This window comes from Canis lupus, chromosome 1 (assembly GCF_003254725.2).
Source record: "Canis lupus dingo isolate Sandy chromosome 1, ASM325472v2, whole genome shotgun sequence".
Classification (NCBI taxonomy): Eukaryota; Metazoa; Chordata; class Mammalia; order Carnivora; family Canidae; genus Canis; species Canis lupus.
Window position 1 is genome coordinate 4841867 of NC_064243.1, and position 144179 is coordinate 4986045.

General features: G+C 41.5%; 2 protein-coding genes, 2 long non-coding RNA genes and 1 pseudogene across 18 annotated transcripts; 3 read left to right on the forward strand and 2 right to left on the reverse strand.

Moving 5' to 3' along the window:
- Nucleotides 1-12336: 12336 nt before the first annotated feature.
- Nucleotides 12337-46685, reverse strand: C1H18orf63 (chromosome 1 C18orf63 homolog). 12 transcript variants are annotated; one of them, XM_035712325.2, is made up of 15 exons: nucleotides 46557-46685; nucleotides 43839-44007; nucleotides 42011-42089; nucleotides 39540-39596; nucleotides 37047-37090; nucleotides 36411-36452; nucleotides 34847-34923; nucleotides 33042-33137; nucleotides 28228-28337; nucleotides 27299-27395; nucleotides 27101-27186; nucleotides 25517-25700; nucleotides 16381-17397; nucleotides 16112-16201; nucleotides 12337-15041 (listed from the first exon to the last, which is right to left on the reverse strand). In XM_035712325.2, exons 4-14 carry the CDS (start codon nucleotides 39566-39568, stop codon nucleotides 16145-16147), a joined length of 1839 nt encoding a protein of 612 aa, XP_035568218.2. In that variant the 5' UTR covers nucleotides 39569-39596; nucleotides 42011-42089; nucleotides 43839-44007; nucleotides 46557-46685; the 3' UTR covers nucleotides 12337-15041; nucleotides 16112-16144. The 12 variants fall into 12 exon arrangements, with proteins under 12 accessions (XP_035568218.2, XP_035568208.2, XP_035568206.2 ...); XM_035712315.2 differs by having other exon boundaries at nucleotides 37047-37158; XM_035712313.2 differs by lacking the exon at nucleotides 46557-46685 and adding an exon at nucleotides 45850-46096 and having other exon boundaries at nucleotides 16381-17334; nucleotides 37047-37158.
- Nucleotides 46686-47028: 343 nt separating this feature from the next.
- On the forward strand, nucleotides 47029-54180 carry LOC125755336 (uncharacterized). Its single transcript, XR_007411623.1, has 3 exons — nucleotides 47029-47267; nucleotides 49970-50044; nucleotides 50688-54180. It is a non-coding gene; the product is annotated as an uncharacterized LOC125755336 (long non-coding RNA).
- On the reverse strand, nucleotides 50401-54698 carry LOC118353795 (uncharacterized). The gene is made up of 2 exons (XR_004813189.2): nucleotides 54155-54698; nucleotides 50401-50908 (listed from the first exon to the last, which is right to left on the reverse strand). It is a non-coding gene; the product is annotated as an uncharacterized LOC118353795 (long non-coding RNA).
- A 217-nt stretch (nucleotides 54699-54915) lies between these two features.
- On the forward strand, nucleotides 54916-92209 carry LOC112643967 (cytochrome b5). 4 transcript variants are annotated; one of them, XM_025422007.3, is made up of 6 exons: nucleotides 54921-55196; nucleotides 82882-83010; nucleotides 84863-84892; nucleotides 87843-87865; nucleotides 88917-88951; nucleotides 90657-92209. In XM_025422007.3, the coding sequence occupies exons 1-4, from the start codon at nucleotides 55068-55070 to the stop codon at nucleotides 87849-87851; spliced, it is 297 nt and encodes a 98-aa protein (XP_025277792.1). In that variant the 5' UTR covers nucleotides 54921-55067; the 3' UTR covers nucleotides 87852-87865; nucleotides 88917-88951; nucleotides 90657-92209. The 4 variants fall into 4 exon arrangements, 3 of the variants coding, with proteins under 3 accessions (XP_025277791.1, XP_048967762.1, XP_025277792.1); XM_025422006.3 differs by lacking the exon at nucleotides 87843-87865 and having other exon boundaries at nucleotides 54916-55196; XR_007411611.1 differs by lacking the exon at nucleotides 87843-87865 and having other exon boundaries at nucleotides 54918-55196; nucleotides 84863-85009.
- Nucleotides 92210-139594: 47385 nt separating this feature from the next.
- Nucleotides 139595-140043, forward strand: LOC112643705 (60S ribosomal protein L34-like; annotated as a pseudogene).
- Nucleotides 140044-144179: the final 4136 nt, after the last annotated feature.

The window sequence follows — 144179 nt, forward strand, 5'->3', positions numbered from 1 at the left end:
TCAGGGGTTGAGGGAACAGCCTCCATGGCCTCGCTGGCTGCCGATCCCTCTCTAGTAATTTCCACCACTACTTTCTTAAAAACACATTCTTCTCTGGATTCTTCAACATGATCTCAGAGTAAGCCCTGTGGAATCCCTCGTCTTACCTTGTGCCAATGCAAACTACTGGATCCACCTGGGGAACAGGTGAGGGCTGCTCCGCTGAAAACCACCAGCAGCCTTTGAGGTAACATGCAGACTACAGTGAAGATCTCTGCACTGTGATGTGATGGACAGTGGCATCCAGAGCCCGGCCTCCCTGCAGGAGTCCCCACTGACGACTGCTGGCCACTGCCACCTGCTGGGTCCAGATGTGACAGGAGCAGGGCCAGTGGCCTAAGGGCAGGGACACGGTCACTCGCAGGGATGCTGAGCTGTGGCCCTGGCTTGGCAGCCCCATGGGACATGGAGGTTCCCAATGGTCCTTAGGGACATCCAAGAACGCAGGACATCTTCTTTCATCAGGGCTGACGCTGAGTCAGGACTCGTGGAATTCAAAACCGGAACCTGATGGAAAAATAGAATAAAATGTGAGGGTTCAAACAGAACTTCTCAAGATATCCACAGAAGCACATGCGATCTTCTCAGATGTGCGACAGATGTGGCTAGAAATTTCCAGTTAAAGAGTGTGGGTAGACACCAAGGTTTTAAGTCCCCCAAGAAGAAATAACCTTCAACAGAGAATAAAAAGTGCCCTCAGGCTCGTCTCGATTAAAGTTGCTGCAGGCTACCTCATGACTTCTTAACTGCTTTATAGCCCCTGTCCTATCCCACATCCTCTTTCCAAGGACAATGTTCTGGATGACAGGGAAAAAAACAACAAAACAACTCCTTGTTTTCTTCTGTTTAAATACTACTAAATTCCCTAGAATTTGTGACTTTAAGGACTTAGAGGAATTTAAACTACAGACTCCAGAATTTCCTCAGTTTTACCAGTTGTTCCTTTGATGGTTAGCTCATGAGGCAGGGACCTGTACACTGTTCCCTGAGGAGAACTTTGATGTAATGAAAGAGGATCTCATCTTTACAATGAGTTCTCTACAGAGACCAGTGTCCCAAAACTTAGGATTACAGTGTTGTGAGAACACTTTCCAGGCACCATTATGGTTTAAAGAGCAGAAGGGAGGGGGGTTAGGAGCTGGCGTTAGACATCAATAGGCACCCATGCAAATTCAGGGTCTGCATTTATGTCCTAGCTACTCACGGCAGGTAAAGCAGAATCCATAATTCCCTGCTCATGTTCCCTGCCTGACACATGATTCTCTTCCCCATTGAAAACAGTAACAAAAAAAAAAAAAAAAAAAAGAAAAAAAAAAAGAAAACAGTAACAAAAGGCAATGCCCCTGGGGGAGACCAGACACCAAGTTATTTGTATATATATATATGTATATATACAACTTATTTGTATATATCCTTATTGAAGACAGAATGGTAATTATGATTCTAATTATAATGGTAATTATAATTATAAAGTTCCTGCAATATCTTAAGAGGTAAGAGGTTGAATCAGTCTTTGAAGCTGAATGTCTTTTTCTTCTGGGAAGCCACCCCAATGGGGAGAGACCCTCTTCTGGGAAGGAGATGTTTGAAACCATGTGGCTCTGGCTCCAGGGAGGCTAAACTCCTCTGCATAATACTGTAAAGGTTGTAATTATTGTGGTCAGCATCTCTTTTCTACAGACTGTGATTCTTAAGAGTGATTTTCTTTCCCAAATATGGATTTGGACTACAATGTGCCAATATTTTATTGCTTATTTTTGTGGAGTTGGTGCATAGTTCTTCACAAGCAGTGTCGAGAAAAAAATCTGCAGACTGCAGGAAATGCATGCAGGCCTGACCTCTTCACTCCTATGTACTGGAGAGAGATCACTGAAAAAGAAAGAAAGAAAAAAAAAAAAAAAACAAAGAAGTCAGATAAGGCAAGGTAAGGTCAGATAAAAAAGGGAAGGGAACCAACTGGGCTTGGGGTGGCCTCATGCACAGACCATATCCTGGGCTACAAAACAGGTCTTAATAAATTTAAAATGAATGACCACAATAGCATTAGAAAACAATGACAGAGATCTGCAAAAGCCACAAATATTTGGAAATTAGAAGCTTGTTTAGTAGCACGTGTATAGCACTGAACGCTTACATCAGAAAAGAGAAAGATCCAATACCTGTGATCTAAGCTTCCATTTTATCAGTTAACCACTAAGTCTTGGCACCTGGCAACTCTACTTTCTGGATGTTTCTTAACCAGTTTATTTCTCCATTTCATGCACTGCAGTCCCCTAAGCAATCCCCCGTCTCCAGTCTTGCCTTCCTCCAACCTAAATTTCCAGTCCCTCCTGGCCACCTGTTCTCCCTACTTTCTGCCTTGCATTCCATCCCTGCTGATCTTCTCTGGCTTCTTGGAGTTCTCATGCCTTCCTCTGGGTCTTTTCTCACACTCGTTCCTCTGCCTACACCACCCTTACCTCCAGTTTACACCACTAAGTCCCCATCCATAGAAATATCCTAGCTTAAACTTCCCTTGCTTCTGGGAGCCATGCTCCTGCTATTGCTTCCATGATAGATCCCTGTGCTTCCTATGTGATAGCATTAAACAATCCTCAAAACATCTTGCTTTGTGTCTCTTCCCCACTGGATGAGTGAACAGCAACCAGGCCCTTTATATTTGATATTGCAATATCTGGCTTCTAGCATAACTTCTGTGCATAGTACATGCTAAGTAAATAGGACCAATAAAGTTTGTGCTTACAGGTTGATGAGGTCAGGATTTTTGGATTACAGCTTGTGGTCAACATCACCTTCCTGGCATCCACTTGCTCTTCCAGCTTGACAACAGTCCTATTTGGGAATCTGCATGGTTCCGGGAAGCATATAGTTACCCTGACTCCAGCAGTTACTTAAATATTCACCATTGAGAAAGTTGATAGGCTTGTGGCTTCAACTGTTTGAAGCTGCAATTTCTCAGTTAAATGAGTTATTGGGATTCCCTAAAAGGCTCCAGGGCCCTCCTGTTTCGTCATCTTCCTATCATGAAGGTGCCGGGTGACTTCTCTGGCAGTATTCCTGTCATGTTTCCTGGCAGGACTATTCAGAAGAATCTGGGCCATTGCCCAGTGCTCTAGAAAGAGCGTAAGCAACAACTTGGCACATGTCAGAGTGAAACATGCTTAACACCCTGAGGAGATGCAACAGATAAGAATAAAAAAGGAAAACCAATGTGGAATTAATCTAAATTTAAACAGTATCACTCCTTCAATATTTTTGCATGTATCCAGCAAAAGGAAATGACTGTCTGGCCAAAAGATAAAATGCTATGTCTTGCTCCATCTATTTTCCAAAATAACATGAAATGTCTTTTTACTGATAATACAAATAGTTCATGTTTATTATCAACATTTGGGACATTTTAAAAAGGCACAGAAAAGAGAAACATCACCCAAAACAGCATACAAAGTAACTACTGGTAATGTTCTGATACATTTCCTTGCAGAAGTTTTCATACATGTAATGCAGATGTACATTTTCCTTTTTTTTTTTAAAGATTTATTTATTTATTCAGAGAGAGAGGCAGAAACACAGGCAGAGGGAGAAGCAGGCTCCATGAAGGAAGCCTGACGTGGGACTCTATCCCAGGTCTCCAGGATCACACCCCAGGGTGCAGGCAGCACTAAACCGCTGTGCCACCGGGGCTGCCCACATTTTCCTTTTCAAAATTCAAATGCATGTTTTTGTATATCAGTTGTATACTTATAAGTGCTTTTGAATCCATGGTATTATTAATAATAAAAAGTTGCTTTTAAAAAAAAAAAGCAAGATGGGACTGTAAAGTAACAGAATGATTTTTTCCTTAGAATTATAATAATGTGAACTATGCCTACTCTGTGTATCTTGGTTCCCTCGCTGTTGAGTTTAAGGAAGTAGACTTGTCGGCCAAGATCTCTTTCTGTTCTTACACTCTCTCATTCAGCACGGAGCAGGCTGGTTTGGAAAGACCTTGAGAAGACATCTGGTCTATCTCCATACTTTTAGAAGAATTGCCAGTTAATTAAAACCAGCCCAGACAAAAGTGAACCAGTTTGATTTGGAAATCCCACACTCTCTCTCCCCAGGAAGAAATTACACAGCCTTGTAATATGATTAAATGTCCGAAAATTCTTCCCTCTGACTTATAGAGCTGGTTTACACTTTGGTTTCAAACAATGGGACAACACATTCAGAGTTGGGAGGTTTGGGGAGACTAAGCCTAAACGGAGCTGCCTGTTGGAAATGTCATGGCTCCCAGCACCCAGATAGAACACCGTACCTGTTCCTAGAGCACAACAGGGCGGAGGTGCCACAGGTAGCACGTATGTGGAGGTGATTGCTGGGCTACTGTGCTCTTGGACCAAATAAAACGTCTGTCAAGTTAATGGTACAAATACAGCGTTTAGTAATCTCTTAAGGGAGAACCTGCCTGATGCGTGTCAATGTTCCTATACAGCAGGGACACGCAGAACTGTACGTTTCAACAAAACTATTTTCTGATAATGTGGAAGAAGCATTCTTACACAAGATCCCCAAGATCAAACTGCACTTGAAATCAGGTTAACTAGAGCTAAATGTAATCACTGTGCGACCTAACTGGGTGCATGCAACCCGGTGTATTGAATATCCTACTTTGTTATTTTTATTCTCAATTTCATCCAGTTATTTCCTTAGGGACCACAGAGCAATAGTAGGCAGCAAAGTAATGAAATGTGGTTAAAGAGAAGTAGGACTAAAAATACTTTGCTTTGTTTCATCTTAGCAGCCCCATATATAGCGTGGCTTATTTCAGTTTACAAAGTCCCAAAACTAGTTCTTAAGGAGGAAAAAGGCAAGCTGAATTTATTGCTGTGGGAAACACAGAGCTTGCTCAGTTTTATAACATAGAAGTTCTTTGTTTTATAGATATGCCATGAATGTCTGGGTCATAATCATTAACTGCCATTTATAGTGGATGCCAAAGCAAGCCCACTGAAGTTCATGGGGACCTCCTGAGCTGGTACGTGGTGCGGGTGACACTGCACTGATGGCCCGACCAGCCCTCAGCTCGATGGCATCCTCGTCGTCATCTACAAGGCAATTGCATGGCCTGGATGAGATTAGCATGGGAATGTGGTGACACCAGATGCACTCTGGAAGCCTTAACCATGATCTCCAAGGGGACAGGCTGTTCTGATAAGTGAGAGAAACCTACACTGGTTTCTCAAATACAGTCTTGGTGCCATAAGCTGGAAGGAGTTTTGGGTGCTGGCCTAACCCAACTAAGAGTGATTCTCGAGGAAAACACAGGAGAAAGGGCCAGGATTCCCCTCCTGTACTCCTCAGTTCTTGAAAGGCTTTTTCAAATGTCTGAGCTCCATGCATCACTGCCAAACCCTCCCTCCATCTAGAGTCACTGGGGGGGGGGGGGTGAGAAGTGTCTAAAGGAGCAAGTTTAGTGTCTAAAGGGGGCAGTGAGGCAGAGAAAAACCCGAGAACTGCTAATGTGAAGAAAGGCTGAGAAGGGTTGTGTGTGTTCAGAGATCGCTAATACCCATGAAAATGATCACGTGAACGTGTCCTCCAAATCCTTTTATCTCACACAGAAAATCTTGAAAATCGTGGCATCGTGTGCTCTAGCAGAAAGAACACGGCTCTGAGCCAGTTGATCTGGGTCCTCTGCGTCGCAGACAGAGGCAGGGAGTGCCACGGGGGCTGACAGAAGGCCAGGGAGAGGAGGAGAGGAGGAGAGGCCACGAAGACACGAGTCCCTTGGGCTGGAAACGCGGGCTGCCAGGGAGGGCCCCTGCCCTGGTGTTGGGGGGGCGACAGCCCTCCCAGGGGAGCGAGCTTCAGTCTGTGGGAAGCACTGGTGCACCGCCTGGGGACAGATCTGGGGCTCCATCACCTCCCAGCACAGGGAGATCGGTGTTTCCCACCTGGCACCAGACTGAGCATCACAAATGTCCCCAAGCCCTGCGGCATTGGACCCCGGGGGCCAGGCCTCCCCACCCCCCTGCATGCTGAACGGTTCTCCTCTGGCACCACTGGACAGCAGGCCAGGGTGACCGGCAGCGCGGCAGTCCCTGTCCCCTCTTCCGCGGTCCTGTTCTCAGGGGCTGGCCGGGCAGCATGACTTGGGACTCAGTCCTCCAGCATTCCTACACCGCACAGTTGGGTCTGTCGTCGACTGCTGTGTGGCACATTAACCCCGAAACTCAGTGGCTTAAAACCACTGTGAATATTTCTTTGCCATGCTTTGTGTGTCTGGGATTCGAGTGGCGTGGCAGGGGACGTGACCACCGCACCCCAAGTAGCAGAAGGGGAGCATCGCCGGGAGGCGCCTTGCAAGTTCCTAATAATGCTCCTGAGATATTGAATGAAGTCCATTTCCCGTCGACTCTCCTCCTCCAATTTGCAGTGAATTCTGTGCCCCCAAACCCCATTCCCAGTTTAGCTTTTTGGTAACTATGTATTTCCTGTTTCTCTGTTTTTTTTCCCCCCAGCAGGGGTGGGGGCATTTCTCTCCTCTCTTTAAGGTTTACATGATGTGCTAGGACTTGGCTATTTAACACTCCTATTGCACAGTATGGTTACTTATATTGTTTTTCAAGTTAACAAAGGAATGGCTTTCGAATGCACTGCTGATCTTTGTATTGAACCCTGAAGCATATCCATGAAATAATAAAAAACAAAACACCTTAGACTCATATTGCTCACAGGTAGCTGTCACGGAACTGCCCTCCCCGAGTTTTCCTCAGGACAGTCCCTCAGCGTCCTCATTATGTGGATAAGCCTTGAATAAAACTAGGTTGGAAGCAGAGATTATAGTTTTATTTTTTTGGAGCTCGCACGAATTGACCTTAGAACTGAGGTCCACAAGATAAATGATAACTGTAGACCTAAGTTCAATTCACTCTTCTTTTCACACTAACCATTTTTGGCTAAAACTTCTCAAACTGCCAGACCTGATTTAACCACTTCGTTCCACGCTCTAGCGCTGCATTTCTGTTGCCCTCTGCCCTTACCACTTAACCCACACACCTCTGTTGGGATTTTTTTGAGCCTGGTGTCCTCCTCTGCTGCCGTCTTGCAACCGCCCATCCCTGCACCCATGTAGAGCAGCTCATTCTGAGAGTCCTGGGCACCTGCCATACTTCAGAGAACTGTCAGATGCCATCCTCACGAACTACAGCCCCATTTTACTATCTTAGGGTCCCAAAGGAGAGTCCCTTCAGTCTTCTACACTATGTGAAGGCTATCTTTTGCCATTTTATTTTCCTCTTTAAAAAACAATCCTCTGTGTAAATATAACACACACATTGAAAAGCACATAAACATGTAGCTACAGTTCAATGAGCAGTGAAGTTAATGCCTGTATAACTACCAGCCAGGACAAGAAAGAACAGATATCACCAGTATTCTAGAAGGACTGCCCTACCACCTACCTACTCCTACCAGACTCCCACCTCTCCCTCATGACACATCACTGTGCTGAACTTTTAAATGATAATGTCCTTTTACTTATAATTTTTACACTGTTTTTTTGCTTGATCTGGCTTGGGTTCATCTAACAGATGATCGGTTCATTTACTATACATTAAAGTTTGGTAAGAAAACCATTTTTTTTAAAGCTCCAATGAAATTATTGTCAATACATTGCTTTTTTTTTTTTTCCAGAGGCATATGTAGGTTGCAGAAACCTTTATCTTGCTTATGTTATTTTTAAGGATTATTTGGTTGTCTGCAGAGAATTAACAATTATATCATCAAAGACTTCTTTGTCTAATATATTGCAGCCTTTAAACGACATCAAAAGGAAAAATAAAATATTATTGTGGCAAAAAAAGTCCATAAACAATATGGCTAAATTTTCTGTTTTTCAACTTCACATGAATGGAAGCTCATTCACATTTTTTTTTAAAAAAGATTTTACTTATTTATTCATGAGAGACACACACACACAGAGGCAGAGACACAGGCAGAGGGAGAAGCAGGCTCCATGCAGGGAGCCCAGTGCTGAATTCAATCCCGGGCCCCGGGATCAGACCCTGAGCCGAAGGCAGATTCTCAACCACTGAGCCACCCAGGCATCCCTGCAGTTGTGATTTTGAGCCATGCTTCAACATGTTTATTTTTAGAACTTAAGCTTATTCTAAAATTGATATGGGCATGCAGACGTCAGAGATAAAGACTCAACAGAAAAACAAGAAGAGAGACAACTTGCTCTCTGGATAGCAAGATTTCTACAAAGCTATAATAATTAAAACAGTATAGTATTGGTGTCCAGATCACCAAACCACCAAAACGGAGGAGCTCAGAAGTCAGTCATATATAAATAGGATTTCATACTATTACGGTTCTCACAATGTCCCAAAGGCAATCTAAATGGCGATTATGAATCTTACTAACATGGTAAGAAGTGAGATGCGAGGGGATCCCTGGGTGGCTCAGTGGTTTAGCCTTTAAAATCTTAAAAACCACAACTGCATCTTTTCACTATCCAGTTTCCAGTCTATGAACAGGGCACAGGTAGGTCTCCATTTACTTCAATATTCTTTAATACCATTCAAAAACATTTGGTTTTCTCCCTAAAGTTTTTGATGTCTCTGATATCATTTTAAATTAAATTCTTGGTTTACATTTTCTTGGATCACCCTGGTGGATTGGGGCCGAGGTCTGTGGGGCTTACGTTTCCCCCTGCTCTTCTCACTACAGCAGTGCACCTCCCCACCCCGGATCTCCTGGGGTTGGTGGCTGAAGGCTCACTTCCCCTTACGCACAGCCTCCCACAGAGTGAGGTGGGCATGTCCATCGGGCTCCCCGCCTTTGGCAGGGGCTGGGCTGTTTCATTTCTATTCCCCTTGCTCTTCAACATCATCAGAACACAGCTCCATTCCCATTCTGGGCCATCCAATATCTTAAGTGCAAAAGTGATTTTAAATTGTTTATCTTTCTGGTTTTCTCTTAGCATTTACAACTGGTAATTCCTTATGTCATTTTGGTTTTTGAATGTTTCTATGAACTTAAAAAAAAATGTATCCAGCATTACTGGTTGTTTTCTGTGACAGGTTTAGTTTAAATAAACTAAACTAGCCTGCCGTTACCAGAAACAAGAACTCTTTGAGGAAGCTAGTTTTCAAATTCTGACTCAGACCAAAACAAGTTCACCAGGTCCACAGCTGAAGAGAGAAGAGGGTAGGGGAAGCCCTCTGCTTCATACAAGTCCCATATTTATTTATCTCAGTATGGTAACATTGGTATGGAGCAAAACTTGGAATGGATTTGGAAAAAAAAAAACATTTTAAATAAAACTTTTAATGGGTTAAACACTAGGTTTATAAAATTCCATTGTATTATTCATTTCAGCTAAATGATTATGTTGATTATGTTTCCTCTAAGTGCAGACCCAGGATTTTAAGGCAGCCCAACTCATGGTTTTCAGAGATTTAAATATTTTATTCCTAAATTATTTTAGAGGTGAGATAAGTAGATATATAATAAACCACAAAATCAGTTATGTTTTGCCAAGTTTCTCCTTAATTGTAACTGCAGATTTCTACTATTTTTACATAGGAATACAGGCTTTTAACTAGAAATAATTCCCATCGACGCTTTGGAAAAAAGCTAGTGGAACAAAATTTAAAAATATTATGCACATACTATATGTAATTTCTTTCATGGCTAAATGTCAATAGCAAAACATTCTTTGAATATTTAAATTTAGAAATTTAATAATATAATGAATATTATAGCAGTCAGGATGATCTTTGTAGAATAAAATACTGATGTATTTTTTTTGTGGGAACTAGGAAAATTTTTTCTGGGAGAAAAGAAAAGATACATGCAATATTAAAATCAATCATGAACATTCATCTTAAACACAAAGCTAATAAGCTAAGATGATCAACTGTTTTATGAATTTTTCTGTTAACATTTAGTCGCAGTAGTTTCCAGAATTTTAAAGAATCATAGAGGAAAAAGCTTAAGATGGAAAAATTCTATCCATTTGATATATTTTCACCAGGTATTTGCTCCTAGTTGTACTGAAGTGTTTCATTCTTTTGTTTCAGGTCACAAATGTCCCGTTGATCTTGCCATCTCTTCACACCAGCCTTCTTGCAGAGGACCACAGCACTTGCTTCCTGTGCACCTGACCATCTCCCCTTTGAACTGTGGCAGCCACTGGGGACCTCTGGGACCAAAGCCTGCGGTCTCTCAGGTCTCCTCCTGGCCAGTGCACGGATGCTGGCCTTGCCATCTCCACACTCTCCTCTGCTTGGCTCTGGGACACCTCATCTCCTTGCTGATCTGCTCCCTTTCCCCATTCCTTACATGTCAATATTGTGTACTCAAAATTATCACGTTCTTTACTCCTTACACGCACATGCATCTTCAATAGTTTTATGTGGACAATATCCCAAACTCCATTTCCTTGAGCTTTAATACAAGTGTCTATTGTCCATCTTTACCTGGATCTACTAATGCCACTAACTCGGTTCATGTTGGACTGAATCAGCCATCTTCCCATTGTATTTTCCCCGCCATGCCTCCATTTTCTGTATTTTTAAAAGGTGACATTCTTCTTATAGTGGCTCAAGATTGAAAATTCAGCTTCACCTCTGACCCTACCTCACCCAACATGTGCTATCGATAGCCAGCTTCCTTGGTGGCCACTTGTACATCTGTCAGCAATCTTATTTTTTATTCTCTGCTGCCTGGATTAGGATTCTGGAACAGACCCTGGATGGTTTCATTCCCAGGCCTCAAACTCCTTTACCACCGTGACCTGGTTTGCAGTCATTCTGGTCCCCATACAAAGCACATGCTAACCATACCAGTATTCATGGTTTCTAAACATGCATACCTCTTCATGCTTTTTCTCATTTCCTTTTGGAATGCCCTTCCTCATTCCTCTTATGTCCCAAATGTCTGGCGTAACTATTCTTTATCTCTCAAGGTCCCTGGGTACTCAATGCCAATAAGTAAAAGAAACAGAAAATGTGTCCAGAGATACAAGATTATAGAGGCTGTGGGAGAATATAGTCTCAGAAAGGGGATAATCAAAGATAATATTGTTAAGGGTAATTAAAAAGGATTCAGAGAACTCCAGTGATGACACTTCTTGAAAGAGATTTCTACACTCAAGATTTCCAATTCTCCTCTCCCTTCAACCCAGTCAGGTTTTTGCCTACATGGAGTTTTCATCGACGGCCTCCACATTGCGAAATGACAACGGTCCATCCCCAGTCCTCCTCCAAATCTGAAGCCTGCTCCTTTTCATCTCAAGTGAGATGTAATCAAGCCAAACATTATGGAGTCATCCTAAGCACCTCTCTTTCTCTCAATCCCTAGCCCAGCCACTCATCTCCTCTGTAGTTGCAATGGTGGTACATCACTTTCATCTTTGCTGGATGACTGCAACAGCCTCTGGGCTGGTCTCCGTTTCTTCTCTCACACCCTCCTCTAGCCTCAGTCTGCGCTGAACGTAGCAGTCAGAATAAGCCTGTTGAAACCCCAGGTCAGACCATGCCAGTCCTCTGATCCCAAACCCATCTCACTCAGAGTAAATGAGTAACTGTCTTTGCCATGGCTGACAGGCCCAGTATCATTAGTCTTATCTTCTGGACTCCCTTCTCTGGCTCTTTTTACACTAGCCACTCTGGGTTCCCTGATATCTCTTGAACATACATAGCCTGTTCCTTATGCCTAGAGAGCTCATCTCCTTCTGTCTTTGCTCAAGGAAGCCTACTGTAACTGTCTCCCTTACTTTTCTATTTTTTTTATATACTTGTCACTTGCTGATACATTACATATTTGTCATGTTTATTGTCTCTCAGTGTTTGCTGATATATCCCAAGGTCATTGTTCACTGATATATCCCAAGAATCTACAATACTGCTTGCCACAGAGTAGATACTAAATAAATATCTGTTAAATGAAATGATGAAGGAACTTTTGAGAATAGAAGTTCTGTGAAGTGATAATGATCTAACTAGTTTACATGGGTCCAGAAGCAAATGCATGTAAAGAAACAGAACCATAGGGGATCCCTGGGTGGCTCAGCTGTTTAGCGCCTGCCTTTGGCCCAGGGCACGATCCTGGAGTCCCGGGATCGAGTCCCACGTCGGGCTCCCAGCATGAGCCTGTGTCTCTGCCTCTCTCTCTCTCTATGTCTATCATAAATAAATAAATAACTCTTAAAAAAAAAAGAAACAGAACCATAAATGTAAAATAGTTTGGAATTTATCCAAGCCTTTCCATTCCTATATGTAGTCACTCCAAAACATGAAAAATACATCTATCTGAATACTTTTATTTTCTTATTTAAAATAAAATGCTATATAGGATACAACATGGACCTTTTAAGCATCAATAAATAATGGCCCTGACATCTTTAAACAATTATAAATACTGACCATTCTTAAGTTATCAGTGAACACCAATATATTGTTAGTTCCAGCATAACATTAGATGATGTGAAATTTGACAGAGTGCAAAAACTGGTTAGTGAACTGCTTAGTAATTGACAAACCTATATATTTTTTTACCTATTTGCTACGGTAAGCAACAAATACAAAGAAAATAATATAATGTATAATTTTAGTAATATATAAAAAATAAAAGCAGAAAAATTCAAATATAGTAAGCAAAAAAAACACTGAAATTTGAAATATAAATAGTACATGAAAAGCATTTTTACATTTCTATGAAGATGACTCATAGCATTAATTTTGGCATATTGCCATGTCTTTTAAAGTTCTGCATAAAAGCAAACAAAATTATTTATGGTTTAAAACTGTAATGATTCAAAAACTAGCATACAACTGGAATGTGAAGAATGAGTTGAGGGCAGGGTAAGGGTGGTGTCCACAATGCATATAAATCACCAAAAATTTAAACAAGATAGCATAATTTAGTTTTCCCTAATTAGATTTGAAATTATCCTGGCTTTCAAATAATAATCTTTAAAATGAGCCAAAATCTTCATTAATTTCTTCAGTGAGTTTGAGCCCAGCAATTTAGTCTGTAACTTCTCTGAACATGAAATAGTAAATAATCAATTCGCTTGTGTATCTCTATAGTAAATCATATATATATCATACATACATATATATGTACATACATACCATGCATACACATATATCATATATATTTTGGTTTAATTAGAATATTGTAAGATGAAAAACAAACCTACTTTACACCAGAAAATAGACTGATCCTCAATACGCAGGCTTTGCCATGTAGATTAACATTGATCTAAATGAAATACTATCCTAAAAATTAGTTTTAGACACTAATGGAGTGGAGGAGGAGCTAGCAAGATTATTTAAAGAGTTGGAAGATACTACACACTAAGCAGTGGATTTATCTTTTTAATTATTTTGCTTAGTCTTTTAACTAAAGCATGATGACTGGACAGTAGCAGGAAGGTGGCTAGGAATGTATGGAACAAAAGGAAAGACTGGTTTCAAGAAGTACATGCTGTGGACAACTGAGTGACCAAAAATATATCCTTATTCATAGTAATTTCTTTAACAAATATTGTCATCACCACCTCACAAACACAATGACATACCATTTGTTTTTTTACTGCAGTCTACTAGTTATCATAGTAGTTTTAGAATGAGCAAGGCACATTCAAAATGGGCTTTAAACTAGTTGTGTTTGCCTATGAAAATTATAAAATAATATTTTAAAATAGAAATACTCTGGAAAAACAAATGCTTCCAATAAAAGACATACAGGTAAATTGATTAACCACATGCAATTTCAAGAGCAAGAACTATATTTACAGTTTTGAAGCAGAGTTTGTATTCACTTTTGCCTTTAATTGCAATGACTCAGTGAGGTAGCAAAAACAGTTAATCACATTAAAAAATCAAAGTTAAACTTACACTCAGCTCTCTGCTGGGGTTTTAAAAATTTAATGAAGAATTATTTCAGTAGAATATTAATGAGGATTTTTAATCTTTTAAATATCTTACAAGAATTATATCACATTTTGCAAATTAAACATCTAAAATGTTTGAAAGCCAGAATAATACTAATTAGGTGAGAATCTTTGTTTCTTTTTATAAGTTCAGTAATTTATTTGCAATATAGACCAAAACGTCATTGTTAGAATTTGCTTCATTGTACATACACAACCCCTACATCTTTGCCAGGAACCCAGAATAAGCTGGCTAGAGATTAGACTACACAGCCAATGGCAGTTTTGTCATTTCAGTAGCACAGTGCTTGGTCCACTGCCTGGCACAGAGCACATACGTATGGCAGAAGAAATAAATCTTCATGCCAGTATTTTGGTTGTATGATTGAAGGCTTTGGCTGGCTACTTTGTGAAATAGGTTTAATGTTTATCGAGGGATTCCTGTCAGTTTGCATGTTAGACTAAAGTAAAATTTAATGAGTTAGTAAAGATACTGTAGACATGCCAAAAATGGAATGTACAGACATACATTTTTTTTTCTTTAAATTATGTTATCTCTTGCCTGGTAGAGAGCTATACTCAAGTGTTTATAGATGACCAATCTGATACTTAATTTGCTTTAAAATAGTACAGTAAAAAAGTGGATCTGTGAGAAATAGGTGAAATAGAGTGATGAAATATTAGTAATTGTTGAAGTTGAGTATTAGTAATTGAATTGTTGATACTTAGAGGTTCTTTACACTATTATCTGTACTTTGTAAAGCTTGAAATCTTCAATAATAAAAATAAGTTCAAATAAATCTCCATAAAAATAGAGATATTTTTGAAAATAAAGGTATTTTCAACTAACAATACTGTATACAATATTGTCACCACAGCGAAGAGTTGGATCTAAAATGTGAATCGGTAGGGACAGTTAATATAGTAGACCCACCAGCTATGGAATAAATACTATGCACCCATGACAACAACAATTTTCAAGTGTTAAAGGAGGTTCCACAGCAGTGTGTGGGGCCTGATTCCATGTTCACAAGAGCGTGCAAATGTCCATCCATGTTCAGAGTGATTATCTCTGCAAAGAAGAATTACAGGTGTTGTTTTTTTTTCTCTTGAAACTATTTTGTATTACTCAAATTTTTACAGGGGTATTTATTAACTTCATACTTGGCAGAAGTTATTTTCTATAATGATGTCCTGTAATTTTTCTCATTATGTTATTCTTTCTAGGAGTCTTAAATTCAAAGTGGGAAAGTGCTATACTTCTAAAAAATTATGAAATCTGAAATAGATTTTTTAAAATGAAAATGAAAAAAATTAAGGCATTCTAGCACACACATTTTTCCTCAACCACTTACTGAGTGCATTAAAATTAAGATGTCAAAAACTACATGAAACACAATATGATTGAAAAAATAGGAACAGAATTAAGCACCTTTTAGTTAAGTGAAATCAGGCTGAAATTCTACTACAGAAAGAAACAGCATTTATAAGAGAAAAGAAAATATTTTCTAGTTTGTTCACAGGGAATTCAAATTGAAAATATTCCAGTAATTCTAACACAAAAAAAATATTTGTGGATATTTTCGTAATAGGTTTGTTCTTAGAATAAAACAGATGGCAGAATGGAATAAAATGCGATTTCCAGATGCATGGTTTGTAAATTCAATGCCTTGGACTCAGCACTATCAGCTAAATCTCAAGTTTCACTTTTGCCAGACTGCAATAATGTGGAGTAAATTTTAACTTAATGATTAATCTATGAAACATCACTTAAGGTTAATTATCTTGGGTAAAAGTCCCAAAGGTACATGTAGAATCTCACAGTTTTAGATGGTCTGCTACTGCTATGCCGTCTTTTAGTCTGCAAAGACCACAGAGCAGTGTGGGAGACAGCCAGTAGTGGGACTCTCTTCACCTCATCCCTCTGTGGGGGCCTTTACTATATGCAACGGATTCTGTGTACAATCCTTATCCAAGGGCTGCACTATTCCCAGTATTTCCTATTTCCTTGCTGATTATAAGGCTTCAGGGAATTTAAAAGGAGCTATTTCTTACCAAGAGGTTGGGGGATTCCTAAAAATGGCAATTCCAATATGGATGATGTTAACAAAAAAATAAATCAAAATATATCACCTAAGTTACCTGGTGGATATTTCCTTCTTTCATATCCATGTTCTAAGCTTTAGGGATGATGAGAGATTTCTGAGCTTTTGATTTGTCCACATCATGTATCTGTAATCAGATTGAAGAATCACTTTGTTAAAATTAACTGTATATACTTGCAGCTGTGTTATGGTAGTCATTCTGTTTTTGATTATATTTCTAGATGATCTGGGGCAAATCATTTATATCTTTATTTAGGGGCTTTAAAGGCCTACCATATGATAAATACCCCAGATTTTTTTTTTTACCTTGTTCCTAGAAAAACTGGACTGTCCATAATGGATGGTATTGGAATGAGATCTCTTTGAAGTTTTTGAAGATTCCTGACACAATTTTCTTTTAGACCTGTGGGATGTTTTGCTTATTATCAATTTGTGGTCATTTACACCAACTTTTATAGTTTCATTTATTGATTGCCACTGTAGTACTTGGGCATCTTCTGTTTCTGTATCTGATTCAAAAATGTGTGGTTGTTTTATTTTCACTGACTCATGGCCTTTCCCTAAAATTTGTGTTATATGTTTGCTTGTTAAATGTTCTTTTCCATTCACTTGGAAGTCAACAGCACTGTTTATTACGCCTATCCTGTTCTTTGACATCTGAAATAGTAAACTATTAGACAGGTGTTTACTTTCATTTAAACTCATAGTTGATGATTCTCCATTAGAAGGGGGATGTTTTATATTTTCACAGGACCCAGTGTTTTTTTCTTGTAGAAGTCTAGAAATCTTCTGATTTAAATTTCTGGTATTCATCTGAATGTTATGATTAGATCTTTTTTTAATAGCTGGATCTAAATTCAGTTTGTCATTTTGCATCACGCTAGCTTTAAGTGAAAAAAATTTAGATTCTGTAACAAGCTGTTTTCTTTTTAGATTGCCAGGTTCTAAGATATTTTTGTTCATCTGTAATGATTGATTTTTGAAAAATGGTATAAATTTAGGGACAATATTATTCTGGGAGGTGAAATTTGTGCCTTGAACTTGAATCTTTCCTCTGTTGGGCTTTGGTACTTCCATATGTACTTGGGGTGCCTTGTCAGGTAGGGCTTTCTTTCTGTTCTGAACAGCTTCTTGCTGGAGCTGCAGAGTTGAGGGCACCCAAGGCTTCTTCAGATGGCTGCCTGAAAGCTCCACCTTGTGGTCCACAGCTACTGAACACCATCGAAGATGCTCAGCCAGAGCAGGTCTTGTGGAAGGGGCCTGAGTCAGAGAGGAACTGAACATTTGTTTAGTGGTCACATTAAATGCCTTGGTTTTGTTTTCCTGAAAAGATAGAGATTAGAAAATTTTTTAAATGTAAAAAACGTTCTTAACGGAACAGAAATAACATACAAAATTTCAAAGTAAGAACATAAACACTATAATACATAAAACAGGAAAGAAAAACAAAAAACCAATGAGTCTTCTTGAGGAAACATGAATGCTTCTAATGGTTTGCATCCTTTTTAAGATACCAACCTTTCAAGATATTTTAAAATGAAGATATATTCTATATAAATCAACTATTAAAACTACAATTAGCTACCTACTGTCCTCCAAACAGGTCCATGCTGCTCTCGCTCAGAAAAGTCTTTCCCTCTTCTTTACATTCTTTCCCTTTCAACTTCTTAAGGATATGCTATCAGTGTTTGTCTCTTACACACACACAAAAGTAAAGGGTGGCATTCTTATCTTTCAGCATCCATGTTCCATCCCCCTATGTATATACTAGATTCTTTGAAGGTAGGAACCATGATATATTTATTCTTATATACTTCACAATTTTTAAAGATTTTACTTATTTATTTTAGAGAGAGTGTATGAGTGCATAAGCAGAGGAGGGGCAGAGGGGCAGAAGGAGGGAGAGACTCCCAAGTGACTCCTCACTGCCCAAAGTGGGGCACTATGTCATGATCCTGAGATCATGACGTAAGCTGAAACCAAGAGTTGGATGCTCAACTGACTGAGCCACCCAGGTGCCACTATATTTCACATTCTTAAATCATTCACACAGTTACTATGAAATACTTGTTCCAAGAAACTAAATGAATGGAAGAGGTGGTTCCATCTATACCAGGCCTTTAATAAGAATAAGTAGGATATTGACTATAGGGCATTGGCTGGCTGTGTCTCCATCATTTTGTATTCTCACTGCTTAAAAGATTGTGGGTAACTGGTAAGCAATTCAACAAGAATCTGCCAGACTGACTTGTCAGACAGCTCGAAGAGAGCCAAGCATTTACAGTCTTTTTTTTTAATGTGATAATATAGATAAAACATAAAATTACCATTTTAATATTTTTTCAATATACAGTTCAGTGGCATTAAGTACATTCTTCATTGTACTCCTGCTGTATAACCATCACCACTATCATTTCCACAACATTTTCTTCATTTCAAAGATAAACTCTGTAGTTCTCAACAATTCTGGTTTTCTCTATTTCTCTAGAAACTCTATCCTACTCTCTAGGGTCTATGAACTTTCCCCCTCTAGGTATCCTGTGTAAGTGGAAGAATACAATATCTGTCTTTTTGTGTATGGCTTATTTCACTCAGCATGTTTTCAAGGCTCATCCACGTTGTAGTAGGGGTCAGAATTTCCTTTCTTTCTATGACTGAATAATATTTCATTGTATAGAAATCCCACATTTTGTTGATCCATTCACCTGTCAATGGGAAGTGTTTATAGTTTTTAAAAATACATATCTGTCGAGTCCCAGAACCTGGAAAAAAGTGACATGTGACAATAATCTGAAACATGAGATAGGGAGTTCTTTTCTCATCTTCCGGCATCAAACACAGAGTCACAACTTGAAACAAAATTTTAAAAAATGCTAGGAATAATGTGCAAACCAGAACAAATCGTTTTCCTTTCTCTACTGCTGGTGGCCTAGTTGTTGAGTGGAGTTAAGAGAAGAGTAGTAGAGAGTTTTGGGGGATAAGAGTTGTAAATAAGCAAAGAAAAAGTGAGTGATCCAGTTATTAAGCAGAATAACTAAAATTTGGTGGTTCTAAACAATAATTAGGTCTCCTGTCTCATGATTCTGGGAGCTGACTTGGCTTAATTCAGAGTCTCTCAGGGATTTGCAGTGAGAGGGACTCTGGGATGGTTGTCACTTCCTCACTCATATGATGCTAGATGCTAGCTGTAAACTGGACTTCAGGCAACCCCATCATGTGGTCTGGGATCCCAGAGCAAGTGTCCTGAGGGAGACAGCTTCCACTTGACCTAGCCTTGGAAGTCATGCAGCATCACCTCTGTCACAGTCCTGCCCAGACACAGGAGGGAACACAGTCTACCCACCCCCAACCTCGTAATAGCATAAGTGTTGCCACTGATCATAAGGGCATGTGGATAGACAATCTTGTGACCATCTTGAAAAATGGAGTACGCATCAGAAAGCATGCTGTGTCTAGCCAGAACCCATGTCATCTCTTATCACCCTCAAGCCTCCAATGTCACAGTATGGTTGGCCTACTAAAGGGCTGAAGCTACACAAAAACCTGATACAGGCTTTAGGAAGGCTTAAAGAGGACATATGGCAGGAGATGAAGGAACCATGACCTAATGCCTACTCCACACCAACTAAAAAGGTGCCACAGCATATCCCTGTGGGTCTGAGTTATCACACAGGCTTAACACAGACCTTCCAAGTGTAAATAGTCTTGCTTCACTTTTACATTTCCAATCACATGCCACCCTAAGCCAGAACTATGTAGAGAAAGGAATTCAGAAAAATGTACTTCTATCATACTTAAGTTGACATAATTCAAAGTCACCATAGAGAACAATATTCCTTCTCCCACACCGGCTATTCTCTGGGGAAGTGGGAAGACTCCAAGAAAAATCTTGGATGAGGATTGAGTTGATGCTGAAAATAGATGAGCAGGGCTCACCTCTTGTCTGTAGATTTCTTAAGTTGGAGGTTTATTCATGTTAGTCGAGCAAGGAGACACCTTTCTTTACTTCCCCATAATTTTCAGAGGGAGGGCACAGAAGACCCAGCCAGGTTTCATGACCCTGAGTAAAGGGCAGAGAGGCTGACTAATGAGTAACAGCTGGCTTATAACCCCCCAGAGATTTGCTAGCCTGAATGAAAAAAACATGTATCAAAAAGTTTATCTTAGTTTATCTTAGTTTGATAGGGCTACTGTAACAAGCACTGTAACTGAGGGGCTTAAGCAACAGAAATGTATTGCCTCAAAGTTCTGGAGGCTAAAAGTCTGAAATCAAGGTGGTGTTAGGGTTGGGGCCATGAAGAAAGTATCTGTTTCAAGCCTCTCCTCTTGGCTTGTAGTTAGATGGTCATTTTCATATTCACATGATGGTCTCCCTGCACATGTATCTGTCCCCAAATTTCTCCTTTATATAACAATATCAGTCATACTGGATTAGAGGCCCACTCTATTCCAGTATAACCTGATCTTAATTATAAATGCAATGATCCTGTTTCAAACAAAGTCAAATCCTGACATACTGGGAGTGAGGACTTCAATACATGAATATGGGGCAAGGAGGACACAATTCAATCCATAACAGGGCTTGACAGGGCTTGACATGTACTTCTGAAGACAATAAAGAGGTGATGCGGTTGTTCTTCTGAAGACTCTCTGAATAAGGTAGCTAGAAGAAAACCTTATAAATAATCTTCACCAAGATACCACATGAACAGAGACCACCAACATTAGACCAATCCAGGTCAAGAAACAAATGCCTCCCTCTCCCCTGCATTACTCAGCTGTGAATCTCTGATGGATATTGGTGGACTGGAGAGCAACATTCATTCTACCCTCTCTGTCTAGTGTTACTTTCTAAACTGGTGTCTGGAAAATAAAATGGACATTTTCTCCTTTGCAGTTAGGGTTCAGGATGCATTTTAGAATCAAGGAATCAGAAACACTCATTCATTATTTGGAAGGAAGAAGTAAGTGAAAGCTGCACTTCTGCAGTTCCTGCTAAAAAGTTCAATTATGAATGCCTCTGGTTTTTCAGTTGCAGAGTTAGCAGAAGCCAAGTATCAAGCTCACCATCTCTATAGGTGACCAGAAACAGCTTAGGGTACTCATTCTCCTGGACCATATTAGGCAAATACACCAAATGCCCTCACCCTACACTGCCTTTTCCTGTACATATACGCTATCATGGGGAGAACAATTCATTAATTTGAATGAAATTCCACCTCAAAGAGATGTTTTATTAGAAGGGACTAGGTCATCTCAATATATTTAGAGAGATTTTTTTTCCATTTCATGAGAAAAGCATTCAAGAATTAAGCCATTTTTGACCCCTGCATTTTATAAACTGTAGTAACTTTTAAATATACCTACTACTTGAAATTCCAGAAGAAAAACTCATTCTAGGTAGATTCATATGAGAACAGAATTACTTGCATTCTGACATAAAACTTACATAGAATGTGTCTAAATATGTTTATGTTCACACAGTTTCATCACCATCTGTTTCAGAAACATACATTGGATGAAAATAACTTCCAAAAGCCTGTTTTGCCCCCATAGCCTGTTGATGTATTATTTACTCATTCTTTCAATTTCTAAAATATAGTAGATAGCCCAAAGGGTGAAACTTCCAAGTTTATATTCAAAATTTATAAAAAGACTACAGAAAGAACAGCAGGTGAGATCATAAATAATTCATAGAACTTGAAATACTTAAATGGTCAACAAACCAAAGCTTTATGAAGTCATAACTCAACAAATATCTCATATTTTACTACATTATTACCATTATTCTGCCAGGTGTCACTGACAAATGTGGCTAAGTTAACTTTTAATTTCTAGGCCTTCACAAACAACTTACATAACTTGGAGTACATTAACATAAATTGTGGAGGAAAAGCAAGAGCCTTAACTGATACTTAGATATGAATGAATGTCATTTAATGGAGTCCTAGAATTAAGGTAATGATTAAAAGAAACTTGAGGATTGACCAAAATGACTGATCAAATGTGTTTTACCTATTAAAATCTGGTTCTGTGTATTATGGCACCTGAATGTTTCTTGATTAAAGTTGAACCAGAATTCAGTTAAGCTTAGATCTAACCACAGGTTTGTAGGAAATAGAAGGTTTAGAATATGTTAACTTCAAACGACATAAAGCCACAGTCAGATATAGAATATGGGACATTCTCTAGGGCAAATGGTCCAGTTTTTCTAGCAAATAACTAGCATAAATAAAAAGGGAAGGGGGTTTAGACTGTTATAAAAGAGACCTAAGAGGACAATCAAATAAAAATACATGGACTGGGGCAGCCCCGGTGGCGCAGCAGTTTAGCGCTGCCTTTCAGCCCGGGGGGTGTGATCCTGGAGACTTGGGATTGAGTCCCATATTGGGTTCCCTGCATGGAGCCTGCTTTTCCCTCTGCCTGTGTCTCTACCTCTCTCTCTCTCTCTCTCTCTCTCTGTCTCTATAAATAAATAAAATCTTCAAAAAAATTTTTTAAAAAAGATAAAATAATTAAAAAAAAAAGAAAATACATGGACTGTGCTTAGATTACGATTTAAACAAAGTTCCTAAATCTTTAAGATATATAGGGAATTAGAATATGAACTGGTATTAGATATTAAGAATTATTGCAAATAATGTTTTTAAAGGCTCCTGTCAGAGATGCATACTAAAGTCTTTACAGATGAAATAACATCATATCTTGGGTTTCTTTGAAAATACTCCAGTATACTCCTCACCTAAAACTATGTCAAAGAAGCACTAGATGATAGGCATATGAGAGTTTGTTATACTAATTTCTTTTATGTACCTTTGAGGATTTCTATCAATTAAAAAAATAAAAATAGTTTGGTTAAGCATTCCTAATTTTTTTAAAAGTCAGTTGAGTTTTAACAAATAGTCTGATCAATCTATTTTTCACTTTTTAAACTTAAGCTTTTTAGACTGCATGAATCTCATAGTTTACACATGGTATAGCAGTAGTAGGAACTAACATTTACTGAGAGCTCACTAAGTACAAGGGACTGTTATTATCTAATCCTAAAACAAAAAACCAAAACACCCTGTGAAGTACCGTAAAGGAAGTGGTCACATGTTACTCAGATCCCCTTCACAAAAGGGCTATTGCCTCCACCGCTGGGAGTTGGCCCCTGCAAGAACTCCCTAGTTCTAGAAACCTACCTCACCTTAGAACATGCCCGTCCCTGGGTGGCCCAAATCCAATGACAGATGAAGGAATGGGTGTAAAGGCCTGGCTATTTGGACAATGTAAAATCATTATGATGGGCTGTTTTAGCCTTAGAGCTCCTGGAAGATTGGCCAAAGCTACCTGGTACCCACTTTGCTATGGACTTCTTTTACCCCACCTTCTTCTAGCCTCACCTTCCACAGGTGTTCCAAGTTCAGTCCTCATAAACATCACCTGCACTAGACTCCAGAGTCAGCTTCCTAGAGAGCTCAATTTGTGACAAATGTTATTATTACCACTACTACCATGACCTGTTTTACAAGGACACTGAGGCACAAGAAAACCAAATAATTTGCTTAAGATTACACACATAGTAAGCTCTAGAGCTAGAGCTTTTAAACACAGATCTAAACTTTTTCCAATTTTGTGACTGAGAATCTTCCCCTGAGTTTCAGTTCTAATTCTGCAATGTATTTAATTATATGGCTTTGGTTAAATTATTTGGATGCTCTCTGCTTCAGTTTCATTTACAAAAGTGGGAAAACAATTCTTTATTCTTAGAGTCTGTTTTGAGGATTATGATGAAATCATAAAAGAAGCTGGCACACAGAGGTAATAAAACTGAATAGGATAAATTCTTATTGTTAGGAGCAATACAAAACCCAGATTTTCCAGTTAGGTATTATTTTACATTTAAGAAGCAAATTTGCACAAGTATATTGTCCAGATTCACTCTTTATAAAACAGTCATGGACTGGAAAAAATAAATATTCAATAAATATGTCCAATAAAAATGAATTATGTAATGACATATTTTCTTCTAAATTCCTCAGATTTGGACTCGGCCAATAACTACTAAAAATGTTATGTCTGGCCAAAACTTTAAGATTCATTATCATAAAGATGTCGATTGGAATTTGTCCACTCACATTTTTTTCTTTTTATTTAGAGATGTATTTATTCCAGAAAGAGCGAGTGAGTGTGTGCACGCAAGGGGGTGGGGGAGGGGAGCAAAGAGAAAGGGAGAGAGAATCTCCATCACACTCCTTGCTGAGTGCCCAGCCTGATGTGTGGCTCAATCTCACAACTCTGGAATCATGGCCTGAGCCAAAATCAAGAGTCAGATGCTTAACCCAGTGAGCCACCCAGGTGCCCCTCACATTCTTTTAGGAAATGGCCTTGCCTATTGGCTGCCATGTTTTTATACCATTTATACGAAGTGTTCTTGATTCAAGGATACCAAATCCACATGCTGGCTGGTGACAGACAAGGGGGCCTCGCCTGAAAAGATGAATGGGGCCTATCAGATACTGGCCCTGGTGAATTTTATTTGAGGATCATAGAATGACAATTAGCACAGAAGCAGAAGTTGGAAAAACTGCCATGTGCCATAGGAAGGCAATACCATGTGAAACCTGAAATCACTGGAGCAGTGGAAACTATAATAAACAGAGGACACAGTTAAGAAAAAAGATTAAGCAGACACAGAAATATTCATATAATTCACATTACATTTCAAACTGCTCAAATTGTTCAACCTTTTGCTTTTCCCTTGTATGAAAACACACAACTGTCATTTATAAGAAAAAGGCCACTGTTGAAAAATTTAAATTCCTCATATTTCTCAAAAACTTCCCTTTCAATTTTATTGTCTATTGACAAAGAAATCTTATTCTAGTAAGTGTGAATATAGGCCAACATATTTTCTTCATCAGTTTTGCTTAATTGCTGTTACTTCTTTTTTTCATAAGAATTCACTTAGCATATCATCTTACAATAAAAATGTTATTGAATGAATTCAATTTCTGTAAATGGAACTATACAAAGGCTTTTTTTTTATCAAGCACATTCAAATGAAGTTGCAGTTCAAAGTAAACTTGAATTTGTATGAGACAAATGTTTCCAAACTATTCTGTAAGATCATTTATTCATTGAAAAATGCTTTTAATGAACACCTATTTTATACTAGGTACTTGGCATAAGAAAATGAACATGATCTCTGCTCTCCAAGAGCTCATGATAAATTAGATCACTAAACAACTATGACTACAATGCCATGTTAAATACAAAAAAGGTAACAAATAGCAGTGACAAATGGTCAAGTACAATAACAAATAGCATTAGGGAAACACTGAACCGACAGAAAAGAATTCTAGTACAATGGGTTAGATAGCCCCTCACAGAAAGCAAAAGATCCAAGACAGGTGCATACTAGGTCTTAGAATGCTCAGAAGGACATGAAATCTCTTACCTGTACATGAGGTTTCATTAGTTCTTGTGTGTAGTAGCATGCCTTAGTTGTCATCTTTATGGGAAAGCCACATATCTGAGGCAATTTAGATTTTAAGTCTGAAAGGAAACTTTTCAACACACCTTCCAAATCTACTCTTGGAAAGAACTGAATGGGCTGACTTCTGATGCAGCTGAGAGGGTATCTGAACACTGTTAAAGAATAGTAGAACATTTTTTTGTACTAAAGAGATGCAATTTTTAAAAAAGATTTATTTATTTATTTTACAGAAAGAGAGAGAGCACATGAACCAGAGGATCAGAGGGAGGAAGAATCTCAAGCAGACTCTGCTGAGTGCAGAGCCTGACACAGGGCTTGATCTCATGACACAGATCTGAACCGAAACCAGGAGTCGGACACTTAACCGACTACTCTACCCAGGAGCCCCAAGAGATAGCAATGTCTATGGAATTAAAAAAGTATTACAATATTAACTGTTAAAAAGACACACATAACTAAATCCTATTTCATATATTGCTTATTTCATATTTTCCAAAGCTAAAAGTATGTTTTATCACAGGGTCTTAATTCATTCTATTTTAACACTCAGTATCAATACTGCTCATTGTGTTGTTATTACAGATCTTTCTATATAGACTGGCAGACTAAGATATTATGAAAATGATTTATAAGAAAGATACTATGACCTTAAGAGGTTACAAAAATAAGTGTTTATAGAAAACAATAAAGAGGTTGCATCTCCAAAAGCTGTAAAAATTCAGTACAAAGAAACAACACACAGTGTATTCAAGCTCCAAAAGCAATTCTTTGAGAAGAGCAGTTGCTTCTTTCTGATGAAAAATACTCTTGACGACTTGGAATAATAATGTCTTTGCCTCTAACGAAAGGGAGTATTTAATCCCTGTCAACATCAATTTTATATTAAGTTTTGGGTTAGGAAGTGTAAAATGCAGAAAGAGAACATTATGGCTCTTCTTCCAATTTGAAACTCCAGCAGGTCATAATACAGAGACTGGAATGTGAAATAAATACTGATTACAATTGAAGAGTTTCACCTGAATACTTTAAATTATTATTAAATTATTTAAAATAATGTTAAGACAGATATTTTCTTAAAGCATTGGGGAGCATTAAGTGCAAGTCAGATCCTCTAAATTTTGCCTGTAAAATTAAATAATCTTCCAAAGAGAAAAATCTTTGTTAAAGACTAATTCTTTTAATTTTATCCTTTCAATAATATCCAAAATACCACTGGAGGGAGCCCTTGGCTAAGGAGAATCATAGGACTATTTTACTGTCTACTAGAAATCCTGTAAACATTTTTCTATCTAAAGTTCCTTTTGTTACCTAAATTGTTGCAATAGAACTTAAAATAAAAAATATCATCAAGTTCTTTCTCAAATAAAAATAGAAAAATTCTAAGGAAAACAAAAAATATTCAGGCGCGGAGGGGGGGAGTAGAAGGGAACAGTTTCATTCAGACATAGATAAGGTTGAAAATGATGACAACACTAGAGCCAGGAGTAAGGATGGATCATGAAGCTGGCAGGGGGCTTCTGTTATAAGTAGTGTGTAAAAGGATACGTGAAGATTCTTTCTCCTATCATTTTGAAGTAGATGCTGCAGTAAATTTTAGTATTTCCACAATCTTCTGGAAGTTTATAGCCATACTAAAAATTAGGAACAAAGATGAAGTTCTTTTGAGAGAAAGCTAAACTAAGATTAAATTATATGAAGCAAAATTAAATAGTTCCTACCATAATACACATTTCTATTTCTTACCAAGTCATCCCAGTGCATCCGGAAATCTTCATATGAGTGAAAAGGACAGTCAGGGGGTGTGGTGTGAAGAATACTTATTATTTGTCCCCTTTTCATACTAAGAAAAATAGGAGTTGATAAAGTATTATGAGCCAGTGTTTGGATATAATTTAACTATGTAATTTAATTTAAAAAATACTCAAAAAGATTTAGCAGCCTTCTTTACATAATAAACTAATCATTTGCTACTAGTTCCAAGTACACCATTGTATTAAATCAGAACCAGAATTGTTAGAAAAAACTAAATTGAATTAATGTAAACAATGTGCCAGTTATAAACAACAACAACAACAAAAAACGTTTATTAAGTGTTGCCACACAGAAGTATGCCTGGTAACTGTCAGATTTTAGGGAAAAGTCTGTTAAGTATTAAATGAATCAGAGTCAAATCTATGTTCCCTATCTACCTCTTCCCTGCTTTGATGATTAAATTATTATGTATATTCTGTTAGTTAATTAAAGTTCTTTTTCCTAAGCAGGTTAAAATTTCAGCCCAATAGTCCTATTTATATTAATAACAAGCCATTTTCCCCTAAAGACAGTGCAAACTTAAAACAGCTCCTATCAAATGATAAAGAATCATTAATTATATGTAGCGTTTATAAGGTTTTACTGATATTACTATAATAGTTGTAATTTCATAATTAGATATCTGGAAATTTTAGTTTTGTAAAAACTATATTTAATGAAAATATAAGGGTATAATAAAATTGTTTTAGTAATTTAATACAGGAAATTGATGGCTTCTGTATGACCTTTAAGTTACAAATCACGTTCAAAAATTCAGTTTCAAAAATTCCTTTATACTTTTGTACACACTGATGCTGAAGCAAAATGAGAGAACTACTATATCTTGGACCTACCTCAGATGCTACAAACTGAAATCTCACCTTGGCAAAACGTAGCACCAGTTGTTTAAAATTGAATGTCCTTCAATGACAGCATTGTTGTTAGTATCAAAATCCTTTATAATACTCTGGGAAATACCAAATTCTCTTAGCTTTAAATAGAAATAAGATTTAATGCATAACTCCTCAAAAGAATTTGTCAAACAAGAAGAAACACATACACAATTACAGAGTAATTTTAAAGGCTTGGTTTAAGTTGGAGGTGCATAATACTTTACATAATGTATTTGATGTTTCAGCTCTTCCTACTTCTCTCTATACAACATATCAAGTATTTCATGCCTTCTCTCATTTTCCAACCCCAAACCTCTATCTTCTACTTATTTCAACTGGCTTTCAATTTTTTAATTATGTTAATTTATAGGAAGTTGAATTCCTTCTAAAGCAAGGTATTTACATTTTGTAAGAATAGTATCTTAATTTTTTTTTAAAAAACTAGAGAATGAGTTAGGGAGTTGTCCCTCTAGTTTGTCTTCGGGAATGATTGCAGAGAGCTGATACTCTCATGTATCCCTTTTTCTATCTTCTGGAATGCTTTTCCTCTGGTCCTCAGGTGACCTATCCACAGGGTATTTAAGCTGATAGTTTACCAATCCTTTTCTACTTACAGTTTCCTCACTCTGTGGGGCATTTTAATACAGAGTCAAAGATAAGGAGGACAAGTCAAAGATAAGTCCTAAGAGGACACTGTTAGGATGAGAAAGAATGGTTCATAAATCCTCATCCTCCTTTTAACCTATCATCATACAGCTTTTGGAAAATAATATTCTAACTTCATTCTCTACTGCTTTTCAATAAATTCCAGCTAAGCTGGCCAATTTTTCTTTTTACTGCCTAGACAAATCATTAGCATTTTATTTTATTTTTTTAAAGATTTTATTTATTTATTCATGAAAGACGCACAGAGAGAGAGGCAGAGATACAGGCAGAGGGAGAAGCAGGCTCCATGCAGGGATCCTGACGTGGGACTCGATCCAGGGTATCCAGGATCAGGTCCTGGGCTGAAGGTGGTGTTAAACCGCTGAGCCACCCGGGCTGCCCAGCATTTTAATAATATACTTGCCCTTACTCTGATATATCTGAATTCTACCAGTAAGAAAGAGCCTTATAGGCCTAGAGCTAGAACCATCTCCTCTACATTCAGTGACAGATCTTTCTCTGAAATCTTACAGCATTTATTAAGACTAATGGAAATGAGGCAGCACAGCAGAAAAACATAAATGCAAAAATATAAAGATAAGAACTGCTGGTTATGTTGTGAGGTAAGAGAACAAAGACAGTAAGAATGAATAAGGATTCATATTGTCCTGTACACTGGAGGATAAATCTTGCCCTGTGACATACTGTGCTTAAAAGCTAAATGGTCTAATCTGTGACCTAAGAAAAGGATGCTCAGTGCTGGGATGGCTATGAATGTCAGGAAAGACTGACTGCAGGTGAATAAATATATTATTTGAGAGAAAACAACCAAAGATTGAATTCAGAGAGGGTAGGTTTTATGTCCAACTGTTCAAAAGTTTATGAGTTCTCTTATACACCCACTTACATAGCTTTAGTTTATATCCTTCTGGCTATTTTCAACACTATTCAGAGACTAAAGCAAATTGCTGCAGAGATCTCCATGGTACCAGCCCTTAAAGTCTATATCAGCTTTTCTCAACCTGGGTATTTCTGAAGACTGGCTATTCAAGTGTTCACGATACGCCTCCAAGAGACAGTTAACCTCTTACATTTATTTAATAAATACTTAAAATGTGTCCTTTTCTGAATAGACCTGCACTAACAGGGTACTCAGGAAATATCACTTCTTCCTTATAATGCCAAGCTAAAGGAATTTGGATTTTATTTGCTCCAGGCAATGTTGAGATACTAGAGAACAAAAATAAGACAAAACCTAGACTCTCAAAGAGATGACAAAACTTAATAGGAACAGAAACATGTATGAAACTAATTTTTACAAGAGTCAGAACATGAAAATTGCCGAATCAAAAATTTAGGTAAAGTGAGATTTAGAGGAGCTGATATCAATTATAATTTAGGGAATCAACTACAGAACACTCCTGAAAGAAATTGAGGAAGACACAAAGAGATGGAAAAATATTCCATTGGATTGGAAGAATTAATATTGTGAAAATGTCAATGCTACCCAGGGCAATTTACGCATTTAATGCAATTCCTATCAAAATACCAAAATATCAAAATGGACTTTTCTTCAGAGAGTTGGAACAAATTATCTTAAGATTTGTGTGGAATCAGAAAAGACCCCGAATAGCCAGGGGAATATTAAAAAAGAAAACCATAGCTGGGGGCATCACGATGCCAGATTTCGGGTTGTACTACAAAGCTGTGGTCATCAAGACAGTATGGTACTGGCACAAAAATAGATACATAGATCAATGGAACAGAATAGAGAATCCAGAAGTGGACCCTCAACTTTATGGTCAACTAATATTGAACAAAGCAGGAAAGACTATCCACTAGAAAAAAGACAGTCTCTTCAATAAATGGTGCTGGGAAAATTGGTCATCCACATGCAGAAGAATGAAACTAGACCACTCTCTTGCACCATACACAAAGATAAACTCAAAATGGATGAAAGATCTAAATGTGATACAAGATTCCATCAAAATCCTAGAGAAGAACACAGGCAACACCCTTTTTGAACTCGGCCACAGTAACTTCTTGCAAGATACCTCCACGAAGGCAAAAGAAACAAAAGCAAAAATGAACTATTGGGACTTCATCAAGATAAGAAGCTTTTGCACAGCAAAGGATACAGTCAACAAAACTAAAAGACAACCTACAGAATGGGAGAAGATATTTGCAAATGACCTATCAGATAAAGGGCTAGTTTCCAAGATCTATAAAGAACTTATTAAACTCAACACCAAAGAAACAAACAATCCAATCATGAAATGGGCAAAAGACATGAAGAGAAATCTCACAGAGGAAGACATAGACATGGCCAACAAGCACATGAGAAAATGCTCACTTGCCATCAGGGAAATACAAATCAAAACCACAATGAGATACCACCTCACACCAGTGAGAATGGGGAAAATTAACAAGGCAGGAAACCACAAATGTTGGAGAGGATGCGGAGAAAGGGGAACCCTCTTACACTGTTGGTGGGAATGTGAACTGGTGCAGCCACTCTGGAAAACTGTGTGGAGGTTCCTCAAAGAGTTAAAAATAGATCTGCCCTACGACCCAGAAATTGCACTGCTGGGGATTTACCCCAAAGATACAGATGCAGTGAAACGCCGGGACACCTGCACCCCGATGTTTCTAGCAGCAATGTCCACAATAGCCAAACTGTGGAAGGAGCCTTGGTGTCCATCGAAAGATAAATGGATAAAGAAGATGTGGTCTATGTGTACAATGGAATATTACTCAGCCATCAGAAACGACAAATACCCACCATTTGCTTCGACATGGATGGAACTGGAGGGTATTATGCTGAGTGAAATAAGTCAATCGGAGAAGTACAAACATTATACAGTCTCACTCATTTGGGGGAATATAAAAAATACTGAAAGGGAATAAAGGGGAAAGGAGAAAAAATGAGTGGGAAAGATCTGAGAGGGAGACAGAACATGAGAGACTCGGGGATCCCTGGGTGGCGCAGTGGTTTAGCGCCTGCCTTTGGCCCAGGGCGCGATCCTGGAGACCCGGGATCGAATCCCACGTTGGGCTCCCGATGCATGGAGCCTGCTTCTCCCTCTGCCTATGTCTCTGCCTCTCTCTCTCTCTCTGTGTGTGACTATCATAAATAAATAAAATTAAACAAAACAAAACAAAACAAAACATGAGAGACTCCTAACTCTGGGAAACGAACAAGGGGTGGTGGAAAGGGCGTGGGGGGGGGGTGGGGGTGACTGGATGACGGGCACTGAGGGGGGCACTTGATAGGATGAGCACTGGGTGTTATGCTATATGTTGGCAAGTTGAACTCCAATAAAAAATAAATAAAAAAACATAAAATAAATGAACAGAAAAAGTGTGTATTGAGCATATAATGTTGAGCAGAAGAGAGGGGTGCATCTTCCCCATTTCTGATGTTCGCTTCCATGCTGAGAAAGTTCTAATACATATTCCTGATGTCTCTCTGCCCTTCCATTCATTCCTCCCTAGGCAGATCAGGTGACTTATCTGGTTGGTAAAACTGGGACAGTTCCTTTCCCTTCCTCTTGGGAACTGGTCTGTTGGCACGAAGTAGTACACTGAATTGTCATACTGGGAATCGTGCCTGAACTCTTAAGAGAGCCTGGGGGTTTATTACTCCCACAGGTAGGCAGGGAATCTACCTAATTCTAGGGTTCAGATAGGCCACATTCTCTAATAACTTTTTTTCTAACAATGAACAGGATGACCATTTATCTATTAAAATAATAAAATGGGAGACTAAACTTGAACATTCCTTAGGCAGACAAAACCAGCCAAGCCACATAAATAAAACCTAATCTAGCTCATTCTGTAACACAAATGAAATTTAACTTCAATTACTTCTTGTAAATGCGTCTAAAAATCATAAAACTTATATTGTTTTCCAAAATGGAGTAAGATAATCGCTTTTAACTAATCCCCTGTCATTTGGAAAACCCCATTACTATAACCAATCATTATAAAGATAAAATAGCTCCCACGTATTCATTACATAAGCTGTCCTGCAACAACACCCTTCTGAGTTTCATAACACTGTTGGTTTGAAGACTCTTGGTTCACAGACTATTCTTCTATGTACAATAAACTCCAAAAATACAATTTTAATTGATCTGATTTTATTTTTAACATACCCTCCAGTTTATGTATGTTGGGCCAGTATCCCAGTAGGTTAGTTTCCCTTTCATTCTCAGAAGTATCCATTTGGGATCATAAATTATGTTCTCATCCTAGTAATAAAGATGGTATTCTCATCTCTATAGGCCTTATTCTTTGTCAGTCTCTGATTCAAAACTATATACATAAAACACAAGTATCATCTGTAGAAAATTCAAAGGGCAGTAAGACATGATGTTAGTCCTTAAGAAGCTTATTATAAATTTGGCATATAAAAATGAGTATAGGGATCCCTGGGTGGCGCAGCGGTTTAGCGCCTGCCTTTGGCCCAGGGCGCGATCCTGGAGACCCGGGATCGAATCCCACGTTGGGCTCCCGGTGCATGGAGCCTGCTTCTCTCTCTGCCTCTCTCTCTCTCTCTCTCTCTCTCTCTCTGTGACTATCGTAAGTAAATAAAAAAAAATTAAAAATGAGTATAATTCTGTATGTACAAATAAGTGAGCACGATGTAGAACAGAATGAAAGTTTAAAAGAGGCTAGGAGGTCACACTGGCCCCAAGCCTTGCAAAGGTTCCTCATCAGTACAAGACAGTCATGTCATCCTGCCCATTCCATTTACTGTTATGCAGGTCAGTTTCCCTACTGGCTCACACAATTCTTGAGGGCCAGAAAGTAGATCCCATTTATTTTTAACTTGCCTATTGCCTCAACACAGTAGAAATCAAAAAACTAAGGAGAAATCAAAAAGTTAAGGAGAAGTATGAATGGAGTTAGCATTGGATCTGGCCCTTAAAGGATAGGCAGGATGTATAGCTAATGGGAGGATCACTTTAGGCAAAGGAGGAATCATCTGTCTCAACATGGACACTACTGATACTTTGGGCTGGATAATCTTGTGTTGGGGTGGAGGTAGGGTTGCTGTCCCATGCACTGTAGGATTTTTTTAGCAGCATCCCTAGCCTAAAACCACTAAATACCAGTAGCAACACACCCATTCCCCTTTGTCATAACCAAACTTCTCTGTAGACATTACCAAATGGCTCATGTGGAACAAAATAATTCATTTTCTTCTCCACCCTCCTCTACTGAGAACCACTGCCACAGAAGAAGGAAAATAATATTTGAGTTACTATTAATGTATAAGTTTCCATGCTGGATGCTATGAGAATTAGTAAAATAAAAGACCTATTCTACTAAGAAGGGAAAAAGTATTAATGTATATTGTTTTTTACAAATATAAAAAATGCTACCAGAATGCTAATGAAGGGATATTATACGTAGTATGAGCTGAAACAGTCTTTTTAATATTTGGAGGTGAAAGAAGAGGCAGAAGAGGTGAATGCTGAAGCACAGTAGGGTTGTGGAGAGTCTCTACCGTCATCTAAAAAGATTTCTGAGCAAGAGAATACTACGATTAAAGCTGTGTCAGAGGCGCCTGGGTGGCTCAGTCGGATAAGCATCTGCCTTCGGCTCAGGTCATGATCTCAGGGTCCTGGGATTGAGCCCTGCATCAGGCTCCCTGCTCAGTGGGGAGTCTGCTTCTCCCTCTCCCTCTGCCCTTCACCCCTGCTTGTGTTCTCTCTCTCAAATAAATAAAATATTTAAAATAATTTAAAAATCTGTATTAGACTAACGGAATATTTTCTTTGAGTAAACAGATTTAAAACAGTATCAATATGTCAAGCATTTAATAATATGGATTTTGGTAATAAAACCCTTCTTATCACTCTTCTTGTTAAAAATTAAAGCCTACTAGCATGTTGCTAATAAAGCATACAGTAAGTATAATAAAGTTAATTACAGAAATCAAAATATATGGTACCTCAGGTGGTGGCAATCTGATTGTGTAAGCTTCTATACTTAGACAAACTTGAGTTTCAGTTACATTGATGTCTAATACTGAAAATAAAATATTTAACTGTGATTTTCTGGAATTATTATTTTATTTTATTAAAATTTAGTAACAAAAAATAGCTTTAACTTAAATTTATTCACATTAGAAGCTCAATTAAGAATATGTACTCTTTTCCATTCATGGTAAAAATCCAAAAAAAATCACAATATTTGAGAGTCTGCAGATGAGCCAGAGGTTTGGAACAACACAGATATATGGACATGTATGTGTTGGTGGGAGGCATCACAGGGCAAGGCTATAATAAGAATGAGACATCCCACAGTTGAGAGAAAAATTCAACAAGCAACTTTTAGAAGCCTGATTTCTATTACATATGAAAAATGGAGACTGTTTTCTTATATCAGGAGAGGTGCCATGCCAAGCTCCTAACTCCATAGTCTTTTCATGAAGACCCATCAATATACCAGCAGATATAATACGGATCTCATAAAGCCCCAAGGCTTCTACCTTGCATTCACATAATTAGAATCACTTACATAAGTCAGAAAGTGGTTATCTTGGGAAAGGGTAATACTTGGAAGAAAGCATGAGGGGATCCCTGGGGTACTGGTAATGTTCTGTTTCTTGATTTGAGAAATAGTTATGAGAATATGTTTAGTCTGTGAAAATTCAATGAGCTATACATTTATAATTTGCAAGGTCTGCTATAGAATATTACATTTGGTAAAACTAAAAGAAAATTTCTAACACAAGAGTGAGGAATTTTGCTCTTCTAAACCTTATCTTTAACATCTGACAGTATAGTGTCTTGACAGTTCAGGTATGAAACTGAATTTCTGTAATGAAACTATTTGTTCAGACCTAGAGCACAATGACTGCCACTGTCGAACTTAAACATAACATTAGGGCAAAGAGTGCAAACAGGCTTCAGCCTGAAAGTCAACTCAAATCAAATAGTTGTGGAGTAAAGGTGCTAGCTCAGGATTTAAGGCTATGCCCAAATTGCGGTGAAAACTCTACCGTCTGCTATCTGTGGACTACTGTTTATGAACAGGTCTACTTGCAAAAAAGGCCATGCTTATCAATGAAAGAATCAGACCACTCTATAAACTGTGTATTTTAGATCTCTGTCTCTTTAAACAATCTTTTTTTTCTCTCTTTTAAGGAAAAGAGGAATTATGTTCTCATAAGAAATATATCTTTTACTTAGAACAGTACTAAAGAATTTTCAATGCTATGACTCTGTAAAGTATACAGTGCCTGAAAATTTAACTTCAGAGTGGTAATTGTAATTAAGTAGAGAAATTAAAAATATAGATTTTATTCCAATTAAGAAAAGTAAATTTTTTCTCTAATAATTAAGAACATATATTGTGACCCAGAGAGGATGTACTGGGTCAAATTGTGATTATAATAATACCTGATTAAATTCTGATAATCATCAATATTGTAACAACCCAACATTCCATAACATTTTAATGACTATAACCATATTAACGTTTTATCTAATGACATATGCATTTTTACTTACCAACAGCACTTTGCTTTCCCATTTGAGAAAGAAATTCTCTTCCTTAAAAAATTCATAGGGTATGCCATATTATTATAACTTATAAACCATGGTTGATAAATAAAACTTTTTAATGTTTACTTATCAAAGCAAAGGAAAATACTTTAAAATGTAGTTTTACACAAAGGAATATCTAAAGACAATTCAGAAAAAATATATGACCACTCAGAAAGTATCTTTTCAATTAAAAAGACAGAAATACCCAATTCTTCCTTCTAATATTTATTTCCTGGCATAAAAAATACTTATAAAATGGTCAGACCTCAATACAAAATCCAGAATAGCCTTTTGGTTCCAACAATTGTTGGTAATTTGTATTTATTTTATTATAATGCTCCATAGCTTATATTTATTCCTTCTTAAACATCAAGTATTACATAATTTAAAAAAATTCTTTGAAGAAACATCAGGAGGCCTCTGGATATTATCCTAAGTAAAAGATGACATGATGTTACGGACTTGCCTGAGAAGGCTTAATTGGGACTATGCTTTAAAAACTATTCCCTAAAAATAATATATCTTGAAATTTAAAACAGATGCCTAGAATAGAAGTAATCTAGTTTAGAAACCTCCAATGACTGAAAGAGATGAAGTCACCTTGCACCAAGAGATGGCCAGTTTTATTCCAGGCTGGAGCAAGTCTAGACATGAGTGAATATGAAAGGCAATTTTGAAGAATTACAGGAATTACTCTTTGTGGAGCCTCTACCTAAACATATTAAAGAATAAAACATAGGAAAATTTACAGCAATTGGTATATTTCTATAAACTCAAAGAAAATGTGTTTAGATCACCATCCAAAAAACTGGGCTATTTTGGATATGAGTTATAGTCATCACTACAGCTAATCCTATCTGATTCTAAAGTTAAAGAAGCATTCAAATGTATTTGCTCTGAAGCCATGAAGACTATCATGTCGCAATAGCCAAATTCTCCCTCCTTATCCTGGACCAATAAGCCTAAATACTTAGAGCTCCTGTGCCAGGTCCCTACACTATACTTTGAATTCTGCTCTGCACAGAGGAAACCAGCCCAGAGCTGTATTAGAATTTTCATTGTTGTTTACTCTAATTCTACATCAGAAAACAAATACTTTCATGGGCACACATGAGACGAGCAGACTATCTCTACCTGTAGCGAATTTTTAAAAATCAAGACTTTTACTTCTGACTAAGAAGAAGTAATACAATCCAGATTTACCCTCCCACTTGAGGTAACTAAAAAACTGAGCAAGTTACAGGAAACAATGGTTTCCAAGACACTGGACATCCAGCAACAAAGAGGAGCAATCCTTAAGAGGAAATCTACAATTACCTCCAGCATGTTGATTAAAGAGCAGTTTCTAGGCTGTGGTGCAGTGAGGAGGAACCCTGGAAGAGCCAGTGGCTATCTTACATGAGGAGACAGCTGAGAGCTCAGGAGGCCAAGGGAGCTAGTTTTGGGGGCAAAGTATTAGAGGGGACAGAGCTGCACAGAGAGCAAACTCTTATGACCAGCAGAGTCCCGTTTGAGTCATCAGCTGAGCATGGATTAGCACGTGCATGTAAGGAAAATATCCAGGCTAGGGGAAAAAAACCAAGGTTTTCTTCTATACAAACATCCTCACAAATACAGTACAAAAAAGAAAATGCTGCCACTGCCACTCTTAGCCAGACATGTAGGAAAATGAGAGGATCAAGGAGAATTGTTTCCCAATATTATTCACCCCCCATTTTTGTACCATTTTGGTTCCTGGTGAATTTTCCCAGGATACAAGTAACCAAACTGTTGGCAATGAAGACTAAATCCATTCAATTTGTTTTGTAGATATTTTAATTCAGGATATTATCAATAGGACTTCAAGCAGCAGGATGAAGCCAACCTGCGACACTAATCTCAAACATGAACACAGGGTTTCAGGGCTAAACTGCTGAACAAATCCCAATAACTACCAGGATCTTCCTTAGAAAGACAAATGTCATTCTCCTTGATTCTGTATTGACTTTCTTCTTGGACTGAAGCATTAACCCAGATACAGAAGAATGTTATCAGCATATATTTAGTTTTGGCATACAAGGAGAACTGTAGGGCAATTCTGTCATCCATAACCATCCTGACCTGGATGCCATTCAGGCCAAAGATGGTGCCACTGACCACTGCAGCTAAAGTCAGGGCCAAATTTTTATCACGTTTTGATATAACAGGTAGATAGAAAATAAGGATAAAGTAGCTTAACAATACCATCAACCACTGTGACCCAATTAACATTCATAGACTACTTGACACAAAAGTAGAATACACATTGTTTATAAGTAGACCAGGGATATTTAACAAGGAAGACCATAAAACAAATTTCAATAAATTAAAAAAAGGTTCAAGTTATACAAAACATGTTCCCTAGCCACAATTATAATAGAAAACAGTAATAGAAGGATCCCTGGAAAATCTGAATATGTGAAAACTACATAACACACTTATACTAACCCATAGTTCAAAGGGGAATTAGAAAGCATTTTGAGCTGAGGAAAATCAAAACAAAACAAATACTTAGGAGGAAATTAATAGTAATGACCAAAATGAAAAGCAATGAGATACAAAATAATACCTACCAAACCAAAAGCTTATTTTTTGTAATCAATAAACTTGCTAAACCTCTAGCAAGACTGATTAGGGAGAAAAAAACAAAACAGTCACAACATGACGGATATCAGGAATGACAAGTGACATGATTATAAATTCTACAGCAAAGGAAATTAAAAGGAGTATTATAAGTAACTTTATGTCAACCTATTTAACAAGTAGATGAAATGGACACATCCCTTGAAAGAGATAATTTGAATAGTTCTATTATCTATTAAAGACATTGAAATTGTAGTCAAAAACCTTCCCATAAGGAAAATGTCAGGCCCAGATAATTTAATTAGTGAATTTTACCAAGTATTTATGTAAGAAATAAAAATTCTGTACTAACTCCAGAAACTAAAAAGGTGGACTCTTTTACATGCAAAGCATTAACTTATGAGAAAGATATTTTTTGTTTGCTGACAAAAGAAGTTGAATACAAAGTCACTATAAATAGTATTTGGAATTATTATTCTTTTAAAAACTTACTTTAGCTCCACATTTTTCAATATAGGCATTAAGTTTTCCAGCTTTATAAAATGGTATCTGTAACAACAAAACAACAAAAAGCCACAATTATAAAAATTACTTAACACAAATATATTACTAAACAATGCAATACATAAAGAATTTAAACATTATCCAGAAGCAGACTCATTGTCAGGTTGTCATCCTAATGGCTTCTATGCTTTGGAGAAGCAAGTGATAATCATTCTCTCTCTAAAATAGAATCTATGGGTATGTTCTCAAAGTGAGGAAAAGCCTTTCTGAGAGTGACATGAACCTAGAAAAGGAAAAGGCTAATAAATTTCATATGATATCTAACAACTTTCTTAGTAAACAGTACCTTCCTAGGCATAAGAAAAATGGACACAAATCCAGAGAATATTCAAAAGGCCAAGGTGCTACAATTAATCAGTGACAGAAACAGAAATCAGAGATATTTTTAACCCAACAGACTGGCAGATATGTAAAGGGAGCTGGTAACTGGTATTTATGAGGATGTGGAAATACAGATTATCTCAATATGCTATTAAAATGCCATCTAGTATATATAAGCTTTTCAGAGAGTGATTTAGCATTACCTAGATTATAGTTTAAAATGTACTGCAATCTCACTTCTAGGAATTTAACCCATAGAAACTATTAAATAAAAGTGATATAATTGCAATGAAGCTTTCCGAAGCGTTATAGTAGTACAACTAGAAACTCAGATGTGCACTAGAAAATATTAACTAATTATACACCCATACAATGAAATATTTCACAGCCTTAACAATGAATAAGATATATGTATTGGCATAGAACATTCAGGAGAGGCTGTTCAAGGGGAAATTAAAGGCAAGTTTCAAAATAGTATGTAAAAAAATCCCATTTCCTACTTTAAATATTTTCAAAAAAACTTATAGTATGTAATATCTTTGTAAGAAAACAAAACATTTCTAGATGGCTACTTTCCTTTTTTTATTCTTTTTTTTTTAATTCTTGCTAAGATTAGAATGCTTGAATTTATAAGAACTGTGAAACAATGACCACCTTGTTCCAAAAGAGGTAGTGGTGTTTACTTGTCCATCAACAGCTTATCTTATTTATTTATTTTTTAAAGATTTTATTTATTTATTCATGACAGACACAGAGAAAGAGAGAGAGGCAGAGACACAGGCAGACAGAGAAGCAGGCTCCATGCAGGGAGCCTGATGTGGGACTCGATCCCAGGTCTCCAGGATCACACCCCGGGCCAAAGGTGGTGCCAAACCGCTGGGCCATCAGGGCTGCCCAGCTTATTTTATTTAATAGCAGTAATGTCCACAATAGCCAAACTGTGGAAGGAGCCTCGGTGTCCATAGAAAGATGAATGGATAAAGAAGATGTGGTTTATGTATACAATGGAATATTACTCAGCCATTAGAAATGACAAATACCCACCATTTGCTTAAACGTGGATGGAACTGGAGGGTATTATGCTGAGTGAAATGAGTCAATCGGAGAAGGACAAACATTATATGGTCTCATTCATTTGGGGAATATAAATAATAGTGAAAGGGAATAGAAGGGAAGGGAGAAGAAATGGGTAGGAAATATCAGAAAGGGAGACAGAACATAAAGACTCCTAACTCTGGGAAACGAACTAGGGGTGGTGGAAGGGGTGGGGGTGAATGAGTGACGGGCGCTGAGGGTGGCACTTGACGGGATGAGCACTGGGTGTTAATCTTTATGTTGGCAAATTGAACACCAATAAAAAATAAATTTATTATTAAAAAAAAGATAACAAAAATGAGAAAATAAAAGATATATACCCATATAACCTAGAAGAAAAATAAAGGAGCTAAAGATTTTTTGATGGCTTGTTAGTATTAATAAACGTTCATTTCACTAGATTCTGAAGAATTAAAATCTCAGAAAAAAGATTTTCAGAAAGATTTTTGACAAAAATCTCAGGATAATATAATTTTTATAAAATTTTTTGGCATTTCATTATCATTCCCAGTGACATACAGCACTGGGAAATACGTTTCTCATTCTAATTTTATTATTTGTAATTTTTTTAAAGTTCTAAATTAAAAAAAAATTTTGATCTAAGTTCTTTAAAAACAATTGGATAAACGTTGGAATGAGAAACTTCTTCCTTTATATTAAGCGGAATTCTAAAGAATAAAATACAAAAAAATGATTAAGCCCATGCTATCTTAAAAACATGCTGTAATATTTTTTCATGAATAGTCTTATATTAGCATTTGTGACAAAAAACTAAATATTAAATTAAAACCACAAAAAATGAATTTTAAACATCAGGTATATCAAAGTTGAAGTCTATAAATGGTTCAATCAATCTACAACACAGGTAATTTGGCTTCATAAACTACCGTAAATTAAAGCTATAATTAATATCCGAATTATTGCTTATCAATATTGCTCCCAATAATTAGTAATAATACTTCTTAAAATTTTAAAATACTAACCGCCATCACTACCCAAATTTGGCTTAATATTCCAGGCACAGGTGATACAAGAATATCTTGGTGCATATATAGCAATTGCCTGTGGGAAATGAAACATGGAATTTTATTTTATTTTATTTTATTTATTTTTGAAACACAGAATTTTAAAGTGGACTTCCCCTTTGATTTTACTTTATCAGAACATTTTGAAAATTGCTTAGTTCTATCTAAAAGTTTACATTTTTTTCTAGGGAAAGAGTGTGTTATTGACTTCTCTCTCTCTCCCCATGCTTAACTTGGTAACTTGAACATTTAGCCTTTCAGCCAAGATTTAAGAATGTTACAAGGTTTCAGAAATTGATATGAAAACTTGTCCCTGCCTCTGAGTTTCCCAATATCTTTCATCCAGAACTTCTTCAGCTGTAACTCCATTTCTGTCCAAATAGAGATTTGAAGATGTCTAAATATTGTTAAGAATCTAGCTTTTCTAACTTCTATTTCTTCTATTTTCCATTTTTTAAGTAGTGGTCAGGAGGCACTGGAGGCAAGAGTCCAAGGATTCATCTATCAGTGATCAACTACTTCAATGTTAGAACTATTGACTAGATGCTTTTCCTTCAAAAAGGAAATTTTTTCCAAGCCATAATAAAATGGACGGTGATTTTATTTTAGCATTCAACAGCCAAATGAACTCACAATAAAATCACAATTCAAAATATCAATAGGTTTGTTTCAAAGGTCAATGAAAAGGTGGATAAAACACATGAAAAACTTCAAAATCAACCATCAAGAAAACAAACTGCAAAAAATATGAGAGTGTGTGGCAGGGAGAAGTTCCCTTAAAAAGTAAAATGGGCCAGTTTGTTTCTGGTCAGAACCCTGGCACAGAGCTAGGCGCAGTAAGTACTTGGTTTTACAAGGGCTGCCTTTATCTGACACAGCTAAGTCTCTTCTCAACCTGTTCCAGCCTCTTTAGCAGTTACTGGGACAGTGAGTCAAGACACGTCACCCTGCGGGGATGACTACCTTCAATTTGAGGGTAAACAACAGAAAATCTCAGGTTTTCCACCTATTTGTTTCCAAAAGAAGTCAGGTAAATGTTCAATAGGTATCAAACTACACCTTACCACACAGCGTACAGGCTCCTGGATGTACTTGAGTGGGAAAATAAACCAGAAGGAAAGTTTTGTAAGTAAGAGCAAAATGGGAGGACGTTCCAAGAGTGTCTTATTTCTGATTCCTAGCAATCTTACGTTTGTTCCTCTCCAAGAAATTCAGTGACAGATCTAATCTTATCAGGTATTCTAAGAGTCCTTCTTTGAGTGACTCAAACAATTTAAAGGACAAATACATGGTGGGTCTTCAGCAATCATGAAGTTATACTTCAGGCTTCACCCAAGCTGTTTTTCAAAGACTATCCTGGGTCAGACATTTCAAAATAGTTCTTAGAGAAATACTCTTTAGAAATCTTATGTTGACCTGCAAATTAAACTGCATTTTTCTAAAATGTTTATAGTATCTCTTAAAGTGCCCATAAAGAGTTGGTATTCAGTGAATATTCATTAATCTCTACCTCTAAGTTTTTGAGAGCCTGATTTATCAATATCCATAAAAGATTTATATTAAAAAGGGTCACAAACATAAAAACTCGTGATATTCAATCTCAAGTATTTTAAGTCCTCCCCTAAATGTAATCCAACATACCTGGTCAGAACAAAACTGAATTTCTTTATTTAAAATCATATACACAGATTAAATGAAAGACTATTTTGTTTTAAAGGAGATACTTCTAAAACAGCTCTTACAGGTCTCAAAAAATTTAGAAAGCCTTACTTATAAAATGTTTTACCTGCACATCTTCATTTGTGTACTCCTAATTTCAGTATCTGCCACCTGATTACTCAATATTATCTTGACAGCACAGAGTTTGTATAAACCTGGAGGTGTGATGAAGAACAGTGATTGCTGTCTAGGATCATTCATGTTTTCCCGTTGACTGAATGTCTCAGCTCTCAGGCCTTTAAAAATAAGCAGCAATCAAATGGTCATAAACTGTCTTACCTAAAGGGTTTTACTACCAACTCACCACAGAATATTTGATATTGTGTTGGAATAAGATAATAAAAACAAATTAGCAGGCTTTAGCATTTAAATAACACTAACATTTTACCTGTAAGAATTGTTTGGGGGGCTTGGGGGGCTCAGTCGTTGAGCAACTGACTCTTGATTTTGGCTTAGGTCATGATCTCAAAGTTGTGAGGTCAAGCCCAAGGTGGGCTCTGAGCAGTGGGGAGTCTGCTTGAAATGCTCTCTCCTTCTGCCCCCCCAACATACACTTGTGCTCACTTGCTCTCAAAATTTTTATTAAAAAAAAAAACCCAATTGTTTAACCTGTTAAAGCTTCTTGGTACAAATGTTATCAAGATGTAATATAAATAAAGGACGCCTGGGTGGTGGCTCAGTGGTTGAGTGTCTGCCCTCAGTTTAGGGCATGATCCTGGAGTCCTGGGATTAAGTCTTGAATCAGGCTTTCCATGGGAATCCTGCTTCTCCCTCTGCCTATGTCTCTGCCTTTGCATCTCTCATGAGTTAAAAAAAAAAAAAAAAGATGCAATACAAATAACCTCCAATTCACCTTTTTATATTATAATATTCAGTGATTTTTATTATGTTCAGGTATGCAACCATCATAATACATATTAGAAAATTTCCATCGATCTCAAATTAGAAGCCTGAAGTTCTAGAAGTAAAATAATTTGAATACAATAAAATGAAAATAAGCTTATTAAATACCTATTCTAAACTAGATACTAGATATATTTTTATCTTATTATCTTTATTTAATAAACTTCCAAAGTTCTTGGCTATCTTGTTTCATTTGGTTTTCAGAAAAAAAAAAAAAAAGATTTCCTATGATAATTTTTTGAATATCTAAATGTATAGCAAAGTCTATTGTTTCAGGTTAGCTCATAAAACACCTCAAGGTTGAATATATTTTTCATCTTTTTATATGAAAAGTATTTATTAAAGTCTCTAATTTTTGTTATTTTCTTTTTCCAAAATTACTTAGCTTGAAAACTTCTGTTTGGAACATATTTTATACTTGATAGTTCACATAATATCTCTGAAGTCTATCCTATGTATTAGAGAAAACTGGAATGTCAAAGTAGCTGAGTTAATTAAAAAAATAAAATAAAAAATAAAGTAGCTGAGTTAAGCTCAATTTCGGTCCTGCGCACACATAGAGCAGGGGGAAGGTAACAGAGACTCGAGTACTTCAAATTTTTTAAACATCAATATATTTTCTCCCTTTAAGAAGAAAAGTAATCATATATCTGCCCTGGAATCTGAGGTAAGACCAGTCTTACGTGTGATCTCAGAAACCAAGTGTGTTGTGTCATGAGGACCGCAGGCAGTGCCCTTCTGACCGGTCGCACAGCATCCTCACTCGAGAACCAGTGTTTGAGATGTTCATCTCTAGAGGACCGCTCGCTTCTTGTAAAATGGGAAATACTTAGAAATGTTAACACAAATTCCCACCAGGCGTTGATGACCTCGTTAATAGGACTGACACCATCAAGAAAATCTTCCTTCTCCATTTTAACACGTACTGTTCTGAAAAGTTTATCTTTTCATAGAGATTGTATTCATTTAAGAAAGCGCTCCAGGGAGGGGGAGCAGGAGCTCCCCACTGCGCAGGGAGCCCGATGCGGGGCTGGACCCCAGAGCCCTGCGATCATGACCTGGGCCAACGGCAGACGTGTCACCGAGTCACCCAGGCGCCCCTTTAAGTGACAAGTTCCAAAGCAAAGACAACCCACTTCCCGGTTTTGCCTAAGATTCTTTCTCTGAATCGTTACCCTCAACGGCATCAAAAGTGAAGGTGCCCGAACACAAAGAGCCCATCAGGCCCTGGGCCATAATTCGTTAGTGTCACTTCCAACACGTTTCCCGCTAGAACGACTGGTTTTCCCTTGAACGGCTTCCAGCAGCGGCCGGGTCAACGGCTGCGGCCTTCAAAGGCTGCTCAGCGCGCTCAGGGCGGCCGGAGCTCCGTCTGTCCTCGGCCTGCCTCGGGCGCGGTCTGGGTTCAGGCCCCCAGAGGGGCGGCTGGCAGGGCTCGTCCCCATCTCCCGGGGAGCCAGGGCCGCAGCCGGCGCAGCGACCCCTCCCCGTCTGTCCCCTGTCCCCTCTCCCGTCCCCGCGCGCGCGGCCTGCCCTCCCCCGCTCCCCTGGGGCCTCGTGTTCTCCCCTGCGGCGACGGCGACGGCAACGGCGACGGGCCGCGTAGGGAACAGCTCCCGGAGTTTTTTTTCCTCAGCTCCGGCACGCCGCCTCCAGGAGCCAGCGGGACTCACGGCGCCCCGGGGCTGCGTCCCGCCCGGCTCCACCCGCACAACCGGCCCACAGGGACCCGCCGCGCCGGTCGGGACGCCGACACGGGCCCCCACGCGGGCTGCCTCCTGAGGGGGCCGCACACGCCTTCTCCGGGCTGGCCAGGACGGGCTGCGGCGGACGGCAGGGCCTGCCCTCGCCCAGAGGTCTCCCAGCCTGGCCGCTAAGGCACCTTCGCCTTCCGCTACGAGGGCCGCGCTCCTCAGCCGCCCCCTCCGCGCTCCTCAGCCGCTCCTCCGCCTCCTCCGCGCTCTCCTCACAGCCCTCTGGCGGCTGCTCCCAGCATGCCCCGCGTTCCTTCCCAGCATGCCCGGCCTCCTGGCACGACGGCGCTCCTCGCTGTCCTCGAGGCTGCTTCCGCACGCCGCATGAGCCACGCGCTGCCGCCAGCATGCCCCAGGTGCGCCACGCGACCCTCTCCCAGCATGCCTGCCGCCCGGCCGCAGCCGCTGTGCTCTGGGCTCCCGGCGTGCCCTGCGCGCCACCCGCGCTCTCCTGGCCTGCCCACGCTCCTCGGCCGCCGCCTCTGCGCCGTCCTTGCTGCTCTTGGCCCTGCTCCCTGCGTGCGTGCGCCACGTGCGCGCTCCCGCCATGCCCTGCGCGCCCAGCTCTTCCCGCCAACGCCGCTGGCGGGGCACGTGCCGACGGTAGCTGCAGCTCCCTCACAGAGGCGCTGGGCCTGGGGCGCGCCGGGCCGCACGCGACGCCTGGCCGCCTAGAGGGAGCGGACGCGCCGATTTTCCGGGCCCACAGAGACAAGCGCGCCCTTTGCGTCCCTGAAAGGCCCGTGGCAACCGAACCGTCCCGGACTGGAAGGTTCCGCCGTGCTTTGGCACCGCAGCCGGGTGCCAGCGCCCCTGGGCACCTCTCCCTCCTGGGACAGGTATTTAGGAAGCGCCTGCTGTGATCCTGGAGGTTTTCCAGGAGTCGGTGAGGGACCACGAAGCAAACGGTGCTCCCTGTGCTCGCGGACCTTGCATCTTACATGGTGACTGAGGGACAGAAGACGGGATAAATGAGCAGCACCTGAGGGGGGGCTGGCGGTGGGTGCACAGAGAACCATAGAGTGGGGCGGAGAGCCAAGGGGGCTTGGGAGAGGTCAGCAGGCCTCGAGAAGACACGAGGGCGCGGGTGGCTACACCGGGCAGGCGGGGAGGCGTCCAGGGGCCGAGGCAGGACGGTGGCCGGCGGGCTGTCCTGGAGCCCCGAGCGGGGAAGCAGGATGCACAGCGCCAGCCCCACGCCGTGCAGGTGCGGCGGGCGGGGGGGGGGCGGGGCACCTGGGTCGCTGTGCTGAGGATGGACGGATGGGGTGATCAGGGCAGGGCTGCGCGGGGGGGCTTGGGCTGTGACACTTTAAAGTTAAATCTAACACGTTGGGGACACGGATGGACAGGGGGTCTCAGACGAGCAAGTGTAATTCCGAGGTGTTTGCGCTGAGGACTTGGGAGGACAGGGGTTCCAGGAACTGAGAGGGGAGGCCGTGGGAGGGGTACGTTTGGGGACGCAGGTCTGGAGGGGTGCGGTTTCAGACACGTCCATCCTGGACAGTGAAGAGGATCTTGCATGCAATGGACGGTATTTAAAACCGAGCGAGTGAGTGTAGGAAGAAGACTCCAACATAAATTCCTGCAGATAGAAGCAACCTCGTAGTGGAGCGCCAGGATATTTTATTATTTAAATAAAATAATAAATATTTTATTATATTTGTAGTATCTTTATTATTTTTATTATGAAGAGCCATTTTCAACCTCATTTTACCAGGTTCGAAAAGCTATATTGTGAAAGGATGAGATTTTTTATTGTGTTTAACTTAACGTTGGATCCATCAGAGTGATTACTTTGTATTTGCATGATAAACTTTGGTAAAGGGGAGTACTTTCTGGTGTCTTCCTGACTCGGTTGGAAAGTGCTAAATACTTGTTTGGTCACCTGGGAGATTATGGTGAGTGATTAATTATCACAGGATTGATGAGCAAATTGAGCCTCCTGTGACACACTTTGCAATATAAAGTGAACAAAATACAATCTTCTGAAACAAGCATACCAACAAATAAACTTTTTGTCTTATTTCTATAAAGATTTATTTGTGAGAGTGGGCAGGGCTCCCACCAGCCCAAGTCCCAGAAAAGGGGAAGCCAACTTCCCACTGAATGTGGAGCCCAAGGTGGGGACCAAATCAAGACCTGAGCCCAAATCAAGAGTTCCTTCCTAACCGACTGAGCCACCCAGGCGCCCTGTCCTAAACTTTTAGTCTGGTTATATGTCAGCAATCACTGGAATTATGAAAGCAAACCTTTTAAGATTTACAGAAAAGCTCTTTATCTTACCTGGTATATACACACATAGGGAAAAAAATTGCATGAAGACAAGGTCAAAAATGTAGATTCAGTTTGAATCTTATAAATGCATATATTCAATAGCTTATCTATTTAAACACTGGTAGTCTAGCGTTTTGCATTCTGAAAAGCACATCTGTCAGTACTTTGTGTTCTTAATACCTCTGGTATTGAACTTTTGGTTTTTGGCTTCAACAGTTTTAACAAGGCAGAATTAAAGATATTTGAAGTTTTCAATTGTGCTCACATCATCAAATCACCCAAGTACTAAATGTCCAGTTTTATTCCATTAAAGTGAAATGTTGCCTTATGGAACAGCATAGATCTATTAAAATGTGAATGAATTCTATGCAGTTTTGTGGTTTTTTGAAAAGGACCATCCTTGTTTACCCACCAGTCAGATCTAAAAGTAGGAAATTATGGGGATCTCCAACATTTCTCTTCATGCCCTCTCCCAACCACTTACTTCCTCCAATGGTAATCACTGTCTTGGCTGCTAACATGATATTGCTTTTTTGAAAATTTGTATCAATGGAAGCATACAACATGAATTCTTTTGTGTCTAGCTTCTATTGTGTTATGTCCATTAGATCCATATTGTGAGGGTAGTAGTATCTTACTCATTTTCATTACTGGGTAGTGTTCTATTGTGTATATATACTTCACTTTATCTTTTCTGAGGTTAAATGGACAATTAGATTGCTGCCAGTTTGGGATTATTATAAAGAATGCTGCAAAGAACATTCTTGTTCAGAAGAAAGTCCTAGAAAGCTACATACTTGTATAAGTTCTTTTTTATACAGCTCAATAGTTCCCCAAGAAAAGCTGAATGAATTGTTGAGCTGAAACAGATGAATATAAAAATGATATTTTTATATGTGCAGAACGTTTTTTATAAGCAAGGATAAATTTATAAGCACGATTCAGGATAATAACTGATTAATTTTGGTTGGCAGAAGGTTGGGATGTAGGAGGACCCCACACCCTAAGTCGAGTGAAAGGTTTATTGGTGCTCATTTGTTATCATTCTTCTTCAAAACATGTTTGTGCATCCACTCATATGAAGCGTTACATCATTATTTTTAGTTAATAAAAAAAATACAAGATGTTATAGGGCCACTCAAAATTTTTACCCAGGGAAAAACTTTACCAATAGGATACATTTTGATGACAAGTTTGTGAGCAGGCTTATTCAATTTACCAGGTATGAGTTACTTATGTTTGTTTCTCTTTATCTCATTCACAGGCATTCAAGATGGGAAAGAATCCTCTCAAAGATTCCACCCACCGGTTTGACTGTATTTCTTTCATGAAGATTAAGGTTGTTGCATTGTGTTAAATCATGTTTAAACTGTCTGGACACACAAAGATTAGGCCATATTTTGTGGTTAGGAGGTAAAGATTACCTGGGGAAGAGTCAAATCTTTATTAAGGAAGCTAGAACTATGATGATAAGCCCCAGGTGGGGGTTGGGGCTGTGTTCAGCATGCACCTTGACCTGGAATTTGAACAGTTGGATGTTTAAGATTGGATCTGTGGGCAGAGTGTAATCAACTGTTCTCAAACATGCAGAGGAAGCCTGGGACTCAGCATGATGTGTCCCTAAAAAGGGTTCTCACTGGGTTGGTGCCTCACAGTCACTTAAGAAGAATTAAGAAATCTGATGAACTGATTCAGTTGATGTTACTGCTTCATTTATTAAAAATGAATAGAGTCTGTTAGGCTCTAGGATCATTGTATGTGGAGGAAAGTCATTTTTTGCTTCCTTAGCAAAGTTCATTTGAATACTCTGGCCCTGTTGTAAGAAAGCTAAAGAGAACTGTTTCTTCATACTTCGGCCAGAGAGCCAGAGTGCCAAGGAGGAGAATAGGGTGGTGGTATTGTGGTGGCGAGTGATATCAGTAATCAGTAGGAGAATCAGAAAGGAGGATATCAAGAGACTAATAATATTCACTATTTTCCAGCATCAACCTTTGAGGTCCTAAGTGATTATTTTTATTCAGGTAGGTAACTATTCTTGACATGGGGTTTCCAGCTTGCAAGAACTCCAATGCCCTCTTCATCATTCACATGTACACTTACGTGAATGTGTGGAGCATCTGGATTGGTCCTAGGTGTGCACATTGTTCATTTTAAACTATTTTCATGTTGCTGCTGCATTTAGCCTCTCTTTCTGTTTCCTAAGCTGGGAAAGAAAGAAAACATTTTTATCTTTAGAAGATGTCTTGGGAAAAGTTAGAAAACTTGGCTAGTACTCTTACTAGTGACAGATAAATTAATCCACATTTTTTGGTACAGTTATAGGAAAATTATGATACTTCCACGTATTATGCACCATATTCTAGATCATATCTATACCCTTATTTGTTCAAAAACATTTACTGAGCACACACTGAGTGCTAGGCACTGTGCCGAAGACAGCTGTGACCAACTGTCTCTGCCCTTTAGGAGCTCTTGGCCCAGTGAGGGCAGACATATAGACTCATGACTTAGTTGGCTGTGTGATAGAGGTGATCAGAGAGTCAAGGAATACTGAGTGGGCATTTGTGGGAAGGGAAGAATGTGATCAGCACATCCCTCCTCCAGTGTTGTTGAGTCAAAAACAGTCCTGAGTCCTAAATCAAGAAAAATAAAAGGGAGAAAAGAGTGAGGAGAGAACTCTGGCAGAGAAGGGCACTTGAATAGGGCATGGAAGTGAGGAAAGGATGCTGTGCCTCCAGAGATCTAAAAATAGCTCACTGTTGCCAGGCTGCAGGTTTGAGGTGGGAATGACAAGCTGGAGAGCAGCAGATTTTGAATGATCTCAGATGCTCTGTTGAGATTGGAACTGTAGTTATTGGGAGACATTGGGAAGTCTTAGGTTCATTCTTGTATGGAAGAGGGACCCAAGGACTTGAAGACCAGAAGAACCACTTGTTACGGGGGACAAGTAGGGAGGTAATTGTGAAAGCAGATGTAGCAGAACGGTACTAGGGATAAACGAGGACAGTGCTTGTTAGATACTTAAGAGGAAAAATCTCTGGGACTTGGTGATGGAATCAATTTTGAGGATGACTTGGATGATCTCCAAGCTTCTGACTTGGGAAGTACACCAGCAGCTATTTCATAGAACTGTCTGGAATGCCTTACAAAGTTAATTAGGATAGCTAGACTTTTCTTTATATATACTAGTTTGATCTTGTTCTATTGTGCTGGAGACAAAAAGAGTTTTTAAAAAATAAATTAAATATTGCAGCCATGTCCTACTATCAAACATTCTCCTTATTTACCTGTTCCTAAAGATGGACATATAAGGAAAATGTGCATCAGGATATATTTACAAAAAGATATATAATTAATTTGTCATTGTTTGAAGTTAGTGAGGAAAACTGCCCTACCTTAGCAATGAACTTTAAGACTTTGTGTGAGCTTTGTGGTCAGAGTGTACCCATTGTTCTCTACTCATTTCTGCTTCTGCAGTCCATTGACCAGAGATTCTCAACTGACGTTTGGTGTTATACATGGATAAAAATAACCTCAAGCCAAACATGCTTTATTTGAAGATGAATAAATATGTAAAACATTTAGAAAATCTTGGAAATTATTGCTAATAGGAAATTATTGACAGATCAACCAAGTAGGCTATATAGATGATAGATTAAGATTTTTTTGAAGGAAAAAGTTGACCTATGCTAATATAGTATTTAAAAGACCTGGATATAATGCAAATTATCTGTGTAGATATTTGAATTGAGAGTCCCATCTTTGTAGAAGTGCCCATTTGTTTGAGGGAGCCAGTTCTCTGTGGTTATACCCATACTATGGCAAATATAACTATCAATGGGCAGGAAAAGGCTGTCCAAATACATCTTGTGCACGAATGATAGAATTAGAAAATGAATAAAAAATATAATTATGTTTGCTTACTTTTGCCTTATAGTGGAAAAGAAACTGAGCAGTTTTTACAATATATTTTTACCTGACGAATTTTAGGAGTGTAGTTGGGTTTTCTAAATGTTTATAAAAATGTCTTTGTTGGAGGGGAGGTCAGGAGGAGTTTGTAAATATTTGTGTTCTTTAATTTGTAGGTTTGTTTCCAAATTTGCTTAGATTTACCACAGATTGCCTTAGAGCACCTACCAGATAGGATGTTTCCTCATTTCTGTGTTTTAGAACAAGGAGGCCTTGGTGAATAATAATAACTGCACTAACTAAAATCTATTGAATGCTGTCTCTGTTCCACACCTTGTGCTAAGCATTTTATAAGTAGTGGCCTAGAACAGGTAATTGACTAGTTCATAGTTACGCATCTGATAAGTCATTAAACCAGGGGTGAGATTCAGGTCACTAGTGCCAAAGTTTTGTTTTTAACCACATCTGGAGTTGGAACTGGGACTGAAATCTAGAATGGTATTGATGTGGTTATAGATGTACCGTACCCATGACCTCGAGAGACTCATTGCTCAACTGCTAGAAGTCATGAGAAGATTCAGCAGTTGAGAACTGTTTAGGGAAGAAGTATAATCTGGTTTACTATTTTTAAAATGTATGGGGAAATTATAACACTAAACATAAACATTTGAAAAGAGAATCAAATCAGTAATTTAAAGTCCTGCCTAGAGCAACTAGAAAAAAAGAAAAAAATAAATGTAAAGCACACAGAAGGAACTTATACAAAAATTACACAGAAATTAATGAAATTGAAAAAAAAAAAAGAGAAAATCAAAGAGTTGGAAAGTTGGCTTTTTGAAAAGATCAGTAAAACTGAGAAACCTCCAGCAAGGCTGACAACAAAAAAATGAGAGAAGTCACAAATTATTAGTATCAGGAATTAAACTGAGGATATCATTATAAACCCTGCAAACATCAAAAGGATAATAAAGGAGTAATATGAATGACATCACACATAGATTTGACAATTTAGATGAAATGGATAAATTCCTCCAAAAGTATATAGCACCGCGACTCAGCCGATGTGAAACCAGTAATTTGATAGTGTCATGGAAATTAAATTTCACGGTTTAAAACCTGAAAAAGAAATGTGCAAGCCCATATGGTTTCACTGGAGAAGTCTACCAGTTCTACTTCTAGAGAATAAAACCAATTCTATACAATCTCTTCCAGAAAAATAGAAAAAAGGGAATACTTTCCAACTCATTCTATGAAGCCAGCAAATACCATGCATGAAAGAAAACTGCACACAAGTATTCCCCATAAAAGTCTAACAAAATATAATTTAGCAATAAACAGGTGGGCTGTACTTAGAGATGCAAGGCTGTTTCCGTATTTGTTCTTTTGTTTTGTTTTGTTTTTGTTTTTTTTTGTTTGTTTGTTTCGGTATTTGAAAAGCAGTGTATCCAATCATATGTAAGGGCTGTTGGAATGCTTGGGAAAATCTTTCCTCCCCATGGGCATGCATTCCTATGGAGGAGGTCAGGTGGGGGGAACGAACCTTTACGGAGGCTCCTGATGTGGGGGAGCTGTGTGGAGTCTCTAGGATGGCCTTCCCTGTACCCTGTTGTGTAGGTCCTTCTGGCATTCACTACCATTGCTGAAAAGGGCCTTAACAGGTGACTGGATAATGTGCTGGGATTTCCCTCTTTTTTCCTCAAACATTTGCAAGTCTTCCTGAGTGCTCGCTGAGCAGTTGCTGTTCGGAGCCCAAGTGCTGTTGGTCTTTAGGATTTATGTCAACATCACACTGCGGAGACGAGACAGTATTCGCCGGGCAGTGTCCGCAGAGCGTTAGGAGTCCTTAGGCTTCTGCTTTGTACAGAACCAGTACCTTCCCTGGGCCTTTTCCCTGAAGGCACACTGTTTCTCTGAAGCAGGGCTGTCCCGTCACGTTAACAGTTTGATATTAACAGACTCGTGGCACAGTAACTTACGCAGTGACATTCCGGGCTGGCGAGTCTGACCTGACTGCCAAATCACCGCGAAGGAGCCTCCTCGGCCGGCCACTCCGCCGCCCCAGCCTTCTGCGCAGACGCGGGGGAAGCCCCGCCCCCGCCCCGCCCCGCCCCTCCCCCGCCCCGCCCCCGCCCCCTCCCCCGGCTCGCCTCGCCCTCCGCGCTCCCGCCCCGCCCCTGAAGGGCACTTCTTGCAGCCAGTCGGCACCCGCGCGCCGGGCGGGGGCGCGCCGAGATTGGCGGAGGCTGTCGGCCGAGGGCGGGCCCCCTGACTGACACGGGTTCTGTCCAGTCACCGGGGGCCGTGAGCCACCGCCCCCTCCGTGGCGCGGGCCGCCCTGCTGTCCGCTCGGGGCTGGGGCGCGGGGAATGTCCCGGGTCGAGCTCGCTGAGACGCGCTCAGCTCCGCCCGGCTCGGCTGCTGTCTGCACGGCCTGAGGCCCGCCGCTTTCCGAAATGGCCGAGCAGTCGGACCAGACCGTCAAGTACTACACCCTGGAAGAGATCCAGAAGCACAACCACAGCAAGAGCACCTGGTTGATCCTGCACCACAAGGTGTACGATTTGACCAAGTTTTTGGAGGAGGTGAGTTGGAGAAACGTGAGCTGTCTGTCGTTCACAGCGCGGTGGGGCTGACGTGCGCGCAGGGTGGGATGTGCTTCCCGGTGCGTGCGCCCCCGGCTCTGCCCCCGAGAGCCTTCCTGGTGTGTGCGTAGGTGCGCCTCCAGTCCTAGGAGCGCCCCTGCACCCAGCTCTGTGCCCGAGAGCGTTCCTGGGCGTGTGTGTACGTGCGCCTCCGGCCCCGGGGCGCCCCTGCACGCACACCGTCCGGTGCACGCACCCAGCTTTGCGCGCTGTGCTGCACGCTCGGGAGCGGGGGCGACTGGGCGAGCCTGGTAGCCGCCCGCGACGGGCCCGCACCTCCGGGCGTGCAGGACGGCGGCACCGGGGGTTGGTGGGAAGCACAGCCGCGTCCCGAGCTGCGGAAGGATTTTGAAAGATCCCTTTCGGAATTTGCATAAGGGGGCTCCCTGGAAGCCGGGGATAGGCCCACTTCCGTTACTGCGGGGGAGACCACCCTCTGAATGGGGGGGATCCTACCTGAGAAAACCCTGAATTCAGAGGTCGGGGTGTGGTCCACAGGCCCACCCCAACTTCGACGCGCGCCCTGTCTGGAAGCAGCGCCGTGATTGTTAACAGCATCCAGTGAGGACTTTACAGCGCGGACTCAGGAGGCCGGGAAATCAGCGCCGCCGCGGGTGTGAAGCTCCGAGGAAGGCGGAATATAGGTCCTGAGGCTGCCGGGCGGCGCTGGACCCTACCTTTGGGAGTTGTAAAACCACTTTGCTTCACTTAAAGGAACACATTCCTTGATAAGATTCTTTGCATTAGGATATAATTTTTGCAGCACATCCTAAGGGGCTTTTCTTCGCTACCTCTGGATTTGTTTTATCACTGAGTGTGAATGAGAAATCTGAATGTAGCACTTACCCACCTCCCAGACAAATAAGAATGTTTAGTGATGGGAATTTTTTTTACATAGTTGAAGGAGAAATGAAAATAGAGGCCTGTCTTAGCTGAATAAAAATGTACATCAAGGACTTTTGTAGAGAATTTATTGATTGATTTTTTTAACTCTTTTTTTAAAAGTTGAAGCTGATGTTAAATGAGATATTTTACTCCTAAGTTGTCATTTGGTGGTGTGCCAGAAGATAAAATAGTGTTCTGATTTAGGAATGGTTTATAGTAAGGAGGCACACCTGATCTGTCCCTTCTGAGCCACCGGCATTAGAGAGGGTGGAGTTAGCAACCCTGCCTGGTAATATCAGGGCTAGTTGATGCCAAAGGTCTACGTTCAACCAGTTCCTTCTCCCTCTCTCTCCGTATGTGTAATTCTAGAACTTTAAGACTCAGCGTGTGCTTTCTTTGTTTCTATCTGTAAAAAAGAACAGCATTTATGAAAAAAATAAAAGGATATTTTTGTGAACTATTTTTTCTTTTTCCTTTCTTTGTGGGTTTTGTTTTGTACATTGTGTTGTACAGGCAGCTTGCCTGGCCTTTTCCCCACCAGATGTCACCACTCACTTCCCAATTGTGACAGCCAGAATGTCTCCAGATATTGCCAAGTGGCCAAAAATCACTCCTAGTAGAGAATCACTGTCCTAAAAATGTATTTTGCATAACTTTTAAGGGCAAATTTCTCAGAAGGAGATAATAAAGAGAAAATTGCTAAATTTTAAACCACTTTTCATTCTTATGAGGCAGGAAAGAGGGAATTGCACAGAATTTTTGTGAGTAAAATTGTAAGAAATGTGAACAAGCTGTTGGATAAATTAGCTGACAACCAATTCCTTTATTGTATTGTTTTCAGTATTCTGTATGAAAGTAGCTTCAGGAGAATCTGTTAGATAATAGGTGAAATGAGTTTGTCACTAATGTTTGATAACGTAGTGAGATAACTAAAACTATAGTGAAATAAGTAAAAAGTTTATAGTAGTTCTGTTTCCTTTTCTAATTGGTACTTGGTGAGATGCTCCCTGTGGTAGCCTCCTGTGATTTGAGTTTGGGGCACAGAAGGCTGTGTATTCAGCCTTCTAGGAGTCATGCCCTTTCTTTTGATCAGTAAGTTCCGTATCTTATGTACTCCATTGGGTATGTCTCCCTCAGTAGACTACAACCCAAGAGGAAGACACATGATTTCTGTTCCCAAAACCTTCCATTGGAAGAAGCAGGTATAGGACAGGAGAGAGTGCGGTGCTTGGGTCTGCTGCATCTAACTCAGTTGGGATCAGACTCTGGAGGGCAGTGTGAGGCCTCAGGCCTCAGCTCTGTAAAGAGCACCTGAAGTCCCCAGTGGCGGGATGGAAAGGACAACCCAGGTGCACAGAGTGGGATCTTGATTAAGGTAGAAGAGCAAGGTGACTGACATTTTGAAGTTTTTGGACCCACTGGCAGGATGCTGGGCATTTCCAGGGTGATACCCCCTCCTAGGATCCCTGCCTATGGCTTCCTGCATCTTAAACACACATCCCATCAGCTTCTGTAGGACACTCTGCCAGGTGTCATTCTTCTGGATCCCTCTTATTTGCATTACTTTGTTTGGCCAATGCTGTTTATCTCATACCTTCTTTAGAGACAGAGAACGGAGTCCAAGAGATCTGTATCTTCCTTCCTGCCTTGCCCCTTTCTTCCATCATTTTAAAAACTGCAGGATTTCATGAAGCCTTTGTATGTTAACTAAAGAATGTTCTGCTTTCCCTAATTTACCTAAGTTTGAAAGATTTGTCTTTTTTCTTTTGGAATGGAGGGCTTCCCTCTTCTAAAGTGAACTTGGAATCATTATGGGCTCTTCTACTACATTATGGGTTTCTTTCTACTATGAATTTACCCATTCGTATGGACAACAAGACTGTTCATGGCTGAGTATTTTCTCCTATAAGAATATCATACATTTATATGCATGTTCGTATTGATGTTGAGAAAATATACTGTGATGGAAGAGGGTATTTGTGTACTACCTACACTCTATGCCTCAGATACCTTGTTTGAAGATAAAATGAGAGGATGTTAATAGTGTTTACTTGACAGGATTGTTATAAAAATTAAAATTTTTATACCACATAACACACTACCAGACATATGGACTATGCATGGGTAAATATAAACTTCTGTTTTCTAATTTGGGGCAGGGTAGGCTGGTGGCTTGTTTTCTGTAGTATTCTATGTAGCTGAGTGTTAATAGGAGATTTTAGGTAAAGGTGTAAATCAGGCAAGTGATGTTGAAATGAGAAAGGATTATAAAAATTATATCCTTCTAGTTAAGAGACAGGTGAAGTTTCTAAGTTGTGCAACAAGCTCTAGCTCTTGAAATAATGGCCTTAGAAAACTGGTTTGTTGTTCAAGTGGAAGGTAGACACCTGAGAGGGCAGGCTGGCTCATTATTAATGGCGAGCTAAGTACTGCAGGTGTTTAGTTACTATCTAATGTTGACATGCAGCATTATGAGCTTTGTTGCCTGTAAATTTTGGATGAGGTTTTTGTTTTTCAGTCCTGAGTTCTAGTTTTTTAATTTATATTTGTGAAGTTGGGTTTTGTCTTAGGTGATTATTAGCAGGGCTAATGATTATAGAACTTTGAAGAACAGTTATTTGAAAGGAAAATGTAGGCATTTGGGCCTGGGAGAAAAAATACGGTTTTCTTTTCTCTCTCTGTGATTTGGGCAGAAGTGTGCATTCAGTTTTTAAGAGCTGTGGGAGGTGAGAAGAACACATCTTAGATTGATGAAGTTATATTAACTTGCTTTCAATTCTTGTCAATAGATGTTTAATTTATGAAATTGGTATCTTCCTTAAAAAATGTGGTAGAAGAGAATGCTTTTGTGTCAGGTTGCTCCCTCCTTTGCAGGAAGAAAATGAGAACTTGTTTTTTGTAGAACATTTTATGGTCATCCTGGGATTCTGATGCTGTGTATCTGTATTGTGGATATTCTTTAATAGCGTTCTACTTTACAAACGCTAGTAAACACTACTTTACAAACGCTAGTAGTTTTGATAGAGGGACTTACTTTTTCTTATTTTCCTTGAACATGGCTGCCTGCTTTGCAGAAAACAGTGGTTCCAATTCTGGGAGACTCAGTTCCCCTGGACTCAGGAAGAGTGTGTGGGTGCTTGAAACTCATGCTCTTAATTCTGAAAGAGGACAGTATATCTTTACCCTGATATAGGGTGACATATTTAGGGTTAAAATCCTAAATGCCTTTGAGTTTTTTCAAGGAAGTTTGATAATATTCTGAATCTGATACTCCTAAAGAGATGTGGTTGCAAATACGTCTTTGATTAATATAAAATGGGAATGTTACTATTTCACTTATATAGTTTGGTGAATAAAACTTAGAAAATATGAAATCCATATGAGGAAAATGTAAAGGGGTCCTTGGCAACAAGTGGCAGAGCCACAAGGCTACTTGGGGAATGTGAGCCCGTGGGCAAGGCCTCTTTTATATTCCTGCAATTTTTTTCCCTTGGTAACTTCTTGCTACTTTTGAGAAGAGGTTTCAGGAGTGCTTGTGAGCTACTTTGTTTTGAACAGTAAAAACTTAACAAAAAACAACACTTGAGGTAAACTTTTGCTTTTTGTTTAAGATGGATGGAAATTCCAAAGAAAGCGAGAATAGATTATACAGGGCAGCATGGCTAAATTGAGGAGTAAATAATGCTCGTTTCTACTGAATGCAGCTGTCTGTCATTCCAAAACCCCTCCAGATCCATAGAACACAAGTAATGGCTTCCTATTATTTTTTAAGATTTTATTTATTTATTTGAGAGAGAGCACGCACATGCACATGTGTGCACAAGCTGTGAGAGAAACAGAGGGAGAGGGATAAGCAGATTCTGCTGAGCACAGAGCCCAGTGAGGGGTGGTGGTGGTGGTTCCCATCCCATGACCCTGAGATCCTGACCTGAGTGGAAATCAAAAGTTGAATGCTTTACAGAATGAGCCACCCAGGTGCCCTGCAATGGGTACCTTTTAATATAACGGAGTTTAAGCAACCCAGGTCCCCCACGAGACGTTTGAGGAGAAGTGTTGGAGGGGAGTTAAGAAAACTAGGTCTCATCTTAGACCTATTTTGAGATGACTCAGGGAAATTTTCTAAATCTTTTTCTTCATTCTTAAGTGGGGAATATTCTGTCTCCTGTATCAAGTTTGTGAACATTAGAATATTGTGAAAACACTTGGAAAAGTGTATACAAATTTTGATTAAGATGAAGCTTTCTTATATATTAAAATATTGTGTGGAAGGTTTCATATTTATTTAGTAGGAACACATACCAATTACAATGTTAAAAGCAAAAAAGTTTCAAAATGCAAATATTCCCTTGAAATACAATTTTTGAGGAATATGTGCTGTGCATGATGAGTATCATCTTTTTCTGACACTTTTAATAATATAAATTTATAGTTTTGGGGGACAAGAATACATGAGAAAAAAGGGAAAAATCAAAACTGACCAGAGTTCCACTGCCTGAAGTGACCACCGTGAATGTCTTGATGCACATTATCCCCTGATAGCTTTATGCACATGGATTTGTTTTACATAAATGAGAAAATACTCTGCATGCTGTTTTATAATCTGTCCTTATTACCCTATATGTGGAGGGCACCAGTCTGTTTCCGGTAAATCATGGTTATTGAGGCTTAACATCTTTCTTGTTATGTAGATGTGTCATCATAAATGTAACCAAATCCTCTCTCATTGTTCAGTTTGCCACCTGTGATTGTCTCCTTAGGTAAATCTTTGTAAGTGTGACTGCTAGGTGAAAAGTTACATGCCTTTCACTTCCAAAGTGTCCAAGGTAATTATACTACTGGTGGCCACAACCAGGGCTTACACGGAGGTGGACTTGACTTTCCCCAGGGTTTTGTTTTAATAACTGAGAAACTTAGGTGATTTCTCTTTTCCTGAATTATTTGGGTGTGTATTTTTCTCAGGGGCAATGTACGGAAACTTTTTTTTTCTCCTGTAGCATATACATTTTCTTAAAAATGCACCTGTACCAAGTAACACCTTGTTTATTGTAAAATTACCAGCGCTAGCCAGTTTGGAGCACTCAGGAAAGTGGCCTGAGATAGCAGAATAATAAGGATGTAAATCTCAGTGGCTCACTACCCTTCTGTGCTGCTTTTCCTTGTTACCCTTCAACTTGGTTTTCTTGGGAACACCTGTTGCATGTGCATATTTACTAACTGACTGCTGGTGTCTTAGACTAAGTCCTATGTGGGGACCAGGAAACTGAATTGAAGATGTGGAACTCAGTTCACTCTGGGTGAGTAGAATTTGGTCTGAGCAGCCTGTTGGTAAGTGATCTGTGGTTAGTGGGAGCTGACATCTCGTGGATGACAGTGTAAGTCATGTTCTTGCATGCACAGACTTGTTTCTCTACTCAGATTCCTGAGGTCCCCATGTCCAGAAGGATTGCAGTGACCCAGCATTGCTGCTGGGAAGGAGCAGGATGCTGAGTGGATGTGAGAGAAGGAGGTGGCATGAACGGCCCAGGCTCAGTCAAGGGTCTTTTGTACTGGCTTTCTAGGGGTGGCAGGCTGTTGCTCTTTGGCAGTGAAAACTAGAGTGTATTATTTTCCACCTGTTTCTTGTAGTGCGTGCTCTTGCTTATCATGGGCAGGATGTTCCCTGAGTTTTGCACAGCTGTGTTAAAAATTAGCCAGGACCCAAAATATACCCAGCTTGCTTTCTCCTCTTTCCATCTTCAGAAAGTGTTAACTAAATGTCACGTTCACTTCCTCCCTCAGGAGAGATCCCCAGTAGGCTAATGGTAAAAGTAATAGCAGGGGACTCTCCTTGTACGTTGATTGGCATGGAGTATGTGCTAGATAGTATGCTGAATGCTTTTTGTGCACAAAGTCCTCCTTCACATTTGTACTTTTAATCTTCAGAATGATCCTCCCAGGTTGGTGGTGGTATTCTTCTTCTTAAAGGTAAGAGAAATGTGGCTGGGGAAGTCAGTGACTTGTTCCAGTCCACGGCCATTAAGGACAAAACCAGGATTTAAGTCTAGGTTGCAGGACTCTGCAGCCCATCTTATTCAGCTAACTCCATAACGAGGGCAAGAGACCTGAGATAACTAGGAGAGCTTTAGAAGACAGGAGCCATCCATTTAGTACCTAGTTACTATTACTTACTTTGGGATTTCCACCCCATGTCTGGAGATCATTGCAGGAACCAGAGAGAAAGCAAAGGGAAGTTGGGAATGGTAATATTTGAACAATAAGATAACTCTTGGGAGGTCAAGGGGCAAAAATGTGCCCCTCCCCCATCTATTGTCATTTTACTATGTTGCCTTTTAGAAGGTGAAGGTACTAGCTGGTTAGTTTCTCACAGGAGGTTTCTATAAGTAGAAGGTCTTGGTGAAGGCTTCAAGGACTCTTTTTCTAACACTAGTAGCACCTGGATGGTCTTAAGAATCAGTGTCTTTTTGTTTAAGGAAGAGGTTGTTTACATATATGTTAGGCATGCCTGAAGAGTTCAATGTTGTTTTGGAAAGGCTTCTTAAGTGTCCTGGGAGGACTTGTTCTGAATGGAAATCTGATGAGGTTACTGCTCTGATAAAATCCCTGCATGGGTTCAGCTAATCCCTGCCTGCCCCTTTGCGGGTCCTTATCCTGGGGACTGTAGGTAATCCCCTGCCCTACCTTGTCTACCCGTGTCACCATTCCACTTAATGTTGCGGGCTCGGGATTCTTGGTGTTGGCCTCCCCCTCCCCCCCAATAAGGTCTCTCCCTTCTTGATCCTTCCCTTCTGTTGTTGTACAATCGTTGCTTACAGTATCTGCCAGACTCTTCCTTGTCCTGTGTTCCTCAGAGCACATCCTCACCCAGTCTCCAGGATTTCACTGGTTCCACCAAATTGGTGGTTGCTTTGGGTTTTCAGTTTGGGGAGTGTATGTTATTGTATTAGAGAATGTAACTTCTAGAAGAAAACCAAAACTGAAAAACTTTGTCTTGTGGAAACAGATTGCCATTTCTCTGCTTAATTCTTTTCAATGGCTTTCTGTTGCATTGATAATAAAAATCCCATCTCTGTGTCCTGGTTTAATAAGATCTGCCTGATCTGGCCCCTACCTCAGCTAGTAATACTATATCCCCCTGCCCTCCACCCCTCGCTCAGGCCCTCTCTGTTTCTCAGACAAGTCAGGCTAGTTTCTGCCATAAACCTTTGTACTTGTTCCCCCTCTGTGTGATGTATATTCCCTTGATCACTGCACTCGTGAGGTCACATGTCAGTATGTTTTCCCGGGACTGGGAATCTTCAGTCCCATCATACTGATTTGCTTCTCTGTTAATACTTCACTCTGTTCCTTGTTTGCTGGCTTGCAGCCGTCCCCACCAGAAAGCCGGGCCCCTGTCCGTCTTACTCACTGCTCCATATCCTGGCATATAGTGCTCGTGGGTGGAGGAGGAGAGCTTCTGATGGAGGGACACAGACACATCCTCTGTACTCTCTCTCTCTCTTTTTTTTTCTCTTTCCACACCAGTGATACCTACTGGTTTTGTCATGACATGATCCTTTCTTGGTTCATAGCTGTTTGCTTGGATTCTGTCCCAGAGATTTAACAACGTAGAAACTGGTGAGATATTACTGGGACAGCTCAGATGATGGCATAGCCCCAGAGTGTGGAATGCGTAAGAGTGATACCAACAGGGCTCCTGGGAAGTAAGGAGAAGGACGTGGAGAGTCAGAGGCTGGGGTTTCCTGTATAATCTGCCAACAGCCAGTGACCCTGCCTGCCCACAGCCCCTTCTGCTGCAGGGAGCAGCCCCTTCCCTGCTGCTCTTCTGTATAAACAAGCTCCTCCTCCCCTCACCCCACTGGGTGGTTCTCCTGGTGTTCAAGCATGTTCTATTGCTGCTGTCCTAAAACACACTCACACACAGCCTCTCTTTACTTCCCCTTCCTGGGGCTCCTTGCTTTCTGCTCCCTGGACAGTAAAATCCTCTGAGAAGGTTTTTGAGCCTGTTGTCTTCAATTTGTCTTCACTGTTCTCTTAAAACAATTTACCAACATTGTTCCTGCTGAGGTCTCCAGTGATGCTGCTGGTCTGTTCACAGCTCTCCTCTGCTTGACTTACCTGTACTTCGTGACCAGACGTTCCCCTCTCAGAGATGCTGTTTGCATGTCGCTACCAGTGCTCTTCTCTCCTGGTTTTCCTCTTGCCTCCGTGGTCTGCTCTCTGTCTCCCTTCTGTCCTCAGGGTGGGAGTGCCCTCCAGCCCAGCATTTTGCCCTTTCCATTGGCCATCTCATTTAGTGTCATGACTTTAAATGTGCTGGCAGCTTCTGAAGTTTTATCTCCAGGGCAAAAAGACTTTTTCCCTAGCCTTGGGCTTATTGTGTGCACAGTCTGCTTCATGTCTCTGCTCCAATGTCTGCTAGGCCCCTTACACCTAACATATTAAAAAATGAACTGACCTTCCCTTGTAAAACTGGCCCCATTGTGATACTTCAGTTGATGATAGTTCTGTCCATTGGCTCAGGTCAAGAACCTTGAGGTCCTATCTGACCCTTCTCTTACCTCACACCACACATGAATCCAGTAAGACATTTTGTGTTCTCTATTTTTATAATATAGTCAGATTCTGACTAATTTTTCCGACTTCTCCCTGCTGTCTCTCTAGTCTGAGCACCATTGGTCCATGCTTAGTGTCCCTTGCCTGGGACAGCATACTCTCACTATCATAGCGTGACCTTTTAAAGTGTAAGTCAGAAAATAAATAAACAAATAAAGTAAAATGTAAGTCAGCGGTGCCTGGGTGTCTCAGATGATTGAGTATCTGCCTTTGGCTCAGGTCATGATTCTGGGGTCCTGGGATCAAGTCCTACATCAGGCTCCCCGCTCAGCAGGGAAGCCTGCTTTTCTGTCTCTCCCTGCCTCTCCTTCAGCTCATGCACTCTCTCTCAAATAAATAAAAATCTTTAAAATAAAAGTCAGAACACGTCACTTTCATGTACAAATCTTTTCATGACTAATTACAACACCTGATTTAAGACTTAGGCTATAGCTATAACAATCAAGAAAAGTTGGTCCTGGTAGAGAGACATATGCATAGATTGCTGGAACAGAGCAGAAAACTAAGAGATAGACCCTTGCAAATACTTCTGACTGGTTTTAGACACAAGCAATTTGATGGAGGAAGGACAGACTTTTCAACAAATGGATCAGGATCAATTGAACATCAGTAGTCGAAAAATCCTGACCTAAACTTCACACTTGATGAAAAAAACCTAAATATAGATCATAGATGTAAATATAAAATGTAAAGGATTTTAAAGAGACTTGGGCAGAGTTCTTAGGCATGGTAGTGCAAATGTGGTCTCCCTGAGAAGAAATGGATAAATTGGGCTTCATAAAAACGAAAAATATTTGTTCTTTAAAAGAAGGAAATGACAAGCCACTGACTGGCAGATAATTTTTTCTAATCTCATATCTAATCAAAGACTTCTATCTAGAATATATAAAGAATTGTCTGAATTCAATAATAAGAAAACAACCCAAATAGAAAATAGGCAAAAGACTTGAATAGGCATTTCTTCCAGAAAGATATGTGGATAGCAAATAAACATGGAAAGATGCCTGGCGTCACCACTACAAACCTCCTAGAAGAGCTGTGATGGGGTGCCTGGGTGGGTCAGTCGGTTAAGCATCTAGCTCTTGATTTAGGCTCAGGTCATGATCACAGGGTCTTGGGATCAGCCATGTTGGCCCAAGTGGGGCTCTGTGTTGAACAAGGAGCAGAGATTCTTTCCTTCTCCCTCTGCCACTCCTGCTTGTGTATGGGTGTGCTCTCGTGCACTTCTGCACACTCTCTCTCTGAATTAAATCTTAAAAAAAAAAAAAAAAAAAAAAGACTGTGATAAAAAAAAATACTGGTAACCCAAACGTTGATGAGGATGTGGAAATACTGACTCCAGCATGCACTGCTGGTGAGAATGCAGAATGGTACAGACACTCTGGAAATCATCCTGCTTTTAAAAAGTTACACATGCACATAACATAGGCGCCAGAAATCATACTCATAGCCATTTATCCTAGAGAAATGAAAACTGTGTCCATGTGAAAGCCTATACACAAGTCCCAGCAATTGGAACAATGATGGTGCAATGATGGTGCATAGAACAACTCGGTTTTTGTTGACTGAATAAGAGTTTATAATTGTGAACTATTAGAAAATTGATAGCTGTTGGTTAGTAGCTTTATGTGTAATATCCCCAAAACTGGAAATAACTCAGATGTTCATCAGTGGTTAGGCTGGTACGTGCATAGAGTAGAATATGACTCCTCACTACAAAGGGAACAAAGCAACCCGAATGGATCTCAAGGGCATTACGCTAAGTGAAAAAAGAATCTCAAAAGATTGCATAGAGTGTGATTCCATTTATGGGACATTCTCAAAATGGCGAGATTACAGAGTGAGCACCAGATAAGAGGTCATGAGGGTGACTAAATGGGCAGTGGGAGAGCCCTTTGTGATGATAGAACCATTCTGCATTATGTGAAATACATGTGGGAGAGTGCTACAGGCCAGAACACACCAGCACACCAGACAGACACGTGAGTGCCCACAGCAGCTCCCTGAGAAAGTCTGGTGAACTGTGTTATGCCAAGATAGCCATGGTTTTGATAATGCTCTGTGCTTCTGTAAAATGTCATCCATTGAGGTAGTCTGGGTGATAGGTTCATAGAACCTCTCTGTACTATTTTTACAACTTCTTGTGACTTTTTTCAAGATAGTTAAAACAAAATGCCTTCAGCAGCTCTCTCTCTTTCATGGTTAAAGCCAGTGTTTGATGGCTATAAGGTTGCATGTCGCTCGGAGCCAGATTCCATCTCTGATAGTTCACTCTGCTGCCGCCTTTCTGTCATGTCTCGCTTCAGGCATACTCATGCTCTGTTCTTCTGTGAACATGCCAGGACCTCCCCCACCTTAAGTAATTTGCAATGGAATATTCCCCCAAATACCTGCAGTGCTCACCTGTTTACCTTCTCAGTAAAGCTTGTCCTGACCCCTGCTCCCCATTTAAAAGTGGAAGTTCCCCCAACGCCAGGCACCCCAACAGCATTGCCCTACCCAGTTATACATATTGCTTGCCCGTCTCCCTCCATGGATGCACGAGCATATGTTTTTCCAGCACATGCAGGTGTATATACTTCCTGTTTTATTCCCTGGTATTTCCTAGCAACCAGAACAATGCTGGTACATAGAAAGGACTCAACAAGTATTTATTGGATGAATGATTAAAAGTTTTTAAGTGTAGAATACTAGAAAATTGATGCAGGATGTCAATTGGACTAAAGTGAATGATTTCCTGGTAGCTTATTTTATTTGCCTTGCCCCCAGATACAGGTTTGAGCCAAATTTATTGTTCTTAACAGTAGATATAAAAGGAAAAATAGGCCTAAGATTTGAGGAAGAAAGTGAGAAAAGACAGATTGGTGCAGTATCAGCCCTCCTTTCCTTATCCTTTTGTTAAGTTAGCGTAGACTGTCCTATCATCTCGTCATTTGGCTATTCTAACCTATGGTGGATCGCAGACTGTAGATGGAGTAACAGTGCCTCATAGATCACAGCCTGCCCGCCACTGACTGGGCCCTCGAGTTTGGTGGCTTTGCTCAACGTTGGATTGAGATGAGTCATGAGGCAAATGGTATGCTCTTCCAACTCCTCTCCTGGCCTCAGCGTCCCCTGCTCTTTTCCCCTAGAAGCAGGCATGTCTCTGTCCCTTTCCTCTACCCAGGGTCCTTTCTGCAGAATCAGAGACTTATGTTTCTTTTGGAGTTAGAGGAATAGTTCTGTCAGTAGATAACACACTTGCTTTATTGTACCTACTGAGAGAAGTTTAGAAATGGTGGAATTAAAAGTAAACTGACTACATCAAAACTATCTTTGATATATGGCACATTTTCAGCCAAACATTTACTATCTCAACTCTAAAAATAACCAAGAAGAATTTTGCTTCTCTCTTTTCAAGGAAAGACAATCTTAACAGCATTCTGTGGAATAATCTCCAGTTCACAGCTGCATCACTTATCTGTTCTCATCCCCGTGACCCTTAGGAATACTCCCTTACAAGGGAGTACAGGCAACGTTTGTTGTCCTGGCAATCGTAGTTTCTGTTAACTCTCGTCATTTGTTTCTGTAGCTTAGTACAATCAAGCCGAGTAAATCTGAGATTTAATCCACAGAAATCTCTTGAAGATGAAGGGCAGGATAGAAAGAAGTGGGAGATCTTTTGCATTTGGTGCTGGACTTGGCCTTCAGCAGTTCATGGGCACGGGGTAATGTTCAGGTTCTGGACAAAGTTCTCTGTGGAAACATCAAATGGGGGTGTTGGAGAAAGAGAGTTAGATCGACATTACTAGAATACCTGTTACATGCCAGGTGTTCTGCTCTTTGTACTGTTTGCTCGCCTGAGGAGAAATTTGTGATGTGGAAATGGAAGCTTAGAAACATCTAGTACCTTTCTGGGTCACTTCGCTAAGATTGGAAGAGCTTGTTCAGCTTACACAGTATTGCCTGAACACAGATGGTGTGACAGCTAGGGTACAAATTACAACTTCTAGAATACTAACCATGACACAGGGATTGAGGAGTGTAAGTAGGTAGATGGTAGAGCTCACTGAGGTGGTCAGGGCGGTATCATGAAGGTTTAGAGGCTTGTGACTGATGAGGGGTCTAATTTCACATTTTGGTAAGTGATATGGGGAAGGGTTAATTATAAAGCCAGTGGGAGGTGACATGTCCTTAATTCTCCTTTCTAATTGCCTCCCCTAATCCAATAATGAAAACAAGTGAAAGAATGTTCCAGCAATTCATCTTTATACATGAGAAATCAGGTGTTTTATACTACCTGTGCAGTTTGTCCAGGATACCCTTGTGTTTCTGCCTCTCGTATTTCCTTTGCATAGAACCTCACTCCCTTGTTAACCCTGGGGAGCAGCTGTTGAACCTTACACACTGTCGTTCAAGCATCTCTCCTGAGTACCATTCCCTGGCCCCTCCCTCGTTGGCCTCCAGCACCTGGGAGGTTATCCTGTCACCTTCTGTGCCATAGCTCCTATACCTGGCGCTTACAGTGCTTAGCTATTATATGTCTACCGGCCTGTTTGCTCACTAGCCTAGTTCCCTGAGGATGGGGGCTGATAATTACCCATCTTGGAAACAATAGAGCTTGGCATGTCACTTAGCAGATGTGTGGTGGATGGGTCTTAAGCTAGCGGGGAAAATGCTACATAGGCTTATAGATAAGCCTTACCTCTCCTCCCATGATCTTCAAGGGAAACAAGGAGAAGTAATTCAGATGATGCTGGTGAGCTCTGGCCCCAGAGCTTTGATGATTCAGTGAGAGGGTGCACGTAAAGCCCTAGGCAGTGCAGAAAAAGTGTCTAGAATTATGGAAAACATGTGGTTGAGCTATCTTATTTTTTCTAAATCTTGTATAAATTGTTTATGGTCCAAATGCCTTTGAATTGTTTTCATTTTTGGCTTATCTATTGCAGATAATCTCTTTAAATAAATTTTTTTGCTTAGTCATTGTTTATGGACAGTATGTTTATTTGATCTTTTTTTGGGCAGTGTTAAGTATTGGGATTGAAAAATCCTATTTAAAACTTTAGAACTGGTAGACTTTGGGTCCACATAACATTAAAATGGACTTTAATTTTGGGATTTTTTTTGTTGTTATATTTTGTTTTGCTTGTTTAACCAAACCCTTGAACGGAATGACTTTGACCTGACATGTTGCGATTCTGTAGTATAATTCTTCATACCCTTCTGAGGTTTTCATAGAGATTAACCTCACAGAATTGTGAGGTGTGTGTGTGTGCGTGTGTGTCTGTTTCCTTAGAATCTTGCTTAGTTGATAAGACCCAAGAAGTCAGAGCAAATGACAAAAGCTCTTGGGACCTAGAAAAAGTGAGAGAGATTTCCCCCTAAATCCTCAAATATATGGAGAAAATTTATTTTTAGGGCATTTTATCTAAAGTCACTTTGATCAGAGACAAAAACATGGTCAGTTAATTTGCATATTCAGAAAAGGGAGGCTAAACTATGAGTTGGACACCAGGCTTCTGGTCTTGCCTCCTCCATGGACTGTCAGTGTGATGTTGGGCTTAATTTCTCTGGGTTCCAGTTTCTCCATCTGTGAACTTGAGGATGTTGAGTCTCTGAAGGTTCTTTCAGACCCTCACATCCTGGGATTTTTAACCTTCAGCCTACTTTTTTGAGTCAAAATCTTTAGCTCAGTTTTATGCTTTTGATGCCAAGCTCACAAATGAGGTGGAGGACGGCAGGACATTCAGGAAGCTGAGAGTGGTTTATTAAGGCTGGAGCCTGTGATGGATTGAGGGAAAGTAGAAGGCTGGAAAGGCTCAAGTCTGAGGGCGCAAGGTAAGATGACATGCCCCAGCCCAATCAGTGAGGCAGGAGCTGGGGGCACATTCCTTTTTCTAAATTTACATTAGGGAAGGCAACTTGCTCCACTGAATCCACTGATATGAATGCTCATCTCATCTAGAAACACCCTCTCAGACCCCAGAAATACTGTTCCCTCTGGGCATCCCTGGACCCAGTCGGGCTGGGACATAAATTGAGCCATCAGACAGCTTTATGTATTTTGCTTTATTCAAACTTTTCTCTTTACTAACCCTAAACATTCATGTACATTTCAGCCAGTAAGCCTTCCTTGGTACTCATACTCTTCTTGAGCCTCTTTATCTGCTATTTATCCAGATTCTTTTTTTTTTTTTTTTAAGATTTTATTCATGAGAGAGAGAGAGAGAGAGAGAGGCAGAGACACAGGCAGAGGGAGAAGCAGGCTCCATGCAGGGAGCCCGACGTGGGACTCAATCCCAGGTCTCCAGGATCACGCCCTGGGCTGAAGGCGGCGCTAAACCGCTGAGCCACCCGGGCTGCCCTGTTTATCCAAATTCTAACTCTCCTGAAGGGGCTAGATTATCTTTTAATATAGTCTGTACCTTTCTAGACTCCTCAGTTCAGTCAACAGTATTTTTAATCTTTTAATATTGTTCTAGTTCTTTTTATGTATGTGAAGACCATTGTCCTAATATGGTTTTAAGTTTCTTGACACTGGGGGAATAATGTTTATTCACATCTTTTAAATGCTTTAGGACTTTAGTGCCTGATGCATGGTATTGACAAAATGATGGATGCAATGATTAGAATTAACCTCAGAACTCCAAATAACTGTGCTTAAATAAGAAGTTTTTTTGTTATAAAGAAACACGCTTTGTAGTCTAGGCCTAGTGTGCTGGCTGTGTTCCATCAAGCCCTCAGGGCACTATACTTCTAGTTTACTTCTGGGCCATCCCTAGGGTCTGGTCCTCATCTTCCTGTTCAAAGGCAGCATCTCTATTCCAGAAAGCAGGATGAAGAGAAAGGGCAAAGAGGCACACTATTCTAAAGAGAAGACTTCTAGAAGGTTCTTCAGACACTTCCACTTCTATTCCATTAGCCAGAATTTAATCACATGGCATACCCAGCTGAAGGAGAAGCTGGAAAAATCTCTGTTCTAGGTAGCCATTTGTAGCTAAAAGTTTAAGTGTTGTGGAAGGAGCAAAGAGAGTATGATGAGCCATGAGCAGCCTTTGCTGCCACTGACCTGCTTGTGCAGCTGAAGGCACCCCCTGTGCTGTGTAGATATTGAGGCTTTCTTTGTTGAAATATTCAGGAGGCTTTTGATTTGCGTGCAGAAATTCACCACTATAGATATTTGAGTGGGATACATGAAACAGTCAATATTTGAGGATGAACATCGTAGCAGCAATATAGAAGATGAGTAAGACTAGGAGAGGAGTTAGGGAGAAGAGGACTAGTTTGGTGGCTAGAGCCATGAACTCCCATGAGCCCTCTTTGGTTTTACTTTCAAGAATGCAAGGCTTTCCTGTCATGTTGAACAACACCTAACATTTGACTTTGAAATTTTACAATTTGTTTTTTCAGAGTCACTAAAATGTAGGAATTCTAGGAGTTAAGGTCAAAGACTAAGCAAAAATGTTATTTTCTATCAAGCCAAAGACAGTCTCCTATATGAAATTACTTCCTTTAAAGGGGAATATAACTAGCACAAATTATTCTAAAAGTGTAATTTGTACCCATCTATATTTTCTGAGTGGAGGAGCCAAGGAACTGTAAAAACAATCGCAGATACAAAGTGTAGGGATGCAGAGTGGATCTGAACTCCACTAATTTCACAAATGCGAGGAATACAATACCTTTTTAAAAAGTCTCTCTGGCTACAACTTTCGGTAGATGGTCCTCTACCTGGTGAAGATGAGTTCAAATGCGAACAAACGTTCTGATGAACTTCCCAAGACTAGTGGAGAAGTATTTTCACTCAGTAATTAGTTTTGGAATTAATAGTATTTACAGGCTGCATATTTGAATTGATTTTACATTTTCTTTCTCATTAAGATTATTGCCTTCCTGGGGAGGTGGGTGGGAGCATGGGTTAAATAAGTGATTGAGACTAAGGAGGGCAGTTGTGATGAGCCCTGGTACTGTGCTGGAGTGTTGAATCACTGTATTGTATTCTTGAAACTAATATTACACTGTATACTAACTAATTAGAATTTAAGTAAAAACAAAAAATTTCACAAATCACGTTATGGCAGAGTAAGGCTATAACGGATCTCTAGCTTAATGTTGTAACAAAAGGATGACTAATAATTAGTCATTTGAAAATATTAAGCTATTTCTAAAAATGTTTCTATTGCATGTGATAAAAGTAGAAATTCAAATTTTAAAAAAGTACTCTTAAGGAAAAAAAAATTCCTCTAAAAATAAAAAAAGATTATTACCTTCCTAATAAGAATTTATTACTTATTGAAAACATCTGTATCAGGAGAGGCATCTAAGTTTATCTTTTTTATTTTGCCAGTTTTCGTAGATGCTTTTTTTTCTATATTATTGCCATTATTTATTATATGGTGTACTGCAAAATATTAAATAGAATTGTATTACAGTTTAAAAAGTCCCCTAATTTTGCATTTATTCCTTTACTTAGCATTTCTCTTTGGCCTCATTCTAAAAAAGGATTTGTAGCTTCACTTTCATTATGTTGATGTTATAATTCTTGGCCTCCTTAACACACAAAAATAATCTAAGACTTTGCCTTCACCGACTGTACCTGGCCCCCTGATATGTTTGTACTCTTGGGCTCTGGTAAAGCACCTTATAGATTACTCTGATACTCATTTTTTTTTTTTCCTGTGTATGGGAAATTGGACTTATTTTCATTTGAAAAAAGTTACATGTTTATGTGGCGTTGCATGTTGTATGTTGTATCTCTTGCTACTAGTTATTACTGAAGCAGAGAATATCCAGGGGTAAGGGGATGAGGTGTAAGAAGCAGCTCTCTAGGACTGACTTTCACTACTTGGATTGATGGTGCTGCTGTGACATCAGTAGACTATAGGAGTCTTGCCATTAGGTTTGGGTCACATCCCCCCCCTTTTTTTTTTTATTGACCTGGGGTATAAACCATTGAGCTACTTAGTGTTAAACAGACCACATGTTCTCTCAGTCAGATTATTTAGACTTTGGTTATGATTAGAGCTTATCATATGGTTTCTGAGTGGAGGCTGTTGAGTGTGGGGTTAACCCTGATAACATGGGTACCCTTCCTGAACAAAGCAATCCCAGGAGTACTTGAGCCCCAGTTCCACTGAATGTTTTTCAGACAAATTCTTACAGTAGGATATATTTGGAAAGAGAGGTGGGTGGGGTCATGACTAGGCTGGCTCTGTAGGTGAAGAGTGACAAATCAGTCATTGCTTTAAGTGTATGAGATTTTTCTTTCTTTTCTTTTCTTTTTTTTTTAAAGTAAACTATACCCACCCACATGGGGCTCAAACTCACGACCCCAAGATCAAGAGTTGTATGCTCTACAAACTGAGCCAGCCAGGCGCCCCGAAGTGTATGGATTTTTCACAGCATATAACTCTTCAATATTTACCTGCTAATACTAGCGTGGCACTACTAATTTAAGATGAAATGAAAATCTGAGCTTGTTTCTTTTTGTTAGTATTGTGCAAAGAATTGTAAATACCGATTAATTTGTTATGGATATTTGGTGCTCAGGGAAGAAATACTGATCGAGTTTATAATATTTTCTTCTTTTTGAGCTCTTACATTTTTTATTTTTTTATTTTTTTATTTTTTAAAGGGATTTTTTTTAAATTTTTATTTATTTATGATAGTCACAGAGAGAGAGAGAGGCAGAGACATAGGCAGAGGGAGAAGCAGGCTCCATGCACCATGAGCCCGATGTGGGATTCGATCCCGGGTCTCCAGGATCGCGCCCTGGGCCAAAGGCAGGCGCCAAACCGCTGCGCCACCCAGGGATTCCCAACATTTTTTAGAAATCAGGTAATAGACCTATTAGATCGAGTGCCATTAATGAGGTATGGGTGACCTCATCCCCATCATTCATTTGGCATGTGGAGGGTTCCATTGTTGCCTGTCCTCTATTTGGGATGACCTATTCTTTCCTTGGATTTTGATACTCATTTAACACTTCTTATTTTCTGCCTTATTGGTATTCCTCTCATTTTTGTGTGTATTTGTGAGTTCCTTGACTTCGATAAATCCTTAAATTCACAAGTTCGTTAAATTCACAAGTAACATATTTCTCATGTTAAGTGTAACTGAAAAGCTTAAAAGACCACTTTAGACCTCTAGTGATTGTAAAAGGACAACAGCCATAAGCTAATTATTTGTTAAATTAATATGAATAAATTGCTTTGTGTCATACTAGTCTTTATTGCATTGTCATTATACAGACAAGGAACTTCAACATCCTTATCCTGTAATACCCTAGGGTTGGTAAAACAAGTCAGGCTTGATCCTACATCCTGCCACAACCACAGAGAAGAGTCATTTGGTCCTTGGCCATCATATCTTTTATCTTGGCCTCTCCTTGAATGAGTCAGTCGACAAAAGTTTTTTCTTCCAAGGCAGTTTGGTTTATGCTTAGCCCTTATTCTAGCCAGTGGCCCTTACCCATGAGCCTCCTCACTCTGAGAGGCAGTCCACTACCAAAGCTGTGGGGTTGCCTCTGTTGCTTGGTTTCACATATACCTACCTGTCTAATAAATATATGAATCTTTCATTGCAAATGAAATGCTTTTTCAGTTTTTACATAGGTTGTCTGTATGTCTTAAAAAAGATTTGTGCTATCTATGGCTAGAGGATCCAGTGTGGTAGCTAATGGGTGTACATGGCTTATTTACATTTAAATGTAAATTTAAATTTCTAACCCCCATTTCAAGTGTTCAGTAGCTGTGACTAGCAGCTACTATCTTGGGACACTTTACATATAGAATATGTTCATCATTGCAAAAAATTCTATTGGGCAGTACTGGTCTGGAACAGTCACTAAAGCAGCTTTGTGAAAGCCACTTGGTTTTTGTGTGGATGGTATATTTAGTGGAACCATTTGTATTACGATTCAAAGCCATTTCTGAATTCACATCTTACTCCAAACCAAATTTCTGATGTCTGTCAACACAACCATTGTTTTATTATACTTCTTGATTTTTCTCATTTCTATTACCATTATTAACAGGTGACTTTTTTTCCAGAGTGATTTGTCACAAAGAAAGCTTTTATCACATCCCACAAGTTATAGTATTGAAATTAAGTTGAGAATTACATTTGCACTGTGCTGTGGATGCTGGGCAGTAGCTAAGTGCCTCATTTGCTCCTGACTCTTAGGGAGAGTGATTCAAATCCATGTTCAGCAGTGCTGCATATTGCTACATGTTTAGGGCCTGTTGGGTCATTATTCATGATTAGTCAGAAATGTGAGGCTGTGTCAGTGGAGGCCAAGGGATTTTTCTCTGTTGTTTCTTTAAACCTCAACTGAACTGCGTGATTCTTCAGGATTGAGCCATGTTGATTTTTCATGAACTTTTGTGTGTCCCGCACAAGGTCTTGCTCGCAGTAGATGATAAATATTTTGATTAAATAACTTAGCAGTTAACCATAAAATTATATGGTTTCTGAATGGTAAGAACTATTATCAGTTCAGGAAAAGAAGAGTGGTATGAACTAGAATAGTTGAAATGAGAATGTCATCAGCCACATAACTCTTTATATGTAATGATTCCAAAGCCAGTGTGTAACAACCTGTGCTTATCTCTGTTAATTATCCAACAATTACTTAAAATATTTCTTTGTATCTGCCATGTGCCAGGCATTGAACCTAGGTATTGAGGCAGTAGTGAGACAAAAGTCTCTGTCCTCATGAATCTTACAAATGGATATAAATATAGATTGTAATAAGTGCTGTGAAGGCGAACAAATAGGAAGTTGGCAGAGAACGTGATGTGGGGTGGGCCCTTTAGATGGGAGAATCCTTGAAGGAGTCTAAGAGGCCAACTCGAGTATGAATGAAGGATAGATGAAATCAGGTAAACATTGGGAGAGGAGCATTCTAAGCAGAGGCAGATGGGAAGGATCTGATGTGGAGAACAAGTCTAGCAAGACAGAGGGCCTGCCCCAAGACTGGCAAGAACTGAGCGAGGGAAGACTCGCTTTGCCGTCATATGAAGCTGGAAAGACTTTGGATGTTAGCAAGTTGGCCATCCTCAGTCTGTGATGCCATCCTCAGTCTGTGATGCTGTCTCTTTTCCTTTTCTATTTCCCTTTTACCTCTCCTCATCTCCACTGTCACCAGCCACCCTGGACTAGGTTAACATTAGCCCTTCCCTAGATTATCTTAATCACCTTTAAAAGTCCTCATAGTGTGACAGTGTAAGGGAGCTAATTGTAGGAGGGGCAGGAGACCAGTTAGGAGACCATTGTGGTAGTCCATGCTTTATGTTGATGGCTTGGTCTAGGGTGGCAGTGTTGGAAATGGGAAGAGGTGGTTGGATGCTGAGTATATTTTGAAGGTAGCCACCTGGGTTTGCTGGTGGGTTGGGATGGGAAAGAAAGTGGAAGAACATTTGACTTCTAGTTTTGAACCATAGCAACTGGATATGTGGTGGCACTGTTTCCTGAGAATGGAAATTCTGGAAAGCAGTGCATTTTTTTTAATCCATCTATTTATTTTAGAGAGAGAGAAAGAATGAGCAGAAAGGGCAGACGGAGAAGGAGAGAGAATCTCAAGTAAACTCCGTGTCGAGTACAGAGCCCAACACAGGGCTGGATCTCACAACCCTGAGATCATGACCTGAGCTGGAACCAAGGGTCAGACACTCAACCGGCTGTACCACCCAGCTGCCTCTGGAAAGCAGTGGATTTTGAGGGAAAGTAAAACATTTGTTTTTGTTAGGTTGTGTTTGGGATATGCATCAGATGCTGATTGAACATGTGAGGTAGCCTACTGTAGGTGGGAGGACTCACGCTCAAAGGAAGTTGGTATTTCTCAACTGCACTCACTAGGGAACAGTGATTTTCTGGATGAGAGACCAGGTGAAATCACTGAGAGAGCTAGTACAGGTAGATAATGGGAGAGTGCCAGGACTGGGCCTAGGGTGCTCCTATGTTGAGATTGGAGATGAACAGATTAGAAAGTAGTGGCCAGTCAGGTGAAAGGGAAACCAGAAGGGCCTGCTGTCTCAGCAGCCATGAAGAGCCAGCATTTCAAGAAGAAATCATTTCACTGTGCCAAGGTTGCTGAGGACTTTTATGCCATGAAAAGTAGAAAGTCAGATATAATTTCACGCCCTGGTTGCCAGCATTACTGTCCATACCACAGAAATTTACTGTGTCTTCTGAAAGTGTCCTAAGGAGTGGGACGGGACTGTAGCAATTTATGTCTTCTGGATTATGGACTCTGCCAATCTTTTATCTTTTCAAATATATTTTCCCGTACAAGACCCTTTAAGGACGTCCAGAGTGAAAGCTGTTTCCAGTTATTTCATTGGTATTCCTTGGTTTCTACCTGGGGGTTTCATATGGTGTCAGAGCAAGTATGTTTGGATAACTTGTGGAATAGAGATATTGCAGAGGTAGACAGAGGGAATTATTGGATTACCAGGTATGTGGATATAGTGAGTATGTAGAGGCACTGCTGGAACCAGTCTACAGCCAAACCTGGTCTGCTGCCAGGATTCCCATTTCCAGCAGTTGGCACCATCATCCATTTGATAGTACAATCCCCAAACCTGCATCCTCATGTTGCATCTTCTCTCTCATCCACCATCTTCATCCCACCAAGAAGTCCTTCCTCTCTTTCCTTCTGGGTCTTCCCTCATGCCATTTCATCTCCATGGCTGCTACAAGCCTGCCTTAGGCTGTCTTTGCCTAGATTATTGTAATGGCTTCACTGAGTTGTCTTCCTGAATCCTCTCCTGACCTTATATCTGTTGTTCACTCTGAAGACCAGGTTATATTTTTAATACTAAATCTACTTTTGTCACCTTCTCTTCCTAGATCTTCTCAATGGCTTCTCATTGCTTGCAGAAGAATGATCAACATCACTGAAGAGGCCTGGAGCCCTGTGTGGCTTGCCCTGCCTCTGCTGCTTCCCCTTTCTCCCTCCTCGGCCCCGTCATGGGACATTCATCCCCTGTCTCTGCCCCTCCTTGACCTTGACTCCTGCTTTGTATCTCAGCTCAGTGAAGCCACACCTGAGTTCTTTGTGTTGTAGCCTTCATGGCTCTGTGCTTTTTTGTTGCAGAACACTGGTTTTCACTTGCAGTTAGTTGTACAGTTAAATATTATTCCTGTGGGATCCCTATTAGTTTGTAAATCCCCCAGGGCATGATCTGGGGCCTTCTCTGTTCCCTGTGTCTGGCACACCTTGGTGTCTGGCACATGGAGACGCTTGGTGTGTGTATATTGAGTGGATTGACTTGAGCACATAATAATGCAAATGGAAAATGAAATCATCCTCTGGAAAAATGGGAGATTTTATGTTAGAAGTACAGCTCTCATGGAAATAGCTAGTTTTCATAGCTGCGCCCAGTTCTGTTCATCATGGGTCCTTCTTACCATCAAACCTGATGTTCCCTCTCGTGTCTCTCTTTGGGCCCTACAGCTGCTGACTGCCACCACATAGTGGGATGAATGGGGCCCTAGTGAGGTCTGCTTTATGAGGGCAGAATTCTATTACAACTTCACCAGGGTTTGTTCAGACTCTTGAGGAGAGTCTCACATCTTTTGTTACCTCTGATCTTGCCTGTGTGTGACTAGGCACTTGTTCTTTTCCGTATATCTTTCAGAAAATCACCAGATAATTTTTATCACCTAGTAGCAGTTTGTCTATTGCTTTCCTCTTCGAAGCTTTACCTTTTCTTTGAGTTTCTCTCAAATTCTAGAAACTGCCCAACAGATAGCAGTTAAGTTTTCTCAGAGCTTCTGGGTACAAAGTGTAGACATATGTCATCCCTGGGAGTAACCAAGATGGTACCAACACCAGTGTCCCCAGGTCTGACTCAAGAGTGCTGACAGGTAAGGAAATGAGTTTCCTTAAGGCTTAAAATGAGATGTGTGCATATTAATGCAGCAGCATGCATCTACTCCCAAGAGTGAAGAAAATCACCAGGTTTCAAACCATCATGATTAGACTTGATATTTTTCACAAAGTGTGTATCTCTCTCTCCACACATCATAAATATATTTCAAGGAAAATACTTAGTATTACAATAAGCAAGTCCTGTATCTTTTGCTGTCTTATAAGACAAGTTATTTTGTTCCAGGGAAAACAAAACAAAATAAAACAAAATATAACAAAACAAAACACAAAACCACCATTTAGTTAGTTTGTGTTTTTTACTATTTAAAAAAGTAGGGCAGGGCAGCCCAGGTGGCTCAGCAGTTTAGCACCGCCTTTGGCCCAGGGTGTGATCCTGGAGACCCGGGATCGAGTCCCACGTTGGGCTCCCTGCATGGAGCCTGCTTCTCCCTCTGCCTGTGTCTCTGCCTCTCTCTCTCCTTCTCTGTGTCTCTCATAAATAAATAAATAAAATCTTAAAAAAAAAAAAAAGTAGGGCAAAGGTATTTTAGTGTCAATTCGTTCATTCTGTAATTCTTCTTAAATAGTGATCAGTGGAACCAGTGGAACCCAAGATACCTTTCTTGTTTTTCCCTGAAATAACTACGTCACAGAGATGGTTTAGGTAAAGTCTAAAGCATAGCTAGATGCACACATACGTACATGCAGAGACATACTCTTCTGTTGTCCTTGCTTGGTCAGAAATTAAGTTGAGAAGTTGCCCTTTTGTTTCAGGTTAAGATTGTCATGTTATTCTCTGTGAAATAGAATGTTTACTTTGTACATTTTAGCATTTTAAAAATCAAAATTCTCTATTTTAAAAACTTGTCTTGTTTTATGATACTTATCAAAGGCCCAAACTTGTGTTTTTTAACCTCATTTGAAAATTTTCTTTGAAGATAGGCTGTAACTGAAACTAATGATTCACTCTGGGAGATTTGTCTATGTTCACATATCCTTAATAAGAACCAAAAGTTAAGGAACTCATGAGTTCAGCCACCCACTTTGAAGGAAAACAGTCTGTGAACTTACATAATTTGTGGGTGCTGAGTAAGTTGTCATTTTATATCTCTTGTGTTTTGCTTCTGTACTCCTCAGTCCATGTCCAACAGTAAGTAGACTGTTCCAGAATCAACAAGTCATGGTTTCCATTGCCACAGTCTTTTTTTTTTTTTTTAAGATTTATTTATTTATTTATGATAGACACAGAGAGAGAGAGAGAGAGAGAGAGAGAGAGAGAGGCAGAGACACAGGCAGAGGGAGAAGCAGGCTCCATGCCGGGAGCCCGATGCGGGACTCGATCCCGGGACTCCAGGATCGCACCCTGGGCCAAAGGCAGGTGCCAAACCGCTGAGCCACCCAGGGATCCCCATCCATTGCCACAGTCTTGAAGGTGCATCAGAAAACTTCAGATTGCCTTTCAGAGTAGGCAGTCAACTGCCTTTACCCTTGGTGTGACCTCTTGTGTTTGTTTAAAGTGGACTTCTGACATTCTGCGCCTCCAGTAGAAGACGTTTAAATAAATCTGGAAATTCCTGCAGAATAAAGCATTACATAGCTATTTAAAAAGTCATTTTGAGGGACGCCTGAGTGGCTCAGTGGTTAAAGCATCTGCCTTTGGCTCAGGGCCTGATCCCAGGGTCCTGGGATCAAGTCCCACATCTGGCTCCCTACATGGAGCCTGCTTCTGCCTCTGCCTCTCTATCTCTCTGTGTCACTCCTAATAAATAAATAAAAATCTTTAAGAAAAAAAAAAGTCATTTTTGAGGAAAGATGCCTGATGACGTTGAAAAATATTTTTTTTGACGTTGAAAAATATTTAATGAAAATGCTAAACAGTGTTTATTCGTTAATCTGTGTCAGACACCTATATTAAAGCATTTACTCTTTAAAAATTTTATGGGATAAAAACCATTATTTTCCTAAGTTCACATAGTAGAAGTAAGTAACCACTAGCGTTACTGTCTCTGTCATGTATTATAATCTGTTTTTAATCTAACAAAACCATATGTCTAAGGTAATGATCTCAGTTTTCCTTTAAAAATTGTTCACATATGTACGTGTGTGTATCCAGCCCTATTGAGAAGCAGGGCCATAGGTGATTTCTGCGATGTTTATTCTTTCCTGGTATTTTGCAGTTTTACTATAATATAATGGATAACTTTTATAATAGAGGGGGAAAATAACAAGTAGATTTCTATAGCAGTAGATATATTTAAACAAAGTAGGAGGGGAAACGGATTTCAAAACAGAATAATTGTCCACCTTTCTCTGGAATTGTTCTGTTTAGTTATTGGACATGTACTTTTAAAGGTGATTTGCTTAAGGGCAGGGTAAATTTGATCTAAGGAAATAGTGAGGCTCAATTAAGGTTTTTCTCCCCCATACATATATTTAAGGTGATATAACCAACCACTTAACTTTCTTTTCACTTGCTTGAGGGCTCCGTTCCTTGCCTGAGGATCTCTGGACTTCATCTGTGTCTGTGCCTGGGCCCCTCTTGTCAGTCCTCCTCCCTGCATTGTGACCATCTGTTTTTTTTTTTTCCTGATTAAAGTAGCTAAGAGCACTAAAATATTTCCTTTCCACAAGGGCTTTCCCCCCAAGCCCCAGTGGAGTGTGCTGCTCTTTCTCCCTCGCCTCCCTTGTCCACATCAATAATTTGTCCCTATAGCAAGCAGCTTGAGCAAGTCACTGCTGCACCTGCTTGCTTTCCTTTTTCTTCCTTCTGGAAAGTGAGTTCTTTTGGAGGCAGGGGATGCTCTTGCCTGTCCAACAGGCTATATACGCTGCCTGTACTTGGCTGGCAGACAGGGTGCTTTTCAGAGGTGAGTTATCACACAGTTTCCACCGAAGGCATAGTTGTGTAAGTCCACACTTAGACCAAAGAAGTCAAAGATCAGGGTAAAGGTCAAGAAAAACAATGCTGAGTTTATGGAAAAGCGAAGAAGACATTCCCCAAAGATTAAGAATCTGTTATCTAATGCTTTACTACCATAAGAGTAGTCTAGGGAGATGAACGTCTTGATTATTGGAGAAAGAGTCTAATGAACTTTCAAGAAGGAAATTGAATACAAAAGAGTATACTGTTTTCATCTGTATTATGGAGGAGTTGTACTCACACATTGTCATCTGCCACTTCTAGAGTAGCAATTTGGTTAAAGAAACTGGTCACTTCCTTTTAGATCATTTGCCTGGAAAAGTATTTATTTTTTGTATCTGTCCTTCAAACAGCATCCTGGTGGGGAAGAAGTATTAAGGGAACAAGCTGGAGGGGATGCTACTGAAAATTTCGAGGACGTGGGGCACTCTACAGATGCCAGAGAATTGTCCAAAACATTCATTATTGGGGAACTTCATCCGGTGAGTATCTCATTGGGGGCCTTCTCTTTAAGGCTGTGGGTTGACCTTGCTCAAAACTGTAGACTTGCATATCACATAGTTGAAGCAGAAGTAAAGCAAAAACAATTCCTCCTGATTTTATAGCACCATTCTTGTAATAAAAAAAATCAACCAGAAATTTCTTTGTATTTCCCTGGTTGCAGTTTTCACTGGCACTCAGAGTAAGGACTCTGTAACCCAAGGCCGTGGTAGGGGGACAGAGCCTCTCAGACTGTGAAGTGTCACCAAGCAACAGATTTTAGAAGAGGGGGTTCTTTAACCCAGGATAGGTTTTTTTTTTTTATTTTTTTTTTAATTTTTTGACTAAAATATTTTACTTAAGAAAATCCCTTCTACTGTCATTAGTTTGAGGATATTTTAATTTAAAAAAAAACTGATTTAAAAAAAATTTTAAACCACTTCTGTTAAATGAACAGATAAATAAACTCTGCCTTTTGTAAAACCTACACATTCTCCTCACTCTTCTCATTCTACCCCAGATCGTTGAGAACATCACCTTTCGTGCCAGTCTCTAGACTAACTTTGGGAAAATGCTGGCCTAATTTAGCTTTTATATAAACCTGGGGCTGTAATGTGAATTTAGGCCCTTCTGTGGCAATTCTGACTGACCATATAAAACTTTGCTAATCTGTCAATGGGAAGTTATCAGGAATGTAGCTGAACACTTGGGAAGAGGTAGTGGAGTGCTCCACACAGTGAATCCTATGCTATGCATTCAGCTTTTCTCACCTCTAGAGAGCACCTGGGCCTCTCAGCAGGGTTGCACCATCTCAGTCTTCTGTCTGCCTCACAGCTCCTGTTGCTTCACTGGGAGCAAGCCAGAGTGGGTAGCGATCCTGTTAGAAGCGGCCTAACAAGAATTAGCATAGGCATGTGGCCTCAGCTCAAGTAGGCACTCTGAGAAACCACTGAAAAACAAAAACCTGTATGAAAAGTTTTGTTGGTTAATGGTTTTTACAATGACCATGAATGAAGGAAAGCTTAAAGTACACTTTTTATTGAAGGCCTGAAAATAGGAAACCTGTTTCAGAGCAATTTCCATTGAATGGTGGTGGGGTAGGTTGTTTGGTGGTAGGGAGGTGATACTCTGAAAGAATAAGCTTCACTTACCTGGAGAGTTTATTCACCCACCTATTTTCATCTTCCTCTTCATACTTAACTGAAGTGAAGTAGTTTTATGGTAACCAGGGAGGCCTTCCCTTAAAATGTTTGATTGTATCCTTATTCTTTCCTTTCCAAACCTGTGGGTGTAGAACATGTGGGTTTTCAGGCTGTGACTACAGCATTCTGCATCATCTCCCTACTGGGATCCCCTGTGGTCACCTTCAGGTGACCCTTAATTTGGACTACTTCAACCAGAGGTTTTAAGAAAATTACAACCCTGCAGTTGGGAGATTGCAGGAATTCACTCAGGATATCACACCCAAGTACACACATACAGCTATACACCTATACATACACTCATTTTAGAGGATAGGAGGGAAGAATCTCAGCTGATCCCTGAATTAAAGTTCAAAATCCAAGTCTAATAAATGTATATGCACATCAACATATACATATGATTATCATGGATGATATTCTAAACTTTGGGACTCTAGATTGAAAATTAATCACTTAATCAGCTATTAATTTTTACAGTCAAGTCAGATGGATCAAACTTTTTGATTAACAACCTAGATAGATGAACCCAAAATATTAATTACTGAATATAATTAAAAAAAAAACTCAATGAAAACAAGTGCTTTGGACATTGTACTTTTGGAAATGTTCTTTCATTCTGTAATGTGCCTTTTTTTTTTTTTTTTAATTGCAGGATGACAGAGCAAAGATAAACAAGCCTTCGGTAAGTGTGTCATCTCAAGTGTCTCAGTGGCTGTGTCTGTCTTCACTGTATTTCATACCTGTCAAACTGGAGGACAGAAATCTTTTACCTATTTGAGGCCAGCATAGGTCCCTCTAGGTAAGATGAATATGTAACCTGTTGGCTCAGCAAAATACTTTGTAGATAGACCACCCATTGTGTTTCATTCAGACAGCTTGTGTGTTCTCTTTGTAAGACTCTCAATACATAATTTTTTTCATCATAATTATTAGTAGATACCTTATGAAGAGCTACTTGTATAAGTAGTACTGTGCTGCTAATCTCAAAGATTTGACACAGGCCTTATTTTCAGAGAACTTAAAATCTGATTGAGCAGGGGTCTGAATACTTGAACCTTAGAGGACACTACCCATGTCGTCTTCATCCACTTGGGACATAATAGGTATTAAATAAGTATTTGTTGGGTGAATGTAATGTTAATCAAACTAAATGATAATTTTTTGATGCATTTTTCATTAGGAAAGGAAAATATATTCTACTAATACTTATTTTATGCCCTGGCTCACTAGCCCTTCCCTCTGAGTTGGTCATCACTTATGTTTGAAGATAAATCCCTAGTAAGAATTGATGACAACCAGAGCCCCTGAAAGTACAAGCAGACAGAATAGTTACTGGCCTATAATTAAAGGAGGAAAGTTTTGCTTAAACCACAGAAAGGAAGGATAATTTTTCCATTTTGGTTTCTGCTCTTTTATTAGAGCCCAAAAGTGAGACTACATAAGGCTTGTAGGAAGAACTGGTGAACTCATTTACTAGCTGCTGTTGACAAGACATTGTCTTTAATCCACAGCAAAATCAAAGCAGTAAATCCAATAGTGCATAAAGGCCGTGCTTACCTTCATACCTCAGACAGTGCAATAAGTCTTGCGTAATACTATTTCCTACAAAGCAATTTCATTTCTATCTTCTCTTCTCCCTATTCAGAAAGTTCAGTGTTGGTGATTGGAGTACTTTGGGAAGATAAAAAATGGACTTCCAGAATTTGAATTGCCTCTGTAATAGTTGCTCAGTCTTTGCTGTTGGTTCATAAGACATTAGCACCTTTTTTGAGGGTACTTTTGGGATAACTGAAATCCTGTGATGCATATAGTTTTTGCTTTTTCTCCACAGTCAGGGAAAAAGTATATATTTTTTCCTATTAGGTGTTTAGAATGTTAATAATTTTGGTGCAAATCATTTAGTTATAAAATAAAGATTTTGTTAGGTTCATTACATTAACTTAGATTTAATAATGTAGGTCCAACCATATCTCGAATTTTGATATCTACAAACAGAAATTAGGGCTGAGATGGTAAGCAGGTCTCCTACCATACTGTTACATTTCTGAAAGACAGACCCTTTCCTCTTTTAGAACATATATGACTTTGCTTATGTGAGCAGAAGTGGAGAAAGGCAGGACAAGAACTCAAACTTTCTTTCTTAGAGGCCGTAAGCAAATACAGTGAAAGAAAATACATGACCACTTTTTTGAATTTATCTTTCTTATGCTTCTACTTTGCCAGAAGATAGTGTCCTTAGATAATTTATTTTGTTGTGTCTCTGTATAACCATCTGTCTATCTCCAGGCTGGTAAGTGTACGCTGTGGTCTGAATTTTTTAAATATTGCCACATAAAATATCTAGTTGAATTGTGAAATATGAAGCAACAAAGATTATTATGCCCAAAGGAAAACATGGTGTTTAGTTGCCAAAAAGTAAGGTATTTGTAGACCAAGAAATGATGCATTTTTAAATAAATTTGTATCTATCAGATTTGCTTACATGGAGGGTATCAGTATTATCAGTACTTTTTCTTGGTTGTGGTTTTCAAATCATTGCTGTTTAAGTGACTTTATTTGGTTCTTATGAAAACCCTGTGGGATCCATAGACCTTCCAGGGAAGGTGTAAAAACAGTGAAGTTCAGACCTTGTTACAGGTCACACTGCAGAGCCATGGCAAGGACCCGTCTCATGTTTGGCAGATGTAGTCTCTTAAGCTTCTCCTGAAGGCTCTATACCCCAAAGGCATCAGTGTCCCTAGTATTTTTAGGAAAGCCTTCTAATTAGGGAATATGCTAAAGTAGATGAATGTATAAATGAGATTATTTTGATTTGCAGAAACTTGATGTACTTTGCATGATTTTATGTACAGCTTCTCATGTCCTGATGGAATTAGTAATCATTCCTCTGTGAAATTGAACCCTTCAGGGTCATGAAGTGAACAGGTAGCAGAGCCTGTAATAAAAACCATAGTCTTTTCTCTGCCAGTTGGTTTTTGACATATTTGTTAGTTAAACACAGAAACCCAATTTAGGCCCCTTAGACCACTGGACAGGCGAGACCGTTTCATTTTCCTTTTTCATCAGTGTGGTAAGTGGTTATTTAAACTTGCTTAACTCTCAGGCACTTTTAGGTTAAGAGCCTAACATAATAAACACTCAGAAATGTATATAATTTTTTAAAGTGCAACTCTTTAGAAGATCATGATTGCTGGTGGCAATGGTGCCCTAAGAGTTGTAGCATTAACACACAGGACAGTGATGGAGGAGGAGGGACAGGCCAGCCTAGTTTCCCTAGAGTTGTCAGTATGTTTGTAAAATGCACGTGCTTGGTATAACAAAATAACAGATACGTGTTTGTGTTGTTTACTATTCTGGGCTTAACTTTCTACTGTAACAGTAATATTTTACCTTCAATGAACTGTTGTGCTCCAGTTGCTGAACTTATGTCTTCTAATAGCTGAATAATCATTTTGCATAGTCCAGTGACTTCTGGTAATCTTTGTTAATTTTATTCATATATACAAAATTAGAAAAATAATCTTGCAGTAGTTATGAATACTTTTTGTAGTCGCTAAGATTTAACATTGCTTGAAAAGATAATAAATGTGTGTTTTCTTTTTAAATGATTTATTTCCCCCCCACTGTGTCAGGAATCTTAAAGGCCATTTTCCAGGTTTGTGGGTCTCCTAACTGATTTGCTTGCTCTTCCCTAACAGTTTTCTGCTTTTTCATGGGGTTTCTCTAATGTGCTGCCTCACTGTGTGTGTAGCTTTGCCTCATCGCAGAGTGTGGATTGTTTTGCTAACGGCTTATCATGTGCTTTGGGAAACTGCAGAGATGAGCTCTCTGATGGAGCTACCTTACTTACTGCTATCTCTGAGGCACTAATACTTTCGCGGGTGTGAAATTTCAAAGAATGCTTAAGTTTTCAATCCCAGAAAAGTTTATTTTTCCTTAGGCCTTCATCATTCAGCTGTTTGGGGAACTATGTATTTTTCTAGAGCCAAAATTAGTTCATTTTCATGGTACTGACAGAACTTCTCTCAAAGTTCTGGAAGGCATAATAGGCCAACTGTGAAAGACCCCAGCACATGCACAGGGCATCTTTATTTGGAGGTTTCTTGGCTGGTGACTGTGTGAGGTCAGTCCCTGAAGCCTCCACGTTTTTGAACTTCTTGTCAGAGTTAGAAAAGGCCAGGAAAGGTGTTGAACCAGAGTGTGATAATTTTCATGACAGTTCTTATTTTTCTTTTTTTGATTGTCATGTCTTTTTAACACAATTTGGATACACTTTTACTTCATATAAAATTTAAACGAAATAACTGATTTTATTGAATGTTTCATTCATCCTTTTAGAGAATCAAACTTTTCTTCCTAAAGGTAGTGTTGGGGTTGAGTCTATGTACATGATCTTTGTCTTCAGTTTCTACATTATTCAGATGTGTACTGTGTTGAGGATATTTTATGTAGCCTATTTTTAACTTTTTTCAAATTATCTAGGTTATGTTTGTAAGCGATTTAAATACAGAATTCTTAAAAAACATTTTTCTGAAAAAATGGTGAAATTAGACATTTTAGTGAAAAGTTTATGATGTAATTTTCCCTTTCAATGTGTTTTGGAGAATAGTGAAAAAAATATTGTGGTCTTATTTTAAAATGTTCTTAGTCAATTGAATAAATGTTTAGATGTTCCCTTTAAATTTACTTTTTCTCTTGTATTTCAGGAAACTCTCATTACTACTGTTGATTCTAATTCCAGGTATGTGGTAGTTTTCACTTAAAGTAACTATGATCAGAAAGCCTGCTGAATCAGGGAGGGATTAGGGCCCCTCCCCCATCTGACCCATCTGAGGCTCAGGCTTTCACTGCCCCCCTCAGTGGACATCCCAGGGACATCTCCACTTGGTGCCCAGGTGACTCAGGACGCCCCCTCCTCAACTGTCAGCTCAGACTCTGGACACTCTTCAGAACAACCCCAAATCTCGCCCTCCAGCTGCATCCACCCTATAGAATACACAGAATAAGTTGGGTCTCCCTTTCTCCAGGGTAGTCCTGTGGCCTGCACAATCTTTGATTGTCTAGGCAAACATCCTTTCTATTCAGTATATGATCCATTTCTTATATTGTAGTGATCGTCTCTTCCTAAGCATGGCTCAGTGTTCCTCTAGGTGTAACAATAATCTCTCATTCTGGGACTGGATTTCTGTGTTACAGTCCAAGATCTATTACATTTGTGTCAGCTCTACCATATTGACCTGTATAATTGGCATTTATCTGTCTAGTAGATAAAGATACTTGGCTCCAAGCTCAAAACCACATGTTTATGCCTATTTTATTTTACCCTGTCAAATATAACTGCCCAGTCTCTTGGTGTTCTGGTACATTCCCTGCCTTCAGGCAGTAGTACTTTGCCGTATGTTTCATTGACAGGTCAGTTTTCTGACCTGTCAGAACCTCACCAAGATGAAAGTTACATTTGCAGTTTAAATCTTTTTATTGAACTTAATTTTTGTATGAGTTGATATGTGAAGAGTATTAAAAGATAGAAAGTTTATGACAGAACATAATTGTCTTTATAGGTATTACCTGGTCTAATTCATATTTTACAACCTACAAATTTTGTTTTCTAAGAAATTATAGATTCATAGTTAAATTGAAGATATTCTAGCTTTGTCCCTGGTTTGATCTGCGATCTGTCATTTATAGTGAATTAAAAAACTATGCACTATTCATTTATAGTGAATTAAAAAACAGGCCTGAAACAGTGTGCAAATTAGGCATTTTTCTGAGTTTATACCTTTGAGCCTCAGATTAAGTAGTTTGGGCATGCTCTTGATTTGTTAAATCTGCTGTGCATGTGTAACTATTAGATTTTCAAAACAGAATCATGGAACATAGAGCTGTGGTGCTCATAGCAACCTTAATAATCCTGTGGCTCAAATTCCTTAACTTCATAGTCTCTGAGATGTGCTTTTCTCTTGGTTATAGAGCCTGCTGATGGCTGTCCCAAAATAAGAACCTTGATTTCCTTGTTCTCAGTTCAGTGCTATTTTAAATTCTTAATGTCTGTAAATAGAATAGAAACTGTAAGGAATATTTGCTTTTGTGAACTAATGATACCTTGTAACCCAGAGTTTATGTCCTTAGATAAGTCACTATTCATAGGTAGCATCTGTTGGGGGAGTGATTCATAGCTCTTTGTATAAGTCTATTTATAGAAATAGATTTACGTGGATTGAGGTTGGGGGTCATTAATTTTCTTATAAAGCTAGAACAGTTGCTGGTATAGTAAAGCATGTGTTGCACTCACGTCGCTTTTAACAACTCAGAGTTGACTTTTCATCTAGGTAGATTACAAAGATAATAAAAACCTGCCATGTTGATTTTTGGTAATTAGAAGTAGCCGAGGTTTTGAGTCCTGTGTGTCAAACAGCTGTACAAACATCATTGCTGTTTCTTTCCAGCTGGTGGACCAACTGGGTGATCCCAGCCATCTCAGCACTGGTGGTAGCCCTGATGTATCACTTCTACACAGCGGAAGATTAAACACATTCTCAGAAGCCAGTGAAAGAAAAGACTGCTTTGCACCGGGGAGAAAGAAGCCAATGTTAACTGCTTCAACTGACAGAAACTTTCACCCAAAAAATAATTTTAATACACCAGTTTCCCTTTCTCCTACTTTGAATCAAACCAAAAGAGAACTCTTCTGTTCTTTCTACTCCTGAACTCTTAGAATGTGCCTTTTGTTCATCAACTTTTTTTGATGTTCCATCACTACGTAATTTACTTATTATAGGCGTGATATTTTAAAAATATATCTGGCTTTTAAAATATACCACCCTGTTTGCCCGTCTATATATAATTGTCCTAAACATTTAGAATCTGATTATTTAGCAGAGTCATTCAGTTTGCTAATCATTCAGACCCAAGTAGTCTATATGACGTGAGGAGGGGAATGTCCTTAGATCTCTCCTTCACATCTCCCTGAGCAATTCAGTACCTGCCTGCCCCAGCATAGTTTCCTTTCCCAGGGAATTAAGAAAAGCTCAGAAATGAAAGATTTCTAATTGTTCTACGTGAAATAGATGACAAAAAGAGAAGGTGGCCTGTAGGACCTATGAAAAAGATCTCATCTCTTTTTTGATTAAAAAATACAGTCAAAAGAAAACCTCACAACTGTGAGAGGACATTTTAGCTGTCCCTTCTCACAGACTAAAGATTTACTGAAGAGATACTTAAAGTCTAAAAAAAATTCCTCATTCAGAGGCAAAAACTGTTTATATACTCATTAAGGAAATGTTGATTTCCTATTTTGCAAAAACAAAATTTGAGAGAGATAACGGGACATTTGGAATCTGATTTTTGAAGAAATTTAGCTGGTAATGAACCATGAGGAATTCTAGTATGACTCTGCTCATTTTTTCTTTGGAGTTCCAGTAGGTTAATTCTGTCATTTTTGTTTGTTATTCTCTGCCCCATGCTTTTTTTTCTTCTAAATGTGGAAACTTAAAGGATGAATTAGATTCTAAGTACTTTGCAGTTAATGTATGACTATGCAAGTTTCCATTGGCCTTCTAACCACCTGATAAGCAATAGAGTTCTTCAGAAATAACAAACACATTGGAAAGGAATTTTTAAATTACAGAGTATTGTTTAAAAAGAGGCAACAAACTCAAAATTGAGTCACTTGTGCTAAGCCCATGTCACCAAACCAAGACTGATTGCAGTTTCAGTCTCTCCCAAGAGTGGAATCTTAAGCCAGTCAGTCTCGAATGATCTGGTCAGCACTAGTGGAATAATCCCCAGGAGACACCCTCCCAAACCCATGACCCCTCAAAGGAAGGTGATTTTGCCTGTAACAATCAGCTCTGCTAAAATAATTTCCTTGTCCCACCTCTTTCTGCCCATAGAAGTTTTCCATTTTGTACAGCTCTTTGGAACTTCTTTCTCTTTGCCAGATAGGATATTGCCCGATCTATGAATTGTTGAATAAAACTGATAAGATCTTTAAATTTTATTCAGATGAATTTTGGACTTTAACAGATTGGGTGGCAGTGATGAGATCTGAAGGAAGCTTCTGACAGCCTTGGGGGGTAACGAGAAACACAGGCATGGTACCCCACGAACTGCATTCTCTGTGTTTCTCATCGTTTCCAAGGGCCATGGGCAAGTTCCTCTCAGCTCTGAGCTCTGCCTTCTTTGTGTCAAGCTCCTGACCTAATTGGCTTTACAAGGGTTCATTTGATTTCAGTCCCTGATTTCATGTTGAGAACTGCTGGCAGTCCAGTCTGCAGTTTTCCATCTGATCGGAATCCTTAGCTGTTGGTTAAGTCTCCAATTCCATGTTGCCCCTGGTTTAGTCCACAGTTCTCCATTTGTTTGGTTTAGTCCTGTCCCCAGTCCCATGCTGGGAATTGCTGGTGGTTGCCAACTGGGGTCAAACTGAGTGTGACTTAAGCTGGCCTGGATCCAGCGTGTTTTGTGTAGTTAAAGGCTATTGCTACTGGGGTCTTGGAAGCCAAAAGCTGCTTGATTGTTGAGTATAGGTTGAACATTTAAAAGCTGTTAGAATGCTTGCCACCCAACTTTATCCATAAGTTGGTCACACAACAGGTCAGATTGACATTAGGTCACCCGCCAACCACAAGAAAGTCTCCATGCAGTAAGGTACACTGTAAAACCCACACAATCTGCAATCCACGGACACATCCCCTTAGGTATTGGTTTGGCTCCAAAAGACACAAAGCCTTAGCTCAGAGTTGAGCACGCCACCTTTTGATACAACTGCTTATTTGATGTCTAAGAACTGCGGTCCCGGAAGCTGTAGATATTTACAACAAAGTTTTACTAAATAGGATCTGGAATTATAATGGCCATTATGAAGAACATTCCCAGTAGACAAGATTCTGAAAACAAGGGCTCACAAACCAAACAGAATGGGTTACTTCAGGTTATGGGATATCCTCCTCAGATGTCTTAAACTCCTTGGTCAAAGGGTGAACTAAGAGGCCATAGTCGAAGAACTTCCTATACCCAGGGAGGATCCCCAAAAGTTTCCTGAAGAATTTAGAGTCATTACCAGGGCCAGTGAGCCCAGGCTTCCAGATCTCTGTGAGCTTAGGCACATTGCTGGTCAGCGCTGAGGAAGCCCAAAAATGGATGCAGGAAGCAGATTGGCATAAACCCGAAGATATTTAGGAAGCAGATTGGTGTAAACCTGAAGATATTAAGGATCCTTGTTCTTAAACACACTTACCTCATGGACCAGAAAAAGTTTATAAAATGGTGGTTGACCTTTTAAAAGCCATTCTCAGAAGGAATTTTCCCTGCCTGCCTTGTTTGGTTTATTATTCAAAGAAAAAAGATGAATCTGTGGCAGACTTTAAAGCCTGTCTGGAAGCACTCTTCCTATGGCATTCCCATTACATACTATAAACAAGGTCACCCAACATGCTCTGCTGCCCTATTTGTAAATGGATCTGTTCTTGAGACTAGGAGACTGATTAAAAATAATAATAACCAGGGTGGAACTGAGCTCCCATCAGTCTGACAGAACTTATGACTGCAGCTGAGTATTTTGAATGGGACTTGGAAACAAGACCGTAAACAAAGTTGGTCAAGTTAGTGGCCTTATGGATCCCTCATCTACTCTCAAAAGAGAGTTCCCAGAGTTGACAGGACTCTGGGAGATTTTTTTGGTAAATGGCTGTTATTCCCTTAAACAGCCAAGGAAAACTGAAAATGAACGGAAAACCTTGCCAGATTCTGGTGGATAACTGAAGCTACACTCTAAGACCACTTGGATCCTGTGGATGAGGTCTTGGGAAAACTGGCAGAGGCTGGCTAAGGGTGAGGGTCCTTACCAGAGTCAGCTCTCCTGGATCTCTGTCTGCAGTACCTAGTTGAGAGGGGAAAATAAAGTCCTTGAGTTGTCTTTCCAAGTCCAACCCACTGGTTATTGACTCCTTCTCCTTCTCCCTCTCTCCCCCAGTGATAGGTCTTCCCTTCTCCCTTGCCTCATTTTGCGTCCCAAGAACCTACCTGGCTTTGGTTTCAACCTGCCTTGTACACAACAGTTGTCATTTCTTCCTTTGGACCGTCTTTGGGAGTGACTCTCTGGATCTAGGGAAGATAGTCATCTTTTCATGCTTTTGAGGGGGAGCCCTCTTACATCTGAGAGGGGATGTTCAATACTGCCAAAAATACTTATTGTTTGTCCTAGCTGAAAACTAATAAAATATTTAAAGGATTTTTGTAAAGTACCTCTGTGGTCAAAAGATGGCCAAACTGGAAGCTGATATTCATTTTCTGATAGAATTTTATTTTAGGCCTTCTCCCCTAAGCTAAAATAAAACTATGCATCCAGAAGGAAAGAAGAACCTTCTGAAGGCTTTGTAAAAGATTTACTAAAACATCCCAAAGACAAACAGGTCTAAATACAGAACATAAACATCTTTAATTTTCATCTTAGTTGGAAATCCTCTTCCTGATATGAAACAAATTGAAGATAGTGTGGTTAGATGGACACATCAACCCTTCGGTAGAATTAGGCAGTAATCCAATTCTTAGAGGAATTAAAAACAACTGTCCTTATCTTACAAATCTTAGTAAAACTAGAAATGCAGCTCTGGGAACAATTCAAAGTTCATCTATTGTTACCAGTCCTGAAACTGCTTTGATTGCTCTCAAAAGGCTTGTAAGTATTGTAAAAAATTCTGACCTTAAGAAACAAAGTTTCTTCTGGGAGGAACCTGCTTTTTTTTTTTCCCTGTGCCTTTGGGATGTAAATGTTCTAACGGGTCTTCTCCTGGCAATCCTAATTAGGCCATGTCTTTGAAATACAAACTTCAGGGAGGTAATTCTTACCAGAAGAAAAGCAAAAGGGCGGGAGGGAAGGTGATTGTAAACGTAGGCAAATGAATAAGTGTCTTCTCTATAAAGAGCTTTAGTCTCCTGAACACATAACCTTTACTTTTTCATCTTCCAGACACGCGATTTGGATCCATCTAGTGAGTTCTGCATTATCCTACCTATCTCATGGCTAAAGTCTTAAAACAAAAGCTATTAGGTCTCTGTTTTCTTTTGTCTATATGTATACATATGTTTATATATACACGTATTGTACATGTGTGGTATTTTCCACCTCCAGATGATATTGCCAAAATTAATTTATAAAAGAGCTCTATTCAATTGACATAAAGAAAATTAGATGGTTATATGAATAAAGTATTCATGAAATTCTCAAAAATATAGAGACCTAAATGCTTTTTGAGATCATGTGATCTAGGAAAACACTCAGTATTAAAGCTGATTAAAATTAATTAGTTTAATTGAAATAGACATGTCTGTAGAATTATCAACGTTAAAATAACACACACATTTTTTCTTCTATCTGGATTTATTAAGTAAGTTCATGTTATCTCAGTTTATAAAATCTGTCATCAGGAAAAATGACTGGGTATGATATTTAAATTTTCATAAGTAAACATAATTGTTGAGAGAACAAGTGAACCAAATAGAACTAAATAGAGTAAGTGTTAAGTGGGTCAGAAGTTTTTAGTTGAACTTTTTAAATAAATCTTTTTGGTAACCTGAAACCTTGAAGTTTTGTTAAGTTAAATTAGTCATTGAATGCCTAGATCATTACTTAAATAAAATATTGAAATTAATTTACTGAATATGGATACCCTTTTCTACTTTTTGGCTTCTAAAGACAACTAAAGCTATTTGAATCTATGAGTAAATATGTTTTGTGCCACAGTGAGAAAGCGTGTGTTTCTAGAAAATATAAAATGTATTTATGAATTTGCCAAGCCAGAGCAGGCTAAAGTAAAAGCTCACAATTGTTAACTTCCTGGTTTTCATCAGAAATTAAGGTTTTTTTAAGCATTAAAAATTGTAACGTATGTAAGGTACTAGAAATAATAAGGCACGACGTATTTCTGTATGCAAGGAAAGGAAGATGTGTGCTTTTGGTAAGAGATGATGTGAGGAGTGAAGATCCACTTTTGTTGAGGGAAAAGAGTGATTTTGCACTTAAGTGAATGATTATTTCAGAATGGGAAACAGGAAAAATAAGACAAAATTTGAGGGGATATTTAAAAAGTCGAAATTTGTGGAAAAGAAACCTTTACAAAAGGATTTTATACGTGGTCAAGCTGGCTAAGATTGGAACAAAGTTAAGATTTTTTTTTTAAGTGAATGAATTTAATGTCAAAAGTAATCTGCTAGGGCACCTGGGTGATTCAGTCAGTTGAGCATCCAATTGCTCAGGTTATGGTCTCAGGGTTGTGAAATCCAGCCCTGCATTGGGATCCATGCTTAGCATGGAGTCTATTTGAGATTCTCCCTCCATCTCTCAAAATAAATAGATAAATCTTTTAAAAAAAGATTCTCTTCCTCTGCCTCCTCCTGCCATGCATGCATGATCTCTGAAAACAAAATATAAAAAAACATAATCTGCAAAATTGGAATTGGGTGTTCTGTTAAAAGGGCAAAGTGTTCTTGAACTTTTGGTCTGCTTTTGATAGGTTGTAAAAGGATTTTACTTTTTAAGTAATCTAGAAAACAAAGATTATATGGTTTATCAAAATAATTTACTGTGTTCCATGATAGGTTTATCAGGTTTTTGATTACTAAAGAAAACGGAGTCTTCTCTGTTGAAAAAGCTAAGGTTTTTTACATAACTATTTAACTTTTTGTATTTGCCTGAAGTCTTTGTCATTATGATTGAATGGATAACAAAGTATTGTTTCACAGTGGCTCATAATCCTATTTGACCAAGTGTTTTATTTATTTATTTTAAAATATTTTATTTATTTATGAGAGATAAAGAGAGGCAGAGACATAGGCAGAGGGAGAAGCAGACTCCCCACAGGACTCAATACCAGGACTCTGGGATCATGCCCTGAGCTGAAGGCAGATCTCCACTGCTGAGCCACCCAGGTGTCCCTTGACCAAGTGTTTTAAAACCTTTTGATATTTTTTATAAACTTTCCCCAAACCAGATCCTAATTGATGTCTTTCTGAGCTGGAGATAACTTTGGGATTTTCCAAAAGGTCCTTGTCGCATCCCAGAAGATTTATCATCTCTCCTTATCTTTTTAGAAAGATGTTAAAGTATTTAGTCTTATCAATAGATTACATGAGAAGTATTGTCAAATAAGTCATACCAAGCCTTTTTTGTGTTGTATAGGTATAATAAGTATTCCAGAAATTGTATAAAATCCTAGAAATTTGATATGTCCTGCTATAATGTTATTAGTCATAATTTCAGTTATCTTAAAATGTGTATCACAGAAATAACTATATTTTCTTTTTAAATGAACTCTCACCAGATTTAACGCTGGACATTGTACAATCTTTTGTCATTTACAGTTACTGTTTTACACTGATGCTTTTACAAAAGTGAGACTGATGGAAAGGACCCTAAGAACTCTTGATCACTGACACTGCTGCCAAATTACAGAGTGTCAATACGTGGTTGCATATGTCACAACTGAAGAAAGCCCCACCAGACATCTATCTGGTCCTGTGCAAACTCCAGAGACCTCAAAATCAAATTGACAAAAGAAATAGTCAACATCAAAGTAGACTGCTTCCACACAAGATGCCAGATCAAGACTTCATACTTTACCTAAACGAAACCCTCTCCTCTCTCTTCCCCTCACTCTAGCATTGGCCTGGAAAGATGACACCACTGTGTATCTCTCAGGCCATTGCTAAGACAGAGTGCAGGAGACTCTGGATTTGTCATCAAAAACTCTGATCTCTCCATGATCCTGGAGCCCCCTGGTCTTCCCTGGATCAATTTCTATTCCCAATGTCACCATAAACTACAGTTGATTCCCTGCCCCCCGCCCCCCGCTCCTTAGAAGCCACAGACTCTGACTTTTATGGCCAGAACATCCAGTGCTTTGTTTTTGCCTTTGGATTGCTTTAGAGAAAATACTGCTTTAAGATAGAATAAGGTATTTGGTATGTGAAATTTGAGCAAAACAAATTATTTACAGTGAACAGCGACATCAGGTCCATGTACAGAATCTGTGAGGCTGGACTGACCCAGTGTAAACTCTTTCTGCTCCTCTCTGACTGTATTTGTGTTCACCTCATCTGGAGGTACATTTTGGTTTGGCCCCAGGGTGGGGAACACTCATAATCAGAATAGTACAGAGGCCCCCTTGAGAGATCAGGGTCCACTCCTGTGCCATGAGCATTTGCAACATGGGCTTGCATATGAGGTGAAGGGGAATGAGATGGTCCATGCTCTCTGGGCAAACGGGGAGGGGCAACAACAGGTGAGGATGTTCCCTGCAGGAAACCTGGATGTCCATCTCAGAAACAATAGGAAAGGATAGAAGGTGTACGGTGTTTCCATCATGATGGATGAGGAGGGGGATGGTTCTGTCAGGAGGCATATTCTGCAATACACACATGTTTGAGAATTTGAGAGTGGTGAAATCATTACATAAAATCTGAAACCTAAGTCATTATCACTTGTTTTTTGATTGTCATGTGAACATTTCCATCAAGATCGAAAACAAATCCCAAGTTGTAGGTGGTGGGAACAATGCATCTGTCAGGGAAAGTCCTAAAAATGAGGAAATGAACAGTGTTTGTTTTCCTGCTTCTCTCTACTCTTGCCTCAGCCTGGTCACAACCCTTTTCCTACTGAGGCTAGTTAGTAACTGCAAAGAATCCAGTGAGTCATGAAATTCACTATGAACCAAAGCCTACACTGTGAAAGTAGAATTTCTGACATATCAAGGGGAGTTGCTTTAAGGAGGGTAAGTGGGCAGCAGGTCTTCTCAATCCCACACGTGGTCTCTGCATCTGATGATATTTGGAGTCTCTCTAGGGCCAGGCTGAGTTTACTAGAAGCACCCGTAGCTCCTGGCATGAGGCCGTTGTGTACTCCATCATCATATTGCCTTTAAAGAAGAAAGAAGCAAGTGAAACAAATTTTCTTGTGTCGACAGCTTAGGTCCCTCAGGAAAAAAAAAATGCAGAATATGCAATTTCAAACATTTCATATCTAGTCCATGTAATGTAAGGAATCATTGAAATGGTATGTTGTCACTTTAGATGAGAAATTTGATTTAATATTCTTGGAGCCATGGGGAATTCTGGAAATAACTGAACAATTAGAAGTTCTAGTAGAAAGAATTTGAAATTCCCATAATTTTAAGTGATGTGTATCCTGTGGTGAACACTCAATAATTTTGAAAACTCTTGTTTTATTATCCTAATATTTTTCTGAACTGAATTTCCACTTCATGATTATACTTGTCATGTCAATAGCTCTTTAGGAAGGAATCAGTTGAGAATGGTCATGGAGAAAATTAATATTGTTACAAAGAGGAGTGGCATTACCTTCACATTTCTTAGTTTACCAGTTCAAGAACACGGTAAAAGATTATAATTATCTTGGAAGAAAACAGGTCTAAATCTTTATGATTTGGATTTAAGCAATGGTTTCTTGATAATACCAGAAGCCCAAGCTACAAAAGACTAAATAAATTGAACTTCACCAAAATTAACAACTTTTGTACTTCAAAAGATACCAGCAGGGGCGCCTACTTGGTGGCTCAGCTTGGCACCTGCCTTCGGCCCTGGGCGTTATCCTGGAGACCTAGGATCAAGTCCCGCATCAGGACCCCTGCATGGAGCCTGCTTCTCCCTCTGCCTATGTCTCTGCCTCTCTCTGTGTCTCTCATGAATAAGTAAATAAACTCTTAAAAAAAAACACACACACACCAGCAAGTAAGTGCAAAGACAACACACAGAATGGGAGAAAACATTTGCAAATCTGGTATTTTTTTTTAATTTTTATTTATTTTATGATAGTCATCACAGAGAGAGAGAGAGAGGCAGAGACACAGGCAGAGGGAGAAGCAGGCTCCATGCCCCGGGAGTCCGACGTGGGATTCGATCCCGGGTCTCCAGGATCGCGCCCTGGGCTGAAGGCAGGCGCTAAGCCGCTGCGCCACCCAGGGATCCCACAAATCTGGCATTTAATAAGGGACCTGTAAAGAACTCTTATGACTCAATCTAACATAACTCAATTAAAAAATGGGCAAAATATCTGATTATACACTTCTACAAAGAAGATATACAAATGGCCAATGAGCAGGTGAATTGAAGTTTACTATCATTAGGGAAATGCAAGTTAAAATCACAAGATACCACTTCATACCCACTTGGAAGGCTGTAATCAAAAATTCAGATGATAAGTGTTGACAAAGAGGTGGAGAAATTGGAACTCCTATGTACTCTTGGTGGGAAAGTAAAATGGTGTAGCCACCATTTTACAGAAAACAGTATCACAGGTCCGTCAAAAGTTAAACTTAGAAATACATGTGACCCAACAATTCCACTGACAGATATATGCTTAAGAAAATTGAAAACAGATGTTCAAAAACGTGTGCTTGGATGTTCATGGCATTATAATTGCCAAAAAGTAGAAACAACCCAAACATCCATCAACAAATGAATGGATTAACAAGAAGTATTGATTAATTGATTGATTTTTGTAGTGGAATACTATTTAACAGCAAAAATTACTATATGATAGGGTTACAGCATGGCTGAACCCTGAAAATGGGATGGTAAGTGAGAGAAACGAGCCACGAAAGGCCAGATATTGTTATGATTCCATTTATATGAAGTATTCAGAATAGAAATCTATAGAGACAGGAAGTGGTTGGTTAGGTCTGGGGAAATGGAGAGTGGTGGCTAATGTGTGCTGGGTTTCTTTGCGGAGTGATGAAACTGTCCTAAAGTTGGCTTGTGGTGATGGTTGCATGTATCTGTGAATGTACTAAAAAGCCATGGTATTGTACAGTTTAAGTGGGTGAGCTGTATAGAGTGGGGCTTACGTTTCAGTACAGCTGTTAAGAAATTCAACATGATCCAAGTAAACTCATCCTCTAAGAAATTGTTCTCCTCTGGTTGCCTATCTCAGAAACATCTACCCAGGTCATGCCAGGAATGGGGGGTGACGTCCTGCCGCCCCTCAGCATCGCCTCCTAAAATCAGCCATCTGCTAAATGTGGTGTCCCGTAAGGTGTGGGATGCAAAACTAGAGGAGGGGCTCTTTATTTTTTGCCCTGTTATATAGTTTGAATGAAAATGTTTGACTTCTGCAATTGATAGTAAGAAATAGCTGGAATGATTGATGACTCTAATACCCATTTTCTTTCTGCACCTCCCATGCCACCGCTGAGTTTACACCTTCAGGTCTTCTCTCCTGAATTGTTGCTGCAAGTGCTCCCTGGCTCCTCCCACCTGGATCTGGTCATGCTATTATTTTGTTTCATGCTGTGTCCTCAGAGTCTTTTCCAATTCCTGGAACAGAGATATTTGTTGACTGAAGAACTAAACTAAGAGGTGAAGTCCCTTAGCTGCTCCCCCACTCACCATCTCTACTTCTAACCTCCAATCCCCATCACCATCAGATGATTCGTCCAAAGATACCACTTTGATGTCACCCTTGCCCAAAAGCCTTGGCAATGTCACCAAGTCTGGTAGTGCTGAAGGCACTTGACAAACTCCTCCTCGCCTTTAAAGATCGTGATTTTCAAGAACTGCGGCCAGAAGGCTGAGTGTTGTAGGTTGGAGCACAGGCACATTTAGACTCCGGCACTCCTTCAGCATAGCATGAGGTGGAGAAAGATGTTAGTTGACAGAGCTCTGATGTTCTTAACTTGCTGGATCCTGTTGGCTGATGAAACCCTAGGAAAGGCCACGTTAGTGCCTCGATCTTGGAGCCTGTCCAAAAGATGAAGGATGAGGGAGGGTAGAAGGTTATCAGTAGCAAACACGAGGGAGGGCCAGGCTGGCTGCGTATCCGAGGGTCAGGGAAGTTCTGTGCTCTTGATTAGCTTATGCTAAAGTCCCCTTTATCTCTGCCAAGCTGCAGTATCTCATGACTTCAGCAAAACCTGCCCCCAACCTGAGTCTGCAGACTAACAGGCTAGTAAAGTTTACTTGACAGTAAGCCCAGGACCCAAAAGCCTTCCTTTTAACTAAAACCTACTGGTTTGGGGGGCCCCAAGTGACGATCTCCTCAGAAAACTGATTATTTCAACATTCAAGACCTACTACTGAGGCTTAGCGTAACTAGAGAAAACATTTTTTCTCTTTCCTCTTGGTGTGATCTTGGTCACTGATTTGCCCCCAGACACTGAATACGACTTAAAGCAACTCTGTGTTTTTGGTTGAAGTTTTCATATATTAGAGAAAATCCTTTCAGGGAAATCATGGAGTAGGTCTTTGCTCTAGTCTCCAGAACTCTTGACTGTTGATTATCTTTCAGGATCATCTGTGCTGAGCATTATGCCTATTCTTGGCTGGTTCCCTGTGTTTTTCAGATCCAAACCGGATTCCATAGCCCTTTCAATTCTCTTCTCACCAATTCTCTTTTTAAGGCTCTTCTCACCACAACAAATGCTTCTTAGCTTGTGGCTGTCTTCTGTGCCCTCTGCAGTGCCCGGCTTACTCTCCTCAAGGATTCCAGGTCAGCTTGATTAAGGCCGGGAGAAGAACAACTGTTCTAGTGCATTCCGTCTGTGTAGAAATTGATTCCATAATGCTTACAGGATTGGTTTAGATTTCAGGTTGGCTGCCTCCTTATCTTCAGATTGTGGTTGAAGCCCCTTTAACTATGTGTGGACGGTTGATTCCTCAAAGTGAGGTAAACTGGGGAAATCATTTTAACTTATTTTAAGTTTACTCAAGTGTTCATTTATTTTGTTCAGAGCTTTTAAATGTGGGTCCACAGATTGCATCAGTAACGCATCATTTAGATCTCCCTTGCTCTTATGGCCACAGTATTTCTGGAGTTTTAGAATTTCCTACCTGGTCTTTACAGCATCTTGTCTGCTTCTAACCAGCCTTTTGAAAACAACCCCTTGACCAAAGCTTTCAAGCGCATTCAACTTAGTCTCTGCAGTCTTTATAGGAACCTCTCTTCTTTTGCACCATGTTTTTTTCCAGATTACTTCATATTCACTTAAACAGTGTAATTGCACCTACAGATACAGCTAATATAAATAAGCCGAGTAGGAACAGATAGAGCTGATAAACACCCCACTAGATAGAGTGGGGTGTGTAGGCACTCAGGAGGGCAGGCTCTTAACGGAGTGTATCAGTGTGTTGCGGGCATTGGGTGTCACGTATTTCAGAGGCCCTGGAGAGAGACAGCTAATCCTGTGATGAGATTAAATAGAGATGGACGATTGAGCTCCTACTGTAATTTAATTTATACTGCTGACTTATTTGTTCTCACCCATCTCAAGCTCATGTTGTAAATGGAAACTTATGCTTTGTATTAATGTTCGTGCGTTCTCTCAAAAACAACTGCCTCTCTGACAGCAGTGCTTACCTCTCAGAGAAACCCGGAGGAAAGATCTTTCTAGTAACTTCTGGTGCAGCTGAATAACAAATTAGGCTTAAAAGAGTGGCATCTATAGTTAGGGAGGCAGATTTAAGCTTCATGAAGCAGCCCCAGATGGTCATTAGAGCCCCACAAAATATATGAAACATTTTGTTCGTATGCATGGTTTTCCGAGACAGGTATTAGTAACTTTCCTTAAATTCTTAGGGGGCCTGTTATTCCCCAAAGATCAAGAACCACTAGTTGTTAAGTGTAAAAATGAAGGAAAATCATCTCTCTTCAGTCATAACTGTCCCTAAAATTTACCCCTCAACTATGCGTGGAGTCTGGAACCATCTTGGCCTGAGACACAGGTCTGAACAGGATATCATAGTCCCTACCCCCAGGATCCTGCATCCACGGGACCTGCAACCCATGGGAAAATAAAAGATACATGCATGGAACACTAGTGAACAGTGTTATGAAGTGGGGGAGGCAGCAGAAAGGGAATGGGGTGTGATTCTAGGGGAATTAGGAAATCTGAATTGAGGACCTCAGAGTGCAGGTCAGCATGAGGTTGGGGAATGAGTCATGCAGGTGTGTTGGAAAGCATTCCCTGAGTGGGTACAGCAAGTGCAAAGGACCTGTGGCAGTGGTGTACCTGCATATTTGAAGAGGAACAAGGAGGTCAGTCTGCCTTCAACAGCCATCATCCAATTTTCATTTTGAGGGGGCCACCTGCAGATTATAGACTATGGATGGCCAAGAGCAAGTACCCAAACCTAGGAATAAATATATGTATTTGTAAATATGTTTTTCTGTATTTAGATTTTTCAAAGTGGGAATTTTTAAATTACTGTTATTACTTTTGTACAGATTTATAGAAAGAAAACCAAGGGATGTAAATCATAAATACATGAAAATAAAATTTAAATTGGTGGCCACATAAAAATAACTTACAATTAGCATTTATATATATACACACATAAATAAATATATATATATATATATATATATATTCTTCCAGAATTACTTCCCGTATTCCTTTAGAAAAGTGTAATCATGTTGGCAAGATTGTTTTTCACTCTACAATAAATAGAAATCTGTCCAGATTGAAAAGCAAAAGGCTGTGTCATGGCTGAATGTAGTCCATTATGCACTGTTACTGTTTTCATCGTAGTAAAATAGTCATGCCATCGCTTTTAAAGGAAATTAGCAAGGCTTCCACCCTGGCTCCTCCACGAACATTCTGCACACCAGCTGCCTCAGTGAGCTCGTTCAGTGAAGCATCTGGGGCCCCACCAGAAAGGTGGAGAAGCAGTGAGCTCAGCGGTGTTAATCAGGAGGCCTTTGGAGGAACAGCCCTCTAGCCCGGAATGGGTTGTTACCTAGGGCTGCCCTCTATCATACCACCTGCACGAAGGACCTCAGGTGTGACCCTGTGACTCCCTACTCTCCTTCCGAATCCCCCAATCGGACACCTTCCAGCCACCATTCAACGCAGGGAGAAGTTTTCATACGTCTGTGTTTACAGAAAGCCCTTGACCTACAGTCAGGAAGCTAAGGAAGTTGGAGAAGGTTTTGGGGGGCCGGCGTGGGTATCTGGGAGTTGGCGTGCCCTTTAGTCCAGGTTGGAGACCAGGCTCAGGGGCGTGAGCTCTAGATCGAGGGGCCTGGGTGGCCTGGGAGGAGGCTGAGCACCGAGGCAGGGGGAGGCCAGGGGTGTGCAGGCTCAGAGCCAGAGGGAGAAGACACTGTCCCAGAGGTGTCCCTGCGGCGGGTCACAGCAGGCTCGCCCCGGCAGCCTCCTGGAAGGGTGGCCCGGCCGCCTCCTCCCCCCACACGCTGGCGGGAAGCTGCTCTAATCACGGTGTGGAGGGGGAGGCAGCGGAGGCACAGAGGGGCACAGACAACTCACCCGAGGTCACCCACGAGTGTCAGCCGGGCCCCAGCTCCTGCAGGGCTGGCTCGGCACCCCTGTGCTAGCCTCGAGCCTGAAAACTTGCTCTGGGCTGGCGGCAGAGCAGTCCTGGTGGCCTTCCTAGGGGAGGCTGCCTCATCAGAACACCAGCTGGCATGGGGGCAGCGGGTGGGGTGGCCGCCAGGGGCTGTGGGACAAGGGGGCTGCCTGCGGGCTGCAGGGCCCTGGGCTGGAAGGGCCAAAGAGGCCAGAATGTTCCAGAGGAATTGGAGAGAAGAGGTGAAAGGGGAACGAATCCATGCCTCTCGTCAGCCACGAGGGGAGGTGGTGGAGAGAATGTGGCATGTGTGGAGAAAGGAAGGGGAGGTGTCCGGCACCCCAGGGATGCCAGCTGGGTTTGGTGTTCCCAGCGAGGCACATAGGCCACTTCCAGGTCCTCTCAAAGACCCTGGAGGCCTCACATAGCCCCACATGGCCTCCTCCCCTCAGGTGGCTGTGAACGCTCAGGGCGCTTACTGAGAGCACAGGCTTGTTCTGGTCACGAGCACTGAAGTGCCAGCCCCGTCCCACTCCCCGCCCACAAGTGTCCATTCCATCTGGTTGCAGTACCCAGATTTGACTGCAGGAGCCCAGCCTTCCTTACTCAGCTATGTGATGGGTGGGATTGACCCGAATCCTGACTCTAGCACGAGCCCTTATTAGCTTGAGCTAAAAAAAAAAAAAAATGCCACCTTGCCACCTCCTGACCACAGCGAGAAAATATTTCTCTCAGTCAGAACCGAGGAGGCCGAGCCAGTGTTTGTGGGGAGGTGGAGCTCCTTCCCTCTGTGCCTCTGAAGAGACTGATTCTCCTTTCCTGGAGGATAGGGCGTACAGATGTATGTTTTGGTGTGTTGCAGCCATGTTGACATCATGAGATACCTTGGGATGAGGACTCATGTCTGAGATGAGCCTGTCCCCATGGAAGGCAGACTGGGAAGATGGGGAAATCTGAGTCCTTGGAGACACTTGCTAAGTTGCTGGATCACGCCTCTCCTGAAGCTAGCTTGATCTATCATGGGGCTTTTTATAAAGTTGGAAGCATAGACCACTGCTGACAATTTGCTGACCTACAAGAATGGCAGTTTCTTTCAGTTCCACCTGAGAGCTGAAATTCATAAGTCCCCTTGATTATCTGAGTTTTAGGTGAGTTTTCTATCACTTGCTACTCAAAAGACACGCTCCTGTGGCCAGTCCACAGGAGACAGGTATGGGCACCCCTGGCTTCACTGACCACTGTGTCCATCAGCCCCAGCCTGAAAGACTTAGGACTCAGAGCAAATTCCAACTCAGGTAAGCAAAAGGAAGCAGGTTAGTGTTTGGGAGCCCCCCTCAGGTGGGAACCATCAGCAGTCAAGGGGGTACCCACCATCTCTGTCATGCATATTCCTGCAAACATTAGCATGGGCCCAAACAGGAGCCTTCTCCTAAATCCTGAGAATGCACCCAGGATCCCTCATGGTGCACACAAATGTTTGAGGGTTTTTTTTTTTTTTAAACTTTGAGTGAATATTTGGGACTAACAGAGGGATTTAAGTGTGGTGGGGTACATCAGCCCCCCACCGGTTTGCAGGCTATGGGAGGTTTTCTAGCTTAGGACATGTACTCTGTGGACCACTGAGCCCTCCTGCGAATGCTAACATTGCTCTAACGAACTGCAGGCTAAAGCAGGAGCCATGAGTCATTAGTCCTGAGTCATCATGTTTCATCAAGTGATAGACATTTGCTCATGTGGGAGAAGAGAAATCTTAAGTTGGGTTGCATGTGTGCTCACCCTCTAGAAAATGTGTGTGTTTGCTCATGTATCACATTCAGCCTCCTCTGAGCCACAGGAGCTGCTGGGCAGGTGGGGGCTGTGCTTGGGGTGGGGTCATGTGCCCCCCAGCCCCTTGGCCGGCCCCTGCTGGGGTAAGAGCTAGTCCCCGGGGCGGGGGACAACACCTGCTTCATCCACCAAAGAAGGCCAGGCTGATGCAACACAACCTGCCTGGGTCAGTTTCAAACCCTGTCCCCAGAGAGAAGGGGACGTATGTGCCCCTTCCTGAGCCTCAGTGTGTGCAGGGTGGCCCAACTGATCCAGCCAGCAAGGTCATCACGTCCACAGCCAGGGCTTTTAAAATCCCTACACCTTCTTTCTAAGGGGCATAAAATGAGGGCCAGATTCCAAACATCGCTTGGCATTTGCCTTTATGATGTGGGGATTTGACTTCATAACGGTGCAGGGCTTGCTATTTGGGTGAGGAAGGTATATTCTCATTGTAACTGCTTCTTCAACCACCTTGAACTCTTGTGTGGGCAGGAGAAAAAGAATAAGGTAAATTTAATACCTCTGCCTGCCTTTGAGTATCGGTCTTAAGTTCAGCCAAACAATGAAATGACAAGATTTATATTCTAATTTTGCATGTAATACCATCGAATTATTATTATAATTTCACGTGACTTAAACCTCTCAGCTTTTACTTTCAGGAAATAACTGAGCTCTCTTCTGAGGAAGCCTGCCAAGGAGCCCTTCCACAAACCCTTTCTGAGATCACGCAGGCTAGAATAGCCAACTGGAAACTAATTTCCTAAACACCACAAGTCACTAATATAATAAAACATACAGTAATAAAACAACTAATAGATAACAAAACTATTTTAGATAATAGTTCAGAGGTAGGTTATTTGGGGGCAGATTCGAGGTCAACTCACCTTACAGTCAACTTTCCTGGAAAGTCCAGGAACAGAGGATAAGTAGGAGGGAAGCATCTCACATTGTACTAATTGATTTGGATGCAACTGGGTAGTTGGCAATTATTCGGTTGCATTGGTTCCCTGGGTCATACCTGAAGGTGGATATTTCTTATAATACAACTTTTTTAAAGGATTCATTTATTTATTTGAGAGAGACAGTGGGAGGACGGGCAGAGAGAGAGAGAGAGAGAGTGAGAGAGAGAATCCTCAAGCAGACTCTGTGCTGAGCTCAAAGCCCGACACCGGGGCTCCATCTCACGACCCTAAGATCATGCCCTGAGCCAAAGGCAGATGCTCAACCACTGAGCCACTCAGGTATCCCTTGATAAACTTTTATTTTATTTTTAATTTTTTAAAAAGATTTTATTTATTCATCATAGACACACACAGGGAGAGAGAGGCAGAGATACAGGCAGAGGGAGAAGCAGGCTCCATGCAGGGATCCTGACGTGGGACTCGATCCCGGGGCTCCAGGATTGCGCCCTGGGCTGAAGGAGGTGCTAAACCACTGAGCCACCCAGGGATCCTCCCTTGATAAACTTTTAAAGGAGTGCATGAGTGGCTCAGTCAAGTGAGCATCTGACTCTTGATTTCTGTTCAGGTCATGATCCCAGGGTCATGAGATCAAGCCTTGTGTTGGTCTCCGGGCTCAGCAGGGAGTCTGCTTGAGATCCTCTCCCTCGGTCGCTCCCCACCCCCCACTCGCATTTTCTCTCTGTCTCTCAAATAAATAAATAAAATAAATCTTTAAGTTGAGAGGACGTTGATCGTCTGTACTTTATTTGGAGCTACATATGTATGGCTCAGTTATACGGAGCTTGTATAGGGAAGAGAAATGTCAAGGGTTGAAGTACATCTCCCTCAAAAGATACGTAGAAGTCCAAATCCCTGGTTCCTGAGGATGTGATTGTTCAGAAATAGGGTTGTTGCTGATGTAATTAATTATCATGAGGTCAAGGGGTGTGGGGCGGATTCCTGATTCAATACGTCCTCATGAGAAGATGGTTGTGTGAAGACAGGGACACCCATGGAGAACGCTGTGTGCTGACAAAGGGCAAGATATGAGGGATCCAGCTGGAAGCCAAAGAAGGGCAAGGACTGGCCACAGCCACCAGAAGCTGGAAGAGGCAGGAAGGCACCCCTGCAGGTGTCAGAGGGAGCACAGCCCTGTCCACACCTTGATTTTGGATATCTGGCCTCCAGAACTATGAGAGAATACATTTCTGTTGTCTGAAGCCACCAGGTGTGTGGTCTCTAGTTACTAATCCAGGAAGAAGCAGGGTTGTGTCCCATTCGAGACAGTGGGTCAGGGAGCATCTGAGCGGCCAGCACTTTTCTCTGTCCCCTGGGATCTTGACCTCCTAACATACCCAGATATTTAAACAAACAAGAAGGTTAAGGTAAAGATGTCAATTAAGTAAAAAGAAACATAAAAAGGCAAGCGATTTTGAGGAAGTATTTTGTCTGGAAAGCTGTGAGAACTGAGATGTGTTTTTGATTTTCCTTAAGAACGATGCTAACAGGATGCTTCCTGGTGATACGACCGCTGCAGAGAGAGCAGTTCACCAGAAATGAATGCTGACAGCAGAAGTCTTGGATACATTTGGCGACTTCCTTCCACAACTGAAAAAGAGTTTGCTCTGCCTACGATCACCACGCACAGCTTGTTGGTGCTGGAGCACCAGCCACCTGCGAGCGCCAGCTTCTCTGGGCTGCCCTGTGTCAGTGATTCCTGGAGAGGTTCCCTGCCTTGTTTCTTTGTGTCTCTTTTTGTCACCCACAGACACCCAGGCATGTGCTCTTTGTCTCTTCTTATCAACACACCATCCACTGGGTCTGCCTCTCCCTGGGTCCCTGGATAATTTCTCTTCATATACTAAAGGGCGGACTTGACAATCAGCCACATCCAGGTCATGGAAAATTCTCTCAGAACTCAATGTCTTCAACAACTAGGTGGCATGAAGATGATACTGGATAATCAGGTTCTTGCTTTATGTTTTGCTGGAGATGATAATGGTATCATTCTGGACTGTGAGAGATGTGTACTGAAGTGTGTTTACAACGTGTTTTAGTATTTTCTTGCCGAAAAGTATGGGGGAGCACGGAGTAGGGGGGTGAAATAAGAATCATGAGCCCCAGGCAGTGCAGTGTGGGTGGGGCTGTGCTCACCGTGTCTGCTGCCTGTGTTTCTAGGAGCCGCCCCTCAGGAACTAGGCCCCCCCTGCCCTGTACAGGTCTGTCCATGATGCTCAGTTGCTCTTGACCTCACCTCCTGTCTCTCTTCTTTCTCACCCAGGCACAGGCCAGGCCTTCTTCTAGGATTTCTTGAAGTGCCCGAGGGTGCAAACTGCTCGTTCTTACTTTGTAGGTGGGCTGACAATTGGTGATATAAAAGATATTTTTGACATTATTTTTTTAGCAAGTGGTTAATGAATAGCTTCCTTTTTTTTTTCTTTCTTTTTTTTTTTTTTTTTTTCCATTTAAGAGTGAGCTGCTTCTTATGTGGAGAGAGGAACCTCTTACACTGTTGGTGGGAATGCAAGCTGGTGCAGTCACTCTGGAAAAGTGTGGAGGTTCTTCAAAAAGTTTAAAATAGAAGCTACCCTACGACCCAGAAATTGCACTACTAGGTATTTACCCAAAGGATACAAACATAGGGATTCGAAGGGGCACCCGCACCCCAATGTTTATAGCCCCCCTGCGGCTGGGTGATGATATTTACCTGTCAGAAGCCTTGACAGGTACCTAAGTCTGTGTAGACGGGCCCGGGGTTCCTAACCTTACTCTGGCAGAGTAGGCATTGTCAGGGCCCCATGCGTGTCCTTCCAACCTGCCCAGGAAGTCATTCTGGGGCAGTTCCCATCAGAGCCATTGGCTTCTTGTGTCTCTGTGTGAGGCATTCTCTGGCTTGGCCTGGGCCCATGACTGACCTGCTAGTGGGTGACTCAATCAATGGGGACAGGAGTGAGTGGGTAAATACTTGGTTTCCTCTCCTCACTGGGGGTAATGCTGAGACGGACTCTTTGCCCTCTCTGGAGTCACCTGCTAGGACCAAGCCCCAGTTATCTGTGACTATATCCCTGCCTCATTATCACCACCTTCATGGTGTCTCTTCCCTTCCCTGTCTCACTTCTCCACTCTGGGGTCACCTGTCACATAAACTATTTGTACTTGTAGCCTCGTCCGAGGGTCGACTTTCAGGGAACACCTGTCTGGGACCTACAGACTTCTCATCTTTATAGCTGTAAGAATTGTCTATTTCCAGACAGTATAATGATTGATCATTGCCTTTTACTCATCTGTGCACTCATTTATTGAGCAAGTATTTATTGAATGCGGCTGTGTGCTAGAACCATGACTTAGAGATACAGAGCTGCAAGGACCTAGTGGGTGGTCAGCAATTGCTTGGAGGAAGCGATGGAGTGGGAAGGGTGGGGGACACCTCTGTCACAGCACATTCAGGGAGCCCAGAATGACAGGCAGACAAAATATAAAGTAAATGTACTTGGAAGGTAGTATTAAAAATAGAATGAGGTTTCTTTCCAAATAAGCACTGGAGTTGTACAAAGTCTGGCTTTCCCTCAAACAAAATTTTCACTTGCAGTACAATCTGTTGCAATTATAATTGATATTTTGAGCCATGTCGCAACACAGGTTGGATTGGTACAATCATGGCAGGACTGATTGACCTCAGCAGGCATTTAGAAGGCAGCACACTATTGCCCCATCTCAATTCCCTGCACCACAAATGTGAGTACACCCTTTGTTCTTGGTGGCCGCCGCCAGTTGATTCAGAAGGAGCACTGAGTTTGGAGTTGGAAATGGGCCTTAAGTTTGTGAGTGGCCTTTAACTGACCGTGACCTTGGGCAGTAAGTCCTGCAACTTTTCTCAGTCCAGATTTCTTGTAAATTATAAATTATAAAACCGTAAGATAATGGGCCAGGGATGAGCAGCACTGTGCTGCACAGAAGCCAATTTGAGATGAACGTGGTTTCACCTTCAAGAGCAAAGTGGTAACTTGTAAAATCAGGAGTTGCAACCCTGTGTCTGCAGTATTTGTGATTTCTTTCTTCTGAAATCAGATAGTGTGTTGGGTGCGGTGGCCTCGAAGACCTCTTGCAGCTTTAGAGGCTTGGCTATCATTATTCTAGCCTCAGATAATAACTAGAGTTTAATTTGACATCTTTTGAGATACTTGATATGTCTTGAAAATGATATATACAGGGTTACAAAAGAGATGTTTGTTTTTTTTTTAAAGATTTTTTTTTCTATTTGAGAGCTAGGGAGTGAGTGGACAAGAAAGAGCAAGCATGAGTCAGGGTGAGGGGCAGAGAGGGAGAAGCAGACTTCCCACTGAGCTGGGAGCCCGACACAGGGCTCAATCCCAGGACCCTCGGATCATGACCTGAGCTGGAGGCAGACACTTAACTGGATGAGCCACCTGGGTGCCCCAAAAGTGATGTTTTTAATCTGTGACCTATATGTACCTTCAAATAGTTCTGAATATATCTGTGAACTTGGAGATGTCTCAGGTGGGTGCCAGGGCAAGTGAGCGATTCTTCTAGACACCGTCCCAGCTACACAGAGCAAGGGGTGCTCGTCTCTGTATGTATCACAGAGATCCGCTGTGCCCACAACATCACATTGGGAGTGATGAACTCCTTATCAGGCAGAAATATTTGCTTGTTTGATTTTTCCTACATCATACTTTCTTTCCTCTGGTTGTTGATTCACACTCAGTCCTATTTATAAGTCACGAGAGTTCATTCAAATGCATCACCTCAAGTCCCAAGGACCCATGCACACCAGAGCTCACTTTTTTTTTTTTTAAGATTTATTTACTTATTTTAAGAGAGACAGACACAACAAGCAGGAGGGGCAGAGAGAGGGGAAGAGAATCTCAAGTAGACTCCCCACTGAGCACAGAGCCCACCTCGGGGCTTGATCTCACCACCCTGAGATCAAGACCTGAGCCAAAACCAAGAGTCAGGGATTTAGCCAACTATGCTACCCACACGCCCCCAGAGCTCACTGTTTTTGAACACCACCTGCTTTAGGAATGTGTATTCTAGTCATTCCAAGTCAGCCACGCAGGGTGCATGAACTCAGCAGTTTTACATTCAAATCTATTCCTCACGTGTCCCCTGCCCTCCCTGTGCCCTGTTGCACAAGAGCACCCATACTGCGTGTGCTTCCCTAACTCCTGAGGCACCGGCCCTGGCCGAGTTCTGTGAGCAGGGGCACCAGGCAGGAGAGCAGGGGAGGAGCAGGTGGCTTTGCAGTGGCCTGAGCTCTGCTGGTGAAGCCCACGATGATCCCAGTTAGGCCTGTAGCTTCCCCACCCTTCCATGCATCCATCTGTTCCTCCCTCTGTCGGCTTGCATGCCCTGTCTGGCCTCCTTGACCCCTGCTCTGCTTCTCAGTCCTTTGATCAACAGCTTAGCAAATCCACCAGCACTGATTTGATCTCAGATACTTTGCATGGTTTCTGTTCTTCTAATTGGACCCTGACTGATGTGGGGGTGGGGGTGGTGGGGTGAATTAAGGCTTCATTCTGCACTTGAAGAAACAAAGGCAGAGATCACATATTTAAGGTGCAAGAAAGGTCAGACCTAGGGCTTCTGACCCCAATGCCAGAGATATCCTGCAGCCCAGACCAGCTCAAGTCCAGTTGGACTGAAAGTTGGACAGGAACCACGCAATGTCACATGTCCTGTAATATTAGAATTCCAATGTATTGGTTTAGACACTTAGAATGATCTTTTTAAAAGTCAAAGTGAGAGAAATGTAGAAAATACCTTGCTTTAGTTACGTATTTGATACATATCCCTCATTATCAGCAAAAGTGGGCTTTGAAATCATATTTTTGAAAAGGTCATGGGACGATGAAATTCATATAGGCTGTGAGATATAATCACTTACTGAAGTAGCTTTTGAGCATTTCATCTCATGCCATCCTCCATTCTGGGAACAAGGCCGTGGTCACCACCCCCACCCCCTACCCTGGCAGCGTCCTGTCCAGGGCTGGGTTGTCCCACATCTGGTGGCCCAGTGTTCTTAAAAATGATCATTTCCTCACTAACTAGGACTTTCAGCAATACCACCATGATGCAAGAACCATGATGCTCCTTTTACCTTTTTTTTTTTTTTTTTTTAATTCTTTTTGCTCACTGTTTGGTTAAGATACTGGAGACCAGGGCAGCTGGCTGTTTTAGGTGGAGAGGCATGCAACTCCTGATCTTGGGGTCGTAAGTTTGAGTCCCATGTGGGGCACAGAAATTACTTAAATAGAGAACTTAAAAAAAGAAATAGAAAAGGAAAAGATACTAGAAATAATTTAATGCCCCAAAAGTATTTGTAAGTTAAGTATTAATAATTTTCTGTCCCTCTCTATACAAAAAAAAAAAAAAAAGAGCAAGAGATCAAGACAAGATCCAGAAGAAAAGAGAGGGTTTCCTTCTGGCACGTGTGTGTGTGTGTGTGTCTACATGTGTGTGCATGTATGTGTGTATTTTAAATGCAGTCTGTAAAGGTAGCAAAAAGACCTGTGTCTTATTAAATTCTGCTGATAAGGAAGTTGATTTTTGCTCTGTCTTTGTAATATTTGCAGGCTTGTGAATTGGCAATGAAATAGTTTCTGTGTGGATGGATAAGATTACAGAGGCATTCAACGTGTCCCAAAATTCAAGTCTTAGAAATTCATTCCATTGTTGTCTTAGAAACCTTTTATTTTATAAGACAGTATTTCAAATTTTCGTTTTTGGCAACCAAGAAGGTTTGAAGCTGGGGTAATGCTACATTTTGATCACTTAGGGGGAAAGATTGAAATTAGGTAAACTATTAATAAATCTTAGCATGAAAAGATTTGAGATTTTATTTATCCATGGGAGACACACACACAGAGGCAGAGACACAGGCAGAGGGAAAAGCAGGCTCCCTGGTGGGGAGCCTGATGTAGGGCTCACTCCTGACTGGATCCTGGGGACCTGAGCCAAAGGCAGATACTCTACCACTGAGCCACCTACATGTCCCACATGAAATGATTTGAATGTAAAAGAGAAAACAGTAGTTCAGTGCAGCAGCAGGACGTTTAGGGCAGAAAGGGGGAAGAAGGTGGGGTCTTAAAAATTGATTTGTGTTGTTTTACATTATGATTTTGAAAGAGGCTCAGGACTAGTTAAGGATTTCTCTACTGGCTAAACTGGGGCCCAGCCCATAACCTCTCTAGAAAAAGTTTTCACCCAACCCAGAGACACACAGCAGGACCATGTGAATACTCAAGTCTTTAGGGAGGAGTGTCAACAGAGAAGAATACATAGAGTAACATCTTGAATCACTCTCTGGGGTCCAGGAAAGGAAGGGAGCAGGCTCTGCTTCCACCCTCCGGGCCCCGAGAGAGTGTTTGGAGGGGACAGGAGGACAGCTGGAGGCCCTCTCATTCAGGCAGCCTGTGGTAGGGCCACTGTAGCACCCGCCGTCAGGCAGTCCTGCCTTGCTCCGTGTGGCCTCCAGAGTCCTTGGTCTGAATTCACCTCTTCAGGGGGATCTGACTCACATCAACCCCGGAAGAAGGAAGTCGATGGAGTTCCCAGGGCTGTCTGATGTTAGTGAAGGCAGTGCTGGGATGTGTCCTAGTGGTCCTGTGGGACAACCCCAGTATTTTACAGCTGCTTTGTTCCAGGGCCTCTTATTCTAACTTCTGGTTCAGTGTCCTTCCATGGCATTTTTATGGTGGTATAGGGATGTGGCCAGAGGTCCACTGAGGGGCATCTGCATGGGCTCTGATTGGGTGATGGAGCAAGCTTAGGCATTGGCATCTGGTTCTGTGCTAACCTGGACTCTGGACTGGCACCAGATGTCTGCTCTTGGAGCCATACTGCCAGAGTGGGGACGCTGGCTGTGTCCCTCACTCACCCTGGGTGAACTTAGGCAATTTGTACAAACTCTTCATGTCTTAGTTTCCTCTTTCATGTAATAAAATAATGGCACCTACATTTTAAGGTAATTGTGAAAAATCAGTGAGTTTATGAAAAGGGTTTGGAGTATTTCATGGTATTTAGTAAGCGTTCAACGAATGCTAGCTAGTCTCAGAGATTTGATAGTAAGGTAATGTTTGTCTAGGCACATGTTCTGTGCTAGAATTTTGATGTATTTATGCTGGTAAAGCCTAAATAATGAGGCACGGTATCTGGAATACTCCCTGAAGCTATCCATGCTGTATCCGCAATTGTACATGCCTTATGTTGTTGTTGAACAGCTTCATTGAGATACAGTTCACATACCAATACATGCTCTATTCTGAGAGTGGAAAATATTCTAAATCTGGAATTCTGGCCAAGACTGAAATAATATGACTATTATTGGACATGCAAATCTAAAAATAAGATTTCTTTTATATATTATTTCCCACAGTTAGAACCATGTCTGGTTACCTTGATACAGAATTGTATACTCAAAAAGGAATATGAATTATGAAGCAGGCATTAGCTCGAATTAAACATTTTTTAAAATTTTTATTTATTCATTCATGAGAGACACAGAGAGAGAGAGAGGGAGAGAGGCAGAGACACAGGCAGAGGGAGAAGCAGGCTCCATGCAGGGAGCCCGACGTGGGACTCGATCCCAGGTCTCCAGGATCAAGCCCTGGGCTGAAGGCATCGCTAAACCGCTGAGCCACCCGGGCTGCCCCACAAATTAAACATTTTGTAATAATTCTGTTACTGTGACTTAAGTCTCTCTGCGGATCTTGAATTCTGAGTATATGCAGCATACGGCAATTACATCACCTTACTGATGAATGTTTACAAGGAACTAAATAAAATTATTGGGAAGCACCCAGCATTGTTTTTATCGAATGCTTATTCTCGTAAGCTGCTTTGGGGTCTAGCACTGACTTGAGCAGGTGTGAGCAGGAGCAAATCTAGTATCCCTGTTGACCAAATGGAACAGGCGGGCCTCGTCTTTCCCAGGCTTTTTCACTTCTACTGTTGGAATGACATGGTATTCTCTTTTGGTTATGTGTCATGGACTCAGAAATAATATTTCCATATCACACAAATCATGGGGATTTTCTGGTAGAATGCCATTTCTCATTCTTCCATACTGGTTTGTTTTTGGTTGACAACACTCAAGATCTTCAAACATTTGCTCTTTGGAAAAGAAAAACTAAATGTCTCACCACTGGACATCTGCTGGTATCGCCCTGGTGTAAATGTCTGCACGAAACACGGCTGTCCACTGCATTCTACTCCCACCACCCCCATCATTGCTGCCATATATGCAGTAGAATTTTCCAGAAGAGATTCCTGAGTGCTCACAGTCAATGAAAGACACAATTCCTACTAATTTCATGTCTGAGAGAAAGTGAGTTAGTCACTCCCAGGTCATGTAAGTATGTCAGCTTTTCATCTCTGAGAAGTTAAAAAATGCTCCTAAAATCTGACAGCCATGACCACGTTCTTCTTATTAAGTTTTGACTAAAAAATTAACATATTTCAGTAAGGCCAAAGTCTACCTCATTGTACCTCATATGGAGTTTCTTATACAAACTTGACAATATTTAAAACCTTACTTAAAACTGTCATTTATTTAACTTCATTTCCAAAAGGCTTAATTTTTCTTGTCCTGCTATTTTCACAGGAACTCTCTAATTATGTAAAATAACTGAGGCATCGTATTTTTGATTAACTATTAGCTGATTTAATTAGAACTGAGACTGTCCCAAACTGTCAAACACATTTCAAACGTTGTTTGAATTTATAGCAACTCATTATTATAAACTTAATGTTGTGGAAAACGGACAGTAAACAATATTTCCCACAATTGGATTTCTGAAATGCAAATAAATCAGAGCAATGCATGTTTAACATCAGAAAGTGAATAGAACATAATGAATCTTGGACGTTCTAGAGAGTGCTGGGTGCTATCCCATATGTTTCTCTTATTACCGTGGGGATGGTAGGTACTAATTATCTCCATTATTCTGATGATAAGACTGAGCTTCTAGGGGGCTCAGTAATTCACTGGGTGACAGTTGAAGAAGGCTCCCTAGGAAGGAACAAGTCTTTCTGATCCCTGGGTCCTCAGCACTTGTCACAACACCTGAAGCCACGCTGTCAGAAGCTGTTGAGGGAAAGGTGTTTCTGCTGGTCTCAAGGGGCAGTATTCTCGATTAAATTGCAAGGAAGACTGAGTTATGTATGTTCTGACCCCAGGGTGTTGTCTTTAAAAAGAAAAAACAGAACAAAAGCCCAAAAACAAACCTCTCAAATCAGCTTATCTGTCATTTGGATACTAAATAAACACCGAGTTTCTCATATTGTTGGTACTGAAGTGAAATTGGGAGAACATGACCCTATTTTGGTTATAATGTGATAGGCAAGACTCAAAGCCAGAGTTTGGTGTTGGCAGAGTTGGTGTTAAATTCCTTGACAGTCGTATCCTTATCCAGGGTCTAAAGTCTTAGTACTTGAGGCCTGTGGCTTCACTAACTGCCTTCAGGGAGCTGGTTGCGCCTTGGGGAAGTGACTCCTGATACCTACCGTGGGTGTGATGGAGGTCTGTGTGCTCCGTGAGAACCGCCCCCCTCCTCCTTGCCCCCCACTCGCTAACTTGCCCCTTATCTAGCAGATGACTCCCCTTCCCCCTGTCAATCCCGACTCCATCTTCATGGCCCTGGTGAATCAATGGATTCCTGAGACCGTGGTGAGTGGTCTGGGGGTGGTTATCTCCAAGGACTTTGCATAGCAGAGCTGAGGAGGAGCCCTCCCCTGAGCTCCAAGGCCGTGTGGGCTGAGGGGCCAGAGTGTTGCAGCTGTTCTTGAGAAAGGAAGGGAGCCAGCTGCATTGAGAGAGAACAGAGCCAACTCACAGATAGAAGATTCCTGGAAGTGTCAAGGCCTGTCTCCACATCTCCTTGAGGCCCACCTCCATCTATGGCCTTCCTAACATTTGGATTCCAGGGGCCATTATTATTTTCTTTAATGTCTAAACTTGCTTGCACTGATTTCTGATGCTGGATGCTCAATAAAAGACCTGACCCACACAAGATGAATTTCTCAGTCACAATGTCAGCTTATTCCTAGATAGCATCCAGATACCCGAGAAACTGAATTAGCAACTAGAAGGTGAGTGGGTGCCGGTGAGAAGGGATCTGGGTGCTGGGGAGGAGGGGGGCGAGTCCCCTGGTAACTATGGTTCTCATGCCTGCGAGACATAGATGACAGAGCCTCACCTTCCAGTCCCCCTTCCTCCCTCCGTGTGCCTCATCACCACCCCTGCCCTGACACATTTCTTAGTGTAGCAACATCCTTCTTTGTGTAGACATCTTTTGAAAATAAATTTTTTAAATTTCAGCTTTATTGATGTAAAATCGACATATAAAATTGTAAGCTATTTGAAGTGTCCGTCGAGGTGATTTGACATACACACACATTGTGAAAAGGGGTCCCCCTCGAACTAGCCAACAACTCCCATGTTTCTCTTTAGTATTTTTGTGTCTTTTTTTTTCTCTTTAGTATTTTGGGAGAGAACATTTAAGTTCTACTCTTTTAACAAATTTCATCATACAATACAGCGTCACCAACCATGTTTTACATTAGATCCTCAGGCCTTCTTCATCTTATAGTGGAAAGTTATGTCTCCTCATTTCTCCTAGCCACCACTTTCCTGCTCTCTGTTCCCTTAAGTCTAACTCTTTTGTAGAGTCCACAGGTAAGTGACACCATGCAGTATTTGTCTTTCTCCATCTGACTTATCCCACTCAGCATAATACTCTCAATGTCCATCGATGTTATTGCCAACACAATATGTGAAAGATGCTCCACATCACTCCTCATCAGGAAAATGCAAATCAAAACCATGATGAGATAGTACCTCACACCTGTCAGAATGGCTAAAATCCAAAACACAAGAAATAACAAATGTTGGCAAGGATATGGAGAAAAGAGAAGCCTTGTGCACCATTGTGGGAATGGAAATTGGTGTAGCCACTGTGGGAAACAGTAGGGAATTTACTCAAAAAATTAAAAATAGAAATATGATATGATCCAGCAACCAACTTCTGGTGTATACCCAAAGGAAGTGAAATCAGGATATGGAAGGATCATCTGCACTCCCATGTTCACTGCAGCATTATCCACAATAACCAAGACATGGAAACAGCTTAATGTCCGTCAACAGACGAGTAGATGAGGAAAATGTGATATATATACTGGAATATTATTTAGCCATGAGAAAGAAGGAAATCCTGCCATTGGCAAAAACACTTATTTTTATACTCATCAACTGTTCAATTACATTTTAAGATGCACTGTTTTCTGAAGATCCATACGAAGTTTAAACTTCTCTTTCTCAAATAGTTGACTTTTTTTTTCCTTTGGCCAAACAAAATTTTTATTAATAGTACTACACAAGGAATATGTAAACTCTTCTGGGAAAAATTAAAACTTTGCATTTGAGTCAAGTTCCATTTTTCTATACTCTAGCCCATCTTCTTTTCCCTTTTGAGAATTAATCAAATAGTTCACTTCCAGAAATATTCTCAGAATGTACTTGATCTTTTTTCCTGGTATTTAGATTCATGCTAACATTCTTATCAGACTGCTATTTGATTAAACCATTTCAAAGCTTAGAGGGATCTGGGGCATGTGGCTGGCTCAGTTGGAAGAGCATGCAACTCTTGATCTCAGGGCTGTGAGTTCACGTCCCATGATCCGTATAGAGCCTATACATACATATATATATATATATATATATATATATATATATATATATATATATATGTATATATTTCTCAAAGCTTTGAGGGACATAAACTCCAACTTATTTGGGTATATTCTTTATTTTTTAATGAAAACTCAATATAAGAACTCTTTCCCCTCAGCAATGCATGGAATCCATAAAGCGAAGGCGCCCTTTTTGGGAACATGTCTGTTGCCAGAATTTCATTGACTGAATGGTGCATTAACTCTCGTGACTCTTGTTCATGAGAGAAACTCTTTTTGGGAGCCTTTCCCCATTATAAATGCTTTAATGGTTCGATTATAACAAACTACAATTATTTCTTGGTACATTAACTTGCTTTCACTAGTACCTTCTATATCTGGGTATGTTTGCATTTTTAAATAAGTTGGATACTTTTCTCTCAGAACTTAAGGGTCACTGCAGATGGCTCTTGAGCATCCTATGAGCGAATGACTGAAGTGCATGCAATAATATTGATTTCAAGTAGAAGCTACACTTGAGTTCTTGAAGCAAAGCTTTCAATGGGGAACTCTCCCTGTTTTGCAGGTGCGGTGCCCCCCACATTTGCTCAGCCATGCCAGCTGTGGTGGTCAGCTCTTCTCTGGGCTCTGCCTCTTGTATCCTGGAGCTCTCTGCTGTCTTGGCTTTCCCCAGTGTTGACCGATTGTATTAGGTGCTTAGGCACAACATACTTGCAGCAACCCTGTTTGAGAGTGATGGTGGAAATGCACAGTAGTCACCTGGTTTTGCTTTCTCGGCCTTGATTTTCCCAAGGATTCCCTCCATGGCTGCTAAAGCCCCCAACCTTGGCTTTGCTACTAGGACCACAATGGTGTGGCTCTTGCTGGAACTTGCCAGAGAAGTCAAAGCCTCCTCCAGACCCACGGCTATGGGGCGCCGACCCCCAAGCTCCGCACTCTCACATCTCCCGGGCCCAGCCTGACCTTATCTCCTGCTTTTACACCATCATGATTGGAATGATGCTGCATCGGCTCCCTGGGGCTGCTGGGACACAGAATCTCAGCCTGGGCGGCTCAAACTACAGGAATCTCCTCTCCCAGGAGGCTAGAAATTTGAGAGAAAGGTGTCAGCAGGCCTGGTTCCTTCAAGGGCTAGGAGGGAGAATCTGTGCCAGGGCTCTCTCAGCCTCTGGGCTTTGCTGACAGTTTCTGCGGTTCCCTGGTCTCAGCATCAATCTCATTTCTGCCCTCACGATAACCTGGTGTTCTCCCTGAGTGTGTGTTTGTGTCCCAATGTCTCCTCTGTAAGGACAGTCGTGTTGAATTACGAGCCCACCCCACTCCAGGATGACCTAGTCTTAGTTCATTAAGTCTGTAACAACCTTATAAATATAGTCACATTCTGCATCCCCCCAGATGAATTTGGGGGACATACAATTCAAAACTGAACAGGTTTCCTAGTTCTGGGACTCCACCTGAGGTCAGAGGCTTCTCTCCACGGTGACCTGTCAACTTTGAACTGATTTCACTGGCCCTAATCTTCCCTCTCTGAGGATGGACTTCTGTGTTCGGGAGGCTTCTCCTTTTCCCTACGGCAGGTCCACATCAGAGTCCAGGGCTGGGCTCCAGCTGGGCTATCAGCTGGAGTGACAGGGACAGGTCACTGCCGCTCATCTTGCAGGGTCCACAGGAAGGGAGGTGGAGGCTCCGTAAGGGCCTTCTCCCTCAGTCTGTTCAAACCTTGACTTCATTTCTGGTGGACTGGAGCTTCAGTGGATCTTTGACAAATAGAGTAAATAATTTTCAGCAGATGAGGAGCTCTCCAGGTACAGGGGGTTTAGTAGAATTGGGTGGCAAATATAAACACGGCTTTGAGATGTTCTCGTGGGAACAGCACCACCTTTAATGTGGCACCACCTTGGGGTTGGTCTTCAGGTGTTCCTGGATCCCACGTCATGGAATTTAGGATGCTAGAGCTCAGGGGGGTCTTGGGGATTGTCTGGCCCATGAGAGTCACCAGAGGGCTGGGAGGAGGCTGGTGGCACATCCCTCTGCCATCTCTGATCAGGATGCTTGGTGGGCCATTCATTGCCTTCTGCTCATCACCAGACTTCAGGGCCAAATTGGACGGGATGGGCCAGCGGAGGTATCCAGTCCCCAGTTCAGACCTAGACGTAGAGGAGAAGTGGACTGCAGCCTGTGGAATTGGGCTGTGCTTCTAAAATCAGATTGGTCAACACCCAGCAGCGCTCACCTTTGGGTTTCAGGTGACAGCGTGGCTATCAAACCCTTTCCTGAACTCACTTATGTTCCCACTCCCTGGGGGCAGAGGAAGGATGATATCTAACACTTAATAAGCATTTACTTATATAATCTCATTTAATCCCCACAGCCAGCTCATGAACCAGAATTTATTACTGCCTGAGTTTCTCAGGGCTGCCCTTACAAAATGTCCCAGATGGTTGTTGAAAACAGCAGAGACTCATCCTCTCACCATTCCGGAAGACACAATTCCCAAATCGAGGTGTTAGCAGGGCCTGGCTCCTCCCAAGGCATGGGGGGAGGATCCTTCCTTGTTTCTTGGAGCTCATGGTATTGCTGGAGTCCCTGTGAGTTTCTTGGCTCCCTCCAACCCCTGCCTTTTCTTCTCTATGCGTTATCTCCTCACAGGGAGGCGAGTCCTACCTAATCCAGCGTGCCTACCTTAATTTACTTTTTTTTTTTTTAATTTTTTTAAATTTATTTTTGATAGTCACAGAGAGAGAGAGAGAGAGAGGCAGAGACACAGGCAGAGGGAGAAGCAGGCTCCATGCACCGGGAGCCCGACGTGGGATTCGATCCCGGGTCTCCAGGATCGCGCCCTGGGCCAAAGGCAGGCGCCAAACCGCTGCGCCTCCCAGGGATCCCCTTAATTTACTTATTAATTACATCTGTAAAGACTCTAAGTCCAAATAAGACCACACTCACATATCTTTGAGTGGGGACAGAACTAACCCCCAGCAATGATCATCATTTTACAAATATACAAATAAGCTCAAGTTTGGAGCAGTGAGGTCGGTTTTCAGCTTTTAGTTTGCAAGACGGCAGAACCAGGACCCAAAGCCCACTCCGTCCTGGTTAGAGCCGCCCACCTGCACCACCGTGGTCTGCCTCTGTTCATGCAGCACACACCTATGCGTTCCTCCACGGCCAGCTCAGGACAGCATCCACCGTGGTCTGTTGCAAGGGGAGGTGCCAACACACCCTCCGTGGGAAGGCCAAGCCCAGGGGGCATCTTGTGAATACAGGATGGTGAGGGCAGCTTGCCCTGTGGTGCCCAGCCCAAGATGGGCAAAGCCCGTTCACAGAGGGGCGACGGAGCCTCAGGACCGGGCACACTCATAGAGCAGAGAGTAAACAGGGCCCAGGGCCTGGGCATCTATCGCTCACCTGGGCTTGCCACTTAACACTCAGGCTGATTTTAAATTCTTGGAACGGAAAGAGAAATTCTGCTTTGTGTGTGAGGGATAGAAGAACAAAAGGAGACTCACATCCAAGAGCCTTTTACTTTGTGTGTGTGCTGTTCAGCAAAGCAGGGGAAGAACATGAAGACATGCAATGGATTAGACTCATTTAGCAAATGTCTCAGCAAATGCCTGAGCAGCTGTTCTGACCTGTGTGGCACCTGTGGCCTCCAGAATAGATTCCATCCTAAGGTGACAGGAAGTGGAAATGTTCTGATGAGCTTCCCATTCCCCTTCTCTGTTTCTTGCATCAGACATTTGGGTAATGCACACACCCCAAATTTCAATTGTTGTTTTCCCACAGATTTTTTTTTAAATAATATTTTTTATTTCTTCCCCGTGGATGTTGGCTAAATTGAGCACTCTGTAACACCAGGCACTTAAGGAGAAAATAAGGAGATCTGTGCATTTGAATTCTATGGACAAAGATAGAAGTGGCACTTTCTGCCCCTGCCCTACCACCCCACACCCCAGGGAAGACCACGCAAGCATCATGCTTCCCTTGGGGAGAATGTGGCTGGTGGCCCACGCATGGCAAGCCTGGCCACTGGACCAAGCGTGGAAGGTGACAGCGGGCAGGGCTCCACCCCACCAGCTGAGTGTCCACTGCGTCTATAGAGTCCCCTCCTTGCTCCTGTCCTACAGACCTGCTTCTCTCGTATCTTCTCACAACATCAGGGGCTTGTGCCCTTAGCCCAAGTACCAATGGCACAAAACGTGATGGTGGTGAAATAAGATTATTATACCGAAACATGTTTTTCTTACCTGGCTATGCTGACTGTTGCAAAGTCATTTATTAATTGCATGTTTGATTTGACTTCTCTTCCCAGGGTGCAGATAAAAATCACAGTGGTAAACATTTGTTGAGCCTTCCCCATGGGCCAGGCACTGGCCGAGTGCTGTAGGTCTTGCTACCTCATCTTTATCCTTCCCATAAGATCTTGAGGAAGGGACTGTAAATATCCCTGTTTATAGACAGGCACCAGGGCTAGCCAGAGATTAAGGAACGTCTTCCAAGTGTCACAGTTAAGGACTCTGGGCTTCGTGCTTTCAGATGCCACGAGGTTGCTTATACAGAGAGCTTTTTAGAGTACAAGGCGGCATCTCTTTCCTTCTCGTCATCCAAGCTAACATAATCACAATTGAATCTTTGGAAAGTTTCTATGGCTCTCTGCATTGACTGTTGGCCTCCAGACTAGTGTGTCAGTCTGGCCGGTCACCCTCAGCCTTCCTCCTCTTATTGTGTCTCCGGATCTCCTTTCCAGACAATAAGGACCTGCAGTCACAGACTCTGGAAGGGATGATCCGCCCTCCTCCCTTGTCCCTTATGGTAGAGAGGCCCATCGTCAACGGGTCATTCGCTCTGACATTGGTGGCCTGTGTAACTGTGTCTGGTGCGGGGAGTGTGCAGAACAGACATGTAGAAGGTGGGAGCTCAGGGCCCTTTTGCCACTTCTGGACACTCTTTGCCTCATGACAGACCGAAAATCTCCACACTTGACCCTGTAAGGCTGCTCCAACTGTACTCTGTGCTTTCTAATATTTGAAATATTTGGGGGATGTAAGCCTCTTCTTGGGACTTGACTACACCAAAATATATGAAATTCAAAATCAGAGAGGAAAAGTACCTCAGGAACAAGGATCCCATCTTCACAGAAGAATAAGGAAGTTGTCTCTAACCATGCGGTGCAAGCTCCAACCATCTCCGTCTTTGCCTCCAGGGCGGTGCACTAACTTTTCTTCTCTGGCAGCCCTTTGCATCTCCTTTATTATGATGCCCGTTGGATATTAGCAAAGTCTCAGCCTTCGTGAACTTGTTCAGACTGGGCAAGCTACACTGAGCTTTCTGCAGCCAAATTTCCCTGTGTTGACAGAACGGGGTAGAGGTGTCAACACAATTTCAAAGATGTTTCTAAACACGGAGGTGACACTGTTTCCAGGGCCCGAAGAATGATTCTTAGCTGGTGTGCGGCTCACTGGTCATGCTTGCGTGCTCATCAGCTCCAGCCCCGCTCTCCTGGGCTGCAGGGCCTAATCGCAGTCACACTGGGCCGGTGGTAGTCACATGCCATGTGTGCTGGACATGCATTATCTTCAGGCCTTTTACTGGGTCATATCGGCTTCCACCTTAACCCTCCTGGTCCTCTGAAGACACAGCCTATTGATTTTACTCCCCAGATGCATCTTCTCTTGATGGCAGTTCCCCAGCCCGTGGCCCCCACTCAGCCCAGCTGCCTCAGCAAGCAGCCTGCCCCGGACCCCCCGAAGAACAGCATCCCCTTCCCCTTGGCGCCAGGCGCTGGGCTGACCATGGAGGGTCAGAGGGACACTCTGTGAACACGAGGGGCCTGCCTTTAAGGGACTTACAGGGTCAGCTTATCCTTTCCACTGTGGCCACAGAACTCTCCCTATGACACGGCAACTGGGCCTTGCTGGCCCCCTTCCTGTCCCCTGCCCCCCATCAGTCTGGGGGCTCCAGCTGCCCATCTGCTGGTCCCCTGCAGTGGCGGGCAGGGTCTCAGAGGCAGTCTGGGGTATCACGTGGGAGCCCTTCCTTGCCAGCGGCCTCCCCTCCTGACGGGCTCTGTGGGCAGCAAGCCACCTACCTCTCCAGCACCTGCTCAGGTGCCACCGTCTGCCAGGCCGTGTGACCCCACTGTGGCCGGGACAGCTCTCTCCGCTGCACCCCCAGGGCTGCAGCCTGTCCTCTGAGGCCCTGGGCCACGCAGCTGGGCTGGGTTCCGAGGGGCTGGGAAGCCACTGTGTCTGTGTCACTGCCATCATCTGAGCAACCATGCCACCCCAGGCTCGGCTCCCAGAGACCCTGGGTTTTGGGCTTCACAAGTGGGTCTGGAGGGGGCTCACCCAACAGGTGTGCCCTTCAGGTCCGCCTTCTCTCTGGGGGCCTTCATCCTGTCTCATCCTCATTATCCTCTTCTGCTTACACTTCCACAGGTACCTCTTACACTGACCATGGGCCCTTCCGGCCTAAGTGCCGAGCCCTGTGCTCCCCGAGGAGCGTCTGCTTGGTCCCTCACTCTCATGGGTGATAGTGACCATCAGTTGGTGTCAGACATTTGTTTTCAGGTGGATGCCTACATCCAGTTGACTTGTGCCACTGGTTTACAATCCTGGGAGCTCCTGGGGACGGAAGGGCTAGCCCAAGGCCTTGGGGCTCAGATGTCCCGGGCCAGGCCGCTTGCTCTCTGATCTGAGCTGGCCCAAGGCCCAGGGCCTAGGTAAATGGATAAAAGGGAGTGTTCTGACCTTTGGATTGTCAGGAACTTTCCAGGCAGGCTCTGGTCTTGTTTGGTAACTCTTTCAGCTCTCTGTTGTGCAAAATAGAAGACTTACCCTGTGGCACTAAGTAGGAAGAGCCCCACTGGCCACCCAGGCTTGCAGGGGCTCCTCAAAGGCAAGGAGTGTTCCCAGACCCAGATACACAGCGGGGCTTTTGGGGAAGATAGATTTTTCTTTTGCCCTTTCTAAAATAAAAAAATATCTTTTAAAGGGGCGTCTGGGTGGCTCAGTTGGTTAAGCATCTGCCTTGGCTCAGGTCATGGGCCCGGGGTCCTGGTGATATAGTTTTGGAGTGTAGGTGGGATTCGGTGGGGTGATGACCAAAAAAGAATTCTTGAGACATCTCTGGTGCAAAAGGGTGGTTTTATGAAAACCCTCGGACAGGACCTGTGAGCTTGTGAGGGGAGGCTGATTCTACACTGGGGAGCTGGGGGAGGCAAGGAAGAGGGAGGTCTCCAAAGGATTTTCATATCTAAAGAAGACGCCCAGGATACCTGAGGCCTCGCCATTATCAAGTTAAGGTTGTTTTTCCCTCTAGCCAGGCATTCACCCACCAAAGACAGTTGGGAGCTTCCTGAGGAACAGGACACCCTGCCCACTTCAAGTCTCTGTCAGTGGGCTGCAGGTTATGAGGACATTTCATTGTATCTACATTTCCTTCCGGAAGCTAGGTTATTGATAAAAATGCTTTGTTCTCAGAAACTCCTAAGACATTTGTAAACTGAGGGAGACTCGTGTCTTGCAGGATTGTGATCTCCTAGTTAAGTATTTGTTTTTCCTTTCCTTAGCTTTGGGTGCAGGGGGTTACCTGGGGAATGTCCCACACGTCCCCCTGGGAGTGGGGGGCTGGGGGGCTGCGGGGTGTTAGCTTCTGCTTTGTCCTCAGCTAGCCTGCTCCCTCATCGCTTGGATGGAGCCTCCCCCCATGCCCTGCTCAGCGGGGAGCCTGCTGCTCCCTCTTCCCTCTGCCCCTCCCCCAGCTCATGCTCTCTCTCTTTCTCTTTCTCAAATAAATAAAATCTTTAAAAAAATCTTTTAAAGGGTTTTTAAAAGTTAAGGTACTTCTAGGGGAAAAACATCACAGTGGCATTTGGTAGGAAACTTTAGGTATCTTGGGTAGTCAGGTTTGGGGCATTTGCCCTGTGTTTTTGTTTTTTCGATGAATCCAATGGTGAACAAAAATCTTCTCTTTAGGAGAGGATGGAAGCAACTTGGGACTTCCTAAAGCTCAAGCAATCCATGCTTGAAGGGTAGACACTTTCCTACACACCCCACTTGCTCTTTCTTACACACTCACTTTCCTACACACCCCGCGTGCTCCGTGGCTTCAGCTGACCCCTCAGCCCGAAATGCCAGCGCCTGTCCACACGCCTGTTCCCTGTTCCCACGCTTACCACCCTGTTCGCCACGAACTATTCATGCTTCTAATTTGTCCATTCTTAAAGACAAGGATTGAGTCTTTCTCGATGTGGTGGCCTCACCATCTGGCACAGACTCTTCTGGAGCAGAATGCTCCAGTTAGAAGCAGTTAGTTATTGTTCCATTCATGTAAATAGCTTTTTACTTTAAATTTCACTGGAGTTACTAGGTGATCTTAAAATTTAAAGAAACCCTATACAAATGAATGCTAAAGAAATGAATAGCCTAGGAGGCCTGGGTGGCCTAGTGGTTGAACATCTGCCTTCGGCTCAGGGCGTGATCCCAGGGTCCGGGGATGGAGTCCCACTTCTGGCTCCCTGCAGGGAGCCTGCTTCTCCCTCTGCCTGTGTCTCTGACGAATAAATAAATAATTTTAAAAAATGAGTATCTTTAAAAGCCTATCCTAAAGAAACTGTCTTAAAAGTGCAAACTGGTAAATAATTACCAACTTATCCAACTTCTGGAGTCTGAAATTTGTTAGAGTGGATGTCCATGGCCCCCTAGTGGCCCCAAAGAGTTAAAGCATTAATTTTAAAGCTCCGGAAACACTGAACTTTTCCGGAGATGACCACCCACCCGCTCAGCAGAGGGTTAGAAACCTGCTCTGTGGGGCCGAGAGAAACCACTTGGGGACCCGGACAGAACAAAGGCAGAAGACAAGGGCTTCGCGCAGCAGTGGTGCAAGCAACTCAGTCACTTGGCCTGTTGTACAGTATCCTTAATACTATTCCTCTGTTTACAAAACAAAGAAAGGAAGCCCCCGAAGCCTGAGTGCTGGGGAGACAAAACTAAAACCAAGAGCTCCCCCTTCTGACCCAATGAGGTTCTGAACACGTTTGGTGACAGTTCCCGAAAAGTCAGACACTTAGGAACAGAGTGAGTCCTGTCTTCATCTTCATTGCTCCTCTCTCCTTGGGATCAATGGAAAAGACAAGGATAAGTCATTGCCCTGCATGTTTCAGAATATTATGAGCTGTTTTGGTTCCCTTTCCTCACCTTCTTTCAGATGGAATCGTTTTATTATTTTAGGCAGCTTATTCATCTGGATCTGGGAAAGGTGTTTGTATATGTAGGTTCCCATAAATGGCAACTAGCACTGTGCTCTTTTCTCTATGGGCCCTGGGGGGAGAGTGATACTATTTCCCTGAAACAGTTTTAGAAATCAAAATTAATTGAAAATACCCATAATAATCAAAATATCACCATTTTCAGGGAAGGCAATGTCAGAAGACTGATTTTTCTTTTTGCTCTGCTTTCCTTTTTTTTTTTTTTAAATTTTTATTTATTTATGATAGTCACACACAGAGAGAGCGAGAGAGGCAGAAGCAGAGGGAGAAGCAGGCTCCATGCACCGGGAGCCTGACGTGGGATTCGATCCCGGGTCTCCAGGATCGCGCCCTGAGCCAAAGGCAGGCGCTAAACCGCTGCGCCACCCAGGGATCCCTTGCTCTGCTTTCCAATTGGCTCAACGTGACATCTGTTTTCTCTTTACCCCAACTGATTTTTTTTGGGGAAGCATTATCTTGGAGCAGCTAAGGGCCCAGCCGAGGTAGCTGAAACACCTGAGTTTCAAAACAGTTGCTCCTACTTACTAGCCACCTGACACTGGGCACAGCTCATCACGTGAGTCCTTAAAAATAGACTCCTTACCCGCTGGGTCAGACGGAGCATTTGGAAGGAGTCGAGATTCAAAGGGGGAAAGGGTTCTGACCCATCCCCTCTTGCTGGCTTTGAGGATGGAGGCTGGGATCCAAGGAATGGGAGGGACTCCAGGAAGCTGGGAGTGGTCCCCAAGTGATAACGAGCAAGGGAACAGTGACCTTGGTCCTGTAACCTCAAGGAACTGAATTTGCCCATATTCCAAATGAGCAGGGCCTCAGCAATCAGACAACAACAACAACAAAAAATGAAAGGCATCCAAATCGGCAAGGGAGAAGTCAAATTTTCAGTATTCACAGAAGAAATGATACTCTGTAGAAAAGCCAAAAGACTCCCCCTCCAGAAAAACGGCTACAGCTGATGCATGGACACAGTAAAGCCACTGGATACAAAATCAATGTATAGAAATCTGTTGCATTTCTATACACCAAAAATGAAGCAGCAGGAAGAGAAATCAAGGAATCCATCCCATTTACAATGGCATTGAAAACCGTAAGATTCCTTGGAATAGACCTCACCAAAGAGGTAAAAAGATCTATACTCTGAAAACTGTGGAACACTGATGAAAGAAATTACAGATGACACAAGGAAATGGAAAAACATTCCATGCTCATGGTGGGGAGAACAAATATTGTCAAAATGTCTAGCATTGCTGACACCTTGATTTTAACCAGATGAGACTCATGTTGGGCTAATGATGAATACAGAACCATAAGATAAAAGATTTGGGTTCTTTTAAACCATTATGCTTGTGGTAATTTGTTAGAATTACCAGGTGTAGAATTACCAGGTGTAGAATTACCAGGTGTAGAGAACACAGTTTCCTAATGCTGGAAGCAAGGGTGCTGCTCAGAAACCATCGCCCATGGCTTGCCAACACCCACGGGTGCTGGCAGGTAATAATGGGAAGTGGCACTAAGTGGGAGTGAGGGGATATGGGTGGGCACCAATATTGTTTGCCAGTGTTCTTGTGAAAATGGGAACACACACACATGTGCACACACAAGGTAGGGAGGGACATGACAGCAGCAATCAGACATAGTCTTCATTTTTGGAGACCAAGTAGGTTTGATTCCAGGATCCACTAGAGAATAACATAAACTGGACTTACTGTCCAAACTGTAGGATGTGTGTTGAGGGCTGTTTCAGTAGCAGATGGAAAATGGGTTGTCTCACGGACATGGTCTTACACTTTCGTTTGGACCGAATTTCAAATTGTCACTGATAAAGGACATGTGTAGTGATGCTGCCTAATTTCATAATGGTTTCTCTCTTTCTGTCTTTAGTTGGGGAGTTGGATCTATTGCAAAGAGTTAAATGAAACTGATGAAAAATGCAAGAGCATAAAGTTCTAACAAACGTGAGACAGGTGGCGCCAGACTGTCTGCTTGGAAAGAAAACTTGAAGTAGCGCCGCAACGCAAGCAGCTGCTTCCTGAATCCAGAAGCTTCAAGTAATCAAGTATCTCATGCTCCTTATTTACAGCACCTCTTCCTCCTTCTCTTTTTGATCTTTTTTCTCTTTTCATTCTGTCATTTCCCTGGATAGTCTCAGCCACTCCCATGACTTTAATATTTATTTGCCTTTTTCAAATCTTCATCCAATCTCTATATTATTTTTTATTCAATATCCCATAGTTATCTTAAAATGTTGTACATCCCAAATAGACTTAATTATCTCCCACCCCCAAATCCTGCTAGACTTAGCTCTCATCCTCTCTCACACGATCTCAGTCTCTCTTTTATCCTGTGATGGAGGACTTGAGTCAGTTCATAAAAATTTGTGGCAATATCAAAGAGCAAAATGAACACTCGAATGTGGTCTGGCCAGAGGAGAAATATGAAAAGCCAGCACATAAGATGAGCCCAGAAACAGATGTTAAATAGTCCTTTAAAATGGTAAGTGGGTCTCAGATTTAACTCTAAGCTTCCTAGTGCCCAAAGGGAATCTGGAACCACATTCAGCTAGGTGACTATTAGGTGCACCAGATTGCAACTAACTCAATTTCCAACAGTTTCCTGTTGCAACCTGGGTGAAGTTTTCCCTGACCAAAGGGAGCCTTCTATACTGTGGCCCCTGCTGTCCTTGACCCTCATTCATTGAAACATTCAGTTTTCTAGACCCTTTTTCAATCAGAGTGATGGTCTGACACTGGATGATGTTTTACAGGTAGATGGAGCTTAATGAGATACAGGCAGAAGGGCCTGTCGAAGGCTTCTCTTTCCAAATAACAAGATGATGTTTTTAAGGAGAAGGCACCCCTGCATCCCCTCTGCTTGGGGCCATGTTGTGCCTCAGGGTTACAACGACAGAGCAGGAAGATAGAAGGATCCTAGGTCTGCAAGGCAAGTAGAAATTTTGCGATTGTCCCTGATTGTTGACTTTAAACCTCTTTATTATGTGTGAGAATCACCTTGTTTAAGTCACATTTCCCCCCCAGGTTTTTCTTTATTTTTTTTTAAGATTTATTTATTTATTTATGAGAGATACAGAGAGAAAAGCAGAGACACAGGCAGAGGGAGAAGCAGGCTCCATGCTGGGAGCCCAACATGGGACTTGATCCTGGGTCTCCAGGATCAGGCCCTGGGCTTAAGGCAGTGCTAAGCCACTGAGCCACCGGGGCTGCCCCAGGTTTTCCTTAAAATCAAGTTAATTAATGTATAGTGTAGTATTGGTTTCGAGAGTAGAGTTTAGTGATTCATCACTTACATATGACACCCGGTGCTCATCACAACAAGTGCCCTCCTTAATGCCCATCACCCATCAAGCCTATCCCCCTGCCTACTTCCCCTCCTGCTACCCTCGATTTTTTTCTCTCTAGTTAAGAGTCTCTTATGGTTTGCCTCTCACTGTTTTTATTTTATTTTATATTTCCTTCCTTTCCTGTACTTTCATCTGTTCTGTTTCTTAAATTCCACATACGAGTGAAATCATACGGTATTTTCTTTCTCTGACTTTTCCCCTTAGTGTAATACACTTTAGCTCCATCCTCGTTGTTGGAAATGGCAAGATTTCATTATTTTTGATGGCTGAGTAATAGTCCATTGTATATATAGACCACATCTTCTTTAGCCATTTATCAGTGAATGGACACTTGGGCTCTTTCCATGGTTTTAAGCCACATTTTTAAGGGTTTCTGAGCATAACCCTAAATGATAAAATACCCCATGATAAATACTGTATTCATTCCCCAGGGCTACCATTACAAATGACCATAAACTTGGTGGCTGAAAACAACAGATGTTTATTCTCTCAAGGTTCTGGAGGCAAGAAGTCTGAGGGGGAGGCATTGGTAGGCCATGCTTCTTTTCTTCCTCTGAAGGTTCTAGGGGCAAATCCTGCCTTGCCTCATCCCACTCCCAGTCATTCCAGGCTTCCCTTGGTGTTCCTTGGCTTGCATCTCTTTTACTCCCATCCCTGTTTCTGTGTTCATGTGGCCATTTCTCTGTGTGTCATGAATCCTCTCCCTTTCTTACAAGGACACCAGTCATTTGATTTAGGGCCTACCCAATCCACTATGACCTCATCATAATTAATTATATCTGCAAAAACCTTATTTCTGAATAAGATCACTGGCTGAGGTTCTGGCTGGACATGAATATTTGGAAGACACCAACCCACTGCAAATACTACATCAAACTTTGTGTGGATCCCAGACTTTTTGACTGCTTCCCATATAGGCAGGATAAAAGACTGTGGATCCTGCACACCACTCAATTTCCAATACTCATTGGAAAAAATAACTAGAGGAGAAAATTGGCAAACTGCAGTTGCCTCACTGAGGTCCATTTCACCCTCTGCATGACTTGGGGACCGTGCTGTTTGAGTTGATACAGACTCAAACCCAGTTGTAGTTGTGAGCACTAACCACACAGTGATTGTTCAGGAAGCAGTAAGAATCTCTCCCTAAGCCATTCAGTGTGATGCCTTCCCTGGGGCCGCAAGGATTCAGGAGGGTGAATGGTCTGAATGGGGCTGTGGAAGTGCAGGGGCAAGGGGCAGGGGCAAGAGATGTTCTTTGTTCGTCTGTCTGTAAATAGGGAGGCAGGTGTCTCTGATACTGTTGACAGACATCTTCCAGGCTGGAGAAGGTCAGCCGTGGGATCAGGTGACCACCTTGGGGGCCGAGGGAAGAGACTGGAAAATGCTGGGTCGCTGTTGATCTTGGACTCTTGGATTCCACTCCACCTGCTGCCTGATATACCCCTGGGCCTTTCTGTTGGGTGAGCCAAGAATTTCCCTTATTAAACCAGTTTAATTCAGACTTTAAATTACTCACAATGAAAAGTATCCAAGCAGACATACTGCCCCAGCAAGTTTGGGGGGGATTTAAGGTCTCAGAGCCGGGACCCAGTGGCCCATGACACACTAGATTTCCTGCTTCAAGGACTAATGACCTCCCTAAAATAAATCTAATCATGCATTTCCTCTGCGAACGAGTCCCCCATTTCCCAGAAGACAAAATCCAACATTATCCTGGTAGGTAAGGACATTCGCCAACTATCTTCAATGCCTGTCCTGCCGAGCTCCAGCCCCCCTGTCTCTACATCCTGCCTCACTGAATTTCTCCCTATTCTCAGAACTTCTGGGGACTGTCCCTGGAATAGGCCTTTCATTCCAGTCACACAGGACTTTGTCTCTCCCTCTTCTGTTCCTAATCTGCTACTGTCCTGATCTGTGCACCACTGGATTGTGAGCCATTTCTCAGAAATACAATATTCTTGAGAATGGTCTCCTTCTTTTTCTCTTACTTTCATTCTTTGTCTGCTCTCTGTGTCTCTGTGTCTGGTTTGTGCCCTACTTTAGCTTGGGTTGGGATAGGGGTCACAGACTTCATTCTAGTTGTCTGATAGGAAATAGCTTCCAGGTCACACACCAGCCCACAACCTCCCACCATTGGGCAGGAGCTTCAGAGCTCAGACCACTCTCCCTTCCCATAGAGGAGATGCAGATACTGCAAGAGCCCCAGAAGGATCTACTTAAGGAATTATTCCTTCATATTTTGAAGAACATTATTATTTCTTCTTATATTTAAAAAATTCTCTTCAAAATAATTGTTTTTGGATTGGGGCTTTCAACTGTGGGAGGAGGCAAAGAGTGTAGATAGTCTTAAAACCCCCCCAGAGATTCTCAGTCAAATTTGTTGGCAGAAGAGAGGGCAGCTCTGTCCCTTCTCAGCAACTCCTTGTTTGGAAAGAGTACATATGCGCTTGTATTTGCAAAGAACACCTCCTGGAGGATAGAGAGAAAATGCTGGATGGAGCTGTTGGAGGGGCAGGATGAGGGGCTGAAGCCTTTCCTGATTCTGAGAGTCCTCTGGCAACCTGTTCCCACTCCCATCCCCAAGCCCAATTTGGGGTCCTTGCCCTCAACCCCCATATATCCTTTTACATTTTACCAAGGGAGCAGGAGATTCAACGTTGCTGAAAAATTAAAAGCTTTTTAAATGCCACTTCCTGCTTTTTTCATTTTTATTGCATACGCATTTGGCATAAAATGCCATGCCCAATATGAATACGTAATATTCACTTAATGAACAGCTGTTGCTTTTTCTTTTACTATCCCCATGTGTTAAGGTATTTTTTTTTTTTTGTGAAGAGCTAAAGCAAATAAAGCCTTCAATTTATTTTATATGCCTGTTAAAAGCTAAATTAACAGTTGTTTGCACACTTGCAACTCTGTGATGGCCCGTGTGTCAGCCCTTGGGCTGCCCCCAAGCCATAGAGTATGGCTGTGAGAGTTAGGAACAATGAACAGTGTGTTATGTATTCTAAATTTTTTTCTTGAATTGCAAAATTCTAAGAGCTAAAATTAATTTAAAGGTATACTGTAGGTTTTTGCCAATGAGACCTTAAGGTAAGTTGAAGAGGGAAAGAGGTGGGAGGAGCAATGTGGAGAGGGAGAGAGCAGAACAGGTGAGGATTGTCAAAGGTTATCATTGCGTACTATATGGTAATATTCTGTAAGAGTATTACTATAGTAGCAGCAGGTATTGTCAACCCTGGAAGCAGAAAAATAAGCCTGAGGCATAGACTTATAAACCCATATATATATTTTTTTATTTTCTATGAATGCAAATGCTTTTTTTTTAAGATTTTATTTATTTATTCATAGAGACACACACAAAGAGAGAGAGAGGCAGAGACACAGAGGGAGAAGCAGACTCCATGCAGGGAGCCCGACATGGGACTCGATCCTGGGTCTCCAGGATCATACCCCAGGCTGCAGGTGGTGCTAAACCGCTGCACCACCAGGGCTGCCCCCATAATTTTTTTTTAACATAAATATGTGGGCATCTAGGTGGCTCTGTTGGTCAAGCATCTGTCTTTGGCTCAGTTCATGTTTCCTGTGGTCCTGGGATCAAATCCCACATTGGGCTCCCTGCTTCTCCCTCTCCCTCTCCCCCTCTCCTTGCTTGTGATCTCTCTCAAATAAGTAAATAAAATCTTTAATAAAAATTTTAAAATAAGCATAAACATTCAGAGGTAGAATAGGCTAAAGAACAGAATATCTTATTAAGAATGTTGATATGTATAACCAGATTCTCTTTCTTGAAGGGTGTCAGTTGTGATTCTCACCTGCAGAGAATTGGTGTATTTGTCTTGTCATACACCTTTGACAGCCTTCGGCGAATTCTTTAAAAAAAAGTCCAAATAATCCCAGAGAGGCAGAAAAGAAGAAACATAGGAATGGAAAAGAGACAAGACAAAGAAGGTCAGAGTGGATGTACTAACGTGAAAAAGTAAATATCAAAGCAAAATGTATTCCTAGAGATAAAAAGGGTACTTCATGGTGATAAAAGGGTCAATTCAACAGGAAGACACGCCAGTTATAAATGTGTATATGCTCAATAACAGAGCTTCAAAATCAGTGAGGGTACAATTGACAGAGGTCACGGAAGAAGTAGGTAATTCCATAATATACTCTAAGATTTTAACATTTCTCTGTCAAACAGTTGATGGAGCAACTAGGCAAAAACCCAGGGAAGACATATGTAGAAGATCTGAGCAACACTATCAGCACGTGGGCTTCTTCGGTATCTCCATCAGTCATCAGAGCTACAAGGATGGGTCCTAGCCTTCATGCTATAGGCTTCCTAAGATCCTGGGCACTAACCTACAGTTGCTGTCCCTGTGACTTTCTGCAAGGTACTTCATCGCCCTGGGTCTTGCTTTCCTTGTTTGTAAGGGAAGGATAATAACAGTACTTATAGCATTTATACTTTATGTATTTAATGAGCTAATGAATAAGAAGCAAGGTAGCAGAATGCTTGGCGTATATAAAGTGTTTGATATATGCCAGTTATTAGTGTAAAATCAAACAGACTGCGTTTGGCTGCCTGGCCAAATCTTAGGGGATTTGTTCTGTTTTATTGTTGTTTTGTTATCATTCCCTGGAAATCAATCTGCCATGGAAACTGTCCTGGTCAATGCCTCACTCTGGGTTGCTCCTATATTGTTCCTGTGCCTTCTCGTTTCAGCTTCCCCCACCAAGTCAAGGTGAGCTCACAGGTGTTTAAATATTTCAAAGAGGCCCTGGGTGCCCCATGCAAACCTCGAAACTTCCAAATTGCCTACATTTAATGTGCCACATAGGAAAGCACACGTTTTTACCTTTCCCGCATCACCCTGTTCTCACAGGCCTGGATGATGATGACATCAACTAATGGAGGAAGTCAAACTTGCATTCTTCACATTTTTGTGCTATTAGGCCTTTTAAAATGAACGTTGCTCCTCTAAATGGCTATTAATAGTATTCCATGGTATAGAGATCATCTCTAAGCTTAGTCCAAGGTCTTGCTTTTTAAAAGGAACTAAGTTGAAATGCTTGTAAACAGAAGAGTCCTTCTGTGTTGCACATCATCCCTCCTTAACTGGCAATTTGTATTTCTTCAGAGAAGAACAGCCAATAAAAGAAGTAAATAAAATAAAGCAAATTATCCCTTTCAAGTCTGCCAGCTGTCACACCTTGAGAAGAACAATTTCCTCTTATTCTTCTAAGAATCAAGGCTCATTTATTTATAGGTATGTGTTAAAGAGTAATGAGGCAAATTGAAAAGGATCTTCCCAAATACTCTGAGTGAAATGTAATGCATCATTGTTACCAAGGACTTGTAAAAATGTAAAGCCATTTCCTTTCATATGAGCAGTGAGACCAGCTACACTAGCTTTGCAGAAACCAGAGGAAAGAGCCTTGCTCTACATTCCTGCGAAATAGGAAATACCTGGTGGATGAGCCTCATGGTGTTGGGGGTGTGGGTGGGCCCAAGGTATTTCCACAATGGCAGCTGTAGAGGGATAATCCTTTTTTTTTTTTTAATTTTTATTTACTTATGATAGAGAGAGAGAGAGAGAGAGGCAGAGACATAGGCAGAGGGAGAAGCAGGCTCCATGCACCGGGAGTCTGATGTGGGATTCGATCCCGGGTCTCCAGGATCGTGCCCTGGGCCAAAGGCAGGCGCCAAACCGCTGCACCACCCAGGGATCCCATGGGATAATCCTTAAGCCTCTTGTGGTGGAGGGTCTTTGGAAATTGGGAAGGGCCAATTCTCCTACAAAAAGCTCCCCCCATCTGGCTTGTGTTCTACAGTATGTCTCCCATACTTGGTTTCAGATTTTAATTCCATAAATATAAGTACAACAGGCTTCTTGCATGGAACTGTCAATATGTGGACTACAGCATGGTGGTTAACAAGTAGTGTGGAGCTTATTAAAGGGGAGGATGTTTACATGAATATAGTACTGGAGAGGTTTAAAAATTACAGTAGTCCTCTTCCGGGGACGGCGTCTGTAGGCGTTCAGAATGGTTCAGCGTTTGACATACCGTCGTAGGCTGTCCTACAATACAGCCTCTAACAAAACTAGGCTGTCCCGAACTCCTGGCAATAGAATCGTTTACCTTTATACCAAGAAGGTTGGGAAAGCGCCAAAGTCTGCATGTGGCGTGTGTCCTGGCTGACTTCGAGGAGTTCGTGCGGTGAGACCTAAAGTCCTTATGAGATTGTCTAAAATGAAAAAACACGTCAGCAGGGCCTATGGTGGTTCCATGTGTGCTAAGTGTGTTCGTGACAGGATCAAGTGTGCTTTCTTTATTGAGCAGAAAATCGTTGTGAAAGTGTTGAAGGCACAAGCACAGAGTCAGAAAGCTAAATAAAAAAATGAGGATTTTTTTTGAGTAATAAAAATCAAAAAGCTTGATCTGTTAAAAAACAATAAAAAAATAAAAATTACAATAGATGTGTTTTAGAAGAAATAAAATAGAAACCGACATTTAAAAAATTTAATTAAATTAAACTATTTTATTTTTAATTGCTTTGATTAAAATTGAATGAAGTTTAAATTAACTTAAAATTATGACTTACGGGGCACCTGGGTGGCCCAGTCGGTGAAGTGTCCGACTCTTGGTTTCAGCTTAGGTCATGATCTCAGGGTCGTGGGATCGAGCCCCATGTCAGGCTCCGAGGTGAGTGTGGAGCCTTCTTGAGATTCTCTCTCTCCCTCTCCCTCTGCCCCTCCCCATCTCTCTCGTTCCCTCTAAAAAAAATAAAGATAAAAATAAATAAAATTAAATAACAACTTGAAAGAAATATTTTCTCCAGTTTCATCATAAAAAGTGGCCCAGCAATGGCAACACGACCATCACTTCTGTCCCAAAGTGATGGGACACCAAATGTCATGTGTGTACCCAGTGCCCAGATTATGGTCTCTAATATTATTCCCCCACAACCAATGTTCCCAGAAAGTAATATATTCCATTGCAGGGGTCTCAGTGGTATCAAGACAAAAGTAGCACAAAGAGCTTTCTGCTAATCTAACTACAACAATGTGAGTGTCAAAAAGAAAATGACATCCTGAAATTTAAATGAAATAAAATGTGAAGTTCTGTGAATTTATAATGATGCTCAGAAAAGGAAAGTCAATATGAAATGCACCCAAAACTACTGCGGCTCTGATAGGGCATGTTTGGTTTGTATTGGTCTTAAAAAGTAGGGACACGTTTGTGTATATATGCACATGTGTGGTTATTGTCTTAGGGCTGGATGTACTTATGACGTGCCGAGGCATGTTCTTGTTTGGGAGCGTGGCCTAGGTGAGTGAACCAGTGAAGCTCTAAACATAGCTTATTGTGTGATAGGCGGGATCCCTTGACAGCACATTTCAACTAGGATTACAGTATTGTCACTGGGTCAGAGGGACCTGAAGAAAGCAGGGAGTAGGGTTTAGTGTGAGGGCTGCCAGCAATCCCAAGAAGGACAAAGGTGAGTGAAGCAGGTGGTGGTGTTTGGGATGGCCTGGTCTTCCTTCACATCCTGTCCTGTGAGGCGAGGGACTCCTGCTTGGTGGCCCTGTGGGACGTTAATCCTAGCGTGCAGTCAGGCATCACCCTGTGTAGAAACGCATCTTTGGGACGCAGAGGGGAGATTTATCTAGAATTAAGAGGAGTAGCTGGCAGAATCTGACGGACACTGAAACAGCAATGCTGTTTCAAGTTCTTTATCTGGAGAACATAGAGACACTTGCTCCCCATGGGACTGGTCTCCCTCTGCTGGGTTTCGTGCTCCAATTCCTGCCTTCTAGTGTTTAAGTCTTTATTACTCTGCACCATCTGTTCCCAGAAGCCGAAGAGCGTTTGTGTACAGATGAGTGTGTTCCTCAAGTGAGGAGAACAGACAGCGGGCTGTAAATATTTTATACTTTCCAGGATCATTTTCTTTCAGAATATTAAGAATTCATGCCAACATTTGATAACGGGTTATCTGAAGGATGCTCTGCTTAGTCAAACATTTATCTTGGTAAAGGATAGGGAGAAAGCTTGAATAAATGCAGAGCTGAGAATTCAAAGTGCTGTAGCCTCATGTCATTCGCGTAGAATTGCGACCTAGTAACAGAACTTTAAATGCCCCTTGTGGCTGCTTTCCTTTAATATTTTTCAGAAATAATCTCCAACTTACAGAAAAGTTGCAAGTAAGTGCAATTGCAAATAACTCTTTTTTTTTTTTTTTTTTTTACACTTTCTGAGAATAAGCTGCTGCCCAGATGTCACCTTATTTCCAAGTTCTTCCGTGTGTATTTCCTACAAACAAGGATTTTCCCTCATTTGGGGGCTGAATTGTGTCCCCTTCAAATTCACGTATTGAAGTCCCAACACCTAGAACCTCGGAAGGTGACCTAATTTGAAGACACGGTCCTTGGAGGTAATTGAGTTAAATGGGCCTTAATCCAAAGCACTGGCGTCCCCAGGAGAAGAGAAGATCAGAAAGGACATACACAGAGGGATGACCACGTGAAGACGGGGGAGGAAGGCCATCAGCCAGCCTTGGAGAGAGGCCCTGGGAGGAACCGATGCCCCGACAGCCTGGTCTTGGGGTCCTGGCATCAGGACTGTGAGGACACAGAGGTCTGCGGTGTAAGCTGCAGCCAGGGCCATGTCTCCCACCTCCAGCCACAGTGCCCAAGGCCAGGAGAGCCGCCAGAGGCAGAGCACTGGCACCCAGGCCTTGCCACCATGTGGCCCTCAGGTCCCTTCCGAGTCCCAGCACATCCCACTGTCCCTGGAGGGGGTGGGCAGCACCAGTTCAGGGGCTCGGGCCACACTCAGCTGTCTCCTCTCTTCGCCAGGTGTCGGGCTGGAACTGTTTCTCAGAGCTCCATCTCCCTGACTCTCACGACCTTGGACATCACAGGCCAGCTGTGTGGCTGGAGGTCTCCCAGTCCCGGTGTGGCTAACGTCATGGAAGGGGAGCCGTGTTCTCCTGCCTCTTCTCAGGGACGCGAATCCGCCTGTTCCTGGTGCTGTTCCCTGCAGCTGTGGGGTGAAGGTGGCACCTGCCAGGCTTCTCCCCGGAAAGTCACCCCTTCCCACTGCCGATGAACAACACAGAGTTGTGTGCATGGGGGGTACCTCGGGCTGGGTAACTGTTTCCTTCCTCGTGAAACATTTCTTCACTTATTTATTAGTGTCACTAAGGACCCAGAGGCCCATTTGCTCAGTGGCTTGTCCTCCACTGTAATTCACTCTGATGTGCAAATGGTCCCAGGTGTGTCCCCAGCAGTCAGGCCATGTGGTACGAGGTGCTTTAGGTGTATTCAAGGCTCGCCTGGCCTGTCCTGGAGCCGCCCACTTCTCCAGAGCCCCCTGCTGCCTCTTAGTGGGAACCGGACACCTGCGGTGGCAGTTGGGGCGTACACATATAGACACGGGGGCACACGCACGGGCTCACGTCTATATTTCTTTCCATATCCACCGTGTGAATGGGCAGCCCAGGTTCTCATCGTTACCTCCACCCGGGGCCACCAGCACCGGCTCATTCCTGGCCTCCTCCTTTCCATACCTGCCGCTTGCTCTCTCCTGTGCTCAGAACCTGGCTCCCTTCCACTGCGTATGTGACAGCTGGACCACCTCCCCGTATGTGACACCTCCTGACCCACCTGAGCTCCAACACCTCTCCCAGAGGCCAGCCCGAGCTCCAACCCTGAGGCAGCACCGCCCCTGCACTGACCCCTTCCTGCCTGGAGCTCTGACACCTGCAGGCCCCTCATCCCTCACCTCTGCTCACCATATGCAGGGTCTGGCCCCCAACCCCAGGCCACAGTGCCCCTTTTGGGCACCCTGTTCACCTTCACCCTGCCCTGGGCTCCCCATTCTACTCCCTGTACCCCGGTCTATGGAGACACCTGTCGTGTTTGGTCACAACGCATGGCTTTTTCTTCACACTGACTTGATTCTGCAATAATGGGGCCATATTTCCTTGAATAAGAATTAGATGCTTGCTAAAAAAAAAAAAAAAAAAAAAAAAAGAATTAGATGCTTGCTCAAGGAGTTTCCCTTGTCACATCTCATTCAAAACCAGGGCATCCAGAGTCCTGTGACTGGGTTATAAGACATCCATAAAACATGCTGGAGCAATGCCACATCCCAGGGGTGACGAGCACCTGTAATGTCCTTGTCCTCTGTAGGCCACTGATGAAAGGAAGGAGCCAGAGCCACTAACACTTCCTGGGTGGCCTGGCCTTAATGAGATGTGAGCAGCATATGGGCAGCTCCTCAGGAGGCAAGCGCATGTGCCCAGCTGAGGGGCTGAATTCCTGGTTTTGTGTGATGTGGCATGATGTGACAGGGATGAGGTGCCAGTGGATTATTGCTTCCCTGACGTGCCACCTGGCGCCCGGTTCCATGGTGGCTACAATGCTCAGAGCGAGGACTCTGCATGTCCTTTGCAGCTGTCCCACGGAGCAGGTCTGCTCTCCCTCAAACGCCCCTTCCTGCCCCCGTCCCCACTGCAGCTGTGTTCTATCCCTCTAGCTCCTCCTCTTGTCACCTTACGTGTCTGGCC

Excerpts from the sequence above, each read along its gene's own strand:
- C1H18orf63 (XM_035712310.2), bottom strand. The coding sequence starts at position 45,910 with ATGGCCCAGGGCCTGATGGGCTCTTTGTGTTCGGGCACCTTCACTTTT. Across the intron at positions 27,187-27,298 it reads GGATGCACTGGGATGACTTG|TATGGCTATAAACTTCCAGA; the intron begins GTAAGAAATAGA and ends CCTAATTTTTAG. Across the intron at positions 16,202-16,380 it reads CCAGTTTTTCTAGGAACAAG|ATACATGATGTGGACAAATC; the intron begins GTAAAAAAAAAA and ends ATCTGATTACAG.
- LOC112643967 (XM_025422006.3), top strand. The coding sequence starts at position 55,068 with ATGGCCGAGCAGTCGGACCAGACCGTCAAGTACTACACCCTGGAAGAG. Across the intron at positions 84,893-88,916 it reads CAAAGATAAACAAGCCTTCG|GAAACTCTCATTACTACTGT; the intron begins GTAAGTGTGTCA and ends CTTGTATTTCAG. Across the intron at positions 88,952-90,656 it reads ACTGTTGATTCTAATTCCAG|CTGGTGGACCAACTGGGTGA; the intron begins GTATGTGGTAGT and ends GTTTCTTTCCAG.